The sequence below is a fragment of the Carassius carassius genome, chromosome 35 (genome assembly GCF_963082965.1).
Source record: "Carassius carassius chromosome 35, fCarCar2.1, whole genome shotgun sequence".
Classification (NCBI taxonomy): Eukaryota; Metazoa; Chordata; class Actinopteri; order Cypriniformes; family Cyprinidae; genus Carassius; species Carassius carassius.
The window spans coordinates 23,869,005-23,985,655 of NC_081789.1; the positions used below are offsets into that span (position 1 = coordinate 23,869,005).

The 116,651-nt window shown below is 35.3% G+C and overlaps 1 pseudogene; it reads right to left on the minus strand.

Annotated features, from left to right (window-relative positions):
* Positions 1-238: 238 nt before the first annotated feature.
* On the minus strand, positions 239-99,193 carry LOC132116278 (arf-GAP with GTPase, ANK repeat and PH domain-containing protein 3-like; annotated as a pseudogene).
* Positions 99,194-116,651: the final 17,458 nt, after the last annotated feature.

The following is a 116,651-nucleotide window of genomic DNA, read 5'->3' on the forward strand; positions in this document are numbered from 1 at the left end:
GTATTTTACTGTTTATTTCTGTCAATATTATTCTTATTATTGCAAAACATTATTTTGTAGTGATTAAAAAATAACAATAAAACTATTTTAGACTCAATTAAACCTTAGAAATTAGTAATAGTAAATAATTTTTTCTTTTGATTTTAGGGTGAAGTACGCAGACATGTCAAAATCACTGATTTAATGGGACAGTTCACGCAAAAATGAAATTTCTATCATTATTTACTCCTCCTGTAAGTCAATGGGAACCAGAACTCTATGGTTACCAACATTCTTCTAAATATCTTTCTTTTGTGTGTTTGTGTGTGTGTATTCAGCAGAAGAAAGTTTGTAATGACATGAAAGACAGTAAATAACAACAATTTAATGTTCTGGTGGACAAAAACACGTGGGTGCAAAGCGGAGGATCCATTAGTGTCGTCAGATTATTTCTAAACCGTTGCACCTAAAAAACTCATCTTATTTTGTTTAGAACCTGTTGCCCATCATTTCATTTTCTGTTCTATACACACACAAGAAAGGATCCTTAAAAACATAATTTTCTTCAGCTTAAAAACAACACGCATTGATAATGTTAACACTGCTAATTCTCGCTGCACGCTAACATTGGTCACAGGAAGTCGTCATGACGGTAATGGGTTTACGTGACACATGTGGCACAACGCACAGTTTCCTAATAAAGACGTATTGTACTGCTTAGGGAAAGGAAGTCGTTTAACGAGAGCAGCATCTATGGGAACATCAACATCAGACACTAGAGACACTGCGGGCCACGATCACATGATACTAACACTACGGTTCAGCTCGCATTGAGCGTTGTTGTTGATGTTGGGATTGTGTCGGGTGGCCGTGGGCCGTCGCCGTGGCAGCCGTGTTGGATGAGGATGTCCACGCACTCCTGACTTCCTGCTCGCTGGGCGTAGGACATGGGCGTCTGAGCACGGGCGTCGCGGCTCTTCACGTCTACGCCGTACTGAAACAGAGGATGAATGAATGATGGAGGAAAACTTGTGAACGAAAGGCGCTTCCAAAAAGCGAGTTCTTACCCAGATGAGCAGCTGCGTGATGACTACGTTAGCCATGGCGCAGGACAGGTGCAGGGCGGTACGTCCGTCTCCGTCACCGTATGTCTCGTTGACCTCTTCTTTGGTGCCGTGGGCCAGCAGGAGAACCACCAGCCTCAGATCGTCCTCCACCACGGCCCGCAGGAGCTGCTGTCCCAGAGGCACGTCTGACTGAGGAAGCCCCACCAGGAACAACTTCTGCTCGTACTTCGCCCGGATCCAGCGCTCCTTCTCTTCCCTGAGAATCAGGACACAAACAGAGCTCAACCTTTTATTCTTCTAAACACACGGTTTTGTTTATAAGTGGTCATCCTGCTAGCTAATACCATTCCAGTGTAGTGAATCAACTCTGAATCAACAAACTCAATTTATAAAATCCACATTTTAGAATATTTTATCAAAAATGTATGCAGGTAAATATAGCTGCTTAGTACTAGGTTTTGTTATATACATTTAAATAATTAAATAATCTATCTACAACTATCTATCTGTCTATCTATCATATTTATATTTAGTATATTATTTTATAATATTGATTTTTTTTTTTACTTCCAGGAATTTCACCAATTTGAAGAAAAAACATGAATATGAACTAAAAAAATTAATGTTACACATAATTAAGGCGTGTTTTCCACAGTATATAAATAAATGAATAGAATAAATAACAAACGTATAGGATATTTAACTGATTTCAATGACACACGTGTATATGACTAGATGTATTATTCATATTTATATTTGCATTAAATGCTTTATAGTAATAATGCTTTAAAATTGTAATGCCTTCAAATTAGTTGAAATAAAAAAATCTATAAATGTTCTACCTATATATACAGTACGGACCAAAAGTTTGGACACACCTTCTCATTCAAAGAGTTTTCTTTATTTTCATGACTATGAAAATTGTAGAGTCACACTGAAGGCATCAAGGGCTATTTGACCAAGAAGGAGAGTGATGGGGTGCTGCGCCAGATGACCTGGCCTCCACAGTCACCGGACCTGAACCCAATCGAGATGGTTTAGGGCTGGACCGCAGACAGAAGGCAAAAGGGCCAACAATTGCTAAGCATCTCTCGGGGAACTCCTTCAAGACTGTTGGAAGACCATTTCAGGTGACTACCTCTTGAAGCTCATCAAGAGAATGCCAAGAGTGTGCAAAGCAGTAATCAAAGCAAAAGGTGGCTACTTTGAAGAACCTACAATATGACATATTTTCAGTTGTTTCACACTGTTTTGTTATGTATATAATTCCATATATAATTCCACATGTGTTAATTCATAGTTTTGATGCCTTCAGTGTGAATCTACAATTTTCATAGTCATGAAAATAAAGAAAACTCTTTGAATGAGAAGGTGTGTCCAAACTTTTGGTCTGTGTATATATATATATATATATATATATATATATATATATATATATATATATAGTATGTGTAAATGTTAATTTTATATCTATCTATTTTCTATTGTTTAGTTCATTAGTTCTATGAATAAAACAATAGAAATCATGTTAGAAATAATTTCCCACAATTTATAAATAGGCAAGGCAAGTTTATTTTCATACTCAATGGTAATTCAAAGTGCTTTACATATAAGAGGAATTAAAATAATCCTAAAAAAAATAATCACAACAATAAAAACAAGGAATTAAAAAATAAAAAAATAATTTAAAATGACAGTTAAGAATAAAAATGATTATACATAAAATACAGTTCAGATAAACTGATTGCAAATAAATAGAATATATAAAATTAAACCTTTATAGGATATTTAACAATATTCAGTGATATACCTGTATATGACTTACAATTGTAAGCTATATATTATTTATATTTTACTTGCATTAAATGCTTTATAATAATAATGCAGTGTATTAATGCCTATAATATTATAGTGTATAAATTCGCTCCCAGCCCTAACATCACCTCCAGTCTTTCTCCTACTTTGACAATCACTGGTTAAATGTGACTTTGATACATTAGATAAACTTTGTGACTTATGAATACACGACAGTCCCAGCAGAGTCAGAATTCCTGACATAATCGTATCTTTGACTTTGAGGAAGTCCAGAGTAATTCAGTTCTGATTATGATGGAGGTCACAAGGGATGCAGGTTAAACGTACAAATCACACATCCTCAGCCTTAACTTTCCCTTAGAACGCTTTCCACCAGAATCTAGAGGGTTAAAGTCTGTCTGGCTATCGAAAGGTTACACATTGTGAACAGCATGTCTATCGTGGATAATACAGGAGTGTGTGCGTGGCGGGGAAGCCGTGTTTTTTAATCGCTGCTGTCAGTGTTGTCAGTCCTGCCCGGTGAATCCCCACAAAGGAGGCCCTCTCAACACTGGCCTCTCAACCCTCCAGGGGGCCGCCGGCAGCCCGCCAGATCGAAGACCCAAAGAAAAGGGCTGAAAGAGACACACTCGGACCAGAGAATGGAGTCCAACTCTTCAGCGCACAGCAGACTTCTATCTGTCCCTCTCTATCACCCGGCCGCCCCCTCTCCTCTCTTCTGCTGGCATTCACGCTGATGGCGAGGGGCACGGTGCTAAATTAAAATCGATACGAGCGGATCTGAGCATGCTCTGTGGCGGTCTGACCCGCTGACCCCGCGCGGCGGGTGATAAGAGGAGCAGAAAGGAGCTGTTGTTTTCCTCGCCGGGGTGAATGACACACAGAAGAGGCTGAGAGAGAGAGAGAGAGAGAGAGCTGATGGAGGTAAAGAGAGTCTTTCCCCCGGGACGACACGGGACCAGAACCAGCGCTAATGCTGATGACAACAAACCAACAAGATGATAGAGAGAAATGACAGAAATAATGACAGCTAAAGTGTAGATGAGAATGGAGTGGCTAGTATTGAATTATTCTTAATGAAATATACACTTGCAAGTCTACATACTCTGTAGACATCACTGTACTAATATTCTTCATACATTTACATTTTTATCATTACAAAGTTGAGCGACTACCATAATTAGTAATTAACTGAGTAAAAGAAAAAAAAAAATATATATATACACACACACAGTTGGAAATTAAATAAAATTGTTACTAATTTAATATTTAAAATTGTAATATTATTTAATAATATTAATAAACATGTAATATTTAGCCAAATACAACTTATATTTTTTATTTGCATTAAAAGTACATATTTGTAGATTTACATAAATGTATTAAATCTTACATAAATAATTATAATAAAATATATAAGTGCAAAAAATTCAATAAAATGTTTTAAATATATTTCAATTTTTCATTTATATTTCCATTAAATGCTTTAAAAATTTATATATATACAGGTCCTTCTCAAAAAATTAGCATATTGTGATAAAGTTCATTATTTTCCATAATGTAATGATAAAAATTAAACTTTCATATATTTTAGATTCATTGCACACCAACTGAACTATTTCAGGTCTTTTATTGTTTTAATACTGATGATTTTGGCATACAGCTCATGAAAACCCAAAATGCCTGTCTCAAAAAATTAGCATATTTCATCCGACCAATAAAAGAAAAGTGTTTTTAATACAAAAAAAGTCAACCTTCAAATAATTATGTTCAGTTATGCACTCAATACTTGGTCGGGAATCCTTTTGCAGAAATGACTGCTTCAATGCGGCGTGGCATGGAGGCAATCAGCCTGTGGCACTGCTGAGGTGTTATGGAGGCCCAGGATGCTTCGATAGCGGCCTTAAGCTCATCCAGAGTGTTGGGTCTTGCGTCTCTTAACTTTCTCTTCACAATATCCCACAGATTCTCTATGGGGTTCACGTCAGGAGAGTTGGCAGGCCAATTGAGCACAGTTATACCATGGTCAGTAAACCATTTACCAGTGGTTTTGGCACTGTGAGCAGGTGCCAGGTCGTGCTGAAAAATGAAATCTTCATCTCCATAAAGCTTTTCAGCAGATGGAAGCATGAAGTGCTCCAAAATCTCCTGATAACTAGCTGCATTGACCCTGCCCTTGATAAAACACAGTGGACCAACACCAGCAGCTGACATGGCACCCCAGACCATCACTGACTGTGGGTACTTGACACTGGACTTCAGGCATTTTGGCATTTCCTTCTCCCCAGTCTTCCTCCAGACTCTGGCACCTTGATTTCCGAATGACATGCAAAATTTGTCCAAAAATTCAGTGCTGCTTCTCTGTAGCCCAGGTCAGGCTTCTGCTACTGTTTCTGGTTCAAAAGCGGCACCTGTAGCCCATTTCCTGCACACACCTGTGCACGGTAGGTCTGGATGTTTCTACTCCAGACTCAGTCCACTGCTTCCGCAGGTCCCCCAAGGTCTGGAATCGGTCCTTCTCCACAATCTTCCTCAGGGTCCGGTCACCTCTTCTCGTTGTGCAGCATTTTTTGCCACACTTTTTCCTTCCCACAGACTTCCCACTGAGGTGCCTTGATACAGCACTCTGGGAACAGCCTGTTCGTTCAGAAATTTCTTTCTGTGTCTTACCCTCTTGCTTGAGGGTGTCAATGATGGCCTTCTGGTCAGCAGTCTTACCCATGATTGCGGTTTTGAGTAATGAACCAGGCTGGGAGTTTTTAAAAGCCTCAGGAATCTTTTGCAGGTGTTTAGAGTTAATTAGTTGATTCAGATGATTAGGTTAATAGCTCGTTTAGAGAACCTTTTCATGATATGCTAATTTTTTGAGATAGGAATTTTGGGTTTTCATGAGCTGTATGCCAAAATCATCAGTATTAAAACAATTAAAGACCTGAAATATTTCAGTTGGTGTTCAATGAATCTAAAATATATGAAAGTTTAATTTTTATCATTACATTATGGAAAACAATGAACTTTATCACAATATGCTAATTTTTTGAGAAGAACCTGTATATATATATATATATATATATATATATATATATATATATATATATATATATACAGTACAGACCAAAAGTTTGGACACACCTTCTCATTCAAAGAGTTTTCTTTATTTTCATGACTATGAAAATTGTAGATTCACACTGAAGGCATCAAAACTATGAATTAACACATGTGGAATTATATATGGAATTATATACATAACAAAAGTGTGAAACAACTGAAAATATGTCATATTCTAGGTTCTTCAAAGTAGCCACCTTTTGCTTTGATTACTGCTTTGCACACTCTTGGCATTCTCTTGATGAGCTTCAAGAGGTAGTCACCTGAAATGCTCTTCCAACAGTCTTGAAGGAGTTCCCCGAGAGATGCTTAGCACTTGTTGGCCCTTTTGCCTTCTGTCTGCGGTCCAGCTCACCCCTAAACCATCTCGATTGGGTTCAGGTCCGGTGACTGTGGAGGCCAGGTCATCTGGCGCAGCACCCCATCACTCTCCTTCTTGGTCAAATAGCCCTTGATGCCTTCAGTGTGACTCTACAATTTTCATAGTCATGAAAATAAAGAAAACTCTTTGAATGAGAAGGTGTGTCCAAACTTTTGGTCTGTACTGTATATATATATATATATACCAGATCCGGATCCGGCACCTCATTTTGGTGGATCCCCCTCCTCCAGGGGCGGCGTTTCCGTATGGCAGACAGATATGTTCTGTGAAAAACTATCCAAAATTCATATCTCTATTATAATTTGTTATTATTATTTTAAATCAGAGGGTTTTACAAATATTTAACCAATGATAAGTATTTAAAAGAGCTTGTCAGTAAAACTTTATTACGCCATTGGATCCTCAAGCTCTAAGCGAAACCTCGTCACTTCACCCCGCCTCCAGACAGATCTCCGCTTATTCGCAAAGCAAGGGTAAACAAATAACTGTTTGTATAGTACAGCATTTTCTTTACTCAAACACTGTCTGTTAAGGCTAATGTCTTTGTGTGTTTGAAGACTGGAGAAGTAGGTTTTTTGCCATCTAGCAAATATACTTTTGTACGTTTTAAATATCCTGTGCATGAGCGCTTTATTGTTTATATAATGAGATATTGGCCAAGTGTATTAAACACTGCGCTGCACTTGCCTCAGATGTGGACAAAACACAGATCTCCTCATTTACCGGCCAAAGACCTTGTTACCTCTAAATGAGCTTGTTTTTCATATAGCCTAATGTTAATTGCACGTGTCTGATACAACACAAGCAGTGTTGTTTAATTATTGATTTTTTTCCCCCCTTTTCTTTCTTTCCCCCCGTTTTAGTAGAGTGTGCCATTAAACTGTTTTATTTGTGAACACCCATCAGACATCATATTGTTTGTAATTAATTGCTTAAACTCAACAAACTATGAATAATAACTTGTATATTATACTCGCGAGGCGGCTTTATATGCGCGAGCTTTGGATGTGACTGTGAGGGCACATAATACAGCCTGTGGAGCGCACGAGTACCAAATGGCTTAAAATACTTAAAAGGTGTGCGAATTATACATTTTTGTGACAATGCAACAATTACCGGATTAGTCAAGTGACAGTTCTGTCAGCGGTCCCGACCGAAATGTGAGTCTTGTAACGCAGCGTGCAGCAGATCGCTGTAGTGAAGATGCGCTAATGTGTATAAGAATAACAATAACATTTCAAGAAATTTAAGATTAAAATTAGTGCCATAATGTAAATCATTGCTAATCTGAATATTGATGTTTTTTTTCTTTCATAATGTAATCATCTATATGTACCTTAATGCTGCAAAGACAATATTTTAAGGCAGTTCTGCATGAGAATTAACACAAAATGTAGCAAAACAAGTGCTGAGCATTTTATATAGAGACTAAAACTTATATTTAAATTTAATTTAAATGAAACTTACAGCAGCAGTGATTGGTGGTATGATGGGAGTGTAAATGAAGCCACGCCCCTATGGGTTACAAACTCATACTTCAACAACACTAACTAGAATTTCATCCCAAAAAGCAAAAGAATAACGAAGGACAGAGGAGGAAAAGCTTATGTTTGACACCCCATTATCATGTCAAACAAATCTAAATCTGAAAATCATTTCAACGGTCTGTAACCAGTCTCTTATTTGGAGGTATATTATGCCTTAAAAAAATTAATAAGAAAAGCATTCAAACAAACTTGAACTAAAATGCTAAAAGGAATCACTTAACGTCTAATGAAGCGCTTACATCTCAGTGTTTGCATGTGTTCAGAAGTGCACTCTTACGCTGAACAACAGCAGCTTTATGAAGCAGAACAAATGTTGTGGCATCTCCAAACTGATAATCTGTTATCCTGTGCCACCATTACATTCCCCTGAAGACAATCGCGTGTGTACGAGCAAGTGTTGTTTAAGTCACTACGCCAACAATGGCATGAGCTAATTAAGTAAGCCACATCTTTAATGCCGTTTCCCGGAAAATCCTGACAGGTCTTTGTGAACAAGGCAGAGAGCAATCGAATGGACACTGGGCACAGTGAATCGTTCTTCAGAGAGAGACTCAGTGTGTGTGTGTGTGTGTGTGTGTGTATAATTAGCCTCCCTCTCCTCCTACTTCAGCAGTCAATCTTTCAAAGGTTGTTTTTCTTCTGAGGAGACCCACCCTGTTGTTCTCTCTTCATCTGAATTCTTTACAGGAAACCCACCATGCCATCGCAGGGGTTTAAGAGGGTGGGTGACTTTTAAACTCTAGGAGGAGAGCAGTTTAAAGTGGAGGAGGGTGAGTTTACACTAGTTTAACGAGGGAGAATCAATTTTGACAAGTTGAAGGACAGATTCATTTGCAGGGTTAATAACAGTGACATTTAATGGAGTGAAAATGTAGTTTGTGCGACTTCCTTTCCTTAAGTAGTAAACAAAAGAAGATGTTTTGATGAACGTTTATGCTGCTGTTTTCTTGTCAGACTCCCTTAATTATCAGGAAGGAACCATAAAAGTGGGCCATATGATTTGTGCACTATTTAAAGTCCTTTGTTTTCATTGAGGAACAGATCAAATCTGCATTAAGATGAACAGAGCCAGGTTTGACATCAATGAAGATCAAATCAATCAAGAAAATCAAGAAGCAATTGACTGACATGAAATCTTCTAGCACGAGAAGTCTCAAAACATTTTGGTATTTTCCTTCAAATTTAAAACAAAACAAATATACATTATGTTTTTTGAGCTTTATCTCAATCTGTATCTGTCCAAATTCCAAATTCCAAAAAAAAAAAACCTGGTACAATAAAACTGCTTTTTTATTTTTTTTATTTGACTGCACAATAAAATAAAATAAAATAAAATAAAATAAAATAATTGTTGTTTTTGGAGCTTTATGATATCTGTCCATATATATATATATATATATATAAAAAAAACTAAATAAAACAAATGCAAAAATAAAGAATAAAATGCTAAAATAAAATAAAGTTATTTTTAGGAGCTCTATGACATCTGTTCACATTCACTTTGATTGTAAAATAAAATAAATTAAATACTAAATACACAATATTTGTCAACATTCAAAATAAAGTAAAATAAAAAGTAACTTTAACTTAGCTTGAAATTAAATTAAATAAAATTAACGAGGTACTTATTTGTTTTTTTAGCTTCATCATTACAAATTCAAAATAACATATAATAACTGCTTTGATATGTGAGACTCAGATTAATGGAAATTGCTCAATTGTTTCTATCAATGTATTTAAGCATCTATACACAACTGATCCGAATAGTTCCTATTGACAGCACTTTATGAAGCTTTGAAATGTTCTCTCAGTCAGTTTATGGTCACCTGTCCTTGAAAAGGAAGGGGGAAGATTTCAGAAGCAGCAACAGACTTCTCGAATCCCCCGGACACTGCCACTTGAAAGGAGAAGTGTGAAAGAGAGGAAGAGAGGGGCTGGTAATCCCGCCTCAGACTTTTGTTTGAAATGGAGACCCAATCCAAACACAGGGCACTGTGCGGAGGGGTATATGGGAGAAAGCCGAGAAGCCATGAAAAGACACTTCCTCTCGGCAGGAGGAAGAAAAATAAAATGTGCAGCTTTAGCGTGTCAAAAGCGAGGGAGGGACGAGGAGGCCAGGAAAGAGTGATGAGATGGAGGGAAGATTCTCTCTGCAGGGGGAGAAAACCACATTCAGGAAACACACACACACACTGGCACACACATATTTGCAATGAATATCAGGGTTGCTTGGGGGACATCAGCGGACTCGAGTGTGAGAGAGACTAGAAGCCTGAAAAGGAGACCAAGTACTCTTTATATCCAACTTGACTTTAAATGCTGTTAACTGCTTCAAAGAGAACAACAATAACATTAACACTTAATAATGTCACTCAATAATAAATCATCAAAGTCAACATGAAATTAGTGCTGACCCTGTTTACTTTCTTAATGTTTTATTGTGCACGATTGAAAAGTGCACATTATTCTTAAGAAAGAAGGTTATCTTTAAATCGAAACATTTTTTTAAAATTAATCAAACTTAAATATTAATAATTAAATAAATATGAATACACTTAATTATAAAGGTTTTTAAAATATAATAACAAATGTAAATATAATGACTTGTAAAATGTATATTTGTAATATTAATCATATTTAAATTGTTTACAAATATATTTTAAATTACATAAATATATTTATAAAAAATTTCATTAAATTAATACGTATAGTGAAAAAACAAACAAAAGTTATTTTCTGCTGACATAATGAAAGAAAAATAATATTATTGACTTAATATCAATATATTCGTTCTAAATGTTTTGTTTTAAATATATTTAAACAAATTAAAAATAAAGAAAACAAGTTATTTTCTGCAGACATAATAAGAAATATCTATTTAATATGCACTTAAATGTAATTTTTTTTTATATATAGTATAATTAAATGAACAAATTAAAAACAACCGAATTAATTATAAACAATAAGGAAAAAAATATATTTTCTGCTGACATAATCAAAGAAAAATATAAATTTAATATACACCTTTTTTCTTGTTTTTGACACACACACACATCACAATTAATATAAATATATTTTTTATTATAAAAACTTTTGAAATATAAAAATAAACACTGAAATATAATTACATTAATAATGACAGCATGTAATACCAATATAAAACTTCAGTTATATCTAAAATATATCATATTTAATTAATTATTTAATTATTTAAAATATAAACAAATATGTGATACTTAAATGCTGAAATACAAACAAAAAGTTACTTTATGCTGACATAATCAAAGTTGATATATTACACCCCGTTTTTCACAACAAATACTGATGGATAAAATCAAGTCTCACTAAAGATTTCCTATTGGATAATAATGTTGACTTTAAAATACAGTTACAAATGTTTTCATTTAGACTTGAAAATGAAAAACATGCAACAATATATATCATGAGGTCAGCTTTTTAGCATCACCTGACCCTAACAATCACGGAAACGGGAAAACGATTCCTGTAGCCTGGCCCAGAGAATCAGGAGCACATGAATGCACTCCAATACGAAGGAAGAAACAACAGGGCAATTACTCAACCCACACTAAATGACACACAGGGATTTATGAGAGGGTCCCTATGTAGTGCACATTCAAGGGGAGGCGTCTTTCCAGGAAGACCCAAGAGCAATTGGACATGCAAGTGAAAGTGGACCATCTGAGACACAAATGATGAGGGCGTGGAGGAAGGTGAACGCCCTCTTCACCAAATGACCAATCGGAGCGCAGGGCCAGGAAGTGAATGGGTTCATAGAGGTAAGAGGGGCTCAGAGGAAGGGGAACTTCTGAAGGGCCTCGCCGGCACACAAACACAAAACAACCCCCTGAAACTCTCAAAAGACACATCAAACAGATCCCAACCACCCTCCCAGCAGGGAATGAGTGTTTGTAAAGCAGAGAGGAGGAGAGAAAGAAAGAAAGAAAGGAAGAAAGAAAGAAAGAAAGAAAGAAAGAAAGAAAGAAAGAAAGAAAGAAAGAAAGAAAGAAAGAAAGAAAGGGGGAGTGTTTGCAGTGAGACAGTGTCAGTGTGTAGTTCACTGCTATGAATGACTGGACACTTAACACACAAACAGAGCTTTACAAGTCCATCTGATTCTCTGCTTCAAACAGAAAACATGCGAAAACTGTGCGCAAAAATATTCTAATTATCCATATTCCATACGGAGTGTGTTTTTTTCCAGATAAAAAATGCATAATTTTATTCACCAAGAATGCATTTAATAGATTTGGTCTATGTGACATTAAAAGCAAAAGATTCAAATTTGAAAATTTGAAATGCTGTTCTTTTGAACTTTAATGAATTCTGGAAAAACAAATGTATTTTGGTTTCTACCAAAATATGAATCAGCACAACTGTGTTTAACATTGATAATTATCAGAAATGTTTCATGAGCAACAAATCATCATATTAGAATGATTTCTGAAGGATCATGTGACACTGAAGACTGGAGTAATGATGCTGAAAATACAGCTTTGCGTCACAGGAATAAATGACAATTTAATATGTATTAAAATAGAAAACAGTTATTTTAAATTGAAATAATATTTCACAATATTTACAGTATTTTTGACCAAATAAATGCAAACAAATGTCTTTACTGGACAGACAACAGTAACATGTAATTACTCACTTGCTATTTAGGATGCCCTTATTTCCAAAACGTTTTTTTTTTTCAATTTTTATATAAACTCATGGTAATATTTGTATTATTAAAAAATGTATTGTCAAATGAAAAATTAAAAAAGAACATTTAATATTTAAACACAACTCTTTATCAAACAGTTGGGAATGTGTTGTGAAGCTAAAAAAAAGTCCTGTTTTAGGTTTACAATGGAAAGCATACTTATAGATAACTGCATTTGTTTCTGGAGGATTTCTACTACTGACTTACTACCGAATATAAAAATAATTATAAATGATCATTTTACGAAATAAAATTACTTGTTTGAAAGACTATTTGCAACAAATATGAAGAAAAAAAAGCAGCCAATCATCTGACCATCGTAACAATTGTGAAAAATAAAAACATTTCTTATCTTTTCTCAGGTTATGAGAGCACAAACAATACTTTGAAAAATGTACCACATGAGAGAAAAACATATTTCCATTGCTAGAAGGCAAAAAGATAATGTGCGACAGCAAAAGCAATTCATGATGTCAAACATTTATCATTCCAGTATTAAAGTCAGCCGTCTGTATGTGCTGATGTATTTATAATCATGCTTCATTCCTGAAACTGAACTCAAACCTATAGTGAACCTTAGTGTAAACTGCACTATTTATGGTCTATCTGTCCAGTTTTTGTAAATACTGAGAAGAAAGATTTTTTTATTAGTTCTTATCAAACACAACATGCCATTAAACATCATTCTAGTGTCTAAACAATGGCTACCATATATTACTTTATAACTGAGCTGTCAATCAAACACTAGCTCTCACCTGATTGGCTAAAACTAACAAACTTTGCATTATTTGGAAACAAAACACCATTTGAACCCACTCTGTTCAAATGCAAGAATCACTGCAACATAGGTGAAAAAAACAGTAACGAAAGCAAAGAATGAAAGAGAAAACGGGTGGGAAAGAGAGGAAGGATTGACGGCGTGTAAGAGGGGGAAGGAGGTTAGTGAAGTGATTCATTTGTATTAGTGCCACAGCCCTGTGGCGAAGACGCAACGGCAAATTATTTCTGAAACAAACTGGAGGATCATCAGAGCTATTACCTGCTCTGGCCAAAGGGCACTGTGTGTGTGTGTGTGTGTGACACAAGCGCTATCTCTTTCAGTCCAGCCACAAAAGAGCAAAGAAAAGGAGGAAAATAAAGAAAGACATCATATATAAATAGACACAGATAGACAGATACAAATCAGTGCTACTTCAGTATCACTAAGATATAGGAGTTTTTCTTTAGATTTTAAATTCGTTCTTATTTGTATTATTTGTTTTTATTTGAAGTTGTATTTATTTTTGTCATTCTCATTATATAGTTTCTATTAAATGTTACTTCAGCTTGAGTTATTTCAGAACATCTGATACAACTCAAAGAAAATGAGAAATGTTGCCTTGACAATTAGCTGAAATAAAATTATAAAAAATACATTTAAACGAATAACTATATATATATATATATATATTGTATTTCATGTAATGAAAATTGTATTACTTAAAAAAAAAAAGTTTTTGTTTTAGTTAATAACCCTGATAGAGATATAAACATATCTTAGTGCTTAATTAGCATAAATGTTAAAACGCATCATTATAAATTAGTTTAAACCAAGTTATAAGAGCAATAATCTGACGCAAGCGATTGAAATCAAAGCCAGACGTGTAGAAAATCAGTCAGCATCCCGTCTCACCAACAACTGAAGGAATTCTCTCAGTCGTGTGGCACACAGGTGCCAGGCAATTAGAGTCGACATGAAAACATATGCAACTGCCAATTTCTAATTTAAGCCCTAAAGAGCCTCGGATGAGCCGACCTCTGCAGCGCCTCTATCCTCTCTACCCCTGTAAGATTGATGGCCACAGCAGAATTCATGACAAAACTGTGTAAATCTATCATAAATCTATCAATCTGCTTAATAGAGTACCTACAGAGCTCCATGAACGAATGACGCTGCTCAATAATTAAAACAATATTTAGAATTTCAACAGCTGGAAACACATCAGCAGACACGCATTGGCTTCCAAGTCAAAGCTGGATTCTAAAAAGGTACAATAACAGAAGTTTGGGTGGGAGAAGACAACTATGTTTGACTTTTTGGTCAAACTTTTTTGTGAATTCAGTAAACTGAAACAAGCTGACAGTAATTTCAAAGGCAAAAATTGCCCATATTTCCCTTAAATTGTATAAAAAACCTAGCTCTACTATAATAGCATTAATAAGTAAACTAATTGCAATATTAATAAGTAAAATAAAAACCAACAAAATTTAACTTGACCTTGAACAGCATTAGTTCTATGATTTTAAACTTGGACTAAATATAAAGTTGCTGAATAAATACATTTAAATAAATATGTATACTTTTAAATATGAGTTTTGCTTAAACAGAATAAATTGTAAAAACATTATGCAATATAAAAACAATTAAATACATCACAATGATATTAAACGTTCACGATTAAGAAAATAAATTAATGAAATAATTTTTTTTTTTTACTTATAATTTTAAACTTTCATGAGCACTTTAACAGAATCAATAATTAAAAAAAATCCAAATAAATCCAAATGAATACATTTCTATAATTTCAAACTTTATTTAGTGCTTGGACAGAATGAATTAAAAATACAAATAAATAAGTGCTGTAAAATAAATATGTTTAATTCAAATTCCATAATGTCTACCTTTCCTTAGAACTTTAATTATCTAAAAAAAGAAACCCTAGTATCTAGTGTTAAGACAGCGGCACCAATTCAGCTTTCATTATGATCCCACAGAGTAAGAATTTGTCACATATGAGTATTTGTGTTTAGCTCATGGTAAAGTGTGTATGCGAGTAATCTAGAGGCCATTACGGCAAGACTTGTCACCCTCACTCGGATGTTAGTTTTCACCTCGGTGAGGAGTTTTAAATCAATCCTGCCTGACTGCACGACACTAAAACCAGCCCGATTACTCATCTCACTGATGTCAAACCACATTTTTAATGATACATATATAATTGACTGTCCAAATGAGTGAATGACCAATGTGCAACAAAAACAAACACTCAAATCGTGACACAGGAAATCTGCGTTGTCACTCAAAATTTCATATTATTAAATTAAAGCTTGTAAAATTTGATTTAACACACACACACACACACACAATTAAATGACACCATATTGAATAAATGTGCACTCTGAATACACACCATGTTTCACTGATTACTCTTTGGCTGAGGAAAATCAGTTATGACGGTAATGAGATTTTCAGTTTTTGTCCGAGCGGGTGAGAGAATGAGTGAGCGAGCGAGAGAACGGGAGAAATGGAGGATGCCGTGAACCATCAGATTCTCCTGACAATGAAAAACATTCCCTCCTCCGGCAGCGAGCCCGTCCTGACGACTGAAGTGTGAGGGGGATATCAGCATCAATAATCTTTCATCAAGTCAAAAGCACTCGGCTGCAGCCCGCCAAGCACTCAATAGATAACTGTGAGCCATCACTCGCCGCCGAGTGAGAGAAAAGAACAGAGACAGAGAGCTGAAGCACCTCGGGTGGTCAGGAGATGGAAAGGGCCATCTTCCTTTACACGCTATCTGCTGCACGCACTCGCACTCTTTTGTAGGGCAGCTGTTACATCTTTGTTCACGCTCTCCACTGAGGGAAATCCTGACGCTGACTTACATACTATAAAGCAGCAGGTCACTCCACTGTCTTGTGAACAGATATTACAGCAGGTAAACAAAAGGTAAATTAATACACAGGCAGAGACGAGCATAATTCAGAAGGCCAATTTCTCTGAAATCCCTCAATAAATGTTCCTGCATTTTAATCAAGTGATATCAAACACACTATTAATTGAAGATGCACAATATCTGTATTAGTATCTGCAGATGAGCACATTCTAAAATGACTGGCATCATTATGATTGGCCAGGTGGAAGCAGATAATATAATAATATCATAAAAGCAAATTTTTCCAATTATGACTATGTAATACAATTTCATTTAATTTTTAGTACAATAAAATACTAAAAATAATATATTATATAATTATTATGATAATATATATAACACTTTAAAATAAAATAATGTTATCAGTTATTTTAGTATTATTTAAAGAATACAATTTTTTTTAGTAATATACAGGATTTTATTTTTTATATTTTCAGTTTTAATTTATTTAGATTTTTAGCAATTTTATGTACTTTTTTATTTTCTTTATTTATTTAATTTTTGCTCAGTTTTAGATTTTTTTATTATTATTACCAGTTAGTAATTTTAGTACTTCCACTTAAATGTATTACAGGTATTTGCAGGGCAACATTTCTCATTTTCATTTAATCGAAATTTCTAAATCTAATATTTCTTCTTAAAATTTCTTTCATTCTTTTGTTTCAGCTTAATTTAAATTGAGAAAAATATCTAATAGTTTTAGTTTATGGTAATAACCCTGAATATAATTTTATTATAAAATATTTATTTTATTACCATATCAGCATCAAAGATTATATTCATGACATAAATAAATGAATAAAAAAGGAGTATAATATACAATTACCAGATATCATAAAATCAGAATACCTTTATAATACAGGTCTTAATTAAATAAATACATACATACAGCTTCATTAGACATAACATCTTCAAATGTGGTTTTCTCAAACTTTTTTTAATGAAATAAATGAGAATGTAAAATAAATTAATAATATTAGCCTCAGTAATGTTGAAGTCTCTAGCTATGGCATCCTTCAATTTAAATCTGTAGGACTTTGACCTGTTTAATCATGCACTAGACCAAAATGATACGTTCGGATGCTAAGAAAAGTATCAGCGCATCTCTCCTCATCATGTTCGTAACACAAATATGCATAACAAATTATGTGCTATATACTGTATATTAGCCGTCCAACAGCATGTCTCAGCCTGATCTAACTGATAAAAACATAAGTCAGAGTTCAGCAGCATTAGAATAAATCCTGCATTATGATGCATTAGACCAAAGCGCAGGCTGTGTCTGACGGGACTCGTACCCTCAGGAGTGACTGATACACCCCTCTGAGTGATGGATAGCTGTCAGAGCCACTGAGAGCTCTCAGTTCAGCCCCAAAGGGAGTGGTTTGGGACTGTAATAGTGTCCTTAATTGCCACCAAAACCACTCTTTTCTCCAGGTCATTAGATAGATTGGGAATGCGAGCGAGTGTGTCAGGCTTAAAGCGGGAAACACCTCGAGACATCGCCTGGAAGCAGAGCAGGTGAGCAGCTCCAGACAATGGTCTGTGGACCCTATTATCTCCTGAAACATCTCATCTTCTTCAAAAAGCAGAAAAGCACTAATGGAGCGATGATTGGGTGAAGACTCCAACACAGTCCAGTTATTGATCATGGAACTGACACTGGATGTGATGCTTATTTAATATGCTTCAACATCCTGAACAGAGTTCAAATCTTCAAATACTACACTTCACTCTTAAATACTTACAGCTGCCTTATGACTTAAGAAGTCCACACACATTATTATTTAAATTGACCACAAGCTTGTATCCAGGCAATGAGTTTTTCCATTCAAGTTTTAAGATTAATTGCTTCAAAATGTGTTTTAAAATGTACAAATGTTTTGTAGAGAATAAACTAGGATTACAAAATTTTAGGAAGAAAAATATCAAATTGCATTTGCTCTGATAAAAATGCAATTTTTTAATGCAAGGTTTGCTGTGTTTTAGACATGCACAATTTAGCCAGAAATTATTTATTATAAATGAATAAGATATTACGATTTTTATTAATAATAAAAAGCTAATATTAATATTTATGGATGTCTTCATTCATATTTGAATGTTAAACTATCAAGATTTTATTCTGGCAGAAATATGCAGGAAGCCTTTAAAGCTTCGATTTTGTTACATTTTTGGATTGATAAACAATTTTTTATGCAATTTAAAATTTTACATTTTAAAAGCTCCAGGTTTGCTGTGCTTGTTTTAGAGCTGCACAATTTAGCCAAATAACAACAGAGCAATAATAATAAAAAAATAATAATTTCACACTATTAAAGGAATACTCCACCGTGTTTTGATATTAAACTATGTTTTTCCCTTACCTAAGACGAGTTGATACATACCTCTCTCGTCTCAGTGCGTGCACTCAATCGCTTTGGCGCGCGGTGACACTTTGAAAGCACTTAGCTTAGCCCATTCATTCAATATGGGCCAAACAGAGAAGCTACCAAACACCTCCACGTTTTCCCTATTTAAATACAGTTACTCGCATAGTGTAACTCGACCTAGGACGGTAACACAAAACAAAACGTTGCGCTTTTCTAAGCGTGTAAAATGGATAACTATATTGTGTGGCAGAATACCATGGCAAGTGCTTGTAAGCACTTCGTCTTGGCGCAGTAATATCTTCAACTCGTCTTAGTTAAGGGAAAAACATAGTTTAATATGAAAACACGGTGGAGTATCCCTTTAAGTGACCTAAACTCAGAACAGACGCAGTTCATGTGGAGCAGCATTTACTGTGAACCAAGCTGCTCTGAGACACTGAAAACACCAGAACACGAGCTGCTCATGGGTAAAACAAAATAGTGCCACGTTTTACTCTGAAACATGTAGAACATATATTTAATTAAATTGCAGCCTCTGCAATTTGATGAAAGCACTAAGCCATATTGCTATTTTAGTTTTAAACTTGTGCAAAACAGAAAGGAACATTGCTAGCAAACCGGATGGAAACTTGGCTAGTAACACTATAAAATAAAAAATAATAATTTGATTAGTTAACAAATCTATTATAAACATTACTTTGGTTCATAGGGCCTGGGAGATGATTTTTTGACTTTTTAAACAATCTTGTTTTCAAGACTACCAGCTAATGCTTTGGACAGATGACCCACCTGGTGCTGTCCACCCCGGGTTTGGTGTATCCCTCCACACAGCCCTCCCATACACTGTTGGCCATGGCGTTCCCGATGGCCGTCATCACCATGCTGAGCTCCACAGGCCAGTCGTCCAGGTCCAGAGACCGTACGCGGGACAGATGGGTGCCCAGGTTCCTGTGCATCCCGGAGCATTCGATACAGATCAGAGCGCCGAGGTTCAGACTGGCCCAGTCCGGATCTGAGGGTCAGAGACCATTACAATTCAGTTTTCCTTACCAAAATTACATTTTATGCAATTCAAACTCTGATATGTGTGTTCTGATGGGTCCTTTTCAGCAATGACTATGGCAATATGAAACTATCTAACAAAAATAGATTTTTTTAATTTTATTTCTACATATTTTTTTAATTATTTGTATTATTTTACTATTAGTGTGTCAATCTACCCCCAAAATGTCAGTTTTTTATTATTATTACTTTATGTTATTTTAAATTATGTGATTTATATTAATGTGATCGAAACGACCATACAAAAATGTCTGGAAAAATATTTTTTATTAAGCTGTTCACATTATTTTTATGCTATCTTTATTATTTTAATGTGGGTGAAACTACCCTAAAAAGAGAAAAATGCCTGAAAAAATATTTTCATTTAATTATTACAATTATTTATTATTATAATTTTTTTATTATTTATTATTTAATTATTATTTTATTATTTTAATGTATGACAAAACAGAAACATGTCTGAAATCTTTTTTTAAATTAAATTATTATTATTATTATTATTATTTATTTCCATTATTATTTCTTTTTATTTTTTATTGTTTTAAAGTACTTTTTCACATTATACCCTAATGCCATTATACAACAAAGTAAAAGACAAACATAGGATAAAATGTCTAATAAAATTAGACTCGCTTCTTGTTCAGAAATGGGTGCCGTCACAATGTTTTACTCACTGGGGGCATCGCAGTCTGCACAGAAGCTATTTCCCCTCACATTCCTGATAGACTGGATGGTCACTGCATCACTCTGGCTTCCTAATCGAGACTATATGACATAATTCAGATATCACAGTTTGAAAAGGGCAAAAGGGTACATAAGGCATACTAACCACGTCCACGTTATCTAAATCAACACATCTTACCTTGTTCTTGCTGCTCTCACAGGACTGTAGACTGGCAAATATCTGGCTCTCAATGGCCTGAACCCACAGTTCTCTTTCTTCATATGTGGATGCCTCAAAATGCCACATTTGACCCGTCAGGGACACAATGATGAACTCAAAGGACTCCTCTTGCTCTGAAACACACCAAACGGGAGATGAGTTTGGATACTGTTTTAAAATGTTTAGTTTGCAAACTTTTCAGTGGAAATTATTTGTGTGTCCACAATGAAAGCAAAAATGCTATGTGACATAATTAAAAAGGGGTTAAAGCAAGAAAAAAATAAACTAAACAAACTGAACTTTTTTTATTTTACCAGGGGGAGGGGCAGTGCAGTGACTGTGGCAACTTTAACAATTGAAAGGATACTATGGCAAAGTTATCACTTTCCTTACTCAAACAGAATTTTTTTTTTTCATGAATATATGCTTGACCTGAAGAATGATAGCTATATCATAGACTTGGAAAATGATGAGCTACATCACACTAGGGGTGTGACAATACACTTAGCTCACAAGATGAGACCAAATACAGATCCTTGGTTGACCTAGAACGAGGCAATATTATAACAACAAAATATTTGTCTTTTAATCATAAACAGTGAAACAATGCAGTTGTATTTTGAAATATTTGAAATAATTTAGGGCTGTAACTAATGATTATTTTGGTAATCAACTAATCTACTGATTATTTAGACAATTGAGTAATCTGATATTTTTTAGTAACACAAAGTGAAAACCAGGCTTTAGTATGACTATATAAACTAATGACGAGGCAATAAGTTAAATTAAATTAAATTAAATTTATGCATTTAGCAGACACTTTTATCCAAAGCGACTTACAGTGCATTCAGGCTATCAATTTTTACCTATCATGTGTTCCCGGGGAATCGAACCCCCAACCTTGCGCTTGATAGTGCAATGCTCTACCAATTGAGCTACAGGAACACTAAATAAAATAAAAATTGGCAATAAAAAGTGGCTCAAATAAAATATCAAAACAAAGCAATTACATGGTTTAACTGAACAACACTGTTAAAATACATAATGTAATATGCCTATACATAATATATCCATTAAATTTTTATATTTAGCCACATGCAAACTCCGAAACTTTTATTATGAAATCATGACGTACAATAAATAGCATATTTAGAAATAGGCTGATGTATTCTCCTGTGTTGGCAAAGGTTTATAAATAAATTACGTTACAAATCTAGTGAGATTTTCCCATTTGAACGTGAAGCAATACAAATTCACAGCATATACAGAGGAAGAGTTTAGCCCCTTTCACACATACAGTCTTCACTGGTAAATTACCGGTAAGTTACCATAAATAAATCATGCATGAACAAGTACATTTTGGTAAATTTGTTCTGGAATATAATTCCTATGGGGATGACTTGATTAAGTTACTCCAAGCTGTTTACAAAGCTCTGCTGCTTTTTAATTAGTTTTTCTAAGTAAATATGCGCTAGATGGACATCTATGACTATTGCTCCTCGCAGGTTTTTATTGCGCTTCTCTGTTCATCAGGGCTGCGATTGGATACTATTATGCGCGTCTCATGTTTATAAGGAAAAAAAGTCTGAGTGGCTACTGGCTAGTAATGTTAGTTTGGTTGAGAGTGAAAGCTGTGCTCCTCTCATACCATTGGTAGGCAAACTCGAAAATACTATCAACAAGTTTTTTTTGTTTTATGTAGGAGTATTTTTATCCGCAACCAAAAGCTGTATGCCGGAGATCCTCCACGGTGCCAATAACTTTAAGCCTTGAATTACATTACACAATTGTCATATTTGATATTTATTAATAAATGTGTAGTTTAATGCAATTAATCAATTTGTTTTCATTTTGTTTGTGTATATATGCTTACATATGCTAATTTTTAATCATTTTTATTTCAAAACTTTATTTTAAAATATTTGTATCTAAAAATGTTAAATTAAATAATTATTTCATTAAAACAATAAATGATAAAAAAAAAGGAAATTGCAGATTAAAGAAACAAAAACACAAATGCCATTATTTCCTAGTTCAAGATCATCTTCACTACAGGCTGAAAATACAAACATTTAAATGGCCAATATCCAAGGTGCATTATGGGTATCTGCGATTAGTGTCACTTGCTGTTGTTCATCAGCATCGTAAAATCCAAGTGATTAAAAAGGTAAATACATCCATTAGAGTACTTATCTCATTACCAGTGAAGACTCATTATTATTGCAGCTGCCTAAATAGAATATAATGTGGGTTAATCATTCTGGTCACAGTAATTTCCACATCGCAAAAACACACGCGAGGTACTGCAATGTTTCTACCGAGCTCAAATGAGGGGCGAGAGGTGAAAAACAGACCATCATTTTCTGCAATTTGCTCAACATTCATTTCAAAACCATGATTACTTTGATATGTACAGGATGATGATTACACACGTGAGTATTATAGCCAATGAAGCTGCATGAGGCGAAAATAAGTTCACAGACTTGAACACTGCAGTCGTTCCACAGAAAAAAGGCTGTTTATTAGTATTAAAACGCACAACATAACACCATTTATTGACGCCCACTGTAAATGATCATTAGCACATTACTGAGGTCTCACTTTTAGACAAATTATTATGAATTATCAAGGTCACAGGCCAACCCCCTGTTTTTCTTTTTCTTTTTTGTAAATCTCTCTTCTACATTGTGAGATATATATTTGACAGGGTTAGCAAGGATATAACATAATAATTAATTATCGATATATATACTGTATACTGTGTGTGCGCGCATGTAAGTGTGTGTGTATATATATATATATATATATAGGGTTGGCTATATTATACTATAATTATATTATATTATTATATTATAAATACAATTATATAATTACATTATAAACATTATTTAGGTCTCAATTTTAAAGAATTTATCATGAATTATCAAGAAATTATTAAATAATATTAAAATGTCAAATAAAAGAATATAAACTACAATCTAAATGTATATTTTTTCTATATTATTAATGCATTTAATGCCCTATGAATGTTACAAATGAAAGCTACTTTATCATATTTATTTGGAACTTAATGAATATGAAACCAAAAGATAACATTATTCATAGAAAATGTTTACATTAAATGGTACATGGTAGAAAGTCTCTACCAGATGACATTTCTGCTATCACACCGCCCATCTCTAAATAAAACTCCACACATAACTGTAAATTTAGATGAAATGCTGAGCGTGGTTTTAAGGCAGCGGTTAATCTTGAATGTGAAGTATATAGATCTCCGTCTGCTCTCATCTCCGATCAATAATCTCCATATGATGACTCGAACGCATGCATATGATTGTCAAAGACTCCCGTTCACTGCATGGCCTCGAGTGATCGGCAACAATCCAATTAGTTTGACACCCTCCTCAATTACCCGATTTATTCACGGGACTTGACTCCAGGCCAGAGATCAATACAGAGCCGGCAGCTTTGTGTCTAAATCAAGGACTAAAGGGTGAAGGTCTGTCGCCCCAGTTGATCTCTCTGCTTTGTTTACATTTCATGCTTCTTTTTGCTGGAAATGAACCACAGATGTATGACGGGATGCACAATTAATGTAGATAAATATGTTGCACAAAGCTCTCTAGTATTTTTTTCTAAATGTGGTCAAGATAAGGTTTATATTTTAATTAAGTTTAATAAAGTTTACTTTTTAGTACCAAAAGCTTTTTTTTTTAAGTAGTGATCATGCAAACATCTTTCTTAAGTGCACATATTTCATATTTTAGTATTACAAAAGGGAATACATTTGGATAACATTTTGGATGTGGTGACAGTTTCTCTCCTGCTATTATGAAAAGCAATACAATTATCTTGCATTGCACTGTCCAACGATTACACACCTCTGCGTCTGAACACAGACAATTATTCTGTTGACTGGCCATCTGATAAATTAGCCATTACAACAGGTAATTTCAATATGGAATTATTAAAAAACTGTTTCTGATGTCAGCAGCTTGAAACCACAGAGAATAAAGGACAATCAACATTCATTTTGTGCTTTAGTTGTTCGGTAATTGTTATATCAGTAACATTTATTTGAATAAAAAGGAGCTGCCTACTTAGAATCTAAATGCACTAAAATGCTGTCTAGACAGGCTCACTAGGTTTAGAAACATATTCTATACCTTCTGTACTCTCTATATACAGTGGTCAAAATTCATAATTTACATCCAAATTAATGGACCATTAGTTGTTGCATGTCAGGATTAATCCAAATGTTAGGCTTCAAATAAGATATTATATTTACATTTAGGTTAACGTTTTTTAACTTAAAGCAATTAAAAGTATACAATAAAATAAAATAGCTGGTTTATTTTATTTCAATATTTTTCATTTTTTTAAATTTCATTTAATATTAAATGTAATAAAAAATAATTATAATTTAATAAAATTGCAACAATTTTGCAACTAATTTGGAGGAAAAACATGTCAACAACTGCGTCAAAACTAATTAAAGGTTGAGTAATTGTCTAGAATAATTAGATCTAGAATCTAAACGACGATGAAGCTCAAAACTAAGAGTTTTAAATTGTTTAACATTGTTTAACATACTTTCATATGCATTATTTTAAATTCTAAAAATAAGGAAAATGTCTCAGACAGGTGACTTTAGTGATGTTCTCAGAAAATAAAAGTGGAAATGCACTGCATTAAAGGAAAAAACGAAAGCATTGTATCTACAAAAATTACCCAAAGACTCTGAGTTCTGTTGATATAAAATGTGCAATAACAGAAGCTCCCAATCAGCCACTGGTGCTCAGAAATTAGCAGTAATGAGACGGAGCGGAGCAGGTTCTTAAAATCCAATCTGAGGGACTGGAGGCAAAGAGGGCAGAAACAACTTACCTTAATTAATACGCTACAATAAAAGAAAGATAACAACATCTAAAACCACAGTGTTTCTCTCCTCCTCTCCTCTTGGCTCTTGTGATCTTTCATTCATGTTTCTATTTACACCGCATTCACACTCAGACACACAATATAGAGTACACTATAATTTTAAAGGTTAAGGGTTGGTAAGAATTAAAAAAAAACATTTTTAAAGTCTTGTATCCTCACCGAGGCTTTACTTATTTGATAAAAAAATACAGCAAAAACAGTAATATTGGGAAATATTTTTCATAATTTAAAACAACTGTTTTCTATTTTAAAGGGGCCATATGATGCGATTTCAATTTTTCCTTTCTCTTTGGAGTGTTACAAGCTCTTGGTGCATGAGGAAGATCTGAAAAGTTGCAAAGACTAAAGTCTCAAATCCAAAGAGATATTCTTTATTAAAGTTAAAGAGTCAACCACGCCCTCCTAAAACGGCTCATTCAAACCCCCCACCCCACATGTCTACATCACTATGTGGAAATATTTGCGTAATGCTGCCCAAATGTTCATGCAAAGAAAGGCAGTGTGGTTTCAGTAACTGCAGTTAGTGTTGAAGCAGTCATGTCAGGGAGATGCTGTGTGTTTCTAGGCGAAAGCAAAAGCAGGTTACTTGGCCTTTAGAAAGTAGATGCATTTAGGAATCTTTAGGATTATTTGCAACAGAACAGCAAAGCATTTTACCCAGGTAATTCTGACTTTTTGGCGCTTCTGAATCAGCTACTGGAAGTATGTTCTGTTATTAGTTTAAGTATTTGCTATTGAATGTTCAAATGCGGAATTTTGAGCATTGCACACACGTGTGTGTGTGTGTGTGTGTGTGTGTGTGAAAGAGATAGAGAGAGAGAGAGAGAGATAGAAAGAGTGACAGTCACATCACAGTGTAGTCAGCTGTCTTAACCGTCCGTGGCTTGTGTACTGCAAACTCATACGAGCTTCTGTCTGTCACGTGACTCTGTTCCTCTTTCGGGCTTGAACTGATGATAAAACTAAGGACATTATTAACTGTCTTTACATTTATTTTGAAAGAAGAAGCTCGCGATTATGGAAAGGGGTGTTACATTTCAAACGAGTGCTTGCAGTGTTCGGCCAATCACAATGCACTGGGTCAGTTGGCCAATCAGAGCAGACTGCGATTGTCAGAAGGAGGGACTTTGTAGAAAACAATGCTTTTGAGAGAGGAGGGGCATAGAGAACCTACAATAATGTGCAGTATTTGAAAAATAATGTTTTTTGAACATTAAAGCACGTCAACATATTCTGTCACACCAAATACACAAAATAATGCTCTTTTAAAAAGCATCATATGACCCCTTTAATATATGTTCAAATGTAATTCATTCATGTGAGGCGAAGTTGCATTTTCAGCATAAATTTCTCCATTGTCACATGATCCTTCAGAAATCATTTTGATATGCTAACTTTAGGCTCAAGAAACATTTCTTCTTATTATCAATGTTGAAAACAGCAATCTTTTCATAAACAAAAATGACTTTAATGTCACTGTTGATCAATTTAATGCATTCTTGCTTAAAAACAATATTAATTTCTGGGACTTGACTGCATTCATCAGGAATAAAGCATTTCTTTTTCTTTGGAAAAATATGTACTGATAAATCATGCACAATAAGGCCATTAACATTTATTGATACACTAACTAGGGTCAATTTTGGTCTTTCATTTGAGATATGTTCCAGCATCCTGAAAAGCCAAAAACAAACAAAAAAAATTCATAGCAAATTAGCCCAGAAATCAAGAATGAAAAAGAGGAAAACGAATTGTGCATCCCATCTAAAGGAGGCTGATGCTTCTAGTCCAAACGCCCTCTGGGTCAGACGCCTGCTCCAGTACCACATCTGGACCTGCCAGTGTGACCCGATTGCTATTCTGTCAGAGCACACGGCCACGCAACCACAAATCCATCACATCAGAGCCGCACAAAGCCGCGAGGGGTTTAAGTCAAGGTGTGTGTGCATGTGTGTTGCTTTACAAACTCCAAAGGTTGACAATCTTGAATCCCACTCATGTGCGCTAGTACACTAAACAGGTCTGGGCCTATAGAGATGCTAGCTGGTGTCTAAGAATTAACAGGCAGCTGGGAGGAACCAGACCTGCCTGTGCCATCTGTAAATGTCAGTGGCGGCGTTTGCTCATTTTACACATCATTAAAGGCAATATTCCTAACCTGTATTAGAGCAATCAGCACGCGCCCATTACTGACACGGGCCTGGGGGGATACGGGCCAAACACTGAGGAGGCGAGAACGCATTCACCGTCTCCATCAGACACACACACACACACACACACACACACACAGTGTAAACAATAACACCCCTTATACACACACACGGCACTTCAAACAATGAACTGAAGGTAACTGCAGACATAAACACACCCCAACAATGATCTGATGCATGTGAATGTACAAATATATACAGTACATGCAGTCGCATTTATCTTCTTTACAAGGTCTAACAGAGGCAAAGTGCTTCAGAGAACCAACACATTCAGTCCAAAAACACATGAAGCTTCATTGGCTGCCGGCTGTCTGGAAGCTGGGCAAGTGTATTTATCAGCCTGGAGGATCAAAACAAGTAATGCCACCTGGACATCATTATATCAGTATAAAAACTATTTAAAAGTAAGAAAAAAAAAAAAAAGAAAAAGGATAGGACAAAATACTTTGTATTTAGAGCAAAAGTGAATCAGGAAACTGATTAAATGATTGGAAGATCGTATTGCTTATGTTATATACTGATTATTTATATGTTCAAATGTCTGATTATCAATATGCAGAGCCAATAATAGATTATATTATATAGATTATATATATATACACAGATATATTTTCTGCCATGACCATTAAGACTAATCAAAATAGTAGATTAAATATTTCATATTTAAATACATTAAATGCATACAAAATGTCAAAATATATAAAACAAATAATATTAATATAATAATAAATGAGATTTTATAATTCATATTTTAAAAAGGATTTAAAATTGTGCTGAAATATGTACATAATAAAAACAACAATAATGATTAGATTAAATATATAAAAAAAAACCATAAAATCTAATAATAATTTTAAATATATATAAACACAAATCAAATAAAAATAATAATTGTTACTATTAATAATAACAATATTTAGTTTTTACATATTAGCTTTAAATATTTAAACATGAATAATTGAATAATTTAATTAAAATATAATAGTGGTAATAGCTGGTACTCCTACTGCAGTAGTAGTTATATATTTAATATTTTACAACTCCTACTAGTAATAATACCTATTCTTTTTATATTTAAATGTAATTATTATTACATTTAATGTGTTTAAATATGTTATCTAAAAACTTGAAAAAAAATTACTCCAAAAAGTACATAATTTGTGATCAAAATTTTGAAAACTATACATTCAGTACAGTTTAATTTAATGTTATACTTTATTTTTCTTTGCTATAAAGTATGCAATGAGAATGCAGCCTTATTTGTTAACTACATATAAAAAATAAATAGATTTATAGAAATTGCATGTTTCCTATAGAAGACTACAGAAAGCCCAGATTAATCAAGCTCCAGAATGGCTTTCCTGTACAGGAGCGAAGATAAAGGTATGGTCACAAAGGCATTAAAGCATCAGGAAAACTGGATTGGCCTTTCAGCACCTGAGATGTTCATGATACCGGAGATGCTCCACTGAAGCTGTTCAAATGAAGACGCTCTGCATGTTTCACTCAAACTCAGGGCCGAAACAGTTCAAATGGTCAAGGCCTGTTTGAATCAAAAGCACTGAAATCAACTGATTCACTAAAATGAATAAGAGTTCTTTAGTTGTCTAAGTGTGTCTTAATTGTGGACGTTCACGTAAAACCATCAGCTGCCTGAGCACAAAAAGTTGCCTCACCTTCTTCGAGAGCGACAGCACATTTGATTTATGATGCTTCACAACAGCTAAAATTCGATTTCTGCCAGCATTCACCGCTTCTGATTGCCCTGTAAATGAGATAAACTGATAGCAATTTATTCAAGGATCCAAGCGCCCCCCTCCCATCTCTCCCACTCCTCTGCCTTCAGCAGATACCACTTGCTCCATGTGAGTGATTCTCATACTTAAGCAATATGTCTGTATTCTGCATGCACTCACTAGAACAGACAAGCACGCACTAATAGAACCTTTCAAGCTGTACCGTGGCAAAAACGACGACGTCCATGATGGAAATTGCATCCGCGCACACATTCAGCCACTGTTATTCTGCCAGATGACCAAGCAAAGCTTAAGAAAATCAGATGTTAGACCTCATACTCTTGAGGAACTGTCTGCGTAATGAGACAGAACGAGCATTAAGAACGTCTTTAACTCCTGCTGCAATGGGAAATGACCACGTTTGCGATCCCTTGAGCTTTTAATGTCATCCATACACATTTAAAACTAATAAAACAGTCACAATAGTGGCGCTGGATCATTTGAGGCGATTTTAGCTCATGTAAAAACACAATTAAACTTGATCCTGGTCGCATTTAAATAGCTGAAACGGATGAAAATTAAACAAAAATCCTTCTTCAAACCCTAAATGTTGACAGAACTAAAGTCTTTAGTGCTTGATTGTGGTCTTTCTGTGTGACTTCAAAGATGCACATAGGCTAAATGTGGATTTATTAAATAGTGTTCAAAAAAACAACAACTATAATTTTATTAGGAAGCGCCTGTGTCATCATCATTGATGGACGGTGTCCATCTAGTTGATGGATTTTGCCTATTGGCAACAAAACAGCCTGAGGGAAGCGCTTTTTTTTCCTCAATAACAACCAATTAGGAGACTGTATTTGTCATTGGGATGGGCAATAAAACCCAAGTGGCACCGTCTTCATGACACATCATCTCTGTTGTACGTGGCACAAAACAATGGATCACCAAATGAAGATTTCTAATTCAGAAAAAGATTTAAATATTTTGTTAGCCACAGGCCAATTTGACTTTTTTGTATGAGAGCATTTTGTACCTAAAACAAGCCTACAAATGCTAAAACTGTTACTTATTTCCAATAAACTACTGGCGTTTGTGATATTTTGTTATCAATGGGACAGTGAGATATAGATGATACAGTAAATGCAAATTTTTGGTACAAATGATACAAACTTGTACAGTTTTGTATCCCTTTACCTTCATTCCCTGCAGAAAGGCCGTCTGGTTTGGTGATGCCTGTGCTTTTTTTCCGTCTGTGTTTCTTGCGGTTGGCATGAGGTGATGGTGGAGGCTCAAGTTTGGGACTGGTGGCGCTGCTCATGCCAGGGGTGGAGCTGAGAGGATCGGACATCCCATTGGCTGGAAAAAAAGAAAACAGACATGAAGTTCAACCAAAGATGAAAAAAACTAAAATCCTAATAAAAACTTGCATTAACAGGGGAATATCGATCTGTCCGCTAACACTCCAGAAACAAATAATGCATGTATCTGTAGATGCGATCAGACGAAACTCCTCTCAGCTAGCGCATCTTTTCAAAGTAACTAGCAGCATTGTCACCTGACCTGAAACCTGCATGCTGATTCGCTAAAATGGACTTATTGGTTTCTGTTGTAAAACGTGAACTCGAGATGACTTGACAGCAAACAATACCGACTTTTGTGACAAACCGTGTTTAGGATTCATACTATATGTGGAAAATCACCCATGGCAGTCATTTTTTTTTTAGCATTTTTATTTTTATTTTTTTTTTTTTTTGCAAATTAACTCTTCATATACACACAACAATAAAATAAAAAACAAAAACTTTTTGCTTCCTAGCACAACTGATGAACATATGTTATTAAACATCTCCTAAACGGGTTACAGTTTTAAGTGTTCCTTAATTTTAGTAACCCTGGTTACCCACAGTACAAGTGAAGATCCACAACCACAGAGAAAAACAAGAGCTGGACCACACCTCCGTTTCACCTCTATTAGCTTGACGAGAAGGGGACGTGCACGTGAGTAACAAATGATGATTTGCTGTTGCCCGAGGACCAGCGCTGTAATGGGCGATGCCACATGAGCATCCAAGAGGTTGTGTTGGGCGTAAGGTACAGATGCGATATTAACCTGCCGTGTTTTTCTGTGATGCAATAAGAAAAGGGGGTGTCAGTAGGGAAGCCACGGCCATCTTTCTAAACCTCATGACACTTCCACATCATTTTTGGGTGCCCTCGGGACACTATTACCCACAACCCCCCGACCAGCCCAGGGGCAGAGGGGCCCAACAAAGTGGACCCCATATTGTTAGCGGCCCTCAGAAACACACTCGCACACACAGTGTGTCAGATGCGGGCAGTCTCCTCCATTGTCTTGGCATCAAAAGCTCATTGCAGTGTTGCAAACTCCATTCATCTCTAGAGGCCTGGGGTGTATAAGAGTGTGCGTGTGCAAATGTGTGTGTGTGTGCGCCACGACATTTGGGTCTGGAAGTGTCTGAAACCCGCGGAGCTAAATAACGCATATTCTAATGGCACCAACAACCATTAGCCTGTGTAGAACATTAGGCGTAATTTGGGGGTTTACCTTGAGGGATCGCTGGGCTAGCATGCTCTTTAAAGAGAGAGAGATGGAGGCAGCACAGGGGGTACAGGACAATAAACTACAGCCACCCGACCTGCCGTAGGCTCTAATGACTTTAGCATCTAGCTAATGCTAACTTTAACACTTCGGTTTCCCTGCGACAGTTCCGTACAGTGACCGTTTCTTTCATATGGTAAACCGACGGAATTTGTTGTTTTATTGATAAGACGCGTTTAATAATTATGATTGAGGCGTTTAATAAGAACAGCATAATAATGAATAAATTATGAAGAGGAGGATTACTCAGATGCACTGTGGGATTTGAGCTTAATTACACATGGCAAGAGACAAATTAGAGGGTTTAACAATTAGCCTCGTTACACAATTACGATAATTCTCAATCAATATTGTTGCTTCATCTTTATCAAAGATGTGCAAGAAAGATTCGTCCTAATGATAATGTTACTGTGGTATGTAGGTAATGTACATGTAAATGTATAAACGCTTTTGTAAATTAATTTCTTTAATCATATGTCAAGATCATGGGCTTAAATTTATACATTCATATTCTAATTCATAAAGCAATTTTCACTTTAAATAGATAACTGTAAATTAATAACTAGTGAATTTTGAATACATATAGATACATATTTGTGCAAAATACACAAACACATAAATTCTACATTATATATATATATATATATATATATATATATATATATATATATATATATATAAACATTTATTTCATTAACATTTATTTCATTAAAAAAAGACACTGCCTCATGATAATTGTATATTTTAATATTTAGAAATTTTTATAATTAAATTATATTATTACATTTACTTAAAATATATCAAAATAAATAAATAAAAATTATTTGTCTTTGACACTAAATAAAAAAAAATATTATGCAGTTTTATTAGTCAAAGATATTACCAACAATAATTTTGTATTTTAATATTTAAATATTATTTATTAACAGTATCTAAATAAATTAAAATGTACTATCATTGGACATTATTATATTAGTGTAAATGTACTTCAGTATAATCTGTAAATTTAGACTGCCTGTTTCTGTCAGTAATACTAAAACAAAAGGCCTCACTTAAGGCCTCTTTCTTTTCCCAAGATCACTGTGTTTACCATGAGTGCCGTTTAGGCACTACAAAGCAGATATAGTGATATGAGATCGCTGGAAACACGGCAGGTTGGCAGTTGATGCTTCATCACTGACTCTGTGTTCACCATTGATATTCATGACTTTAAGAGTCTGCTCTCCCTCCCGCGTATGAATGGCGGAGCGGCGCTCCCAGCTGCCACACACGTTGTGGCAGAGACGCAAACGTCTGTTTCAATTTCTACACTCCTCTTCCCAACAGCCCCCCTGGGACCAATCATTAGCTACAGCAGACAGCTGGGGGTAGAGGGCTTCTGAGAATACTGTTCACACACTACACACATGCAGAAGCTTTCGCACATACAAGCACACAAACACACACACACTCTCAGCAAAGAGTGCCCATTGGCTGTGACAGCAGTGGCATTGTGTGTGTAAGCTGAGGTTAACAGTGAAGGGCTGCCCTTGTCAGATCAACCATCTGAACCTCTGTTTACATCATTAAACTAAAAAGTACCCTGGTACAGCGATAGATGGTTACAAATGACATGATGCTTTTTTAGTTAAGCCATGTTCACACCAAGAAGGACAACTATAAAGATAACAATATTAGCGTTCACACAAGGGCCGATATCATCTGTTTATTCTTAGCGCATGCTTATCTGCCGCTTTAAATTCTCAAGCTTGTTATAGCAGGATGGATTCTGATTGGACATCAATGATCGTATCTTCATCAGCTGGAAAAAATAATTCTGAAAATTCAGTGCCTTTATCATTATAGCTGTAGTGTGGACGTCTTTAATATTGAGAACAATTTTTAGAACTATATCTTTATTGTTATCTTTATAGTTATCATCCTTGATGTGAACAGGCCTTCATACTATGGTACTGAATTAAACTGATTATTATGGTGCATTGATAATTTTCATTTTAATTAATTATTTTATTATAAAATGTAACCACTGTGATCTTTTGATTTGACTGCCCTGCATCTTTGACAATTTGTACATTTTGTTTCCACCTTTTCTATATATTTTATCGTACCACAATATTGTTCCCTTTTTGGACCGGATGTTTATTAAAGTTTTTTCTTTATCAGAATACTTAAGAAGACTTATTTAATAGACATGGTACCATAATAATTTTTTTGAGACTTAGGACCAGAAAAATTATTATTTATACAAGGGGTGCTCTGATTGATTGGCTACCAATCATTATCGGCCGATAATCCGATAATATAAAATTATTGTCTCACGTACCACACATGGACTGCATACGCACTGCAAACAGAGTATGTGTGAACCTGGTGTAAAAGGCCGCCTCACATACAGCGAAAACTAGGCTTGTGCTGTGTGTAAGCTATTGTGCAACAATTGCACGATTGTCAAAACAAGAATGCAGTGCATGAACAAATATTTAGGTGAGATATATATATTTTTTTTTTTAAAAGAAAAAGAAATCAACACGTCCTGTTTAGCAGTGACAGCTCTTAAAGTACTAGCAGCCAAAAAACCTAATAGCCCAGCTGCTGTGATATCTGTTGATCAAAGACCATAGAAAAAAAGAGGAAATCAATAACTTTTGAAGCTTTAAGGATTCATCTATATTTAATCAAGACTTTTAATTTAAAAGTTGTTATTTTTAAAGTCTTATAAATGATAAAAATGGTAGCTCTCATTTATTTTGTAATGTTGATCGGCTAAAACCAATGGTTAAAAAATCTATTTCATACAGACATCAGTAGTATTGGTATCATTGTACTTGCCTTCAGTCATAAAAAAGATACATTTTTAAAAATACAATATCTTTATGTTGTTTCTATATTGATTTGAAGATTGCATGTAAATTGCAATATAAAAGTATATTTAAAAAATAAATGTTAGGTGAGATTAATAGCGAATAATTTTAGAAAAATGTGTGATTAAGCAAAAATGAACTTGTAAAACAAGTCTTAATCTTCTGCAATGTTGCTACATGTAAATGTATTTTACCTGGAAAACAAGCCAAAAAAAGTTTATCTAAAAACTTAAGAAGTCTGAGGTGAGGTAATTGAAGTGTGCAAGGGACCTGAATGCATTTACAGCCTAATCTCAGTTTAGCTGGAGCCGCTCTTCAGGCAGCAGGAAATAAGGTGGTCATCTAACCTGTGATTAACGAGCGTTAGCGTCCCTGTGGGAAATGCCACTTTACACTGTGGATCTGGAGACGAGGGCTGTGGGTGAGCCAGGGAAGATTGGAGGGTGTGAACAAAGAATATTAACTCATTTCTTAATAGCTCTCAAAAAATTTTCTTCCAGCATACGTGAGGAGAAACTTCAATTTCTCGCATTCGCTAATTTGAGAGCTAGCGGTGCGGACGGTAATTTTGCGAGGAAGACGATGACACCCCCCCTCCCTCCACTCCTAGCCCTTGACACGGCAGCCGTGTGAGCAGCCCCCGTCTGTAATCAATGCCAATGGCTGCAATTAATGCTGAGAAAAGTGTGCAGAACACAATCACTACTTCCTTCTTATTATTGTCAATTAGAAAGCGCTAATCAAGGCATGGGCAGCACACGTCGCTGCTCTCTCCAAACGAAATGTCAAACTTCATTACAGCCGAGAGCGGGAATCAAACTCCCTGCGCTCGCTGCCTCCTCCAGCACCGCGGGGGAGACGTCTTCTCTGCCTCTAACCACAGCAGATTTCAGATTAGCACCACACCGCTAGACTAGCTCAGATGCTGCACGCTAATCTTCAGGCTAACTGAATCTAGCCTAAAAGCAGTTCATCACACTTTATTGTGATAATTCCAATATAATAAAATGATATGCATAAAATGATAAGGGGGGAAAAATCCAGAAAACTGCAATAAATGTGTACATAAGCATTCTATCCATAAAATGATCAACAGAGCAAGAAAACCACCTAGCAACTCCTTAGCAACTGCTTAGCAACATACTAACTACAAATCAGAATATATGTGAATATGAAGATTCTATGCATACAATGATCAACACATAAGAAATCTACCTAGAAACCACCCGGAAACACCCTAGCAACCATCCAGAAGACCCTAGCAACTACATAGCAATATATTAACTACTAATAAGAACAAATTCACAAATAATGACAGCCGAGCAAGAAAAATACCTAGTAACCACCAGAACACCCTAGCAATTGCATAGCAATATGCTAGCAACCAACTAGAACAAATGTGTAGACAGCTACCTAGCAACCACCTAGAATGTCTTAGCAACACCTAATCAACCACCCAGAACACCCCACCAACTGTAGAGCAACATACTATCAACCAACGTAAACATATGCAGAAATGAGGATTTTATGCTTACATTGATCGATGGAGTAAGACAACTATCTAGCAACAACCCATAACACCTTAGCAACACCCAAGCAACCACTGAGAACACTCTAGCCACTGCATAGAAACATGACAGAAACCAATTAGAACAAATCTGGGAATGCGGATTCTATGCATTAACCAATCAACAGAGTATGAAAACTACCTAGCAACCACCAGAACACCTTAGCAACACCCTGGTAACCACATTGAAAACCCTAGCAACTGCATTTTCAGAAAATTTTAAAACACAGTTCCTTTATAAAACTGTACAAAAAATCACTAGTGAAGTACACAAGATAATTAAGAGATGTTTTATACATGCTGAAAATAAAATTACAAAACACACACACTGCAAACACTCTCTAGCATGTGCAGCACATATATAACTAAGAGCAGAGTGGAGATTTAATCAGAAAGATCAGTATTCAGAGGCTGTAGCTTAGAGAGAGAACAACACTCCCATTATATGGAAATAGTTACTGTTTGAGAAGATTATCAATCTACCGCTGCTCATCTCAACAGTCCTGATCTGCTGGTTGACCTTCAACCCTTGACAAGGATAATGGCATGACTGGGGCTTGCTTAAGATCTGTTTAACACCTAAATAGGCATCAAAGTTAAATTTGTGTAAAACATTGCAACATTGAGTTGCAGATACATGTAATTCTAGCATGACTTTCTGTTTCCTATGGGACACAAAATATAATTTTCTTCCATGCAATGAAAGTCAATGAGGTGTAATGTTTTGTATTGTATAGATACAAAATGTTGTATCTTCTTTTGTACAATACAGCTCAAAATGTTGGGGTCAGTAAGATAAGACAAAAATATGAAGCAACATTGATAATGGTCAGAAATGTTTCTAAAGCAGCAAATCAGCATATTAAGTTTTTTTTTTTGAAGGATCATGTGACACTGAAGACTGAAGAGTAAATTCAACTTTGCATCACAGGAATAAATTAAATTATGAACTTTATTAAAATAGAAAAGAGTACTTTTTAAATTCTAGTAATATTTTACCAATTATAAATTGCAATTAACTGAATTTCTAATCAAAAAAATGCAGCTGTATTTAGTTAAATGTAATTCATCAATTACATTTTGTATACTGTAAATTTTAATTTTCCTGATTCTGACTGTAGCAATTAAATAGACTTTTAATTTTTTATTTTTTGTGTGTGCTTTAATTTTAATTTATTTAGACAAAACAGCATAAAATCAGAAATGTGTTGTTTATTTGCCAGAGTATGAACATAATTACTGGCTGATCAGTATCTGACATTAAAATAAGCAGTTAAATATTGGTGCAACCTACTCACTGGTCAACTAATCAGTTGTTGAACAACTATTTCATCATGCATATCTAACCATACCCCAACGCACATCACATGAATGCAAGAATAATGACAAAACAGAAAAGAAAACCTGCACCCAACAAATTAGGTTTTCTCTTGGTGTGCACTTTCCCAAGATCTCCGATATAAAACGCTATTATCTCCATTATGACCTGTAAAGCTATAATACTCTCAGTAAACGCAAGAACTGAGAGGCTGATGGGTAACAGGTCATAGAGAAAATGCATCCACCAAATCCTGATACAGCTAAAAGTCTGAGGATGTGTGCTTGTGTGTGACAATATCTATTTTACACCAGGGCCTAATGAAGTGCTTTGTCACACACACACACACACACACACACACACACATGCAGCTCATTCTGCGGCTATGGCCGCTTTGAGTAATTCTGCTTAGGATGTGGAGCTGATGGGTGTAGATGGGGGGCCGATGGCGAAGCGGGGCTGAAATTGATTGTTCGACAAGCGGAGACGAGCAGAGAAGGGCGAGTGTTGCGCGGCATCGTGTTCTGTCTGCGACACCACGGGGCCTCCATTTTGCTCATAAAGAGCGCTCTTTAAACTAGCGGGGCCCCTGGGACCCTAACAGAAGGAGGGGGGGAGGAGAGAAAGAGAGAGAGAGGGTGAGAGACAAAAACGGAGACGGCGATAATGCGAGGGCGGGGGGGAGAAACAGAGCAGCAGCTAATGAGAACGACGAGTGCGCAAACATGCATGGAAATGACTGTTATTCTGTTGATGTGCATTTAAGTGCTTTTTTACTGCCAGCCGACAAAGAGAGGGAAATAACCAGTGATGAATGTTGTTCCCGTAAAGCATTCATTTTCCAACGCGGGAGGGGAAAAAAATAAGTAGTGAAGACGGGGGGAAAAATGTGCAGCGTTGTTACGCCCGGCAAATATATTATTTGACTTCACTCAAGTGCACTGACAGGATGGAGAGAAAGAGAGAGAGAAAGAGAGAAGGATAGGCGAAATGGAGAGACTATTTGCAGTTGGTGGTGGGACCAGAGTTGCCATTAAAAGGCTGCAATTACCAAATGATCCTGATTAGCGATTGGCTTGTTAACAGCAAAACCACTGATACAAGTAATGAACAAAAGTGCCATAGTTTCTACAGTAACTACTACTAATAGACTACTATCTTTAACTTATTAAAACCTTCAGTTTGTCGCAAACAAAGAGCAGGTGCTGAAATATTCTGACTTGGTTAAAGTTGCAATAAAATCTGGATCTTTTATTCCTTATTGTGTTTCTGTTTATTTCATATAAGTTCATCTATTTCTAATTATTGGAAAGCAAAAATAATGTAGGGCGGGCCTTGGCTCTATGCATCGGTTGTTGATTCGATTTTTGAGATGTGCATGTTGCATTCAAAAATAGAGGTAGCTGAATGAAAGCTTGCTGGGGTGGATTTTGTTCACAATTAACTTTTTTTATGAACTTCGATGATGCATTTCGAGTTATCACCATGGTTAATCTAGCAGTTTTTGTATATTAATTTATTTTTAAGATGTAACGTACACTTTTTAATGTTTTGGAATATCTTTACATCTCACTTTGGCTGAATTTGATTTGATTATTTTTTTTTTATGCAGTAAAAATTGTGAAATATTATTGGAATTTAAAATAAGTGCTCTCTATCTGAATATATTTTACAATTTAATTTAATCCTGTGATGCAAAGCTATATTTTCAGCATCATTACTCCAGTCTTCAGTGTCACATGATCCTTCAGAAATCAGTCTAATATGCTGATTTGCTGCTCAAGAAACATTCATTATTATTAATGTTGAAAAACACTGCTTTCAAACTTTTGACCTGTACTGTACATTTATAACACTTTACTAGTTGTTTTATTATCTTAGCATTAAATTACAGAAACCTTGTGTCTTTTTTTAATACAACAGCTGAGAAAGTGATGGCAAATTTGACATTTTTCTCTTTTCTGGCCAACATAATCTCTTAATATGTTTTTACTCTTTTGGAAAGTCGTAAAACAACGTAGAAAATCATGGATTTGTCAAAGTTAAATTTGTTATAGTTTCCGTTCACTACTACGTTGAAGTTTACACAACTATGACTAAATACTAAAAACTAACATCTTTGGCCAATTACCATTGTGCATTATACAGAAATAATATACTAAAAATCATGTATTGATGCATTCACTGCATGTTATTGTACTAATCTGGTACAACTGGTGCAAAATCCCCCCATCAATGACCCTGAAGTACGACCTAATATCTGCTGTAAGTATCAAAGCAATGTGAAAAACAACTGTCAAGAAAAAAACCGGGTTGAATTTTAAACATATCATAAAGTAAACGTTAATAAGACTGATCTGAGAAAGAATTTAAAAAGGGAAGTGTCTGCAGTGAAGTAAAGCCGACGTTTCTTGGCTTGTCCTCTAACCTGCCGTGGTGCTGATAACAGCCTCACTCCACTGTTCAGCGCTGGACACAGAGAACGAGCGCTGGTGCATCCCCTCTTTACTAGTTCCCAAAGCCACGCCAGCCGCCGAGCCCCCAGACTGCAGGGAACTGCTGCTGTTAGAGTGAGGAGTGCCTGAGGGATGAGAAGAGAGAGAGAGAGATGCTCAAATCACATTTCACACAACTTTGTGTGTATATCAGTGCTTTAAGTGTTTATTGTAGTACATATTAGCACCAAAAGTACATATAGTACACTCATAAAAAAAGGTTCAAAAACTGTCACTGGAGCAGCACCCTTTGAAAAGGTACAAAATATGTCATTTTTATGGTACCAATATGCATAATAAGTGCCTTATTAAAATACTTTTTGAAAAGGAAATATGTCCTAGTGACAACTTTTGTACCTTTTTTGGGAGTGTAGTACCTTAAAGATACATATTAGTACTTAAAGTGTATAAAGTAGTACCTACAGTAAATGCTACATATTAGCACCTTTTGAAAGAGTTCTGCCCCACTGACAGCTTTTGTACTTTTTTTTTTCTCTTCTGAGCGTGCACAGCATGTTGGAGGTATGGCCCAACAGTTTCCACATGTAGTCCACCCTTTCTCACTAATATCTTTATCAATAAAAGTGGCCAAAAAAGGGCAAAAAACAATCATGTACCATGATTTTCCAATGTATACAAGTATTTCTGTAGCTCAAACATTAGAGAACAGCGCTAGCAACGCCAAGATCATGGGTTCGATTCCCAAGGAATGCATGAACTGATAAAATGTATGCCTTGAATACAATGCAAGCTACTTTGAGATAAATGCATCTGATAATTATAAACGTATACTGTAGTACTAAATGACAGCCATTTTCATTCACCATGGTATTTACATTACAGTACAAGGAATTATTGTCGTTTATAATTAGCTAATCAATTTAAAGGGATAGATCACAGTTGAGGGCAGCCATTTTTTTTCATGCTTTGGAAGTCAATGGGTACCGTCAGTGTTTGGTCACCAAAATGTCTTATTTTGTGTTCAGGAAAAAAAAGAAACTCTTACACGTTTGGAACAAAATCAAGGCATGTAAATGAAAGAATGATCTATAACTTTAACAAAAAAATCCACCAGTTTTTGTAAATGTAAATCATACTTTATATCAAAAGTCAAAATTACCAAAGTATGTGTAAAAAAAAAAATCCATATCAAAACTATGTTTCAGTTATTAATACCTGATGGCAATCAGCAAACAATCTCAGAACCACTACTTTCCTATATACAAGATGAGAACCATAAAGTATCAACCATATGTAGGACTAAAGAAGTTACAGTAAAGATTCTGGGAGTATATATTCTGTATCTGATCTCTCTGTGCTACATGAGCAGTCAGTGTCTCACCCTGTCTCCCTCCCTCTGCGTTTCTGCCCCTAATTAGCCCTTAATTAACAAGATACACTCGGAACGGTAATTAGCTCTCCCCCACTCTCCGCCTGACACATCCATCTCTCCCGGCGGCAGCGGCTGTGCTGACGGCCCTCCCTGGCTTCAATCAGCGGATTCACCAGCCCGGCTGTGTCGCATGGGGTCCTATCCTCCTGTTCCCGAAAAACAGGCGCCCTGCTTGATAGAGACGACGGATCATATTTAAATCTCGACATTCCAGGCTCAAGGTCAGGTTCGGATGGATACCTATAGAATGATTTTTTTCTTGCCTGTTTCTTCCTTAAGATCCAACACTGTTGGCGCTCGGCTCATTTTCAAATTGGTTAGCCTATTCTTACAAAAATGTTTAAAAAACAGCACATTACTAAGATTAAATTTTGTAATGTGCTGTTTATGCGCTTCAGTAGTTCCCAGGGCTTTAAAGACACAGTAGATATATAACTTCGTCTATGCATCAGAACGATGTCTTAACGTTATCCGCATCACGAAATCCATTTAAAAGTTTTACCCACATGCACGTCAACAAAAAACTTGAAAAGCACACAGAAAACATTGATATTTTATTTACTAGGCTCTAATGCATTTCACAGTGGGACTAAACTTTTCTCTGTTGTTTTTCGCTTTATGCAATTTTGCCTTTTTCTCCGACACGTTTCCTTTGCTCCCCTCCCTCCGCAGCGCTGATTTGGAGCATGCTAATTTAGCAAGTACTCCACAGCGTGAGCTTGAAGCTCTATCGCTCTCTCCCTGCAAGAGACGCCCTTCCCCTATGGGGACCGCAAGATTAATATTCTCGCACCCAACAAGATAATTACTGATACTAATTAGACATGATTATGTGAATTTGATACACTTATTACTCTCGCTAATGGTTAGGATGCATTAGGCTAACAAGAGTCTGTTCTTCGCAGTTTACTTTGGCGCCTGGCAAAAAAGCGCCTTGACACAATCAGTAGTAATTCGTGAGTAATTGAAAGAAGAGAGGGTTACTCTTATATTTGTCTGTTCAGAGACATGTAATCACACCAGTATTGTTGAAGACAAGATTTTATTAATTCTGTCACAATATTACCCCTGACTAGATCCCTCAACAATGAATCAAATAAGACGCCGCAATTACTCGGATCAATGCTGTACGATATTGGCATCCAGCAGAAGTAGTAATTAATGTTTTGGAGCAAATTGCTTATGAACTATGTGTTCATAAACTCATTGGAGTATCAATGATGTTCCTTTAATGCCCATAAAAACCTGCAGCAATGTACTTAAATGTGTTATAACCCACTAACTGTTGATGAAATAAAACAGAAATTGTTAATGTTTTAAATATGATAATAATTAATTAAGTGCATTTACTATACTGACTATATTTTTTACATAATATATAATATATATAAAGAAATAATATACATTCAGCAATGTGCTTAAACATGATATAACTGATGATTCACGAACACTATCTATATATAACAAATTCATATCATATATAACAAAAATGCTTAACAAATTAGCATAAAATTTACGTTTTTAAATATATGTTATCTGCTTAAATTATAATATAATATTTTACACACACACACACACACACACACACACACACACACACACACACACATATATATATATTTATAACTAGTTGCAATATAACAATACATATAATAATATAACTCATGCAAACAGACTGATACAGAGTCATCTGAAGTCTATTGGCCATTTAGTCAGAAAATCTTAGACATGTTTGAAGAAAATTAATTCCGGAAAATGTCTCAAAATCGACTAAACGAAACGACAGGACAATATTTCCTTCTTCCAAAACAACTCCTTAAGCACATAATGTCACACTCTTGTTATTTATGATTTTATTTTGTTCTCTGTGTCTTGGCTGGTACGGAAAAAAAGAGACAAAATAAGCCCCTAACCATGCCTCATCTCCATCAAGAATTCAACAATCATTACTAATTGTCAAATTTGATGCTAATGATTGATGAATTAAACATGTCTCCATCAATTAGTCCCCAGAGAACAATTCTGCATAAAAAAGGGGATAATGCAATTATGATGTGGAGAAAATCAGAGGAGAGCGTCGGGCAAAGACTGTACACGAGATCTCCTGCCACTTCACACACAGTCACACAGAGCTAGAGGTGACCATGAGGGGCAAATTCTCACAAACACACAGTCAAAAGTGTCAAAAGTCCCTGGGACGTTTTCAAAAACATGTTTATTTGAGCCGTTCTGACAGAAGGGGAAGTAGAAGAGCATTGAAAACCTGTTTGGAAATAATCATAAGGCCATAAGTGATTTGTAGACTTGTAACCACATAGCAACAACCTGGCAACCACAAACAACACTTAAGCATCACGGTAGTGACTATCAGAGGTGGAAAGAGTACAAAAATATTCCACTCAAGTAAAAGTACCATTACATTAATGAAATTTTACTTAAGTACAAGTAAAAGTACCAGTCTAAAAATCTACTCAAGTAAAAGTAAAAAGTAGCTCATTTAAAATTTACTTAGAGTAAAAATTACTTAGTTACATTTTAACAGTGGGAGGGAGTCAAAAATGGGACAGGCCAAGGTTGTCAAACTCAGTTCCTGGAGGGCCACAGTCCTGCACAGTTTAGATATAACTCTAATTAAACACACCGGATCCAGCTAATCTAATCATTTAGGTTTATTTGAAAACTACATGATATGTGTGCTGGAGCAGGGTTAGAACTAAACTCTGCAGGGCTACGGCCCTCCAGGAACTGAGTTTGACATCCCTGGTATAGGTCTATTAATCTCAAACTAGTTGTTTTTAATTAAAGGAATCAGTTATTTAGAATAATAAAACATTTGGGCTGTTAACAGGCAAATCAGTATCAACAAACTCATCTTTTAATGCAGAGGAAATGCAGTAGATTCATTGGAAGTGGCATTTAGATGTATTACACTGTTTAGTGCAGGACAAGAATGCATTTAACCTGCAGTTACAAATGCATGAATAATGTTTTGATATACAAGACATAAAATGTTGAATACTCATTTGAAATGATAAGAAATTAATTATTTAAAAAAATCAAAAGATACTTTAAATGTGAAATTAAAATGGCCAGTATGTGTCAGCAAGTCACTGTTAATAAGTGAGTCATTGCGATTAAACCGAATCATTTAAACGGTTGTGTTTGGAATTATTTTCTGTTGTAGAAATAGAGCTAAAAAAGCCAATATGGTGTCTAAAACGCAAGTCTCTTAATTAACTTGTTTACTGAACTGTTATATATATATATGTATATATTCATGATGATTTTTGGAGGAAAAGATGGCATTCTTTGTGTGATTTTGATTTAGTATACGTCTAAGTTGTACGTTTTTATGTGCATGAAAACGTAAGTAAATGTACGTGTGGTAGAACCACATTTAACGTAAAAATAGACACGTATTCTCATGAGATCACGTTGCAATGCAGCATGTGAATTTTCTGCCCCTATATCTTCAATTTTGTGATCATTCTAAATGCATTTTCGGAGACTGAATCACACAGTGAAAGAACGCACTATAAATGCATGCGCACATCATTAAAACAAAAATAGCACACTCCTCACCACTATCTTTTTGGCTAATTTGTGCAAAACCTCTTGCTAAAATGTCAAAGCTTCATTTTAACCACCAATGCAACGATGCAATTATTAAGCTTACCTCTACATTCTTGCGAAGGGTTGATGTCTTGTCGAGATTTTATAAGCTGCTAGTTTGGTCTTCCTAGGCAAGTACAGCTTACACTGCATAATAGAGCATACATATGGCCAGGGGTTCACTTCATTTCCTTCGAGTTCAACTTCAGAATATGACGGGATTTCGTTTTCAGCGGTGTCTGCACCACTAACGCCTGTTTTGTCCATCTGCATCTTTCTTGTGATTTTAGCGCCAGTTTGCCCTACTGCCCATTATTTACTGCCGTAGTTTCCAGGGAGCGATTTATTTTTTTTATTTTTATTTTTTTTACTCAGTAATTAATGTGTTTTAAAATGTAGCGAAGTACAATACTTCAAACAAAATATACTTAAGTAAAAGTAAAATTACAGATTTAAAAAATTACTTTAAAAAGTATTAGTACACAAAAAAGCTACTCAATTACAGTAACGCGAGTAAATGTAATTCGTTACTTTCCACCTCTGGTGACTATAGCACATACATTCAAATAAACATTTATTGTACTGTTAATCTTTAATATATTATTAATCATATTATAAATACAAACTATATAATTAACATATTTTTGGAATTTACAATTTACAATATATACTTTAATATGCATTATATCTCATCATATATTTTAATTATATGTATGAAATCACATAAATATAATATTTATGTAATTTATGTATTTAAAATATAATCAATAATATTACTATAAATATTATGTCGTAATAAATATATAAAGTCTATAACTGTGTCCGAAATGACGCACTATACAATAGCTCCATACACTTTTGCACTATGCACTCAAGCATGTAGTGTATGAATTTTATAAGGTTATTTTGTAATTAATAATCTGAATCTGATAGCCCCTCCCCCTTTGCGATGTAATAACGCTGCGACAGTTGAATGCATGAAGTGTACGACATTCCACACTTCTTTTTTCGGTTATTTAAGTAAATCATCTGGCTATTTAAAGTGTTCTTTTTCTTTTGAGAATTTTCAGTCTCGCACTATTTATACTACTAAAGTCATAGAATAGTGCACAAGTACTATCTCTGTCTGTCTGTCTGTCTGTCTGTCTGTCTGTCTGTCTGTCTGTCTGTCTATCTATCTATCTATCTATCTATCTATCTATCTTCCTACCTACCTGTCTGTCTGTCTGTCTGTCTATCCTTGTCTATCTATCTATCTATCTATCTATCTATCTATCTATCTATCTATCTATCTATCTATCTATCTATCTATCTATCTCTGTCTGTCTGTCTATCTATCTATCTATCTATCTATTTATCTATCTTCCTACCTACCTGTCTGTCTGTCTGTCTGTCTGTCTGTCTATCCTTGTCTATCTATCTATCTATCTATCTATCTATCTATCTATCTATCTATCTATCTATCTATCTATCTCTGTCTGTCTGTCTGTCTGTCTGTCTGTCTGTCTGTCTATCTATCTATCTATCTATCTATCTATCTATCTATCTATCTATCTATCTATCTATCTATCTATCTATCTATCTATCTATCTATCTGTCTGTCTGTCTGTCTGTCTGTCTCTCTGTCTATCTATCTATCTGTCTGTCTGTCAGTCTGTCTATGTTTGTCTATCTATCTATAGCCCCTTTTCACACTGAGATTCCGGCAAATACACGGGTAAAGTGTTCCGGCAATTGTTCCCGGGTCGCTAGATTTTGCACTTTCATACTGCCAGTGATTCCCCGGAATATGTGCGTGCGTTCACACACAACCCGTAAAGGTCCCATAACGACACGTGACATCAGGGCGTGACGTGTAATGTACGAGTCGAAAACGTTAGGCACAGTTATACTTTCACTGAAGCTAGCGAACGATCTCGGCATTAGCGTGGAAAGTGAGGAATTAACTGATCTCTGCTTCATTACAGTTTGCACATTTTTTTTGTCGCGAACGTTGATCTGCCTTCAAAACAGCCGGTAAAAGAGTTGCGCGATAATGTGCGTCATCACTTCAACACGGCATTAGATCTGGCTTTTGTTCACACAGCGCTCTTCCCGGGAATGAACCCGGTAATGTTACTAGGTCCCCGAATCAATCCCGGGACGTGTTTGCTTTCACACAGAAGGCGACCCGGCAATGTTCCGGCAATTTGCCGGATCCGACGTGCAGTGTGAAAGGGGCTTTAGTCTGTCTTTCTATCTATCTATCTATCTATCTATCTATCTATCTATCTATCTATCTATCTAAATGTAATTTATGTATTTATGATATTAATTATATATTTAATTATATATCATGATATTATGTATTTATAAATTAATTTATCAACTTAATACCATGAAATATCATCATATAAATATATAATACAATTTTGTTTTCTTCAAAGAACATGACAAGTTATTTTTGCAGTTCCTGTTTGGCACTACTAGTGTCAAAGAAATTGTACTCTACACCTTAAAAGATGAATGTTTCACTAAACTTGATAATTATGTGCTTTAACGGTTCTGTTTTGCATGCATGTACAAACGGTCAAATCATTATCGGATGGTATAGAAAAAAACACCCTAATCTCCTTTGCTCTTTTCTTGCCATCCGTACATGCTATTAGGCTAAGTATTAGGGTACTAGTGAAGAGAGGCCTGAGGTTGTGGTGTTAAGTAGAGGCGATGGATTAGCAGGGGGTGGCGATGATTTCGCCTCATCTCTCCTCGTTTCTCTCGCCGAGCGCCGTCAGATGGCCGATGAGCCGTGGAGCGAGCCCTGACCCTCTGAGCCGCCGCTGCCATTATATACAAGTGCAGAGATAATGAAGCATCCATGCTAATGTGGAGGATAGGGCGGGGGAGGGGTCAGGGTGGAGGGGGGTTCGTTAGATCATCTGCTCTTCAGGTCAAGGCGAAACGGCACCGAGACGCCCTTACAAACTGACAGCTGCCTAGATGAACCGCCTCGTGCGGATTACATTGTGTTCGTTTGCGTAAACTGCAATAATCTCAACATTCGAAATATGGCAGGTCTGAAAGAAATGTCGCGACAACCAATAAACCGATATCTCCAGCCACAACTTTGAGAGCATATGACTCGAGCTCATCGGACGCAGAAATGGATTCCATTCGATTTCAAGCGGTGTATTGGATAATAAGCATCTGAAAGTGTTTCAGAAAGACTTGCGATGTACAAAACATCATTTCATTCTCACATATAAAAGAGCATCCGAAATGATTGTGCCATTATTGAAAGACACTGTCATGTCATGAGACTGTCGTTAAAGGAGACTCAATCATAAAAGTGCTGGATGAGGACATTCATACACACAAACACATCAAAATCGTTCATTTAGAGGGATCTGGGATTGACTTCAGGTTTGGAGTCTAAAAATTTGGTTGATGCAAATGGCTAGATAGAAGGGTGGCCATTATAAAACCAATATTTATTTCATAAAAAAGATGTATATTCTCAAAGTACTTACTAAGCTGTAGCAGTCAGGAGTTTTTCAACTGCCAAAGCATTTTAAACTTGCTTAATTTTGTATACAAGTACTTTTTTAAACAGTGTTTTAGTAATAAGTTAATGTTATTTGATTTTACCCCAACCAACTGCACAACGAAAATTACAGTACAATTTATGAAATCCACAAAAAAAAAGCTTATTTTAAAAAAGTATTTTAAAGCTGATTATTTACACTATTAAATTGTAAAAAGTACATTTAAAATTTTGCCTATGCATGGCATAATGAACAATTATTTAAATTGCCAATTGGACTTTTATCAATCAAGCGATAATTTAAAATATTTGAAGATTTATCAACCTTATTCAAAATTCTTGAATAAATAAATAATAAATAAAATGAAAATAATGTGAAAACAGAAAATATTCACTATCCGTTGACAAAGCTGCCAGTATATTTAAAACCAGTGAGAAAAACCTGTTCTGTTCACCCAAATGAACAGTTACCAACAAATGTGATCTGTTCTAAAAGAACCAAATATCAGCTGATTTATTGGTTTATTAAAAACAGAAAATATGCATTATCTATTAACAAAGATGCAAGATAGCAACCATTGTGATCACCTCTAAAACAACCAAATATCAACTCATTTATTGGATTATCACACCTAAAAATTCAAGAAAAATGTAAAAAATTTATTGAAAACAGACAACATGCACGAAAAACTGCCAGTAGATTTAAAAAACTGATATATGGAGGGAAAACCTCTTCTGCTTAGCCAACTGCACAGTTTTCAGCCAGTATGATCATCTCTAAAATAAACAAATATCAGCCAATTCATTGTTTTATCAAGTCAAAAAAGTATTTGAAAACAGACAAACATGCACTATCCATTGACAAAGCTACAGACAAATTTTAAAACTGACAAAATGCTCGAAAAATTCCTCTATTCAGCCAAATTTTCTGATTGCATTACACATTTATCAGCCATTAGGACCATCTCAAGACTGAATATGTCATATATATCAAGTCTATCACTGCACAAGGTACATCTTAGTTCATAAGGAAAGGTTGCACACCTTCATCTGCATCCTGTGTACTACAAGTAAATGAACACGAGCACCTCGGCGTGAATCTCTCTCGTACTCACACCTCTAGAGCAGATGTCATTGATTAAAGCTGATAGGCAGGCCCATTAGCGCTTTGATATTATATATCTGTCAGCGGTGACACAACCGAACGCACGCTTGCAGAATGATCATATTTAAAACGGTTCCGGTGAATACTTAGCAGAAAGATTAGACCGGGCCTCATCGAGACAGACTCTTTTACTTGCGGACACATGCGTTCATTCATTTGCGCTCCTTCACTTGCGCTACCTTCACTCCCTCACTCTTTCTTTTGCTCACCCCCCCCCCCCCCCATCTCTTCAATCCCACACACCCCCAGAGTTCCTAATGGTCTTTAGATCAGGGGGAAGTGTATGAATTACAGACTACAGAAAAAGACAGGGCTCAGCTAGACCGCCATGAATGAAAAATTACCCCTTTGTTCCCTCGCATCAATTGCATGCCTAATGAAATCAAAATCAGATTGCATAATCAAGTGTACGTCCTCCACTCGGCGGAGGCCCACTGCGAATCGTAACCTTTTCCCTCTCAAGTGGAAATTAACACAATTTTCTTCTAATACGGCTCAGAGTGGAAAAGGGAAACGGGGAAAGCGGGCCGTATCAATCGGGACCCTAGCGTTCCGGCATCAATTTACGCTAAACCGAAGGTCAAATGGCGTATCGGAAAAATAACACCAATAAAAAGCCATCTCTGAACTGCAAATGTGGTATAAAACATGTAAAAACATAACAAACACCTTGTGTATAGACACCTATAAAAATAGTCCAAAACGTCAAAAATGGTTTGGCTTCAATGATTGAAATCAACATGAAATCCCATCCACAACCCATTTTACTTCCTAAATGTGATGCATTTCCAAGCCAAACAGAATAAAAAAAAGAAAAGGAACTTGATTTTATGTCAGGAATTGACTAGATCATGAAACGTTACTGACAAAAATGTATTTATTTTTTGTTCTGTAACTAGTAACTTCAATTTTTTTATTTTAATATTAGATTATTGAACTAGTCAATAACAAATGTAATATTACATCCCTAGATGGATCTGAATTAAGTTGCATACTAGTGAGAATGTCTAACTTGTGAATATGCACTACGTATAATATGTAAAATTAATAAGTTTCTAAAGCATGATAAATTCATAAAACAGCGTAGATAAAGTGAAATTTAAAATGAAATTTAAAGTTTCATACATTAAAAAATAAAAAGTTTTTTTATTTTTAACATTTTTATTACTTACTAAAAATGTATTTTCATTTAAATGTAAAATAATTTTGGAGTAAAATGAATAAAAAAATATTAAATTAAAAAGACAATTCTTTTTAAAATAAATAACAAATTATGAAAAAATTACAAATTAAATTAAAATTTTGATTTATTTAAAGGAAGATTATGAAGACAAATATTTTAAGTTTGATACATTTAAATATTTTTGTGTTTGATTTTTTTTTTTTTTTTTTTTTTTTTTAACAGTTTGTTATTTTTCACATTTTTGTTACCAACCTTAACTGTATTTATAACTGTATCTACTAAATTTACAAATTGTTTTTGAATAAAATGAATAATAATATTGATTCAACTTATATTCAATAATATTGACATCAAAATAATAAAATACGTTTAAAAAAAAATATATATATATATATATATATATTACACCAGTAATTAATTTGGTTTACATATAGAAAGATTCTGAAGACAAATATTTGGAATACTGTGCACAATAAAAACAAAAATATGCTTTGAGAAAAAAATATCAAATATATAAGTATTAAACCTATTTTTCGTGTTGATTTTCTGTGATGCATCACATCCAAATGTGCAACTAGGCTTTTAACCTCGATACAAATGTAACCAGTCTTAACTAATGCTCTTATTCGTGTGTATCTCCTGCCTGAGGCCACATTTGAGCTCTTTACCCACCAATCCCTATTTTCTGTAGCTTAAATAAAACCGGTCCAGATGTTGCTACTATTTCAGGGTCCGCATGCCCCAAGATTCTCCTCCTTTCAACCTTATTTTACCCTCTCCACTGCAGTCGACTGAAGGTTAATTAGTTGCCAACCTGAAAGCAATATCAACTTTTGAGGTTCTCCGAGCAACCAAATGCATGCAGTCCAGCAACACTGACATGCTCCTTATGTCTCTGTGACTAATAAACCCTCATTCCTATCCAACACAAGACTGGACACCAGCCAGAAAACTGCAATTCCCAGAAGCCCTTGCTGACCTGTCTTTAATGGTGCAAAAGCAATTAGCCCCAGCTAAGTGAAGCTGAGGCCCTGGCCGGTTATGTTTCCTCAGTGGTCATGCCAGCTTGCAGAGCCCCTGGAGAAAGTTGCTCCTGTTTTTTTATTAATTACACTTGATCCCAGCTTTCTAAATCCAATTATACCTTCCCAAACTCCCTCTCAGTACAGAGAACCGAGTAAATCGGATTCTTGCAAGCCAAAAATGAAAATCAGCAGTGCAAACAACCTCACATACGTTTTCTGAACAGATATCAATGACAGTTTATTCAAATAGTTGCTGATCTTTTAAAAAATATTTATAAGAACTATGACGATTTTTAATATGGAATCAATTTAACGTGAATTTGAAATTGGGTAACACTTTACTTAAAGCCTTTATGTATAATGCATAATAAAGGGTTATTATAGGCTATAATGCATTATAATTATTCAGAATGTGTCTTGTAATACATTATATTTTATTGTAAATAATTATAACTGAATTTAAAATAAATATAGTCTAACAATGAACTGATAAGTGTTATAATTATTCATTGTGGTTACAATTATTTATGCATTATAAAATGCATTACAAGGCATAATTAATGCATTAAAACTATTTTTATAATGCATTATACATAAAGGCTTTAAGTAAAGGGTTATCTGAAATTTTAGTTTAAATAAAAACAAACTCATTTATTTAATAATTATAATGTTATAAAGTTTTTTTGACTTGAAAACACATTTTGAAACAAATGCATTTTAAATGCAATACAACTATACTTTTAAATACTAATTTGGCTACTGTAAACAATTTATTATTACACATTAAAAATTGTCTTAGCAATTTTCCATGAGAATTTTTATGAAGAATGCATGTAAATATTAGAGAAAAAAATAAATAAATAAATTTTTTTTAAATATATTTTAGATGTTGTATTATTTCGTATATCAATTTTTTTTTGTATTTATGTTTTTTCTAGTATTTAAATATAGTCAAAAATAATTCTAGTATGTAATCATATTCTAGTACTTAGCTTTTTTTGTGATCAATTCATTGTCGTAGTGTCATTACTTAAATTTTTTTCCATGAACATAACATAATAACTTGCTTCACCTCCGAAACGAATTCGCATTTCAGCTGACATCACCAATTCCTCCAGCTGTCTCATATAGAAACACTTCTGTTGCATTCTTTTGTATTCTTGCAAATGTCAAATTAAAAAAAACTAAATTGGTTTTGAACACCATTTCATGTCAAATTTAATGCTGTTACAATCTGTAACCAGAATATATTCAAACAATAAATCAATTCATACATTTTAAGGCATAACACCACTGACGGGGTTCATACTCACTTGTGGCCCCGATGCCGAGTTGTAAAGTGCTGCGGTCTTTGGTCAGTCCGTTGGTTTTGGGGCTGGATGTAGGGGCGACCGTCGCCACTGCTCTGGGCGGCCTCTTCCCAGGCACCTTCACCGTCGTCCGCAGCAGATCGATTTCTTTACCGTGGACATTCTGCATGTAGTCCTGAAAAATTAAATACAACAGTATGTAGTTTTAGATCTAGGCTGGGAAAAATGTAAAATGTAAACACAAGTTTGACACACTTTGAACAAGCATGAAATTAAACATTTCAAGTTCTGATTCAATTCAACATAATGAGTAAAAACAAGACTATTTTAGTACACCAATTCAGCTAAATTTTTGGACAAATCCACGTTGAAAACAACTGGTGTAAAAACTATTTTACTCAGAAACTGTTAGTCAATTTCACAAAGAAATTGCAAGTAAAATTATTTTTTGTAAAAAGTACTCAGATAATTAAAATACATTTTTTACAGTGTACCTGAACCAACAATTGTCATTAATTTGGTGCAGTATTGTCTAGTAATTAAGGTTTTGGGTATTCAGGTATTCTCTAGTATTTAAGTCTATTCTACAACACAAGTATTCTAGATTTCTAGATTTTAAGTATATTCTAATATTTTTAGCATAGAATTTATATATATTTTTTACCTTTAACAAGACATTTTTCTATATTTTGCAAATGAATCTACAAAATATTACAAATATTTTTTCGAAGATTAATCGATTAATTTAATGACTCGAAAATTCCATTTTTACTATTTTCTAAAAATACTTTCTACCTCAACATTGTCAATATGTTACTTAAAGAAAAACGCCACCGTTTTTCCATATTCCACTATGTTCTTCCCTCAGCTTAGACGAGTTGATACGTACCTCTCCCGTCTCAGTGCATGCACTCTAACGCTGTAGCGCACTGCGCCACTATGCTAGCATTTAGCTTAGCACCATTCATCCCAAACGGGTGATTTTAGAAGCTACCAAACTTCCATGTTTTCCCTACTTAAAGACGGTAACATGAGTAGTTACATGATGATGACACAAAATAAAACGTTTGCAATTTTCTAAGCAGATAAAAAATTATAACTAATGTATGGCGGAGAATCACTTCGCAGCACTTTGATCTCAGCACAGTAATATCATCACTCCTGAAAACTCCTCACGTTGGTTGTATTGATAGAGGTTAGAGGGAGGGGGAGATTTCAGAAGTGATGATATTACTGTGCTGAGGTTGAAGTGCTGCGAAGTGCTCTTCTGCCATACATTATAGTCATAATTTTTAGCTGTTTAGGATATCACCACTGTTTATTTTGTGTCACCATACTTACTCGAGTAACCGTCTTTAAATAGGGAAAACATGGAATTGTTTGGTAGCTTCTAGATTCATCCCTGATTGAGTGCACGCACTGAGACGGAAGAGGCATGTATCAACTTTCCTCAACAAGTTGAGGGAAGAACATAGTGGAATATGGAAAAACGGTAGCATTTTCATTTAATGTGCTACATTTTTCAATTGTAATTAATTGTGAAATCTACAAGCAATTTGTTTCTAAATTAAAAATTTTTCAACGTATAACTGTCTGCCTCATTTTCATTTGCCTCAAATTAAACATGCCACCAACTTTGACTAAAGTTGATGCGATCAAACAGCGCACAGGTGCAGCACATCTTTAACCTACCAAATAAACTTTTTACAGGTATTGTAAAACAAACACAGCAGCTTTGGACAATCAAAGTAGCACCAGGCCCACGTAATCTAGTACTTCACCTGTTTCTTTCCATGCTGCCGCAGATTAGCAAAATAAAGCACTAATGACCACTAGCAGACTCATTCCCATTTAAATAGGACTATTCCATTTTCATGGGAGTTTGCGAAGCGCAAATGGGTTAAGCCAAGGTGCAAATCACCCTGCTCAGCACAAAAGAGGCGAGCAGAGATTTCGGCCTCACAAGTCTCCCGCCAACTCCTCTTCACTTTTATTGCGCCCCATAAAGCACTAATTTCTTCAAAAGCCTCAGTACTAATTACCCAGTGAGCGCTCTCATTCCATTTTATTGCTGGAATTAACAGCCAGTTTGAGGCGCAGAAAGCTATTAAGATGTGTGATTAAGCCATATTCAATTAGTTTCTACAAACAATTTAATTGATGTAGCAGACAGAATTAACAGAAGGGGATTGTGGGATAGCTCGGCTGGCTGCGGCACAAAATTAAACCGTCTTTCTGTGCATCTCTCTCTCTCCCCCTGTCTTTCTCGTTGAACTAAACGAGTGGTCCACAGGTGTCCAAACCCAAACGTCTCTAACGATTACGACGCCCGTGGCATCGCGTGCCTATTACACACATCGCTGGCATGAGATGCGCATTATATCGCTAATAAACATGCGGTTGATGTAAGAGACATGAGTTTGGCCAAGATATTAATTTCGGTCATAGTCCGTGGAGGCCGCTAAATGTGTCTCGTGAAACCCATCTCATATGGTCAAGGTACGCCGCTTCTCGAGTGGATCTTAATTAGGAAGCCCTTATTAATTACTAACCTGTGTTAAAAGCATCAGAGAAACGCGAGAACAAAGATAGGCGTGACTGCGATGTATGCAAATGAGGGGAGCGGTGGAGAAGGGACGTGTGAGAGAGCCAGGGAAACCGAGAGAGGGGATTTTCAGAGGAATTAAGAACACGCAGGGGTTCTGACAAAGATGAATGTTCCGTGCGGAAAGGACTGAGGATTTCCTGCGGCGAGTGCCGTAAGAAACATGCGCTGCAGTAGCAACCAGAGAGCAGCTGACCGGTCCGGCTCTCATCTGTTTTACTGGAAACCTAGAAAATACCTCCGAAATAGCTCACACTGAATCTGAACTAGAATTCAACTGGAAGTCATTCAAATTAAATTTCATTAAATCATGCTACACAATCTATCCCGGCCCAAACGTTCTGCCACGTCAACGTCATAATAACTGGATGTGAGGTCTGATTTGTGAACAGTTTTTTTGTTATGCAAAAGTGTTCGAACGAATGATAACTTGACAGCAAAGCAAGTCAGATGTTAAAACAACATTAGAGGAACATTCTCTAAACCTAAAGGCAACATTCTGATTACATTAAATAATGAGGTTGTTCTTTTTATAAACATTATTTAAAAAAAATCCAAAACAAAAAAGAGAGAGAAGAAAAAAAAAAATCACGAAAACAAATAAAAATCATATCTTTATTTGTAAACAATCTATGAAGTATATAAAATGAAAAGCCAAAAACATAGGATGATCATTTTAGGAACATTCTCAGAAAATTGAGAATAGCATCCTTATGATCTGGAACAATAAATTATTATTAATAAACTCAGGATCTCATACTAGATTGTTGGAAAAACAAATTATTTTTTAACATGTTTTACTTTATTACAACACCGCTCTCCACAGTCTGGCATGAACGGCTCGAATAGTTCCTGTATCAAAGGAAGGCCCGCCTTCTGAAATACGAAATGTGCTGTGATTGGTTAGCTGGTTAGCAACATGTGTGTTGTGATTGACAGCACTCAGCGCCTGCTTGGGAAATGTTATGCCCCTTTTAGATAGCAGCTGACGCCTGCTGCGAGCTTCAGTGTAAATATTGCGTCAAAATCAAATCAATTTGAGCGCGATTTAAACCCGGATGATTGTTACCACTCTAAGTTCATCTGCCTTGGGGAAGCTAGCGTGTCTCTGGCACTGTGATAACACTCGCTGCCTTCTCTAGTGCAGCTCAAACAGGTCTCGTCCCATTGGTTGGTATCTGTGATATCACAAATCCCATTTGTAGTCCAAACAAGTCATTCGTTGTAGTTTTTAAAAAGTAATTTCTGTTAAATAAAATATCTCCTTTTGAAGTGAACTTTGAGCTTTGTAACTTCGCATATCTCTCTTATGCTCAAACAGCAACATTACAGACTACCTAAAGTTGAAAAAGCATAATAGGACCACTTTAAAAGTTACATTTAGAAAAACTGAAATATATATTTCCTTTGTAAAAAAAAAAAGGTTTTTTTAGTCTACCTGATCCAAAAAATGTCATTAAAACGGCAATTTGGTTCCAGAATGATTTAGTCAACTCCAACTCTAATAATTAAGGTTTTGGATATTTAATTATTTTATAGTGTTTAATTTTATTCTAATATGTAAGTATTTAAGTTCTAGTATTCCATTATTTTCATATACTTTCTAGAATTTTTTTGTTGTTGTTGTGAACTTAAGACATATTTTTAATATTTTGACTGTACACTGTAAAACATTTTTGAAGTTTTAAATGCAAATGTAAATGATTGGATTACATTTTACAAGAAAAATACTGTTTCATTCTTAGTCCTTTAAAAAAAAACAAGTTTCATTCAGTGCATTATTTGCCAATTCTTAATAATTATTAGTGAAATTTACTAGTATTTTCTGAGTGAAAAGATTGGTGATTCACAAATCACTGAATCATTTATTTGAACCAGTTTACCGAATCATCAGGACGAACCAATTCAGCAGAATAAATCAGAGATATATCATAACAGCAGAGGAGACTGCATACTCACATGTAAACTGGGATGGTACGTGAGCAGACCATTGTCACACAAAGTGACGTATTTCTTCTTCCACTCCTTATTAAGTGACTTCCCACTTCTTTTTAATAAAATCCCCTGTTCAAGACAAAAACAATCAGTTATGAGGAGATTTCAAACCAGAAAACATTCCCCACACTCTGAATAATAACCAGCTGGGTTATTTTAATAATTCATTTTCAGGATTGGTATAAAGATGGATCAGATGTCGAGACAAGTTTCCCATGCAGCACTGTGTAGCCTCATGTACTCATTTACACTTAGCCACAGACACTCATTTGCATACATTTAAGGCCTATTTACACACAGTGTAGATTTTCACAGTCAATTCCCACACTGTTAAAACAAAACAATGCATGCCTATAGAACTCATCACACTGAACATTTGCTTTGTTTTATTTTTAGTATGTTCCTCTCATGTACGTTTGTTCATGCTAATTTTTGCAACCAATTTTCTTCAGTGATCTGATCAGTGATCTTGTCATTCTTGGTGTGAACACTGCTTTACATTTATTGATTTAGTAAAAGATTCACCCAAAACGACAAATTAGAAATAATACAACAAAAAGAATAACTGCATAGCATCTAGAAAAACATTACGTTTTGGAAGAAAAAAACTCACACTTTAACACATTTTAAAGTAATTTCCCAAATTCCTATTTTTGCCATATAAGCTGCCGAGAAATATTATTTCCTTGTATAAAATGTGTTATTAAAATTATATAAATAGATATATATTTTTGTCCATGTAACCTCTCCACAAAACTTTTCACTTTTAATTCCTAGTTTTGAAAACACATATAATATAAAAAATATGTGTGAATGTGTCTAAACAGTTGAAATCAAGAGTTTACATACACCTTGCAGAATCTGCAAAATGGTAATAATTTCACCATAATAAGAGGGCTCATACAAAATGCATGCTATTGTTTATTTTCAGGATATAATCAGGGTAAATGTAACTTATTTTGTCTTCTGGGAAACATCTTCTGTAGCTTTTGAAGGGATGTACTAAATTAAAAAAATGTTTGAATTAACATTCAAAATAATTTATAATAATAAATCATTTTCATAATAGAAAATCAATTCAACCATATATGACATTTCTAAAAAAGTCATTTAATTTCTAATAGGTAGGTAAAATAAATTATATAAAACTTTGTGACAATAATATCCCACTCTCTGATAAAATTTCCAGTCCAGAACAACTTTTCCATTGATGAATAAGGTTGAATTGGGCCCCGGCTCTGTGACTGTGCTCATGAAAGTTTGTGAGGGCCTCACATCAGTGCTGTGGGGGGAGAGCAGGGGCTAAATCCAATTTGTGCACGGACTCAGTGTGTTTTCTTTCACCCGTTGCGCCGGCGAACTCTCTCGGACCTCTGTGAGCACAAGGATCAGAGCCTGTGATCCCCAGCTCTTCAAAAGCATCCCGCATCCGTCCCGTCCCCTGCTCAAGGCCTCACCATCAATCCCCCGCTGTTCTTTTAAAAAAACACTCACTGAGCACTGATCCAGGGCAAACTCTACCTGACCAGGACTGGAAGTGCACAGAGCTGGGCGACAGGGAGCAAAGGGGGGGTCTAGGTGGCCTGTTTTGGCTTAATTAGGGGATTAGGGAAGACTCCTGTGCTCTTTACCACTTCCTGTTGGGAGTGAGAGAGTAGGGGGGCTCTGATGTGTTAACCGGCCAGCCCCGACCCCGAAGGGGACTAATCCACGTGAAGAATACACTACTTGCTAAACATCAGGTGCTGACCCGGGGTCAACTGGGTCTCATGGTGTTCACCCGACAATCAAGTCCTAATTCTCTCCTCACTTTGATCTGATCCCTACACAGATATTCTCTCGCCTTAAAACAACTCCATCTACTCAGAGTTAGAGTCTCTGAAAAGGACTTTAAACCTTACTTTTTAACATATGCGATCTGGATAAATGCGTCATTCAAATGCTAAAATAAAATAAAACAAGCAAAGAACAGCTGACATATAATTTTATATTACATTCATGTAAGCTCAAACAGTAAATAAAATAAAATAGCAAAGAAAAAGTGTTAAAAACCAAATTGTACAGTAGTCTGCCAAATAAAAAATATAAAATAGAGTGAAATAAAATATGTAAAAATAAATTTTTATTACATTCATGTAGCTCAAACAGAAAATTAAATTAAAAATGTAAGTCATTATCTTAAAATTATGTATAAATGTTGAATTTCACTTTGCATTATTTTGTTTAATTTTCTGTTTTGAGTAATGTTTTAGGTATTTTTCTTTGCTATTTTATTTTATGCATTTTCTAAATGCATTTATGCATTTGAGAAATTTGACTTTGCTTTTTTCTATTTAATAAAAAGTAAAAAATGTTTTTTAATTTTACACCTTTGTCTGATTACTGTGCTACATGACAGCAATATAAAATTATGCATATATACATAAAATTAAAATAGCAAAGAAAAATACCTAAAACAGTACTCAAAACAGAAAATTTAACAAAATAGTGCAAAGTGAAATGCATAGAATACTGACTTGGTATATTTTATTTTATATGAATTTAAACAGTTAATCTACAAAACAGAATAAAATAAGTGATGCATAAAAAATTGAATACGCAAACACAGCAATTTCTCCAGCTCTGACTGATTAAACAATTCTGTAACATCATTGTAAAGAAAGATGTGGTTGAGTACTTTGGTCATACTCGTATTCTTGCCTGTATTTGATGTACACAATATATCATGGACATTATACTAGAAGTGTCATTTGTGAAGCAGTAGCCATCTGTCAGCTGAACTGGCCTTTCATTATTTGTTCAATAATGCCTGTGTTCCTACAGAAGTGCTATTGGTTTGCCACTCAAATAAATGAAAAGGACAGCCGGGCGTCCTCTTCTGACAACGGCCTCTGTTTGTACATGAACGTCACAGAAGTCACGTCTGTTTCCAACAGTCATGGATGCATACACATGATCGGTGAAATCACACCCCACAGTGATGAAACAGATCAATGCTAAAGCAGAGAAATATGAACGTCTAGCAGCAATAAAAAGACTGTAAAGCAATTTGTAGAGGGGTGGATTTGTGGAACTTGACAAATGACCTCAGTGTACTTTAATAATTCAGATATTATACATTACTTCTGAAATCATTAAAACACATTCAGCCTATTCCTTACAAAAATTACCAGGTTAACATGAAATACCATGATTGGTTTGATTTGTTAATGAAGTCTGTGTTATCATAAATCTATATGTCAAAGATCTAAATAAAGGGTCATATTACTGTCTAATACCATCGGTGTACTGAAGCTTCATCGCAGTACTTTTTTGTAAGACATAATTACAGTAAAGCAATTTTTTTTACATTTCAGTTACATTTTTTTTATTTTAAGATAAAAGATAATAAATGATATGTTTATAGTGAAATTTTTCTTTTACTTAAAATAATTCGAAATCTTGGACGTGTTTGTTGTATTGCCTTAAGATAAGTAAATAAATTGCATTACGGTAAATTTTTAGCGTAAAAAAAGAATAGAAAATTTGATGTAAATAAATAGATAATATATTTATAGTTTCATAAATTTATACTTTAAAATAATTATAAATCATGGTCGTGTATATTGTATTGCCTTGAGATAAATAAATAAACTGCATTACAGTTAAGTTTGAGTATATAAAATAGTAAAAAAGGTAAATAAATTGCATTACAGTAAAGCCAGGATAAAAATAGAAATTTTAAATAAAATATATTTAAATAAATTGCATTACAGTAAATTTTGAGTGCAAAATCATAAAAAAGGATTTAAATTAATTGCATTACAGTAAATTTGGAGCATAAAATAATAGTATAAGATATAAATAGCATAAGAAATTTCAATGAGAAACACCTTTGTGGGAATAATGGGAATTAAAAAATACAATTATATTATATTAAAAGCAATAAGGCGTTATGCTAGTGCACTTAAAGCTAAAGTTAAAAATAAAATAAAAGGATTAAATCTTAAAATATAAAAATAAATAAAATAAAATAAAATGGGAAAGAATGTGACATATATGTCATTAGAATAGTCTTTCGAATGTAATGCAAAATGTAGTTTACATTACATTAGATGCCTTTTAACCAAGCCCTACATTCCATTTAGCCAACGTAAATACACAAAAACCTTATTTAATGCCCACGCACCTGTCTGTCCTCTATCTCCTAAACCTACAGACACACAGAGCTCTGCAGCTCAAACAGACACGTCTATCATCAGGACGGCCTCTGTTCTGTGGTCAGCAGAGGGGGAAAGAAAGAGGAACTTACTGGGATTAAACACAAAAGCCTTGTGTTGACAGTCTCCCTGTGTCACCCCTGAGCTATCACTGCTTTTGTTGTCCTTATTTACCATTTTTACTGATTGGGAGGGGTGTGGGGTGGGGCGGGGGGTCCACAGTGTGTAATTTGCCCAGTGGGAGGTAATTATACTCCCATGGCACTTTGATCTTCTTGACTGTGCATTTGACTGGCCGGGCAATCAGCTCCATTCAAAGGTATCCCAGCATGGCCTGCGTCCCTCCTCTCCTTTACTCTCTCTGTGACTCTCCACTACAGACAAACAGATTACAATGACGGCTCTTAAAGGGATCATCTTTAAAGCTGGAGTGTAATTGATGTACAATGAAGGTAAAGTAAAGGAGGTTGACTGAGAGGATATAGACGTGTGATATGTTAACTGTGAGAGGGACGCGATACCCCCGTCATCTTAATGCTGTGAAATACACCTGACTGCTTATACACTTTTTAGTAAAATAAATAAATAAATATAACATTGAAATTGAGATAAAGTTACTTTTCAGGTCAATTTACTTTTGAGTTGCCTCATGCAAACTGCAGTTCAGTTACTTACTAAACATTTTTTTTTTGTAAACGTTGAGCACACAGCAGAATCGCATTGAATTACAAAATTTATTTAACATCAAACTATTTATGCAAACTGTTTTCTAATCTATTTACTCTATAAACTAGTATTTGTAAACTGTTATTTGTAAAATATTTGCAAACTACTTTTAAACGACTTTATTTGTAAACGTTTTCTAAACTACTTTCAAACTAGTTTATTTATATATCATTATTTGGAAATTATTTCTGAACTACTACTTGTCAAGAATTTCTAAAACACTTCAGTAAACTATATCTAAACTACCTTTGTAAACTACTTCTATTACTATTTTATTTGTAAACTATTTCTATACTAGTATGAAATTAGTGTTTGTAAACTTATTCTAAACTAGTTTTGTAAATGAGTACTAAACTCATTTGAAAAGTTTTTCTGAACTTCTATTTGGAAGATCATTCTGAACAATTTTATTTGGAAATAATTTCATGAAAACATTTCTAAATTGGTTTTATAAACTATTTCTTATTTATAAACTACTATTTGGAAACTATTTCTAAACTGCCTTTGTAAACTACTGTATTTGATATATTTGAATATACTATGGTAACTGCTTCTAAACTACTTTTCTAAACTACTTCCAAACTGCTATTTGTAAAGGATTTCTAAACTGTCTTTGTAAACTACTATTTAGAAACTACTTCTTAACTACTATATGGGGACTATTTCTAAATAAAGCTGGAAACTACTTTAAAATTACTTTATTATTTAACTATTTCTAAACTCTTTTTTTTTTAATGTATGTAAACTACTGTGTGCTACCAGATTATCTTAGAGTCAGAGGTTGCATGTGACACTTGTCACAGGGCTGATGTCTGTTCAATGTGACAATGCTAATCTCTGGCAGGGGTTAAAGGTTAAGGCTAGGGTTAATTTGAAAATTGAATCAGAGGTTTAAAAAAAGAGCAAATGAATGAACATCTCTAGTAAAGAAAAATAAATATTTGACAGCTACTCCGTCAAGAACTACTGCTAATTACCAAGACGAATCCTCTCAAAACCACATTAGTCCGTTCTGACGTCAGACGTCAGGGTATTTCGCTAAACAGAATTGCATTTCTGTTCAAAACCATACAATAAAAAAACATGACTAGAATGTAAAGAATATTAAACATTTGTTTCTCATGAATGTTAAAGGTTGCCAAAAGTTTCGGTACATTATAAAAAAATAAAAATAAAAAACAAATAAATAAAAAACCCAGTTATATATCACAGTGAATGAAATCAAACAGAAAAAAGAAGCAAAAAATAATTTACAGGGCATTTTAAAGGACACAGTTTCATAAATTATATTTAAAAAAAATCATGGATACTCAAATGGACCAAACACAGATTTCCTTGTCAAGGCAAAATGTGGCAAAAAAAAGACAATTTATATATATATATATATACACACACACACACACGCACACACACACACACTAAAGAAAATATAAACTATAAAAATTATATATCCAACATAAAACCAAAATAAAAGCTAAATATGAAATATAAGGATTCAAAGACAATATTTTGTAAAATGTAAGTTTATGGACATTCAAACACATCATGAGAAGAGCAGGCCAAAGACAGAGTGACAATTTCTTACAGTGTTGAAACTGATTCACAATAAAAGCAAAGAGTATGTTGTTTGTTACCAAATTATTGTCATATGCATATCACCTAAATAATTACAATCTATAATACAATTTTAATAATATACATATAATTCAGTTATCTGCATACCAACTACCACCATTAAGAACACAGGTTAAAAAAAGAATGAGCAAACATAAAGTTAAACTGTGTTACACTGACATCTGTTGGTGGCACAAAGAAACCTGACTGAGAAAGCCTAAAATAATCAAGTTTATCATTTCAAAGTCTTTAAAAAGTTTGACACACACACACACACTAATATCATATTCACATAATAAAAACCCTTAGGATATTGTCATTTCACTAATCCTCATAACCAGTCAACAGTTTTACCTTATAACAGTGTACTTACCTCATGTAATGAGTGTACGAGTGCGGTGACGTACCTGTTTGATGGGTATGGCTCTTCCACTCCCTATACTGTCAGTTTTACTCTCAATGCTCTTTGTTTGATCACTGGCTTTCCGTGACTGCAAAGAAACAAGACAAGATGTCAGTGCACAGAACAAACTGGGGACACATAGGGAGGTGGGGAGGGTGTGTGTGTGTGTGTGTGTGAGTTGTGCCTTAACTCTAGTGTGTGTGTGAAGTGAGTGTTGGTGTTTGTGGTGGGGGACAACACAAAATCGCAAGAAAGAGGCTCAAATAAACGCGCAAGCAGAACAGTGCAAACATACAGCAGCACATTGAACGTGCAGTATATAGAAATATATATTTACACAGACCAGGACAGACACACAGAACAAAACGACAACGGAAAATATCAAGTTCGACCAATAAACAAACACAGGAAGTCAGAACTAAACCCCCCAAGAGCTCTTTTGTGATCTTTGGCGCCTCCCTGTGGCTTTACCAACCACTGAAGCATCAGATTCAAACAATACAAGAACATTAAATGCAGCTTTATATACAAAAGGTTAGCAGAGGAGGAGAAAATAGGATGTTAATATGGTGCATCTTTTTTCTGACAGCCTCCACCTGTTAAAACATCCGATAAACAGGTCAGACAAAGAGAATAAAAAGATTCAGAATTAGGGTTAAACTGACAAACATTTCAAAACAAAGCAAAATCGGGAGAAAGAAAAGTTAGTTTATACATCATTTCATTTCTGGATTTCAAGCAACCTTCATTTTCAGTAGCTGGAAATGGCATTAGGGAAAGAATAGATGTTAAACAATCAATCCTCTCATACAAAATGACCCACAATGCAACATGATTGCTCACTCACACCCGACAGACAACATTATGGCGCTCATTCACAAATGGAGAGAGATATAAAGTTTCATGATCGACTCAAATAAACTAGGCTAATGTGTATTTTTCAACAGTTTATTTTTTTCGTTTGGATATATACAGACACCATACAAATCAAGTCACAGGTTTACGTGGAAATAGTCAACAGGCAGAGCCACACATTGCAGTTCCCACAAGAGAGAGTTTGACTAAAGAGGCGCTGTTTCATATATCTCATATATGTATAGAATATACTTTCTATAGAATACCATTGGAAATCAAATTCAATACAAGATATACGGCAGTCTATATTTGTCCATTATTGAATGATATAAAAAAAAAAAACAGTGTGCAACGCATGGAACAGTTCATCCTAGCACATCATCATGAAATAAAAAAAATGAATAGGCAAAAACAATCAAACAAAATAATGGCTCTGGGTCACAAATAGATACTACATTCATACAAGTCGGTGCATTTCTGTCATGCTTCTCTATGTCTATGAAGGCCTTCATATTGTTCAGACTTCACACCGAGCGAAGAAACCGCGTCTGTGCGCCGTGGCTGCACCTGCATCAACTAAACGAGCGGCTTTATAAACGCATCACAATGCAATGTGACGTCTCAGGGCGTCATGTGACATCATGTTTGTTTCACAGTAGAATGGTGGTCAGCATTATCGAACAAGAACGCTATCGAACAAGAAACCTCGACTAGCATCACATGCCAGTATGACGTGGTTCACAAAGCCGCGGTCTTGTTAATAAAGATGAAACGGAGACGCGGGATGCGGTTCGTGGCATTCCGTGTGAAGTCTGACTTCGCTAAACTAACCCATCAGACACAGAACTCAAAGGAAAGACAATAAATAGGAAAATAAATAGGAGAAACAGAGAAACTCTTGGCAAAGTGTTCGGAAATACAGCAAAAGTTCTGTCCGTTTGAAATACGAAGCAATTTAGGGCGTTGTTGATGGCTATTGTCCGGGTTGGAGAACATTTAGCAGTAAAATGACTGATTATGATTCAGTTCAGTGTGTTCATGTAACGCAAGTTCGAAATTTGTCTTTTTCTGTCCAACCAAATGTCCTTTAAACTCAACCATGGCTGCCAAGGGGCAAGTGTCCAAGAAAGCCATGGTGATACCCACGATGCAATGCGGGCTATTAGGGGGAATAAAGCAGCCTCCCATAATGCATTGCAGTCGTACCACCACCACCAAGGGCTCGTCTAATTGAGGAGAAGCTGGAAAGCCCTTTTAGTTGAAGAAAGGTTGGAAACAGAAGAACAAATCTGGAAATATCGACAAAAACAGTTCAACACTTTGGTCACGGGGAGCGTGGACAGAAAGGGTTTTGGGGGGTGGAGCAATGGATCGCAAAAATGCGTAGACATCTACATAGGAGATGAGGGCGGATGTAGTATGATTATTAGCTTTTTACAGGGCAAAATAGTGAAATGAAATAAAAGAAACCCCTTCCCTCTTCCTGTTCTCTCACAGAATGGAAAATAAACAGACGTCACATTAGACCAATGACAAAAATATCTGAATGGTTGTTTTAAATATCATGGAAGCACTGTGCTTGGTTTGCGGTCCTCTGCTGACATCTAGTGGCAAAGACACACACTTATGAAATGATATTCATGAGAGAATGTTATGAATTATGAGGTGACAGGAAATATTACTAAATCGGCAAACTGTTCTTTTTATATTATTCAATAATAACATGAGCTTTATTCTTTAATTTTGTTTTAAAAAGGAATTATTACTTTTAGAACATTTTAACAAAATATTTAATTATGGCTTTCTTTAAAATGTAAATATTTTATTTTTAATTAGTATGGAGCAAAATTAGTTGTTACAGATTGCAAAAAAAAAATTCTTACATTTGTTTTTCAGTCTTACCTTAATCTATTGGCACTAGCATTTATATATCTATATCTATCTATCTATATATATATCTATATATATCTATATATATATATATATATATGTAATAATAATAATTTTTTCTTTCTTTCATTGTAGATGACTGTCCAAATGCTATCCTTTACTCTACTAGTGGTAACAAATTTACTCTTTCACTATGACTCAAAAGACTATGATTATAAGGCCACTCTTGACTTTGAACGCTAAAATAATATCTAACATAAATTATATGTATATGACTTTGAAAGAAGCTGCCAGAAACTCAGCATAGCAAACACAAAACAAAGGCTTTCCTCATTTTTCGCATGCTATTTCTAAAAATTTAGCTCGGAGTGGCTATTATGATCCATTTGCCAATGAGATGACTGGTCAGAGAAGTCGTCGAAAGGGGAAATTAGTAACCAATCCAGATCTCCCAGCCGTCTTCAGTACGTCGTAGAGACCCTCCTTGGTATGGCTCCTCCCACTCTCCCTCCCAGCCCTCACCCCTGTTCCCGCCCAAACCATGAGGCTGGCTCCTCAGAAGGTCATGAGTTGAAACTCCCGCTCGTTCTGCCACTCGGACACCCAGACGGGGTAGGTGGCGTGCTTCGGCTCCATTACGCGCACCGGCAGAGCGTCGTGTCTCACGTGGACGGGGTTAGACACGACCTAGCAGGGGGGAGGGAGAAACAGGACAGGGGACGCTAGCACAAGAGCCGCCACTGCCGCAGCCAATCACCTTGTGGGATCCTTCTGATAGGAGGAGATTTTGGGGGGGGGGGACAAATTCGATTGGTTATTTGGGGTGAGGGATGGTGATTGGCTGAATGGACAAAGGTGGATCTTGATTGGTTAGATTGGAGATGGTGGTGTTGCTAGTACAGTGTGTGTGTGTGGCTCTGCCTCTCTCTCTGTCTGGCTCCAGCAGAAAGACACGCTAGGTGAATGTCTGTCAAAGACGAGAAGGGGCCGGGGCTTGCTAGGGTATTTTGCTGATTGACACAGTGAAATTAGGAAGGGCACAGGGAAAATATCAGTATCGGGGAGGGCAGGTATTCAAATCCAGAGAAGATAAAAAGCTAAGTTCCCTTGGTGTAAAGCTTTTAAATTTACAGTGTATATAAAGGACGAGGCAAATAAAAATGGCAAAAATAATAGCGTAAATCTAAGCGCCTTTTCTTGTACCAAACATCTCTCATCAGTTTAATGCTTGCCTCCCCGCGTTTACTGAAATATGTAGCTATAAAAAGCATGTAGTCACGCACTTCTGTGGTAGCAGAGGCAGGAGGGATTCGGTTACACTAAGCTCCATACCTCCTTCTTGTGGTCAGAGATGGCATTACGCTCTCTGGCTTTGCCCTCCACTGCCCTGGGTTTGAGGGGAAGGGGGTGATGAGAACTAAGGGCAGATCCACTCACTGCAGACCTAGAAACAGCTTCTCTCTAGCTCACTGGCTGTCTGAACGCAGCAGGGGCTTCTGGGAGATCTGCAGTCAGGGGAAGTCCAGCACTCTCAGTAGTGGGAGTGCGTGGTGCTCTGCATTAGCTGCCTCATACTTACTGTGAAGATGTTAGAGCGCCGTTTGGACTGCTTGCGGATGGGCGTGGGAGTATTGGAGGCGGCCACCGTCTCGATGCGCATCTCCCTCTGGCTTATGCTGGGGGTGGAGGGAACAGAGGAGGAGTAATCGCTGAACGCACCTCCTCCATTAGCAGCCTGAAACAAACAGAGGGGGAATGGGGATAGATAGATAGATAGATAGATAGATAGATAGATAGATAGATAGATAGATAGATAGATAGATAGATAGATAGATAGATAGATAGACAGACAGACAGACAGACAGACAGACAGACAGACAGACAGACAGACAGACAGACAGATAGATAGATAAACAGTCAGTCAGACAGACAGATGATAGACAGACAGACAGACGATAGATAGATAGACAGACAGACAGATGATAGACAGACAGACAGACAGACAGACAGACAGACGATAGATAGATAGACAGACAGACAGACAGACAGACAGGCAGACAGACAATAGATAGATAGATAGATAGATAGATAGATAGATAGACAGACAGACAGACAGACAGACAGACAGACAGACGATAGATAGATAGACAGACAGACAGATGATAGACAGACAGACAGACAGACAGACAGACGATAGATAGATAGACAGACAGACAGATGATAGACAGACAGACAGACAGACAGACAGACAGACGATAGATAGATAGATAGACAGACAGACAGACAGACAGACAGACAGACGATAGACAGACAGATAGACAGATAGACAGACACATAGATAGATAGATAGATAGATAGATAGATAGATAGATAGATAGATAGATAGATAGATAGATAAGGGGAAAAGCAATTAAGAATAGGAAAGGAGCAAGAGAGATGCAGTACACAAATTTTTTTTTTAGGTTTTTGACAGACAGCAAATATTTTAGTTTATTTATAGTTCATAAAGGCCTATTCTTCCATCCCAATGCTCATACTTATACTATGCATATAAATTTAATAATAGGAAAGTACATGTATGAACCAAGACGTCATAAAACTGTGTCCTGATACCACATATGCCTTTGTTGCATTAAATATCATAGCTCCTACAATTATTGTTACTGTTGAAAAACCATAAATTAAAATTTCTGTAATTTTATTTAATTGATTTGTGATGAAATTTTTTAAAAGTAAAAATGATAATGAACTATTTTTGTGGAAAATATGGTTACCATGGTAAATTTTCAGAACTGAAATATGTGCCTTCGTAATAACAACTAGCCAGTTGCAATTCACTTTGCAGTTGGCATGCTAGCTGCTTCAGGACAGGTTTTGGCTGACTGAAGCTGATCCTAGATCAGCACAAATGCCCCAGACTCACCTGATTGATGTGTACAGAGGGGATGGACGCGGACGGAACTGACGAGTGGCTGGGAGAGTTGGGCAGAGATTTACACGGACCAATCGAAAGCTGCTGTTTTTTCCTCAGCGCCACCACTTTCTGAGCAACTGCAATCACACATCATAAATATTACAACTACGAAATCAATGCATTAAATAGATAAAAAGTGACAGTAAAGACATTTATAATTTCTGTTTCAAACTAATTCTGTTCTTTATGTTTTCTAAAAAAAAAAAAAAAAAAGGAAAAAATAAACAAAAAAGGACATTTTTGTTAAGCATCAAATCAGCATATCAGAATGATTTCTGAAGGATCATGTGACACTGAAGACTGGGGTAATGATGCTGAAAATTCAGCTTTGCATCACAGGAATAAATGACATGTTAAAATATTTTCAGATAGAAAACAGACAAATTGTAATAATATTCCACAATTTTACTGTATTTTTGATCAAGCATCAAGAGAGTAAAAAAATTTTAAATTATAGGGTAAAGAATGCAAGTATTTGTCTACCTCTTGCACACTGAATAAAAATGTATGAACAGTCTATATTAGTTTGATATTAAATATAAAATACAAAACTGAGTTTAAAAAATATTAAATTAAAACATATATAGGGATGCACGATCATGATTTTTCATGGCCGATTCCGATACCGATTCTTTACAAGCAAACTGGCCGATTCCGATACCGATTTCCAATTGTTTTTTTTATCTTTAAGCAACAAACAAGAAAGAAGGAAAGTGTGCATAAACAAGATGTTTATTTGGTATTTAATAGGCCAAACTGGCTTTTGGCTATTGAATACAATAACTGTAACCATCTGAAATTAACGGCAGTAGCTGCACAGTAAGTAGCCTACATTCAATACAAACATAGATGGTACAGACATTAGCATTTAGCTTTTGTTTTTGAATTGGGTTGAAACTACAGAGAACTGGCCTTAAAGGGTTAGTTCGCCCAATTTGCAAAATTATGTCATTAATAACTTAGTAACCCGTAAGACCTCTATTTATTTTTGGAAAACAGTTTGAGATATTTTAGATTTAGTCCGAGAGCTCTTAGTCCCTCCATTGAAACTGTGTGTACGGTATACTGTCCATGTCCAGAAAGGTAAGAAAAACATCATCAAAGTAGTCCATGTGACATCAGAGAGTCAGATATAATATTTTGAAGCATCGAAAATACATTTTGGTCCAAAAATAGCAAAAACTACGACTTTTTTCAGCATTGTCTTCTCTTCCGTGTCTGTTGTGAGTGAGTTCAAAACAAAGCAGTTTGTGATATCCGGTTCGCGAACAAATCATTCGATGTAACCGGATCTTTTTGAACCAGTTCACCAAATCGAACTGAATCATTTTAAACGGTTCACGTCTCCAATACGCATTAATCCACAAATGACTTAAGCTGTTAACTTGTTTAATGTGGCTGACACTCCCTCTGAGCTAAAATAAAACAATATCCCGAAGTAATTCATTTACTCAAACAGTACACTGGCTGAACTGCTGTGAAGAGAGAGATGAACACCGAGCCGAGCCAGATAAAAAAATTTCTTTACCAGTGAGACTAAATAAAAATATGCTATTTAATACATTATTCCAAAATGTAAAAATCAAATAATGTTGGTGCGAATAAAACAAAGATGCAAAGTGTTTCATTCATCCAATTAAAAAAAAATAAAAATAGGGTAATGATTCAAATATATATATTTTTTACTTGAGCCAAAGAAAAATAAATAACTTATTGTCTCAAGTAAAAAAATATAGATGTGAATCATTACCCTAAAACAATTTTAATTGGATGAATGAAACACTTTTTTTCAGTGTGCTACAGCAGGTGATTTTTAAATCAAATTAAGTCTGTCATTTTAAGGTAAAATAAAAATAATCATCCTATACAGAACTGACGTTTACTTCTGGCTTTTCAAACGTGTATGCAAGTTCTACTTTACAAAAAAAACAACAAAAAAAACAATGTTTCGTTTCTCATCCAACACATGAGAAGTTGAGCTGAACATCTCTTCACATTCTACTCGTGTTCAGGGTGCAGACCGGTACAGTATACGCTCGTGCAGCTTTAGTGCGCACAGAAAAGGGTCTCTTATTTGTGCGCCAGTACACCAACGGCTGATCGCTTCCTGCTATCTGTGCCTCAGACATGAAGCTCTGCATTTCCAGTGCTGAACTGCTGCCCGTGTCCTGCGCACAGATTTCGAAATACTTTCACACAAATGACATAGCAAACGATTACAATGTAGTATGTGCACGCGGGCACACTTCCGGAAAAATCGGCCGAAAAAAAAACACAAAAACCGGCCGATTGCCGATCGCGTATTTTAAGCAAAAACCGTCCGGTTCCGATTTATGCATCCCTAATTATATATATATATTATATATATTTGTTTATATAATTTATTTTAATAATTTACATAATTCATAAATGGCGATACATTTATATGACATTGAGCGCATATTATTTTGGTAGGGAGATGATCAAAACTTATGTACAGTATGTTACAATTTTTTGTTCTAATGCCGCATATAAGGTTTCTTCCCCAGCTGTGATTTTGTGCAGATTTACTGCATGAAACTGTTAACCCCGGACACTTAGAGTGTGCCTACAGCCATTTAACAAGTGACTCGACATAATTCACTTTTACTTTTCACAGAAAACAAAGTAACAGAGGAAGAACGAGCAGCACACAAGTGAAAGAACCGGCAAAGTGGAGATGATGTTGATCCGTCTGCATTTTCAAAGAGTCGAACAGCTCACCGTCTCCAGACAACAAGCGCATCTCTGTCTTTTAATTATTTCAAATGCAGCCCGAGGAGGCAATTACACACAGGAGAAAACAGCAAACGTCAACACCCCGGCAATAAAGACAGGGATGAGAGAAATCCATCCTGACAACTCTGAGGAAACTGCAACACTGCGGAGCAATAAAGCTGCTGGAATTACCACAGCCCCTGTAACCGGATATATAGAGCAGCAATACCAGATTACTGAGCGGCTGCTTGATAAATACTTATGTAATATGTATTTCTTGGTGCTGTGAAACCACTCTACCTCCGGCAGGCGGCTAGAGGGACACAAAAGAAATGTGTGGGCAGATTTCTGTAGCTTACTCTGCGATACATTCATGACACATGACGACAGTGGGCGGAAGAGAGCGCTATCAGAGAACTCAAGAGTGCCACTGATATTCCAGCTGGTTTTCAGGAATGTTCGGAACAAATGCACTAACCACTACCGACAAGCTCTTCGTTAGATGAGGAGATAAAAGCAGGATCCAGAACGTCAGATGCATTCAGAATGTCTCACAGCCAACCTTAAAATCAGCAGGATGCACATAATATAATACAGTAAACTGATAATATAATAATAAATACCCCTTTCACAGTCATACCACATTCAAGATTAATACATTCAAATACATGATCAATACCAATCTTCACAGATTGATCACTATTGTTGTTTTATGATGATGCTAAACAGCATGTAATGAATATTTTAACTGATATGTAATTATTGCTTTACATCTGGTTTTCGACATAAAAAATAATAATTAGACTACAACAATAAAGCATGACTTGCTTTATGAACATTATAATAGTATTAGTATTATATTTAAAACAACGATAATAGTTCTTGTTACTGGAAATTCATTTTTGTTTATTAAAAAGTTTTTGTGTCTAAATAATAATAACAATAACATCAATAATAATTTTTAATATTATGGTTTTTGTACTTAATACAATAATAAAAATAACAACAGCAATAATACTAATAATATATTTTTTAAAGAATATATCACTGTATCACTATGTTTATACAGTGTAAATAAAAATGTTTTATTGCTTATTAAAAAGTTTTAGCCTGTGTCTAACTAATAATAATAATTTATTATTATTATTTTATATTAACACCAACATTGATCACAATAATTATTGCTATTGAAAGTTATTTTTCGCTTATTAAAAAGTTTTAGTCTGTGTTTAAATAACAATAACAACAATTAAAATATGCTGTAAATATAATAAGAATGATTTCCTTGTTATTGTTATTATTACTGTTGTTTTCATTATGTTTTATTTTATTAATATTATTATTATTATTAATAATTTATTTTATTGTAAATATATTAACATCAAAAACAACACCAATAATAATAATAAAAAAGGAAATTCAATCATAAAAATGACATTAATAAATGGAAAATCTTTTTTTAATATTAAAAGAATATATATTTATTATAAAAATGCACTTCTGAATAAATGGATAAAATTCCACTGGCTTGAATGGGTTAGATTTGTTGTCCTAAAGTTTTTCACAAAAAAAATTAATGCTTACAAAGGATTCAAATAAAATATTACCAAAAATGATCAGGAGCAACAAAGATACTTCAGTCCAATACTGATTCATATTTATATATAAAAGACAAGTTATGAACTTCATTTACAGAGGTCAACTCTAAAGGTCATGAGGAACAGAGAATATTAACTGCAAACCAGGTTAGTAAACTCACACCTGAGGATAAACACGTCAAGTGTTCAGAGACACTGGTTAACATCTCACCATCTTGAAAGACTCTCTCCACGTTAAGACCATAGGTGGAGCAGGTTTCGTAATACGTGGAGCGTTTCAGGTCGTTGGACAGTTTTCGAGCCCGGGCGTCATCTATCACCCTCGGGTTGGCAGCGCTGATGGCATCTAGAGATCATAAGATGGGATAAGACACAGCATTTTCATTTTTGGGTGTACTATTCCTTTAAACTCGCACTTCGATAAAAACCTAATGACAGTACAGCATCTATATGCTCATAATTGTTAATTATGTGTCTCATCAAAGTGCAATTTGCATACAAGTACTGGGCAAATGTGTAAGAGAGTCTTTCAGCTCACTGCAGATGAGACTTCATATCCTGCTGCTTTGTTAAAGCAAGACGAATGTAGCATTTCGGCAGCTTCAGAGTATGACTAAGTGCAAGACTTTCATGGAGGATTTAATAAAAACAAGTGCACATCAAATTCGGTGCATTCTGTGTTCTACTGTAGAAGTATAATAGAGTCAGTGATGTGCTGTGACTCACCCTGCGTCCCAACCAGCACCATGGGAACCTCTGCCGTGTTCCTGTAGCTGGAGAGACGCAGGAAGTAGTTATAAACTGTCTGGAAGCTGATCTCATCCTCCAAGCTGAAGACGAACACCACTGCATCCACCCAGGCAGCAAACTGAAACATGACAACAAAACCGTATCAATCTCTGCATCTTTAAATAACACCCTTTGATTCAGCTCTCAGATTGTGCTTTTTTAAACGGTATGTTATATTAACATTTTGAATCCGTTTCTATCATTTAGTTTTTTTCATTGTAATTTTGGTTACAGTTTTAGCAATTTTGTGTATTTATTTATTAGTATTTAAAAATAAATCTAGGGTTATTAGGCTTTTTATTTTGAAAGAGATTAATACTTTTATTCGACAGGCTTACATTGCAAAATTTATATATATATATATATATATATATATAACACATACACAGCATTATTTCAGTGTCAACTTTAGTATTTCTGTATTATTTTTGTACCACTGAGAGACACTATTGCAGTTGTGTTAATGTTTTTAATCAGTTTTTATATTTTTTTCCATTTTCATTTGTTCAAATGTTAGCGTTTTTTTTTTCATTTTTAAGAGATCATTTATTATTATCAGTTTATTTATTTATTCTAGTTTTTTATATTTTCTATTTTAATTTTAGTTCAAATTGTTGCTTTGTAAAAAATATTTTTGGAAGGATTTCTTTTTGTTTTTATATTTATATTTTATTTATTTATTTAATTTTTTATTTATTTATTTTTGTTGGTTTAGTACATCAAGATAAACTAAATTAAAATAAATTATGCCCTGGTAACTAGTAAAATAATTTTTTTAATTTTTTTTTAATTTAATTTCATTTAATGTTTATTTTATATCAAAACTTTTTTATTTAGTTTCTCTTAAATATAATAAGCCTCTTTATCTGTCTATCTATCTATCTATCTATCTATCTATCTATCTATCTATCTATCTATCTATCTATCTATCTATCTGTCTGTCTGTCTGTCTGTCTATCTATCTATCTATCTATCTATCTATTTATCTGAACAGCTACTGAGCCAATGAACCATGTTATATGCCAGTTATATTTTGTAGTGTAGGCCGGTACATTTCAGTAATTTTAAGTGAAAGAAGTAGTTTACTGAAGCCCTACATGTGAGTTATTCCTCTATTTGTTTTCCATTTCCTGCAGGAGAATAATTCTAACTAGTAACTCGAATTGCTTCGGAGCCCTGAGACGCACTCATTGACGTCTGCTAGAAATTTGAAGCGCCACATTACAAATTCTTGTGGTAATTTGCATTCTAATCAATTACGCATTACCATAAAACCAGCTAAACGGAACACAGACTAACAGAGAATAATTATCACCGCTATTCCACCAGGAGCTACACTGGCAGAAAAGTTTCACTTGAAATCCCCACACAGGAAGCCAGTCCTCATCCACGGCTGAACGCTGCCGTGAGAACCATCAGACTATAATTACACTGAGCCGCAGCAAAATGTGAAAATAGGGCCACCATGAAATGGGCCCCACGGGGCAAGTACAGCGGTTCATATCGACACGGCCTCGCGTCCCGCCCTCTGCTGGGGGAATGTGCTGGGTGACACATTTGTGGAAAATTTTAGCAGCTATTTGGACAGTTCTCTGCTTTTCTCAACTTGCGAAAAATCTCACTTTCTCGGATATCATCAATTATTGTAGCGCCGTGTCAGCATGCAGCCCTGGAGCTGCAAATTGAACAAGATAATTAAGGTGTTTGGGGTATTACTAGTACTTTACATGGAAATATGTAAACACTTACACTTTTTTTAATCCACAAACGCTACAGTTAGACAGTTACCTGAAGTTCTGGTGGGCCGCCTTCATCCCTGATCAGCAAGAGATAACTCTGTCCATCCACCACAATCTCCTTTTTAAACCTCCCTCCTGCAAGAACACAGAATAACATTAATTATAATGTTTCTAGTCATCTCTAAAGCTCATTTACCAGCAGACAGTGTGCCACTGACGTCAACGCCATCAAGATTAAGGGACTGAAGATACACCCCTGAGGAACTCCCTCCAGTCCCGTTAATCTGATCGCACAAACATTTCCTAATTTTACTTTACGCATAACTTCTGGAAGTTGTGAAGTGTTGAACAAGGGATAGTGAAATAAAGAGAAAGAGAGAATGAGTTAGTGAGCGTGTAAATGAGTGTTTGGGATGAATGTGTTTGCATGTCTAAACATGACTAATGATTAAACCCTTCAGAGTGCCTGCCGCCTATCGCTCCTGCTTCATTATACAGCACATGGAAACATGGGAATCTCTGTTAACACACTGATGAAAAATAAATATCAGCCAACAAATGAAATTAGGCAAGCCTTATCCGAAATCTGAGTTATTTCGACACCAGCAGCGAGATGAGAGTCTGAGACTTTGATTTTTCACCCTTCATTTATTCCCTTCTCAACAGATGTGTTTTTTCCCTTCCTCGCAGCCGCTGGCGCTGAAAACTGATGGAACTTTGATGCCATTGAGATTCTCTCAAATTAAATTGCACTTTTTTTATATAGTGGGAATGTTTGTGGAGCCGAATGAAACTTGCCTTACTGTAATCTTCTAGGAGGACAAAAGAAGAAGGGTGAGCTCTTTACAGATTATGACAGGTGAAGAAGACAAGGCAATGTGTAGAATATATGAACAGCCTGGAGAGGAAAAGGCTCAGTTTGGATGAACTTTACCTGAAAGTGTTAGGAATTTAAATAAGGAGCCATTGAAAGGCACAGAATGGCACAATAGTATGGTACAGAAATTATGTAACAATGTTATAAAATAGAATGTATATAAAAATGTATAAAATAGAAATATAAAAAAATTATTTAATGCAAAATGTATTTAATAAAAGTATAAAATAAATTATGCATAATACTGAAACGTTAAATTACTATTTATATAAATAAATGAATTCTAAATAAATTATTAATTCAAAACTAATTTTATTTTACAATAAGAAATACAATTATCAAAAATATTATAAACTATAAATACATTAGATCACTTAATTTTATATATATATATAATACATATATATATATATAGTACAGACCAAAAGTTTGGAAAAAATACTATTTTTAATGTTTTTGAAAGAAGTTTCTTCTGCTCATCAAGCCTGCATTTATTTGATCAAAAATACAGAAAAAAATGTAATATTGTGATATATTATTACAATTTAAAATAATTGTTTTTAAATTTATTATACTTTAAATTATCATTTATTTCTGTGATGCAAAGCTGATTTTTTAGGATCATTATCACATGATCCTTTAGAAATTATTATAATATGATGATTCATTATCAAAGTTGGAAACAGTTCTGCTGCTTAATATTTTTTCAGAACATGTGATACTTTTTAGGATACTTTGATGAATAAAAAGTAAAAAACAAAAAGAAGCTATGTTTTTAAAATATAAATATTTTGTAATAACAATATACAATACTGGTCAGTAATTTGGGGTCAGTAATTTTTTTTTCTTTCTTTTTTTTAAAATAAAATCAATACTTTTATTCAGCAAGGATGTGTTAAATTGATAAAAAGTGATAGTAAAGAAAATATATTATTAGAATTTTTATTTTATTTTGAATAAATGCAGTTCTTTTTAACCTTTTATTCATCAAATGTATGAGACAGCAGAACTGTTTCCAACTCTCATAATAAATCAGAATATTAGAATGATTTCTAAATGATCATGTGATAGACTGATGTTACATGTGACACTGAAGGCTGGAGTAATAATGCTGAAAATTCAGCTTTGCATCACAGGAATCAATTTTTTTTTTAAGTATATTCAAATAGAAAACTATTATTTTAAGTTGTAATAATATTTCACAATATTACAGTTTTTTTTCTGTATTTTTGATCAAATAAATGCAGGCTTGATGAGCAGAAGAAACTTCTTTCAAAAACATTAAAAATAGTAATGTTTCCAAACTTTTGGTCTGTACTGTGTATATATATATATATATATATATATATATGTTATAATAGTTTGTTAATATATATAAATACTTAAAATAGTAAATTATTAATACATAAAACCACATTTTTTAAATTAAATAATAATTGATAAATTATTTGTGTGTTTTACACACAGACACACACACCATTATTTTTAAATCAATACATTTTTAAATATCCTTTTTATCATTATTAAAGCATTAAAGCAATAAACACAAAATAGATTGAAATACTTTATGAACACCGTTCACGAAGGGACTGTATTTTGCAAAATGCAATGAACCCAACTTGACTTTGCATTTCCAGTGTGATTAATAAACATGAAGCGACTGGAGTGACTATTTTGAAACATGTTTTGACTCATTATTTGATCTGACTGCCAAAAATGAAAGATAGAAGGTATTACACAAACTCAAATTTAAAACGTAGAGAAATTAGAGCTGGGCGCCCTTGACATGCAACGCGATGAGAAAATGTTACAGTGTAGCATAATGCATATTTCACTATTAAAAGTAGTCAGCAGTCAATTCAGTTTATTCCGTGCATGACCTCCCTTTACTTTAACTCTACTTTGTTCTGGGAATTTATTATGGAGCTTTGACGCTTCTGAGCTTAGATAAATGTAATGATTGAATGCTTGTTGCACAGTGTATGACTGAAACTGCGGAAGTTCGTACCACGTAGCAAATCCTTACTTCCAAGTTCAGTGACCCCTGGAGTAAATTGGCTTTAAGAGGTTCACCGAGGGCACTGAAGTACAGCCCGATGGAGCAGTGAGGGACGTTAATAATAGCAGAACGAAACACAACATGACCCTACATGGAGATTTCAGCCAGTGACCTCATATCAACTGAGAGATATTATCCATAAAGCCATTACGCCAAGAACACTACACTTTTAATTAGTTCACCTATGTCCATAGCTATTTTTATTTTGTCAGTGCTTCCCTTGAGCTTAAAAACAAACAAAGGGCAGAATTTCAGCATAGTTTTTGCTCTAACAGGAGAAAGTGAACAATATGTTCATATTGGCCAATGTGAATACACCTGCAAGCATATTAAATATGCACAATAGGGGTTTGTGATATTTATTGTCTACAATAATGTAACTGCTGTTCTAACAGTTTACAAACTGATATCATCGTGTGTCATTCACTTTGCAAAAAAACAAACTAACACACATCTCGAGAGCCCAAAAGCATTCACTGCATGATGAAGCCTATTAGAGTGCAATTCTAATGAACCTATAATTCAAGTTCTGAGAGCAAAAATAAACAATAACAAAGGCCTCCTGTAGCGAATCGATGTGTTTTTGTAAGAAAAATGTCCATATTCAAAATGTAATAATCACTTTAATCTAGCTTGCGCTCACTGTTGTAAATGGAAGCGGAATTACATAACAACATGCTAGTACCATGAAATATACACTACCATTCAAAAGTCTTAAAGGTTACATATTGTACACTTTTCTGAAGTTTTATTTTAGGTTTTGATGTCCTTAAGAATATATATTTGTGGTATAAATACCAAAAACCATCTCATTATATTTTTACAGCTCCTTTCTCAGGAGGTCTGCTAGGGACAGGTCGATTTTTGTCTGTCTAATTAATATTCATGAGTCTCTCTTCTGATTGGCCTGTTGTTTTCTGAGTGACACACAGCCAGGCCAATCACAGGTAACTAGGGTCAGCTGACGTCACAGCGCTAGCTGGAGGCAGCAAAACAAATGGAAAACTGGAAGCGGCCCACTCAAACCAGTGCAGATTCAGCTATGTAAGGAGCTTAAAATATCATCTTGTTGTGATGTTGGGTGCCAGAATTTACGTAATACAGCCTCAAATTAGAAATTTGATCGCATATCTGCTGCCACACTGCAGCGCACACTGATTGAAAAGGTTCAATAAAGTATTGTCTTTTGTTGCTATGGACGAGTCTACAGATTTCTTGCCATATGTTTCTTGCATCTCACGATGTCGTGTATGAAAAAATGTCTGTGCATGTGTGTAAAACAACAAACTGACGATTTATATACAATCATTTGTAATTGTATATACATTGTTGTGATTTATTGTGGCTGGAACAATAATGTAGCTGTAAAAATAGTTGCCTGCTGAAATTGAAATACATCTTCAATATATATAGTAACAATATATATAGTAACTTTTATAGTAACAATCCTGTCAGATCGTCCATCCTTTGAGTTAAAGTATAACATTGCAGGTCTACCGATCTGGTTTTGTGGTTAAAGTTATCCTTTTCGACATGTTTCAGTGCTGTTGTTGCTCAATGCTCGGCAATGGCACGGACGTGATGTTGTCTGGGGGCTTGACAAAAGGAGAGTGGGATCACTCAATCAGTTGAAACTAGCTTGCGGGAGAATTACGGATGAGGTCAGTGGCGCATGCGCAACGCTGACCTCATACGTCATCCGCCTGGGGCTGCTTCTGTGTACAAACAACTGTGAGCGCAAGCTAGATTAAACTGATTGTTGCGTTTTGAATATGGATATTTTTATATATGGATATTTTTTTTTTTATGGAAGGGGGCTTTTTATTTCACTTCTTTTGGACTGAAGCAATGCAACACCCGCTGACTGCAATGACAGAGCTTGAAAGATCAAAGACAATTTTAAATATAACTCCGACTGGATTCGTCTGAAAGAAGAAAGTCAAATACACCTAGCATGCTTTAGGGGTGAGTAAAACACAGACTAATTTTTTCACCTTTTTTTCTAATGCATTCACAGAAGCTTTTAAAGTAGGATATAATTGTATTGGAGCCAGTAAGAGCATGTCTGAACATGTCAAGATTGGACAGAAAAAAACCCTCATTTAGACATTTGGCAGAAAGCCCTGCAAAATAGATGTTTTTCCACTCTCAGTTTTTGAAAGGCTAAAAAGAAAATGACAATAAGGTACAGAGTCTTACTGTCGCCGGCGGAGGTGTATGCTTTTGAAATCCAGCCCTGGTTTGAGTCTTAAGGAATCCGTCATTCTGATTCTAATCTCTAATTTAGATTTCAGAGGGGCAGCTGGTGCCAAGAGGGCATAAACATTTAATCTCTCTGCCGTCACTCAAAAGTAAACGCCGGGGATTGATGACACGCTCGGTGGCGGCAGGCCAGGCGGCCTGACCCTCTGCTGCCATGGCAACAACGGAGCAATCGTAGAGGCGGCGCATCGGCGTGGAACTCTGAGCTTCGTCTGTGCAGGAGCCAATGACAGATTACAAATTAAGGTCAATTTCAGTCTAGAGTCACTTAATAAAACTGGGAACGTTTGCAAACGCTTCATGCAGTGGGAATCACAGCTGCATTAATCACTCATTTAATGCAATCGCTTTTCTGCCAAATACAGGGCTCCAAACAAAAAAATCGAGTAAGGAGCCATTGGCTCCTATAAGAAAAAACTTAGGTGCCAAATGATTTTTTTAGGTGCCACAGAATAAAAATGTTTTATGCGTTTTATTAAAATAATTTTTTTTACATTTTAACTTTTTAATCATACTGACGTGTTTATGTCTCATCTTTTCTTGACTTTATCAGCATTTTAATCCATCTTGTAGATGACCTGGGAATGAAGGTTCAATTAAAGTGGGAGCTAAATGTCTTTTCCAACTTGAAACATACAGTCATGCGTTGTTTATTACACAAAATCTGTACCAATATCATGGACCATAAGCATCACTTGGCCCCTGAGTATAGTTTGGGGTCTTCCTCAATGCATCCTGTAAATGTTCTCATACTCTCTTAAAAATAAAGGTGCTTCATGATACCATAGAAGAACCTTTTTTCCTGTCTAAATGGTTTCATAAAGAACCTTTAACATTTGAAGACAATAACAGATTATGAAAAGGTCAGAAAGAGATTGTTCTTTAAAGAGCCTTTGACTGAATGGTTCTTTGTGGAACCAAAACTGTTTTGTTAAGAACCTTTAAAGCTCCTTTATTTTTAAGAGTGCATGTCTTTCACACTTTCAGTATGTTTTTTTTAATTAGTAAAATTAAATTTTATAGGAGGAGTTGAATCATGTAGACAACAGGTTAAGTAAAAATATTAAAATTCAATAGCTCATAAATATAGCAAAATGCTCCTCTTAATAGTTATTTTTCTAGCTGACGGATGAGCTTATGGACGCCGAAAGGTTACTGAGGTTAATATTACGTTGCAATGTTTACAAGCTTTACACGATTTCCACAGTTTGAAAGTGTTGTACTGTAGAATCTCTTATAAAATAGCCTACCGTTTGATGTTAATTCATGTTCATTATGTACTCTAGTAGTAAAGAGCAAGGTGTGATAGGTTCACGTGCTGCTTGAACTGAGGCACTACTCGCGATCGCGCCTGCCGCATTAGGGGCCGTTCACATGTCGCGTCTTTTGCGCGCTCAAGTTCGTTATTTCAAATGTAGGCGCGCGGTATGCGTGCGTGCTCATAATGGAAGCGACGCGCCTAGCGTTTTCCACGAGTTTTTAGGCGCGATATGTCAATGGCCCCTTAAAGAGCACCAAAACTGTATTTATTGTTTGAACTTTGTTATGAATTTGGAATAATTTTAAAGCTGATACTTTGTAAATTAAAAAGTAACAAAGCACAAAGCTTTTTGCGGTTACTGGACGGCAAGTGCACTTCAAACAGAGGTGGGTAGAGTACCCAAAAACTGTACTCAAGTAAAAGTAAAAGTACTTCTAGAAATATTTACTCAAGTAAAAGTAAAAGTACTAGTCTTGAATAGTTACTTGAGTAAGAGTAAAAGAGTATCGGATAAAAAATCTACTCAAGTAGTTAGTTACTAGTTACTTTGGGTCATATATACTGAGCCTATTTTTATTTAGATATATAGATAAAATGTATGTAATGTATGTGTGCGTGTATAAATGTATATATTTCATCAGCCTTTACTCCAATTTATGTAATTTATTATAAAACCCTGTCTGTTTACTTAAGTAACAGATATAGGTGTCATGCCATAACATATTTTTAATACGACTGACTTCATATTAAATGTGAATTTAACATTGAAAGTTAATGTGATATAAATATTGCTACTAATCTTTCATTGTTCAGAAAGAGAGCAAATAACATTTACATTATTAAAGATAGTTTTCACTGACAGTCTAGATTTCAATCACTCTCAGAAACTCCCATTAAAATCACTGAAACTGTTAACACTGTGAAATCAATATCTTAATTAAAGATTCGTACACACATCTGCACTTTGTTGTTTCTGACGAGAGAATTCGCCAGAAAGAGGTATTCAGTCAGTGAGCGAGTGAAGGAAGCACCGGCATTTTAGCGATGACTCATCTGAACGCCTCTGATTGGCCAATGCTTTAATAAGCTCAAAAGAATCGTGTGTGATTGGTTATAATGCGCAGCGCTGTATAAACGCATCTGTCTCTGGCTAAGCGCCAGCAAGCAATCACAGATCTGAATTTAGCAGCCGATAATATGACTCGCTGAACGTACTTGCACCAGTGTGATTGTATTAAAATTAATAAAATCTTAATCGGCTATTTTTTGTCTTTTGGAAGCTGCATTCAACTTGGTTCCCCTCTGTTATAAGCCACACACGTACAACAAACTAATGTCACAGTGGTATCGTGTACTGTAATCGAATGTAGCCCAAGTTATTACCTGTTAAACAGTAGACAGCACACGCGGTGTTCATCTAATAAGGATCTCCATCGCTAGCAAATAATAACCTTTGCAGATTTCAATTCAGTGCAGTTCCAGCCACGTTTTCAACGCTCTTTCTGTTCTTAAACGTTACAACTCCGAGTGAACCACTTCAGACGCTCAGCGCGTGCGGCAGGGAACTGAACGACTCATTCAAACTGATTCATGAACCAATTCACTCGTTTGCCAATTGGTTTGATCAAGCCTTTGAACAGAATTGACTCAAAAGAATGAATCATTCGCGAATGGGCATCGCTCATTGCCCAGAGAAAAGTAGACGGCGCGTTTGGATCAAACTGAAGCATTTATAACATTTATTGCATTAAGATAAAGTAACGAGAGGAGCGTCACCCACAGTAACGAAGTAAAAGTACAGATTTTTCCCCAAAAATTTACTCAAGTAAGAGTATAAAGTACCCATCTTTAAATATACTCCGAAAAGTATTCGTTACCCCAAAAAATTACTCAAGTAAATGTAACGAAGTAAATGTAACTCGTTACTACCCACCTCTGACTTCAAATAATGAAGTTCATGCATTAATAGAACACAGCATGGACTAAGATCTTGTTAAGAAGAAGCCTTATGATTATAAACGAGAACTGTTAACGATATTGCCAATATCCACACTGATGACAGCTTTACCTGTTGTAGTTTGTTCAAGTTATGAACGAAACAGACGCTGTTTTTCTGAACTTTCTCTTCAAGTCTCCATCATTTCTCTCTCGCGCACATTTATCAGGTGTGTGTCAGCGCTGCTGCGCGGCAGATGAGGACTGTTTAAAACTCTTTTTCCCAATAAAACTTCGATGCACATTCTCTCAATGCGCGAACATAACAAAAGATGTGAATGCAAAACAAATAGGGAAAAAAGGCATTACATGCAATTTTTTAAGAGATAACATGTAAATGCATAGGCCTAGTCGCCAGTGGCGACCTCAGCAAAAACTTCAGTCGCATTTTAATATTTATGGTCGCAAATGCGACTGTTTTAGTCGCAGTTTGGAGCCCTGAAATAGGAGTATAACAATACAATACCAAGAGACTGAGTAAACGTCTTCATTAATTACATAGTCTGTGGATATGATATTGTGTTAAAACCATTGCTTTTTAGACATGTACTTTACTACAGTACTATCATGGTATTCTTTGAGGTTGGTCTATTGTGTATGAATATAGTAATAATTCAGTGGTTAATAATTAAATGGTGGTATCAGGTAGTAATGTCAAGGTACTTCAATATATACTGGCATATTACCAAACAACATGCTAGTACTGTGGAATATACACTACCATACAAAAGTCTTAAAGTTTTAAAAAGAAATTAATAATTTTATTTGCAAGGATGAATTAAATTAATCAAAAGTGACAGTAAAGTCATGTATAATGTTTTATATATATATAGAATGTTTTAAAAAAAAAAAACATAAAAAAAGTGTCAATTTCCATTAAATAAGAAATAAAATAATGCAGCCCAAATGTTTTAACACTGATAATAACAATAAATAGAAATGTTTCTTGACCAGTAAATCAGCATATTAAAATGTCTGAAGGACAATGTGACACTGAAGACTGGAGTAATGATGCTGAAAATTCAGCTTTGCATCTCAGGCTTTGCAACTACAGTTTAAAAATGATTAAAATAGAACACTGTTGTAATTATGAAAATTGTAATTATATTTAAAAATACTACTGCTTTACTGTATTTTGATCCAATGAATGTAGCACTGGTGAGCATTAGAGACTTCTTTCAAAAATATTAAGAAATTTGAGCGACCCAAAGCTTTTAAATGGTAGTGTATCTTTTATAAAGCCATTGCTTTGTTACTGGATACCATGGTAGCATCATAGTATTTTTTCTAAAAGGCGTCAAAGCACAAGGCTTTATTACAGAAAATTACTGCCATTCATTTTTAATAATAAATAAAAATAATGAATAAAAATACCTTCTGTTCTCTAATGCATGTTTCCTGAGTTTGTAGTATTTTCTATTATAGAAGAACAAGTATCTTTTAGCGTGGTTTCTGAAGTTCAGTACTCAGGTTTGTGTTAACACCAATCTCACAATCCCACAGAGATTCATTGATTTTCATTTTTCTCACTGCATTAGAAATGAGCTTAATTCCACATCGACGCCACAGTTCAGTCAGAGAGGAGCAGATAACCTGACTGTATGAGACTGGCGAATTCAAAACAAGTCACAACACGCTCCTGAGCGTCTTCTTGCTTCATGTGCATGCAGACATCCAACAAAACCCACTGGGCCAGAATACTCAACATTTTACCTCATTTTAAGCTATTGTTCACCATGTTCTGGGTTCAATGCAAGCTTATATATAATGTCAACATTAAAATATTTGTTTCTCTCTCACTAAAACAATACATTTTTATTCTTAATTTACAACAAACATCTCATTTACACTAAAGCAAGCCCAATGTACTGCTTGAATTTTAGTATGTCTTTTTCAATTCAAAAATGTGTATTTTATGAGCTTAAAACAGTCGAAATCATCCTCTTACCAGTGGAATTACTCGTCATGCAATAAAGATGTAATAAAATCAATACAAATACATGAAACAATCCTTTATCCTTTCACAATTTGGTTTACTGGCTTGATATGATGATGAAATTGGATGTTACTTACTCAGGAAAGTCTGGTAAGTGATTTTATCATACTAGACTCATGTTAAGACAAATTCTGTTTGCTTTATGGTGATACTTTCGAAACAGTGTTTTAATCATTGATTCTAAAAAAAAAACAAAGTTCAAAAGAACAGCATGTATTTGAAATAAAAATGGAAATGCCTATACTGTCACTTTTGATCAATTTAATGCATCCTTGCTGAAGAAAAAAGTATTAATTTATTTTTTTAAAAAATCTCATTGGGCTAAACTTTTGAAAGGTAGTGTACTAATGCAAATAAAAAAGCTTGTTACATATGTCTAAAGTTTGACTTTTAACCTCAGTGTCAACCCAAAACCATCGGAGGCCATTTCTGCCAAAATAATTTGTTCATATAAAAAGAAATAAATAAATGCAGTGCACAGATGAGCATATGAGACGATACAAATTCATGGCACGCAGAGTCTGCTCCGCGGCAGGAGGTCTTGTTGGGTGACTGGCCCTGACAAACACTCTGTAGGTGGCCCTCCTTACAGCTCACTCACCCTCGGGCGACTCCTCCTGGACATATGTTCCTGTCAGATACCGATGAACTAACGCCGACTTCCCACTGGACAGGTTTCCCACAATGCCCTGCATGCAGAAACAGACAGAGTCAGGCCAAAACAGAGCAGCAAACAGCATAAAGCACGCTGAAGAGGAAACAAATGACTGTCTGGAAGATTCACTTCAGGATATTAAATAACTAATGAAACGTAAAGGTGCTCTAAGTGTTTTTGTAAACATTTGCCTCATAGACAATAATAACTTTCATCAACTATTCTCTACCGACAGATGGAGAACACATCCGCTGTGCATCCAGGATTTCCTTCTAACAAGTCGTCAAAGAACACCTCAAGCGTGGAGGAAGCAACATTTTAGGAATTTCCTCACAGCTGACGCAACTGTTCTGCCTGTCAGTCCACTGTGTGACGGCTGTTCCCACACAGCCTTATAAACATAACCAGGACAGATTTACCTGTCTTTCTCCTCAAACACTGGAGATGAAGAAACGAATCAAAATTCCCCCGAACTTTGAATGCTAATTATTATTTTTGATAATATGACTTTCAGCATCCCAGAGAAACAGCTCAGATTAACACATTTTCGATATTTAAATTCCTTTTCACTGAATTCTCAGAAATAGAACATTTGAAAAATTCCGTCTAAACAAAATGCAGAACCAACTTAATTTAAACTATAAGCTATAAATAATAATTAAAAATTTCAATAACAAAAAAATCTGTTACACTTTTTCATTTAATTGCTGTTGTTCGCATGTTTAATGCATCTAGATTTTGATTTAATTACAGCCATTACATTGTACATTATCAAAGTATACATTTTTTAAAACTTTTATTTTACACCTTCATTTCATTTTATTTTACAGGTCTGACAGATAAATTATACCAATGTACTGCCAATAATAAAAATTAACACAATCAATATATAATTATTATAATTATATAATATTAATTATTTTTACTATTAAATATATAAATTAAATAATACTCATATTATATGAATACTACTAATTATTATTATAAAAGCAAATAATACTTTTAAATATTTTAGTTAATATATTAACACAACAGTTACCTTAATTATGACTAAATACACCAGACGAGTTAAACGAAATTAAATAAAAAGTGTAAAAAGGCCTCTTTGATATTATTTGATAATAATATAAATGACAATAATTAAATCAACACAATCCATATACATACATACATATATAACTAATAAACTATAACAATAATAAATATTAATTATATTAATATGAATTATTATTAAATATAAAAATAATATATAAATTAAATAACACTTATGTAATACTACTAATTATTTTATTTAATAGCAAATAATTATTTTTTATATTTTAGTTAATATATTAACACAGTGTTTACCTCTATAATGGCTAAATACACCAGACCAGTTACATGAAATTAAATTAAAAGGTGTAAATATAAGAGTTAAAAAATTTCACTTTTTTTGATATTGTACGATATAATGGCAGAAATTAAATCAAAACTTAAATGCATTAAACAAATGCTTAAACCAGTTATTCACAATGTGGTCATGCATCACTAGGACCAAGTTGACCTTCAAAAGAGCACTGAATACTGCTGTCATCACAGAAATGGAAAAATTCTGTCTATTCTTTTCCCAAAAGCCCAAACATCCTTCTCCTCCATCATCATTTAAACACTGGAGGCTCATTCTGCGCAGCGTTCGGGTTCATCAGAGGGTAGTGTGTACTGTTAACAAGGTTCAAACAGTAACAATCTTCCTCCGTAATAAAGGCCCAGGCGAGCAGTTTGTTACCCATGCGGCTGCCGCAGGGCTCGAGAACAAAGAGGAGGATAGAAACTTCATTAGGAGAAGACTGGATGTTAAAGCTTTATGAGCATATGGTTTCAATGCGTTGCCTCATAATAAGATGTTAGAATGAGGGTGTTCTTTAAATGGGACAATTATGATTCCATGAAGACGATACTGATACTAGGTGTACAAAATAATATAGCATAAACTGAGTTATTCCATGATATTGTGTATGAAGCATCCCTGAATTCTGTATTTTCTGACTGGTGGCTATTCTGAGGGAACATCAGCAGAATAACTCAAGAGTGACACGAGCAGAGATATCATTACAGAGACTGACTGACATCTTACTGCTTGCTGAATAAATTCATGTCAGGATCAACCGTTCCGCATAATGTTAAGAGATAAAATGACAAGGCTAAGGGTGGGAAGATCACTCACCACTTTGAGCTCTGGTACGGATCGACTCAATGTCCATTCCTGACTGTTAACGAAGGAATCTGGAAAGAAACAGACAGAAAACTTTAGTAAGTGATGATGTCTTTCATTTCAACCAACACTATACATTTATTTTATACATGTAACAATCCTTATGGCCATCCACTTGGAATATTATTGACCAAATCATCAACAATTATCAGAAAATCGTGAAAAAACACATTCATGTTGAATTAAGTTTTATTTTTCTTAAGAATATTTTTAAATGTTATTTTTTTAATGAAAATAAATGGCTGACAAATAAATGCTACATTTATATATAAATGAACAATTTATATTAATTCTTGTTTTGAAATGACTGGTCTATTTGTTCGTCAATTTGAAAAAAGGAAGGATTATTCTTTTTTTCTGAATAGGTTCAGTGATAACGGAGTGTCCCTTAAAAGTAAATTGAAGGAATCAATTATAAATGTATTAATGTAAAAATATAAACAAAAAATTACTTTTCAAACAGACAAATTTATCATACTTAAATTTAATTTATTGTTTTTAAAACAAATGGATGGATTAAAATTAAATTATTATGTGTGTTTTTTTTAAATGGATGGATAAAACATTAGGTAATTAAATAAGTAAATAAGTCCATTTATTTCTCAATTTCATTTATAAAGTTTTGAATGCATGCTGGACTTCCACTTTAAAATAAATGGAAGAAATCAGTTTATTTTTACGTGCCCTTTCTGGTCCTCATAACACACAGCCTTCAAAAACAGTACTGTAAATTAAAATTATCACTGGCCCAGTAAAATCCTGCCCATTTCTGTGCCACACACACACACACACACACACACACACACACACACACTATCTGTTGTACAGCCATTACATCATCACAGCAGGCACATGGGCAGCCTTGTTTAAAGCACCACAGAGGTTTGTAGCACTGCATTGTTCAGTTCATTTTTCACTCCGCTGCTCTTGTCCAATCTAATCAAAATTACTATTCAAAGCGTCGGGGAGGAGAAGAAAAACCCTTTGTGGATTCAAGAGACAGTGAGAAAAACACCAAGAAATGAACCCATTTGCGAGCAAATTTTTCCATACATGGTACCAAAAAAGAGTCTCATTCAGTTTTTGTGTGATGGTGAGAACATGGTGTGCTAAGAGTAACGCACGGCAAGTCAGGAGGTGTTTTCTTCCGTCCTTCACTTAAACTTGATGTCTCACCCTCCCTTCGCACTCAACAAACTGCTGAAGTGACTCAGATGAGATTCTTCCTGCTGCGCTCAGCAACATGCCCTGGTGAAACCAGGCCTTTTCAACCTCCATCCTCGCTCTCACACACAGATCCATGGAAAAGTGGACGTACGCCAACAGGCAAACACATCCGAACATGACAACCACACCTCGCAATCCCACAGGACGCCATATTACCATTTTTTCCCCCAAAGATGTTTCGAGTCAAAACAAATCAAAGTAATTAGACTTCAGATGTCAAGTAAAAACTGGCTACATGTGATCTGAACTCAATGAGGTAGGTATCAAGTAGGGGTGTGCACGGATAGTCGAACATTCGAATATTCGTTCTGCTCTAATTATTCGATAAATAAAAATGATATTCAAATTTTGCACAAAAAAAAAAAACAAGTTCACAATAAAACCTAATTTGGTCACTTTCTGTGATTCTCCATGGCATATTTGAAGATGTATGCAAGCAAAAAAAAATTAATGAATGAATAAGGGGACGTTTCACATATCGCGCCTAAAAACACGTGGAAAACGCTAGGCGTGCCGCTTTCTCCTTCTTTCCAAAGCGCTCGGGCAGAAGCGCTCCTGAGGCGTCTGCCGTTGCTAAGCAACAGTGACCGGCTCTCTCCATGAAGACACGGAAATTTCAGCAAAGGAAAAATGGATTTGCAGCTCAAAAAAATCGCTTGCAGTAGCTCTGCTACTAAATTTATGATCAGCTGTTCCTTCATCTTGGCTGAGGTTTCAATGTTGTTACGGGAAAGGATGAAGCTGAATGTTTAGTTCTTGTCACATGACCTGCGGTGCGCTTGCGGCATTCTGAAAAGTTGAGATGTTTTTAACTCGATGCGGTGCGGACGCGCCTGGATAAAACCGCGCGCCTACATTGGAAATAACGAACTTGAGCGCGCAAAAGACATGATATGTGAATGGCCCCGAAGAACTGCGGTCTTCTACAGTACTTCAAATATGCCGTGGAGAATCACAGAAAGTGACCGAATTCAAGAACATTGTTGAGGCATCTCTCAAGCAACGAATAAACACCGCTAACTTGGAGAATGCAGTGAAAAATCCTCTTCTCGCGTCTGCCCTAGACCCTCGGCACAAACATCTCAGGTTTGTGAGAAGTATCAACATGAGAAAAGTAAGAAATTTTTTTTTTTTTTACATTATCAGATCATTCCCTTGATGTGAGTGGTGCGGATGCCATCATCAATGATGAAGAGGATGCAATGCCCACTCATCGGAAAAGGCTGAGCCAGTTCTTCAGCGATGATTACAGAGAGTCCCGCCAAAACGAGTGGGAACAGTTCTTGCTGGAGCCATGTATTCCACCAGATGAGGATCCCATTCAGTGGTGAAACGAAAACACGAAGCGCTTCACAAAACTTATTCGCTTAGCACACCGTTATTTGTGAGTCCCGACAACGTCTGTGCTGTCAGAGCGGGTTTTCTCCGCGGCCGGCCTTATTGTTAACAGACTAAGGAGCCAACTTTCCCCCGATCATGTTTACATGCCTCTGTTTCTTAAGAAGAACATGTAAAACAATAGAAAAAAAAGCAAAAAAGATTTGCTGACAATTTAAAAGTTTCCAAGTTAAGTGTAGGCTACGTTCTACAATAGCCTAATCACTGCAGGCTACTTTACGTTTTTTCTTTGTTCACTTTTTTTTCCACTTTTTATTTTGCTTTTAATCTGTACTTTTGTTTGTTTGCAAGCATTGTTAAAGGTTTTCAGCTACAAAACACGATGTGTAATGTTCAAGCTTATTGTGTGTCAGCTTGTTCAAAATGATGGAAACAATAAATGTTGCTGAAAAATAACGTCTGTCTCATTAAACTTAATTTAAATAAACGAATAAACGAATATTCGAATATTCGTTTTTTGTGAGCTCAAATATTCGAATGTGATATTTGCGGAAAACGCCCATCCCTAGTATCAAGTAAATACTGCGGTATATTTCGGATAGACAGATGTGAATTTGTCACTAAAATTAAACCTTACTGCGGTAAAAAAGCATCAAACTGATGTTGCGCTTCAATCTGAATTGCAAACAAAGAGCTTTTCGTGTCATATGGGAGCCGAGATGAACTTCATCATCATCAAGCTGAAGCAAAATTAATTTTTAATTTAATGTCCAAAGCGACTTACATTGAATTGAAAGCAAACAATTTTCTCCTAACATATGTTCCCTGGGATTCAAACCCCCATCATTGCGCTTGCTAATGCAATGCTCTACCACTTGAGCTACAGGAACACATATGAAAATCTGACTAATATACAAAATGACTCTGAGTTTTACAAGAGAAATAGTGCAATTACAGGCCCAGCAGGAGATGTATAGAGTTGCATGGAAATCAATAGGCATTTTAAAGCCTCTTTTGAAAAATGCAGAGCATTTTGATAAAATTTATGGATATAATGCATATCTCAAGGTGTTCTGATTTAATAGTGCAAAAAGAACATATTTCAAGTTATTTTGCACTATTATCAGAACGGAAATACTCGGTGCCTTTATAACAAACACTATTGGATTCTTTCAGGCTTCCCGTGATGTAATTTTCTAGCTTCGCACCCTTTGAAGTGACCTCAAACAATTTTGCTATTGAAACCCAGCCGTCACGACCCCGAGGCTGAAAGGTCATCCGAATTCCTTCTGAGCAGACCTGTAAGGAGAGTCTGCCACTTTGTAGGCAGGTGAGGGAAGGTAAAGCCTTCCGGGTTTAAAATACAAAGAACTCACAGCTACAGAAAACAGTCAAGATCCAGGAACGAGCTGCTCAGGGCATGTAGCAACAGGTACACGCAATCCGCAGACAGAATCTTTGGTCCAAAAAGCTCTCAAGTTCAGCAAACACACCTACATTCCGGCTGTCAGTCAACTTTCACAAAGAAAGGTCAGTCGGGGAGTTTCCTTAGTAACCAGTGGAAAGAAACTCCAGCAGATGCCAAGGGTGTAAACAGCTTTTAATTTGTTAACTTAATTTGACAAATGACTAATGGTACTGCCTAAAAACAAGTCCTGTAAGTCATTTACGTAAACCTGTTGTGCAATTGATTGTATGATGGCCAATTTATATATTTACATTTATATATTTATGCATTTAGCTGACGCTTTTATCCAAAGCGACTTACAGTGCATTCAGGCTAACAGTTTTAACCTAACGTGTTCCTTGGGAATCGAACCCACAACCTTGCGCTGCTAACGCAATGCTCTACCACTTGAGCTACAGGAACACACAAAAGCAAATTTTTTTTTCCTTTTTCGCTATTTTTGCCTTTATTAAAAAGTGGGAGAGAAAGAGAAGGGGTGGGATCGCAAAAGGTCCTCGATTCGGGATTCGAACTTGGAACACCCTTAGCGCTACAGCACTGTATGTCAGCACACTGCCCACAAGGCTATCATCGCCAACATGATGGCCAACTTCTCACTGCATCACTTTAAAGTGGCAGTGTCACTGATTCTGCCCAAATAAGGTAAATGTTTTACTTTAGTCTGTTAAAGTAAAACATAACATGAAATAAATATAACATAACAAAACTTAAGTATGAACTGATTTACTCATTTAAGTGAAAGCAAACTATTATGTGGCAAAAAGGTCACAAGTTACAAAAAGTCGACACAATCTAGTTTGTTATAAAATTAGTCTCTGCATATTAACATTAAATGCAAATGAAAGGATTTAATTAGTGCTGTCAAATTATTAATTATTAATCACATCCACAATAAGTTTTTGTTCACATAATATATAATATATGTGTGTATACTTTGTATCTATATTATCTATATATAAATACAAACATATGTAAAATATAATATAAAATATACGAATATAAATGTATATACATGTAATTATTTTCAAAATGTACAGTATACTGTATGCTTTTGTATTTATATATACACATAATAAATATACACAGTACACATATTTTGTACAAAAACACTTATTTTGGATGCAATTAATCGCGATTAATCATTTTAAAAGCACTAGACTGAAAGCTCTTTTTTTTAATTCTGAGAATGAAAGAGATGTACAACCTAAACAAAAGTGTCATGAAAGTCTAAAACATGTTTTTGAGATGTTGACAGATAAGTGATTTTAGATTTATGGATATTTATGGAAAATTTCAGCATCACTGACTCCATCCATCTTTAATGCGGATGTGTTAATAAATCAGCCCAATAAAATATATGAATCAACAAATCTGAATATCACTCTCAAAACGTATTACAAATGCAGGAGTGCAATCAAACATATTTTTAGTGTATATTTTTAGATAGACAGATAGATGCATCTTTCCATTCCTTAATTTTTTAACACTGTGGTGAGACTTGTGCTGGGTTTCCACTACATAATAATTGCTCAAAACCTCTCAAGGTGTGCTGCCAATAACATCTTCTTCAATCCTGAAACATGTCCTCCCAATTCAAACATAAGGACAGCTCTATTCCAATAGCAGATGTGCTAGCATCTCTCCGCTAGCATTTCAGTCATCTTGTGTTTGCAGACATTTCATTCAAATTATATATTGCAACCCGGCATCTCAAACAGCTAGTTTGCATTGCGCTTGCAAGCCAGACTTCACTGATTAATGCCAAAAACATCATAAAAACAACCCATATAATTTGTGTTAACCTTATATAATGCTGCACACACACTTAATACAAACATTTACATCAGATGAAAATGCCACAGGCAAAAAAAAAAAAAATTCATAAGGATTACAAGGGAGCAGAGGTGACTTAAGGTTAACAGCCTAGGCCTGTATACATCTTGTCTCACTCTACACAACCTAATCCCTTTTAAAAATCGCAGCGTAAAGCTCTGAAACGGCACTATTTGTCTTGACTACCTCTGAGACGACGCACAAGCTGCAGGCAAAAGATTGAACAGACAAGGAATGAAAACATGTTTAAAATATCATGAGCTTGTTGCCTGCATGCCGGGTCATGATTTAACCTTCAGAGATGTGAAAGGTAAAACAAATTCCGACTCCAATCCCATGAGGATTGTTACGTATAACATTTTCCAAAAGGAAGAGAATTCTAAAGAAGAATGTTCTGATAGTAGAACATAGTCATTAAAAATGATTTCCTCTCTTTATTTGTCTACATCATCCATCCCTGACTCATTCCTGCAGTCTATTTGATTACCTTGAAAGTGTTAGTGATTAAACAAGATTTGATGGACGCTTTTTTGCTTCCTAATTCAATTGCAATGCAGACTTACACTAGAAGAAAACTCCTCTTGGAGCCAATTAACAGCTCAAGCACACACACACTCCAACAGAGCCAAAGCACTTGGAGTGAATAATGCATTTAACCTCTTATTATGCCTGTTGGTGCTGCCCGAGCCAGACCTTCAATATCGTTTTAATATTTAATCAATTTGCACTGATCTCCAAGGCTACATCCTGGCACTCAGAGTCTGTTTTCTTCAGACAAAAAGCAGCACCTTTTCCTGCGTCAGACTGGGATGTGGAATGAAATTATGCATTACACAACTTACCTTGACCTTTGCGGAAACCAATGCCAGCTAGAGTCTCTATAGCAACAGAATCGGGCTTTTTATTTCTCACAGCGGGGTGGCTGCCAACTGCTTGGCTTTCAGTGCACAGCTCAGATTTGTTGCTGGACAACGGGTCTTTCCTCTTAAAACGACTAGCTATTAGCTGCCAAAAACTAGTTTCTGGTTGCAATTGTTTGGTGGGCTTTGTTAGTTTGGCAGGATGGAGAGGGACCTCCAAGACTGCCACCTTGCCCCGAGTTTGGTACTGTATGTACTGTGTGGCCCCTTGATCCTCATCTTGCTCTCGAGCTGGCGTTAACATTCTGCCAGTTAGGTAGGAAAATGGGCGAGTGGTTTGCATAGATTGTTCTCCGATACTTGAAGTGCGTCTCCTTTCAGTTCGATTCTCCTGCTCGGGTTGATTTCGATTCCGCTTCATCCTTAGACTCAAGCTCCTCCGGAGTGATCCAAATGTTGTCTTCGGTTCTTCAGTCTTGTTGGGTTCCTTTAGCTTTGTTTGTATCACCACCACATCCTTTCTAGTTGCCTGTCGACCAAACCATCTCCATCGGAAGCCTGGACGAGGCAAACTACCGGTGCCAGTGGAAGTGTGGCTTGCAAACTCATCCCGGGATCCATTACGCTCTTTATTGAGCTCAAGAACAGTCATGCTAACGGGCCGTGGTTTGTTCTTGCTTTTCAAAGTCCGATGTATTGGTGGTTCTTCTAGTGGACGAGGAAACAGGTTAACAGAAGGCGGCATTTCAGGTTTTAGACCGTCTATCGCACGAAGCTCTGCGTGTCTTGTCCTACACCGCTGGACCACATCTGGGCAACCTTGCTTACTTGGGGTCGAGGTAGGCAGAATATTGTTGTCTGAGTTGGTAGCTGCCAACATACAATCACTGCGAGGTCTTGTAGAGCTGTCTTGATGGTCGGACACTGTGGTTCGGTGTCTCCTATTGTCCTCCGGGAGGACAAACATGCTCAGCGTTCTTTTGCTGCCCAGGAGCCGAAGCCCATGTGCTGGCCTTCGCAAGACCACCACATGAGGTACTGTTGCATTTTCTACAAAAACAGCATTACAATTTAGTTCCTTAATGGGAATGTGGCAAACATCAGCGCAAAGTTCTTCAATCCATGCTTTGTCTTCCACAGCCAAATTGAAGTCTTCCGCAGACGCTTGTTGCACACAGCTGTCCTGAAGCAAAGGTGGTAACCGGTCCGTCCTCATTCCTGGTACTTCCCCTTTCCTCCACCCCCCATTCCCTGTGCTGCTCAGGTAAAAACACCGGTTGGGCTTTCCAACTGCACTCCTCCTCTGCCCGGGGCTTTCTTGACGTTCCTCCCTCTGATCCGCCTCTCGTCTTTCGTTGTTCTCCTCCTCTCCCATGTTTTTCTTTACAACTCCCAGCTCAGCCTCTCCCCTCCTCTCAGCCCCTGCTGAAGGTGTCAGAGTCTGTCCTTCTCCTGGAGTCCCATTCTGGAAAGCACCAACTTCGTATAGAATTTTACCAACTTGGTCTTGGAAAAGAACCAACCTTTAAAAATCACATCATGGACACTCCTTCACAAGCTTGTTCTCTGCAACTTAAGCACTCTCTCTAACACAGTTGCTCTCGGAGTCTTTCACCTCGAGGCCACATTCCAAAGGCAAGCATAATCCCCTCACCTTTGACTTGCTCGAGACGGAGACAGAGTTGGAGGGAAAAACTTCAAACAAGTCCCAGCAAGACCTCACTGAAATTTTTACCTTTCAGGGGATTATGGGGGTTAAATCAGCACGCTACAAAAACACAAACCTATGCGCATTAGAGCGATAAATGCAGCCACAGATTAACAAGTTTTTGGTCTTCTACTACTGTCAAACACAGGTCTGTGCCACCCCACAGTCAGCAGTGTAGGCAAATTCCTTAATGTTTCTGTTCTTGGCATGACTGAGAGGGGTCTGTTTGAACTTCAAGCTGTTCCCATATGTCCCAAAGATAACAGCAAAACAAGGAGAAGAATCTTTTGTCTCCTTTAAAGCAAAGCCATTGCCAAGGCACCTGTAGAGATATCCCTGTGGGAGTTACTGCTGTGACTGAAGATTAAAATGGAGGATGCCTGATGCTTGGGGCGGCAGTCTCTTCAGCACGGTTACCAACATTTGCACCATCCTAAAAGGCATCCAAATTAAAGGGCATTTTGTAGAGCTTCCCTTTCCCAGAGCCTGCCTCGGTCATTCTCTCTCTGGCTCCGTTGTTCCTACCCTCCCTTCCTAAACTGCCCTCCCTCGCAACTGCATTTGCTCATCCAAATGAACAAGGCAGAAATTGGCAAACAAAACTGGGGAGCTCATTTCATGAGGGCAGGGTGAAATGCCAACAATTCCCCAGTTTTCTCATGCAAGTTTTGCCTATGCTAAAAGAAGTTCATTCAAAAAGTTTTACCCCCATCTATGTAAACTCTAGGAGAGGGGAATAGCAGAGTCTATAACCATCATAAGAAAGAAAGATCATGTGCAATGAAAATGATTTCCCTAGAGCCAGTGCCATTAAATGTGCATGAAGAAACTGTCTCCACTATGAAAATACAAAGAGAAGAGTTCAAATCATCTACCCCATAACCAAAAGTTTAGCTTTGCTATTAAGATGGCTTGCTTGGATTCAGCACAACACGAATATGTGTTTCTAATATGGAGAATCTGACTGGCCTAAAAGCTATCTGGATTATGAAAACAAGACAGCAGATTTTGTGTTTGAAAAGAGCACCCACAAGTGGTTACAATGAAAACTACCCCACCTGTCCAGTAATACTACACTGCCATAGAAAAACCATTAGACTGATCCAAAAACTTACTTGACAACATTTAAACAGATTCCTGGGGTGCAATGGAATTTTATGTGAAGAAATATTTCAGGTAGATTTTGCTTACAAAAACGTAAAATCAAAGGCAGCAATTTTGTCTGAGAATGGCATATGTTAATTAGGTAAATTTGTGTCAATATTAGCCACAACTTTGATCAAACAAATGGCAGTACTCTACCTTTTCCTTCTTTCTTTTGCTCGTCATTCTTTCCCACTTTTATTTCCTTCGTTTTAATTACTTTCCTTCCTTACCGTCTTTATGTTTCTAAGACATCTTTCCTTTATTTTCACTGTTAATTTTGTTCTCTTGTTCTTTCCATCTCTTCCTGTTTTCTTCTTTCCTATACCCTCTTATTTTCCTCTTTAAATGTATTATTTCCATCCATCTCTTTCCCTTTTCGTGCTTTTCTTATTTATTTCTTATTTATTTTGCTCTCCTTGCTTCATCATTTCACTCTTTCCTTATTTCTTTCCTGTCACTTTTTTCTTTTTTTCTTCCAGACAATCTGCCTTAATCCTGCGATCCTTCATAAACTCATGTCTGACATCTGACGAGTATAAGTCTGAGAACATAACAGAAGCCACTGAGCACAGATGCTACACAAGTCTTTCCTTTTTCCAGTCGTTTATATAAGTAAAACATTGTTGTATGTTTCTTGACCATAAACCATTGGAATCTTGAGCTTACACGCACTCAGATTAAGATCTTGGATTGATTTCCAATTCACATAATAAATTCAATTACATGCACAAATTTAAGAACATAATTGCTCAAGGTTTAACTTTAAAGCCATATTGAGCCAACCAAACATATCTATTTCTAAATTTAGCTTCAATATGCTCTTGTTAAAACCTCAACTAAAAAGATACCCAATGCTAGAATTATTTAAAACACTATGCACCAGTCAAAACATCCTATATATGTCCCCGATGACTCACTGTTCATTCGCTACAAAAATAAATCACATGTAACAAAGTTTATCATACATGAAATTCCTTCACTTTTACAGCCCCCACAGCACTTAAAATATATCTAACAAAGCAGCAAGTACAAATGCCCACAGTATACTATTTTTCTAAATTAACAACGCAAAGAAATTTATATTTTATATTACAAATTTTTCCTTGTCAATCAGACCACAGATTACCTAAATTCTCATATTTAATTTAATAGTTCAGGTGTTTATTTACCAAATGATAGTGCTAAAGCAAGAACTACAAAGCCAAATAAATTGACCATGAGTCAGTACATCTGATCAGACAGGAGTTAACACCTGTATGCATGAAACAGATTATTTTCCTTTGAAGAAGGATTCATTACCTGTGTCTACCGCATAAGGGTTCGTCACCCCCGTAACCTCCGCTGAGATCAAACAGTTCTCTTCGCCCCACTGCAGATGTTGGTGTTTCGGCCGTCTTCTCCCTCCAAAACACATCATTATGATGACTTCCCCAAACCACATGAATATCCTTTAACCAGGGACATTATCAGGCTAAAACCAAACTAAAAACCTAGTTCAGGGTTTAAATCATAGATGTTCTTCAAGTAAGACAGAGATATCCCTGTACAGCTTTGACAGACGGACTAACGTCGTGCTCAGTTCAAGTGCTTGGCTTTGTCAAACATCAAAAATGTGAGAGGGAGGAGGTGGCAGACAGGTACAAGAAACATGTCCAACCTCTGTAATCCCTCGTGAGGAGGAGGCAGCGACCACGGCCTCCCTGGCTTTCCTGAAGCAGGATTAGTCTAATCCTTAACCAATAGGAAGTCATAGGTGCATTATCCGTCCCTCCGTACCAATGCAAACACACACACATATATATACGCTATCGTATTGAACTCTGTTTTAGAGTAAAGCATGCTTACCCCTATCCAAAATAGTTTAACTCATCATGGTATCTGTGCAATGAATGCTCTGACGCAAGACGCCCCGCTGATATTTCAAGTCCTACCACACGCAAGGCTGTCGGTGATGAAACACTTGTCCAAAAAGTCAGCAAACATCAAAGTTAAAAAGCAGTGCTACAAAACGCAAAATCTCAAGTGTGTCAAAAAAAAATAATCCACGGAGCATATCTAGGCATCAGAAGTTCCCACTTCATGAACGATAACCAATGTTCAACAAGTTGACTCATTACAGAAACACACAAAAACAGTTTCGCCGAAATACACACAAACTATTCCCATCTAATGAAATGCATTTAATTGACGAGCTCCCATAGAAATGAGAGACCATATCGTCTCGCCATCTCATTACGTTTTCATTAAAAACGTTTTCACCGAGCCATCGGCGGGAGCGTCTGCGAAGCTAAATGGATGCAAATACTGATGGATGAGAGAAAAAACATTTTGCCCTTGCGAGTTGGTGTTTTGAACACAAAACATTAGATATAGCTTTCATTTATACCGATTTAATTATGCAGACCATCAGAAAGAGTATTTCCGAATGTTTTTTCACCCTCAGGGCTCACCTATATTACAGCGAACCCTTTGGAAAGTGGCCTGCCAGTCTAATTAAAATAGAAAAACTGATTACGGTCAGACAATTAGGCCTCTCTTCTCTTTTATTTTAAGCACTTTTAATGTCACAAGAAAGTGATTCAGCATGCCAGTCTCTCCATTTTCTTACTAAGATGCTCTGTAAAAACTCACTGTTTAAAAACAGTAATGTTGTGAAATATTATTATAATTGTAATGTAATTTATTCCTGTGATCAAAGCTGGATTTTTAACATGATTACTCCAGTCTTCAGTCTAGAAACCGTGGCACATTATTTTTCAGGATTTTTTTTGAAGAACACAGTTCAAAAGAGCAGCATGTATTTGAAATATTTTATAACATTAGAAATTCACTTTTGATCAGTTTAATGCATCCTTGCTCAATAATAATAAATACAAACTTCTTTCAACAATAACAACAAGATAAAATAAAATGGTGTAGTCTTAAATATGGCCGTTCAATATTTTGTATTGACATTGTGCTGCATACAAATGATTAAGCTCTGGTTTAAAGGATGCCTCTTCTGATGAAAAGGAAACACCAATTTACTCAATTTCAGAGAAGAAAAAAAAAATCTCACGATTATTTTTTTTTGCTATATCACCCAGGTCTATTAGCAAGTCAGCATCCCCAATTAGCATATTAGTGTGCAACCACTATTCCAAAAATAATGTGATAATTTGTTAAATCACTTTTCTTGTAACCTCTAAGCTTCTACATAAGTCTGTACATCTAGAAAAAGGAACATATGAGACTACTCTAATCATAAGCAGATTCTATATCATAAGAAATCTAATCATAGATCCACTATTGTTGTGTCCATATACATACACACCAGCAGGGGGCAGTCTGTCTTCTCTCACAGCGGACTGCTGAACCTATTAGTTCAGTTCATAAATCAAGTCTAGCATCATTAAATCTTGATTTTGTCTGTATCAACACTATAATGTGTGCTTTTCAGAGAGCTGCCATCACATCTCACCCAATTATACGTTACAAATATCGAATATTGACATTGCCGCTTGACATGCAACAACAAATCGTTCCCTAATTATAAGGAATGACAAAATAAGCTTGTGTGCAATTTAGGAAGGGAAATGTGTGAGAACTCACAAAGTCATGTGCAGATAAGGCTCCTGAGCGCATTGCTAATGCTAATTATCTTACGCAAGGTTATGTAATTTTCAAGCTGCAGTGCAGTCCAGGTCAGAAGCCGGGGGTCCCTGTGTGAACGTGATCATGTGTGTGCAGCGCTGCGGTGCAGTACAGTCATGTTACATAAGGTAAGACGCTCCCCGAGGAACAAGAGTGAAGAACGAATCAAAGAATGAGCGCAGGATCCGCCGGGATGCAGATATAGACAATTAATGCCGAATGAAGTTTAATGAGGGTTCGTAATGAGTTGTGAACGCCTTTATACTCAAATAAAGTGAAGAGCCAGAGATATGTGTAGGGTTTTTTAATATAAATGCTTTGCTTTCTTACTATAGCTGCTTATGTTGTGGTTTGTTTGTCATGATGCATCAGTAGATGAGAAATACATTTACCTTCTTAAAACTTGTTACTGGTCTTACTGTAAGTTATTTATCACCGCATATTATTAAAAAAAAAAAAAAAAGTCAAATTAAAATGTAAAAACTTTGGACAATATCAAAAAAAGATTAGCTACATCAAATCAAAATTCTTTCCTCCTTTTCATTATCAAAAAAAAATATACTATAATTATATATACATATTTATATTAGATGGAACTTGGAAATGTTAATACCTAAAATCTTTATAAAATAAATTTAAGTTAATACCAACATTACTGAAAGTAAAACTGAAATAAAAAGAGAAAATACATTTATAGATGGAACTTAAATCTTAGAAATACCTATGCAACTAATTAAAATAAAAGCAAATCAAATAAAACTGAAAATAATAATAACAAAATAAATAAATATACAAACAAACAAATAAATAAATATTAGATGGAACTTAGATTGTAAGAAACCCTTACCAACTCACTGAAGTAAAATAAGTTTAATTTGGTATACTAAAATTACTAAAGCTAATTAATGTAAATATTCATAAACAGTCCAACAGTATATAAATTCTAAAATAATACTGTTGACAGCTCATGCTCATAAAAAGCCTTAACATTTTTCTTGTTGAGCGTTTTGTATCACTAATAATTTTCATAAAATGAAAATGTCGTAATATAAAAGTAAATGGGTTCATGTATGTCATTTCTGTGCCAGCAGAGCCAAACAGACACTATCATGCTAAGATCAGTCTCCAAAAACCTCCTGCCCTTTCCGCCCCCCATCTTCCATTGTCCAGTCAAACAGAAGTCCCGCCCACAAAACCACCTCATTGGCTGAGCCAGAAGTTAATGACACGACTGACACCTCAAACAAACAGAGCACAAATAAAGCCCCAGGAAGTCTGCTAACAAATGGCTTACTTAGTTTTCCTCTGATCTCAAAACAAGTATTTTAGCATCACAAGAATTACACGCATCACCTCTGACAGCAGCTTCCTGAAAAAGCCTGCTTTCCCGGTCACTTCCTGCTCTGAATTACGTCCTTCTGGCAGGGGCCGGCAGCAGACGCAGTGTTCTGATGTGTCCTGGGTTCAGACACCAGATTTAGCCCCACTACTGTCAGCCTGCTATTTGGGCCACGCTGATGACTAGGTGTTGAACGGGTGACTAAAGCACTGGAAACCATCTTAATAGAATGGAATGACTCAGCAAAGGAGTGAACTCTCTCTCTCTCACACACACACACACACACATACACACAGTGACGTAACATCACGATAACCTTCCTCCTCATCACTATTGAGAGGTCACATTAAACCCTGTTTCACTAGGATCTCTATATGGTGTTAAAGCTGAAATCTTCAATCACTGTCCTGATTGTGTCTGATATCAAAGACCTAAAAACAGAAATATATAGAAAATTGAAAAAACAATAATGATTACAAATCAAACAAACTAAAATAAAAATGGCAATATTTAAATAATAATAAAGAATGACAAAAGCACAACATATAATGACTAGAAATTAAACAAATAAAAATAAAAATATTTTGAAAAACGAATAAAAATACAAAATCACATTACCAGAAAATAAACAAATTCAAATAAAACGGAATAAAATGCATAAAAACAGAAAAATAAATACATTAACACAGCAAACAAAGGGTCTCACAATGTGTTTAGTCATTAAATATTTGTAAAATGTATAAATAGTTATAATATATATATATATATATATATATATATATATAATATTAAATAGTTAATAAAATCATGACATTTAACATATTTTGAATATATTCATAAATGAATATGCTCATCTGATAAAGATTAAATAGTTAACAAACGTATGAAGAGTTATTAAAAACTGTTGCCTGTACTAACAACAACAAAATACTTTTAGTACGATGGTTCAGTATTAGGATCAGCTACATTTATTAATGAATATATATTAAATTAATGCACTATTTTTGCACATTATAATATAATAATAATAATAATATCAAATATATTATTATAATATGATCATTGTAATATTTACATGGTATCATAAATATTTTTATATTATATAATAATTAGCAAAAATCATTAGTTACAAATTTCATGACAAATATTGCAATATATATTCTATTCATAATCGAATTTTAAAATACAATGTAGTACGATTGATAAGTGTATTGCTCATATGTATCAGCTACATTCAGTTATGAATATGAAAATAATTAGTGTTAAGTATAAGTTAGCATAAGTTTTGTAACCATTTAAATTAGGGCTGTAGCTATCGAATATTTTAGTAATCGAGTATTCTACCAAAAATTCCATCGATTAATCGAGTAATCGGATAAAATGTGTTTTTGCTTAATTAAAGTGCAATATTAATTATGCAAGAGAAATAAGACTCCTGGGTCTCTTAAAATGAACAACTAAGTTTCCTTTTTTAGAATTTTTTTATTTTTATTTTTTAAATTCATAGAATGCAATGCATACATCAAAAATAAAAGTGTAATTATTACCCATTGTTTCTCTGTCTGTACTTGTACTGTGAACAATGACAATAAAGTTGACAGATGAATTAAGTTCATTTAAGTTCCATTCAGCTGGGGTTTTAAATAAAGCATTTTCTGAGATGCACATTAAACACATAAAACATTAATTTAATTATCTTTTAATTATTGAAAATTAACTTAAAGGAGCATTGCGTAGGTTCTGAAATTTCTAACCGTTACTGACACCAGTGGGCATTAGAGGAACTGCAGCCAGTCTCATGCTCGTTCTCAGTGCGCACGCTCTTTTTTTTTTTACTTACGAGGAGTATCCGTGGGTGTCTGAATTGTGCTGGAGGCTGGTCGCTTCTTTCCATCTGCAGAGTCCATTTAAAAACACTATTGCCGCTGCTTACTATAATGGCTGGCGTGCCGTAAGGTTGTAAGCCCAAGTAGATGAGAACGCGCATGACGTCACATTTTGTGAATTTTTGCGCCAATTCAGGCCCAACTCCTCCACACACAATTGAGCCTACAGGCTGATAGAGGCAACCGTGGTGGACAGTCGAGGTGTCATTCTTTTTTTTTACATCATGGTTGGCTCATACATCTACAAATGAAAACTCTATCTTAAAGATTTTCTTTAAGTAAAAACCTCCACATAGCTCCTTTAACTTTTTGGTAAACAAAGGGGATTTACTATAAAAATTAGAACATGGAAGAAATGTTGTTTGATTAAACCTTAAAAAAAAGTGTGTTTTTTTTTTTTTAGTAGGCTATGAACATTCTGCTGAACAATAGTCTTTAACTGGACTTTTATTTTGACGGGTTGACGTACCTTTACAGTTCTGTGTATATGATGTGACGCTAGTTTTACTCAAATCAAACGGTTAGATGCTCATGAAGTGACTGTCAGAGCAGTTCTGGAGATGTTGTCATGTGTTCACGTCCTAGTGAGACAGCAGAAGCTGAAATCACCGCGAGCGTCACGCGCGTTTCAGTGTGTGTAAATAAAGGAAGTCACGCTTCTGCTCCATTCATTAACACAGACACGCAGAACATGCAGGATTCATATTTAAACAGACTGTTCCGGCTTAATATTTAAAGATATTAGTCCATATCGTGATTTGATGTAAGTGCAATGACCTATTTTTGATTAATTCATTCCAAATTTGGCAAATTCCGTGCCATTCCACGTTAAACTGTAAATTCCGTTTTTATGACTGGATTCCGCGATTCCCTCCGCATTTTCTGCATCGCGGTTGTCATAAATATTATTTTAATAACATTTCACAAATGTACAAAAAAGTGAAATATTCTAATATTTATTCATAATTGAATGCAATCACTAATCTGTAATCTGATTTTGATAGTATCAGATGGTAATACCATGGTGATTTTTTTAAATAATGTATACATTGAAAAAAAAAATACAACAGATTGTGTACTGGGTAAAAATGCAAAAGAAATGCGATTTCAACAACTGTCCACACAAAACACAATAGAACATTATATGGTACGACATAACATACACCATGAAAAAACACTGTATGGAATTCCACAATTATGCTAAAGTCTGTTCAAGTACCGTAGTATATGAATGGTACGTGATTATTAATTCATATCATGGCACGTGAATAGTACTTCAGAGAATAATATGGCAGCATTCTCATGATGTCATCACAGCAGTGGTATATTTTGATGGCAATATCGCAGTACTTCTTGTAAGCCTATAGTTGTGTGCTCTTACGAATGACATTACATTTCATCTAAATCACACTCACAGAAAAGCATCCCAGCAGAACTCTTTCTTCAGGCCATAACCGCTCCTCCCGCCTCCATCACCATGACAACGTGCATCGAAATGGCTGGCCATGTCCATGGGAGCGAAAAGAGAGTGTGGCGGAATTTTAAGGACCTCCATTGATCTCGCCAAATGAATCAGTGCCAGTCAGATCATGAGGATGATGACATCACATTGTTAAACCACAGACCAGCTTCTCAAACTCATATCTGACAGCTGCACGGGCCAATCACAACGACAGCGGTCAGAATCAAAGGCTAAACATGACAAACCTGCACAAGTAAAGTGAAGCCTCAAAATAGTGTAATACAGTACGAAATAATATTCCAGGGTAATTATTATGAACTAAAACTACAAAAAAATTAAACTGATACAAAGCAAGAATAAAATAGAAATATCAGATTATTAATAAAGACAAAATAGAAATTACTAAAGTGGAAATAAATAAATAAATATTATTAGAAATTAAATATAAATGAAAATAAAATAGTAATATTTTGATTAAAAGTATAAAAATGACAAAAGCGCATAGCATAATTACTATAAATTAAACTAATTAAAATTTTAAATAATAAAAGTCATATTTTGAAAAAAAAAAGAGTAAAGAGCACATAATACAATTACTAGAAATTAAACATAAATGAAAATAAAAATTATATTAAATTAAATTACAAATTACAAAAGTTCCAATATTTTGAAAAAAAAAGACAAAATCATAATATAATTGCTAGAAAATTACAAAAATAAAATAAAAATATTAATATTTTGGAAAGAAAAAGAATAAAAATGAAGGAAGCAAAATAGAAATAAAATATAATTATATATATATATATATATAATTTACAAGAAAATAAAGACATTAAAACTAAAAATACATAAGTTAAATAACTAAACTAAAAATACATAAAAGTTAAATTACTATATTTTAAAATTTAAATGCAAACATTTAAATGTAAAAATGAAGTTAATAATTATTAATAAATACTATAAGTACTATAGACTTATATTAATAAATACTATAAATACTATAAACACTATGAGTGTATTCTAACACACACACTGAAGACTGGAGTAATGATGCTGAAAATTTAGCTTTGCATCACAGGAAGAAATTACATTTTACAATATATTCAAACAGAAAATAGTCATTTCACAATATTACTGTCCATCCTGTAAACGTAGCCTCGGTGAGCAGAAAAGACTTCATTAAATACATTTAATTTACTAAAAATGTACTGCACACACACACAGAGACACGCATTATCTGCACTCTCTGTACAAGTATGAATACATGCTGTGTGCTTAGAGAGAGAGAGAGAGAGAGACGGACAGAAGAAGGCAGACTGTGATGTCGCAGTAGTAGAGAATGCGTGGGTGTCATGCTTTTTCAAATGCAGCTGCTCCACCAACTTGCACACGTCACATTCCTCTACTGCAGAGAAAATCATAGGTTTGAGCGTATCTGTGGGAGGCGGGGTAGAGAGAGAGAGAGAGACGGACGTCGCTCTCTCGCTCGCTCATTTACTCTCCAAAAACAAGCTTGTGGATTCAACTCGCGTTTCTGTAAAAAAAGAGACCTTATGAACACAGATTATTAAATGTCATTTTTCAGTAAGTGTAACGTATCACACCAAACCTTAATCAAACGAGGACCACCAGGCACTCAAGCGAACAACGAAATCCCAAAAGAGGGTCAAAGCTGTTTGGAGAGACGTTCCCTGACAGATCACTATCAGAGGAGGAATAGTTCACCCATAAAAATACAACTCTTTTATCCTTCTAAAATCCACATGCTCTTATTTTCTGAATACATTTATTATAACATATTGCCCAAAGAAGACCCCAAAAGTTATAAGGACAAACTAAATAAATAAATAATTGTATATCATGTATTTATTTTCATGTATCACATACTTATTATTATTGATTATGATTAATTATAATTATAATATGTAAGAACAATTATAATTATTATAATATAATTTTTAAAATGAATTGTGTTATTTAAAATAATTATTCTTAAATATTATAAGTAATATTTAGTATAATATAAACAAAACAGATCAATATTATTAAGTATTCTATTTATTACTAATTAGTAATAGTTTAATTATTCTAAATAGTAATATTTAGTATCATAACTGTTAAAAAATAATAATAGTAATCATATTATTACAAGTAACATTACTTATACATGTAATTTTTTATAATAAAAAATGGATAAATAATATTAAGTACAAAGATATATATATATATATATACAGTACAGACCAAAAGTTTGGACACACCTTCTCATTCAAAGAGTTTTCTTTATTTTCATGACTATGAAAATTGTAGAGTCACACTGAAGGCATCAAAACTATGAATCAACACATGTGGAATTATATATGGAATTATATACATAACAAAACAGTGTGAAACAACTGAAAATATGTCATATTGTAGGTTCTTCAAAGTAGCCACCTTTTGCTTTGATTACTGCTTTGCACACTCTTGGCATTCTCTTGATGAGCTTCAAGAGGTAGTCACCTGAAATGGTCTTCCAACAGTCTTGAAGGAGTATATGGATATACACATACTTATTTAATTAATACTTAGATTACTAATTATTAATAATTCATTTGATTATTACAAATATTAATATTTAGTAACAGTAATGTCAAAAAAAAAATTAAGTGATTAGTTAGCTAGTCAAACTGGTCATCTTGTTCTGAAACGATATGAAGGTAAATAAATGAGAGAGAGAGAGATACTGAGAGAGAGAGAGAGAGATACTGAGAGAGAGAGATACTGAGAGAAAGAGAGAGAGAGAGAGAGAGAGAGAGAGAGAGAGAGAGAGAGAGAGAGAGAGAGAGAGAGACAGAGAGAGAGAGAGAGAGAGAAGGGAGCTCTGGGAGTCCAGCCAGAGGATCAGGGAGGAGAGGGCGAGCATGGGCTCCTCAATGCTCTTAAGATGCTTTAGGCCGCTCCACTGCTCCAATAACAGCCTCACAAACAAACACAGCCAGAAATCACTGCCCTGTCCCCAATCAAAAGCCCCCTCTTCAAATCACAAGTGCGCAGTTTTTTTTGGAAATGTCAGAAATGTCGCTGTACTCTGATGGCAGTCCATGGTGCTGGTTATGGGGCTCAGAAACATCCACCTGGCTAATATAGAAGTCTATCACTAGATATTAATATGACAAACTTTTATTTTTAATGTTACGTAACACTTCTTAAAATCTAAAACGAGTGTTTTAATTAGATATGTTCTTTCCTCTTACGTTCCACAGCAGCAACTACAGAAAAGCCCCTAAAATAGCTCTGTAATGGTGAAGCAGCAACAGCGTAATTCTGCCTGTTCTCCTGAATCCTCTTCCTCCCACACACATTAACACACAATGAAAATGGGAACCTCATTGTAGGCCTCAAGACAGCTTTCATACGCCACAATGTGGAGCTGGATCCAACCAGCAGCGCTAATTTTACTGCTAGCTGCATAGCAGGCCTGGACGTTTCTGAATAAAGGCTTTGCAAGCCACACTTTGGGTCATTTGGTGCGTTTACATATAAAGTGATGGTGATTACGCTGCATTTATATCAAATGTATGCAATGTTGCTTCCTACTTATGTTTGAATCCAAACGTCCTTTCAACAATCGAAAAGTCCTGTTGCGTAAACAATCACATCATGTAATTATAGTGTAACCGCGGAGTATGTTTAGCACTGTGAATGGTGCGCAGTCAGAAATAAGCCACACAAATCGACCCCTCAGGGTGAAGTTCTGAAACGTGAAACTAGAAAACCACCAACAACAACAAAAAGGCCAGATTTTATGAAGCAAAGTTATTTTGAGATTGTGATGCAGCAGTTAATGCACGTGCTACAGACTCATATGGAAGAAAATAATAATAATAAATTGAAATAAAATTTAAAAATAAAAATAAAATGCTCAAAACATAAAATAAGGTATTAAAAAAAAAAAAAAATGGTTCAGGTAACAAATAAATAAAAAGACATCAATTAAAATAAAATAAACAGTTACTATAGTATAATAAAATGCTAAAGAAATAAAAGACCAAATATATGTAAAAATAAGTTTAGCGACAAACAAATTAAATTAGATTAAAAATTAAATTCTAAATAAAAAAATTAAATTAAATTAAATGGGTCAACTATGTAAAAACAGTACTCTAACTTGCAGATCTTTCAAAGAAACATGGCAAGAGGTACTGACAGGGCTAGATAAATGTTTGGTTATCATGTCTGAGTTTACAGATGACCTCTGCAGGCCTTACTGATCCATGGAAGAAAAACAAGAGAGATGCACTTGCAATGAATCACATTTCCCAAAGGAGCCAGGCACACCACAGACTGCTAATGTTATTATGAATCAGAATGACATTACAAAGTAAACCCCGCATCTGTCTGCGCTCAAGAACTATTCTCTTACCCACGATTAAAAAGTTTCCCGAGACGCTCGAAACAAATTGCATAATTCTTACAAAAGTTTTCCTGAAAGAAATACAAAAATAGAAAAAAAAAACACATCTGGTATCTTTCACACATAATGCCAATTAATTTTACATACTCTTTAGAAACGTAATAATTAAAGGTATTATTCATGCCTGTAATGTGTGATAAATCTCACACCAAAGTTTAACACTAACCACAAGATCCCTGATTAACAAACACCATTAATAAAGCACAGAAGGACAGACTACTTGTCCAGTTAATGTTTGTTGAGAGATATTTCATACATAATACTTAAAGCTCTAAATGAACTACAAAACACACAACAACACAAAGGCCTAAGCATTATTCAAAAGTATGCACCTTATTACGACTACAGCACAGAAAGATGGAATTAATGGAAAAAACAGAAGAGAGAGAGAAATAAAGTGAGTTTCCCTTTATCAACAGCTTACCCTTCCTTTCCCAGCCTTATAACACTATAAAGCCTTAAATCTCCAACAGAGTCGGCTAATCGAGGCTTTCCATCAAACGGCATGACCTTAAATCGGTGAACGGAGCTCAATTCCCAGGACTTAGCTTAGTCAGACTAGTGCAGACATTCAGTCCAGATCAACAGGTCACATACAATGGCAACAGATAAACCACCCTTCGCTGGAAGTTTGATTGACAGGCGATCTGACCAATCATATCGCAGAATCTGCCATTGTGTCTGACAAACAAACCAGATGTGATGATGCTAGAAATTCAGTTTTGCATCACAGGAATAAATTACACTTTAAAATATATTTAAATAGAAAACAACTATTTTACATTAAATAATATTTCCCAATTTTTACTGTATTTTTGATTTAAGCATGCAGCTGACGCTTCATTGAAGTACCACATTCTTATAATTGAATACCATCGCAATACCACAGAACTTTGTCTATGGTTCGCAAAAACATTCATAAGTTAATATATTTAAAGAATTCAAGGCCAGATTTATAGTTATTGTGTTCTGAGGTTGTGAAGCATCATCCAGACTGGATCTGTGTGATCTGCAGGATGCTGTTGATGACTACACACCGCTGCGTTTCTAATGTGTCATCGCTCAGCTGTATCCTTCTGTCTGATCCACACATTACTGAGAACATGACTAGCAATTCATCTTCTCTTCACCTTTACATCCATCATTGACACGTGCACAAACACGCAGAACCAGACCAGGAACCTTCAAAAACGTCTTCATTAAACTGAAATCTTAAGATGCATCCAACCAAGAGACACAGTCCATCAAAAGAGAGAGCGGCAGAAAGAAAGAACAGAATTTTTATTGATTGAAAGCAAAGAAAAACAAACAAACAAATTGGAATGCATGGTTAATCATGATAAAACCAAGGAATGCATGGAAGCAAGTAATGTAATGATTAACCAAGGAATGCAAGAAAGAACAAAATGCAGAGGAACAGAGAAAGCAATTGGAAAAGAATAAGTAAAAACAGAAAAAAGTAAGAATAAAGGAACAAACAAACAACAAAAATGATGAAAGGAAACGAAAAACAAACCAATGAATAAATTAAAGCAATAAAGAACAGATGGGATAATGAATAAATAAAGGAAGAAAGGAAATATGAAAGGTTAAAAAATAACCGAGAAAGAAAGCCAACAAGCAACATCAAACAAACTGGGGAAAGAAAGGAAGAAAAGATAGAAGGGATGATAGAAGGAGTGATTGTGAGAAGAAAGGAAGTACAGAAGGATTAAGAAAAAAACTAAAAGGGAAAAACAAAGGAAGAACAAATGGAAAAACTTAGAATAAAACAAGAGATAAACCAAACAAACAAGAAAAGAAAAACAAAGTGATGCAAGGAAGAACAAAAGATAAACGTGAGAATAAAGCAAGAGATAAAGCAAACAAGCATAAACACACACTGAAGAAACAACAAAAGACTGAAAAAAGCCGGATCAAACAAAATGAAGAAAGGACTAAGTAATGAAAGGAAGAAAGGACAAACTACAACAAAAGAAAGAAATTAAAGGAAGTAAGAACGCAGTGTCCTCCTCATATTGCTGCATCACACATGTATTAATAAAGAAACATCCGAACGAGCCTCTTTTGCTCATTACATTACATCAAACTAGACAAAATGACACTTTGAAGGAAAGCTTGATCGCATGTGTCTTTGTGATAAGCGTTTTTCCTCGTTTCCTCACAGCACTTCACAGGAGGATTCCTGGGAATGCTTGAGTACTTTGTGTCCTTTTATAGTCTCAGTTTTTAATGCAAAAAGATCAAATTACCCTCTTGTCCAGGGACGAACCACATTCAGGGACCGACTAGCTTCAGTGGCTCCGTTCCCAACACTCCCTCGACTACTTGTAAACAAAAAACATCTGCTACGTTATTTAAACGGACCGAAACGAGGACAAGGACAGAATCCAAACACCGAATGAGGTCAACAGGACGACTTTACACCGAGAAAACACGTCTATAGTCATTCCCAAACACGCATTGCACTTTCATGCAAGAGCTATCCCATAGTGCTTTTCTCCACAGGACCGGACTATATTTGGCCAACAGTGGCTGGTGGGAGAAAGACAGGTGTGACAGCCAACACACAGTGACTCACAGCCCGTCTTCAGCCCGCGGTGGCTAATGGAAGCAAGACAGAAATACAGTCAATGGCTACGACAAACAATCAGACGAGAGGCCAGAGTTAATAAAACAAAACCTGTTGAGATCAAAATAATCCGGAAGACACAACGTATATGGAGAGACACCGTGTCAGTGAACCTGCTTTAGAAAAAACAAAACCTGAGAGACAAGAAAATCCACACAGCGCGTGTGATATCATTAACTATAACAGAATAATTATTGCGTTAATGATGCAGAAGCTGACAATATCAAGTCATTCAGTACGCAAAAAACAAACAATATTGAATGATTCGGTAGCTGCGTTTACATGGACCCTTCTAATCTGATCGTAATAGGAATAGAAGCACAATCAGAATAAAAATGTCACATGTAAACACGTCAATCGGATTGAATTGGCTCGACTAAAGAATAAAATTTTGATCGGATTGTAAGGTGTGGTTTATCCCTTTTGTAATCCGAGCGAGAGGACATGTAAACACTTGATCGGATTGAAAACCGAAACTGGAAAGTGAATCAAATATTTGAATGAATCAGTTGAACAAATGACTCAACGACTCGTTCATTAAGACCTGTTTCTATATAATGGCAGTTTTAGTTTCTTATTTACTCAC